The following is a 144,179-nucleotide window of genomic DNA, read 5'->3' as shown; positions in this document are numbered from 1 at the left end:
AACAATCCGGGTCCTCATTTTACCCACCTCGGAAGGATGGAAGGCTGAGTCAACCCTGAGCCGGTGAGATTTGAACCGCTGAACTGCTGATCTAGCAGTAGCCTGCAGTGCTGCATTTAACCACTGCGCCACCTCGGCTCTTATTCCAAACAAAGACATTGTTGCAATTAATAAACAATTCTAGTAAAAAATTCTTCTTGCATTCTCTTGCTCTTTCCATTATCTATCATATGTTAATATCATGTTTCATGCCCCTCTGTCTTTTTTGAACTATGTTCATTTGGTGCATCTGCCATTAGTCATGGCTTTATTTTTCTTCGCAGGGTATTTAAACCAATTCACTTTGTATGAGGAAGTAATGCAGTGGTTATTAATATGCATATTCTCTTATATCCCTCTTCATAAATAAATATATATACACCAATCTTTTCCAGTCTCTGGCCCCATCTTATTTCACATTTGTTTACAGAGAGCTGTTAGCATTTTAACAGCTTCTTCTGCAGCATTAAATAATTCAAGGTATATATCTTCTGCACCTGGTGCTTTTCTAGTGAAGTCAGTCCAGGAATATATTCTTTTTAAAAAATATTTCCATCATATTATAATCCCATTTGTAAAGGAAATTACTGTAGTCTTTCCATCTTTAATTAACCTAAATTTGCCTCTATCAGATCTTTTCCTTGATTATTCTTGAACAGTCTCACCTTAATATAAATTTTCCTAGGATTTCTCTGGCCTACTTAAAATCTAGCCTTCATAATCCTTTCCTGTTTTACAGTTGACGTTCTTGATTGAGATATATTTCCTAGCTTGAATATTTTGTAGACCAAGCAACAAATCTATGTTGTTGCAAATATCTGTGTGTTTTATGCTGGTCTTTGACAATAAATATTTGATTTGAATTGAATTAATATCGCTGTTAAGAAAATGAACCAGAAATGGATTTGCTGAACTTTTTGTGAAGGAAGGAGAATTCAATAGAGTAATTAATAATTATTCTATTAATAATTAACTTATGGAGTACTCAGGGAGATAGATTCAACAATTGGCAAGGTTAAACAGTATAAATGAGGACTGGTTGGTTATAATTGTCTGCATACAGATATTGGCTGGGTCATTGTTGGACAATATTTGGCTAAAGGTAATCTCTGTAAACTCCAGAGTCAGAAACATATGGATAACAAGAAGCTGAATATACTCTTGATCTATGGATGATAAGAACAAATGTAAGAAATTTGGGTTGGCTCCGGAGGTGGTATTCAGCAGGTTCTGACCAGTTCTGGAGAATCAGTAGCAGAAATTTTGAGTAGTTTGGTGAACCGGTAATACCAACTCTGACTGGCCCCGCCACATTTATTTCTGCCTCCCAAGTCCCAGCTGATCAGGAGGAAATGGGGATTTTGCAGTATCCTTCCCCTGGAGTGGGGTGGGAATGGAGATTTTACAGTATTCTTCCCCTGCCACAGCCACTAAGCCACGCCACACCCACAAAGCCACACCAACAGAACCAGTAGTAAAACAATTTGAATCCCACCACTAATTAGTTCTAAACTGCATTGGTTGGTACGGTGCTGCTATATATCTATATATTTGGTACTTTATTTCCTTATTTATTTGAGAATGCAGTTTATTTCCAATGGTTGCATTTCTAAAATATTTCAAAATTCCTGGGAACATCTCCTATCTTACTCCATAATCTTAGAATAGAAATTAAAACAAGTCACAGACTTTCTGCTCACACATAAGGCCTTTTGTTTTTAGCTAATTGCAGAAAAGCAATTCCTCAACAGCACTGGTTTACTCTATTATGGAAGCATATAGTAATTCTAGTTGATGAATAGATCAAATTTGTAACTATTGTTTTGGTTTGTTTTTTAAATTTCGATTTTATTAATTTTATTTTATTAACTCAATATATTTCAGTATGGCTGAAAAAGCTAAAATTTGACTCAGATTAAAAAACAAGATTGTAAAAGATACAATTGGAGCTTGCTCTATCTCCCTCCCTTGCTTTTGCTCTCTCTGTGTTTTGTTTTCTTCAGATTGTGTTCTGTTACAAATGACCCAGAGTGAAAAGAAAGGAAATCATCTGTTAGAAATATTTAGGGTTATAAAAAGAATTTGCCATGGAAAATTTCATTTTCTTATGTCTGTATTGAAAAATAAGCTGCATAGGTAGAATTTCTGATAGGCTTCCTAATGAAAGGAAAACCAGATGCCTTTTCCCAAATATTTATTTCCAGATACTTTGTTGTCCTGCATTTCTGATCAAAAGAGTGCAATGAGTTATAACGTATTACTGTCAAACAATTATAATAGATGAATATTAAAGTTCCAGTTTAAAAGGTTAAATGCCTGAAAATTGATTTAAATAAAAACTAATGCCACCCACCATCTCTTTCTGAATTTCCAATCTAGGAAGCAGGAGTCAACAAAATAAGCAAAGAGATGGCATACAGGCCTGTGAAATCCAACACCATTTTCACCTAATGCTGAGAAATGCATTCAGTCTAGAGGCGCTAACTTAAGATTGGTTTTTCACTTGATGTTTGAAGAACATTATTGGTTCATTTTATTTCTTCTGAGTTCCCAGATTTTTGTAACATTTTGCCTGATGACAAAGTTTTGATAAAGAATTGGAAAGGTTGCCTAAACTTTTGACTCCTTTAGTCAATCCAAATAAAAGCATAACCTATCTGAGAATTTAGGGATAGGGTTCTTCCCTCCCTCAATTATTTTATCCCATAAGCAAAAATATCCCTGGGAAATAAAAAAAAGTAGCACAGGGGGAAGAGAGTTCTGAATGTGTGAAAACCTAAGTCAAACCAAGGGCCTATCTAAATACAAAACTCTTTTCTCAGAGTGATACCTAGAGGATCCCTCAAGAATATGAAGAGAGTTGCATCTACTTCCTTCCTCGAACAACTGTATTTCAATGATCTTCTGCTCGATTCTAATAATTTCCAGCTTAATCATTTTTAATATATAAAACCTACTTTATGATTCAGCTTTGGTCTCTGATTAAGGGACTGCAGGCTAAAGCATATGAAGAACAGTTGCAGGAAGTGGGTATGTCTAGTTTAATGAAAAGAAGGACTAGGGGAGACATGATATCAGTGTTCCAATGTCTCAGGGATTGCCACAAAGAAGAGGGAGTCAAACTATTCTCCAAAGCACCTGAGGGTAGGACAAGAAGCAATGGGTGGAAACTAATCAAGGAAAGAAGCAACTTAGAACTGAGGGAAAATTTCCTGACAGTTATAACAATTAATCATTGGAACAACTTACCTCCAGAAGTTGTGAATGCAATAGCAATAGCAGTAGACTTATATACCGCTTCATAGGCCTTTCAGGCCTCTCTAAGCGGTTTACAGAGAGTCAGCATATTGCCCCCAACAATCTGGGTCCTCATTTTACCCACCTCGGAAGGATGGAAGGCTGAGTCAACCCTGAGCCGGTGAGATTTGAACCGCTGACCTGCTGATCTAGCAGTAGCCTGCAGTGCTGCATTTAACCACTGCGCCACCTTGGCTCATGTTGAATGCTCCAACACCTGGAAGTTTTTAAGAAGATGTTGGATAACCATTTGTCTGAAGTGGTGCAGGGTTTCCTGCCTAGGCAGGGGTTGGACTAGAAGACCTCCAAGGTCCCTTCCAACTCTGTTCTTCTTATTCTATTCTATTCTATTCTTCTATTTACATCCTGAAGTGATACAGGCTATTCAACTTTCTCAGGATTCTATCATTTCATTTTGCTACATGTTGTACATCAGTTTTTAGTCCATAAAAAAGTGGGATATACCAACCTCTAGACTTCTAAATACAAATGCTAGAATAAATGTTTTGAGATGTTGGGCACAATATCTCCAAGAGTTCTAGAACGTATGATGAACGAAAGGAACCACGTTCCATTGATCATGACCAGATCTAAATCTTCATCATAAGAGGCAAAAATCCCTTCTCAAAGAACTATGTTCAAAACAATGAGAAAAAATATTGTATAACTATCTGATGTGAAACCATCTTTGCATCTCCAATTTAAATTCCTCAGTACCCCACCCCCATGAATTATTCTAGAGTCACCTCTTCAGATGGATGCTTTGAACAATCTGTATCAATGTGTTTTTTTCTGAGAGAAGCGTAATTAAATATCATCCTTCACATTGTAAAAATAGATAACTTTTTAACATTTGGTGATGTGTTTATCCCAAATATCCAGCAGCAAGTTGGCATCACCTTCAATACAGACAAGATCAATTATAGTGACATTTTTAATTTCCTAGAAATTGGAGTTGCTGCGGCTTATAGAATCAGAGACAATTGAATTGCAACTCTGCCAGAGCTGAACTTTTTCCAGTTTATAGCTTAGAAAAACAACAGAGAGAGATGTTGTGATGTAGATTTGGGGGAGGGAGAGTACTAAAATAAAATGAAAGAAAAATGGCCCTTGATGCTATCTAATAGCAAGAAAACTGCATGGGTTCCAGATTTAGATAGGGTTAGCAAAACACTATCAAAGTAACTTGTCATAAAATTCTATAGACAGTTGTGAAGTCAGATACACTGATCCCACTGTGACCTTAATCTGCAAAATATGAACCATTTTACAACTTTCAATCTCTTTTCTAATAGTAGAAGATTGCTTCTAATCCTTTCTGCTTTTAGGTCCTAAAATGTATTGCATCTGTTACTCCTATCCCATTTGGTATTGTTCTTGCAAAGAATATTGGAGTCTTGAAATGATTCAATATGAGGATGACAACAGACACTGAGGTGACCATAGACATAATGGAAATGTCACAGCTCTTCTTTATCCAAGATGTGAAGCCATTTTCATTACATACCACGGATTCCATGACAGATCAACTACCTGAACACCACCTGCCTGATAATCCTACTTCTCTCTTATATATGGGATGCCCCTCCAAGTGGGATGACCCCATCTTTCAAGAATATTTTGAAAACTTAAGGTAAGGTATTTATATTCACTCAACTGTACTTTTGCCCTTCTTCTTCTCTAAAGCAGGGATCTCCAACCTTGGCAACTTTAAGCCTGGCAGACCTCAACTCCCAGAATTCCCCAGCCAGCAAAGCTGAGTTGAAGTCCACCAGGCTTAAAGTTGCCAAGGTTGGAGACTCATGCTCTAAAGGATTTCAAACATTAGGAGCTGTCAATTTGCTCTAGGAGATGTCAGTCCATGGAATCATGGATGCAAGCAAATTAGTTGGCCTCTGCAGACAATTCCATTCCTATCTATTCATAGGTAGATAGGAATAGATATATAGGTATTCCAACCATAAAATTAGCTCTACAAAAGGCTCTCTTCTGAACAGAAGAAATACACCTCTTTCAGTAAAAATGCCTCCAACATTCCCATGGTGGTCATTTATTGTAGACTATGTTGAATATGATTATGCAAATGTGTTTAGTTTCCTTGTTTGGAAGAAAATTTTCATGAGCTTCGGGCTGCAAAATGCGATGTTTGTTTTATTTTGTGAAGTGTGTATGGGAAGCCATTTTGCTTTTTGATATATAAAAACAGAAATAAGGTTATAATGTAAGAAGAAGAAGAAGAAAGATTGAACAAAGCAGATTACGTGACCTGATCCTTAATGAGTCCCACTAGGACTCTAGTGTTGCATAGTATTATTGTGTTTCTGATTTTTGCTACTGCTGAACTTCAGTACAGCAATATTATATTGCAAAGACACCCCCATTTACTATGCATAACCACTGCACAACTCAGGATAGGAGGCAGCTAGATGTCCATTCTTATACCATTCATTTCCACATCAGAACCTTTTCTCAAAACAATGATTACTGGTGATACATTTACTTCTATGAGCACTTTTAAAAGAAATAAAATCAGAATGTTGAAATTTCAAAATGTTTCAAGTACAGCACAAGGGCTGATGATCTAATATTGGGATTACATTAATTTATGACAATGAAAGAAGCTGTTATTAGCAAAGAAACTGGTAAGAATGAAAACTTTTTGAAAATGAAGCTACGTAACACCTATTCGAGGAATGCAGAGATAACCTCAAAGAAGGCATGCAGCAACAGGTAAGGCAAAAGTAAGAAGCAACTCAGTCCAGAGAAAGAAGAAGGCATAAGAAAGAAACTCAAGATCACCCTGCCTTGATTCCGTTTGGCATAAGAGGAGGTAGATAGAGAATCTCTGGCAGGCTTTCAAGATTCTATCAACCCATACAATAATAATGTAGCACACCTGTAATCCTAACATCATTTGTTATCTTCTTTCAAAAGACTGACCTAAGGGAACATCCAAACAAACCAAAGATTTCAAGTCAGACTGTCAGCGTTCCAAATACCATGCAGAATTAAATCAGATTCGAAGACAAAACTATGCTTAAAGTTCCAATTTAATAAGACAGGCATGTTGGCATCGTGCTGTGGGATTCCAACTCTGGAAGTTACATCAGAATCCCACCCAGTTAAAAGTTCATGATCTTGTCCCCACACCTACAATCCATCACATGGTCTAATCTTCTTCTTCCACGCTGGCGTCTATGCCCAACTGCTTCTGGTCAAGTGTGAAAGTGAAAGGATGACCTTGACTTCTAGTAAAGAATGAAAATAATACATTCCATAATCCTACTCCTTCTATTCCCCCCTCCCATAGACTATATTTAAAGAAACAGCATAATGAAATAAGAGAAAGTGTGGCAGGCCAAAATTTTAAAAAGAATATAAATGCAGGCCTGACACAGACATTGTGATGAATCCTGACTCATCAGGTAGCTGATAAATTGACCCAACACTGAATAGCCTAAATAAGTAGAATTTTGCTTTTGTTTTCGAGGGCAGCTTCTCCCATATCATCCTTCTATATGAAGATTCAGCCAGTGGTGGGTTCCTACCGATTTGGACCAGTTCGGTTGAACTGGCAGTGGTTTGGTGGCCTGGGTCACTGGAACCGACAGCAACCCAGACCTGCCATGCCGCCGAACCGGTTCTCCGGGCAGGGCCATAGGCACTGCCATCTTGTTTTTCAGTTCGGCCCATGGCAGAACAATTTTTATTGCTCTGAGCATGTGCATGCACATGCAGCATGTCCACAAGCAAACTGACAATAGCAACTGCCAGAACCCATCCCTGGATTCAGCTGATGGAAAATAGATGAACCCTTTACAATTCCAGCAGGGCCATTAGAATAACAGACTTGGAAGGGACCTTGGAGGTCTTCTAGTCCAATCCCCTGCTTAAGCAGGAAACTCTACCCTACTTCAGACAAATGGTTATCCAACATCTTCTTAAAAACTTACAGTATTGGAGCATTACAACTTTTGGAGGCAAGTTGTTCCACTGATTAACTGGAAATTTCTCCTCAGTTCTAAGTTGCTTCTCTCCTTGATTAGTTTCCACGCATTGCTTCTTGTCCTGTCTTCTGGTGCTCTGGAAAATAGCTTGACTCCCTCTTCTTTGTGGCAACCCCTGAGATATTGGAACACTGGTATTATGTCACCTCTAGTCCTTCTTTTCATCATACTAAACATATCCAGTTCCAGCAACCGTTCTTTACATGTTTTAGTCTCCAGTCCCCTAATCATCTTTGTTGCTCTTCTCTGCACTCTTTCTAGAGTCTCAACATGTTTTAGGAATGTGGGTTTGGTTCCTAGATGATTCAGTTTGCCAAGTAGAAAACAGGATTTTGTCAATGGAGCATTATCCTCAACTGGACAAAGCAACAGTCAGTCTCCCTAAAGGGGCTGGCTTCCACTTATCCTTCACATACTATAAAATTGAGGATAAGTGCTCATTAAGGCAGAAAGAAGAAAGGAGAAAGATCAGACAGGGCCTGCCTATGAACATCCAAATAGGAAGCCCAGATTTCTCTCTTTAATCATGCTCTCTGCAATGAAAAAAAAATCCCCCAAGCATTTATTCAAAGAAGTAATAAGTTTAACCAATTTAGCTACTTTCTCATTAAAAACCTTCTCCGTGTTCAAAACTACAAAGTTACTTCTTTGCGTTTCAGAACCTCTTGTTTATATTGCTGGCTTTGTTTGGGAAGATCCAAAGTAATTTCCTTTCTATTTTCCTAAAGCTGAAATGAAGAGAAAAGTTTTGGGTAGAAGGGCTAAGAACTCCCTAATTAGCTAGACCTGAATATGTCAGGAAATTCAGCCTCAGCGATAACAGCCTGTTGAAAGTTTCCTTCCCAGGTCGGCCAGGGAAGTTTTGAATTATCCCTTCTGATTTGTAACAAGCATCTTTTAGAAAACTGTGTTGTTTGGTGCATCTTTTCCCTGTAGCTCGAAGTCCAGAATTAGGGTCAAAAGCAGGAGTGGGCTGCTACGGGTTCAGGCGCCAAAATCCCACCCCTGGCTGTCCTGCCCACCCTGCTCCACCCCTTCCACCTGCCCCGCCCCTCCCAGGAGTCTCTATGTGGCTGTTTTGGATGCGAGGTAAGTGCAGGGCCCTTGCAGAGGCTCGAGGAGGGGGGAAACAGGCCTCCCAGAAGGCCTCCAGAGCCCGGGGGCAGTTTTCATCTTCCCAGAGGTTCAAGAAAAGCCTGGCAAAGGTGGACATTCCCCCCACCCCCCATTGTGGTGCAGGAGGCCAACTAGGCCACACCCACTATGGCTACACCACCCAGCAATCAGGCATAGAACCCATTGCTGAAATTTTTGAAGCCCACCCTTAGTCAAAAGGTAGAGAGGAAAGCTACATTGTACACATATAGAAGACAAGTTACCGGTACATGTTTGCCAGGATATCTGTTCTATCTTGGTCAACTAAACAGCACAATCGCTGGTCATTCAAGGGTCTTTGATCATTATAAATCTTTTTAATATATCACTGAATAAACTGGTGGGACAGAAGAAAAAGTGGTCAAAGTAAACTGTTGAAAGTAAAAATCCCTTTTTAACCTTTTCTTTGAAAAATATATTTACAGATGTATTTTTATTTAATCTTTAGCAGGCTACTGTGGGTCTAGGACAACTCATCGTGGTCAGGTTGGTGCAGATGGGGAGCAGACCTAGGTGGGTACAAATGGATCAGTGCAGAACAAATTTCCCCAGACAATTTGATGTGAGGACAGCTTGGTGACCCACCAGCTCCTCCTCTCTCCAAACTGCTGGCAGCCAAGTATGAAGCTGGGTGCCATTTTGTCCCATCCCAGCACCGCAATCCCAAAGAGAGAGAAATCTGCTAAGGCTCTGGGGGTTTGAACCAACATGGGACCTCTAGATGGCTGCAGAGGCAGCCCCACTCAAGACATCCCCTCAGGAAGCAGGCAGGCAGGTGAGGCAAGGTCAGCCTGGTCAGAGAACAAGGAAGAGGAGGAGGATAGGGAAGTTGTTCTTAGAGCCAGTGGATCAATCACTGCCGGATTCTGGCATGGGCTCCAGGAGTTTTCGCGGATTTCTCTCTCTTTGAGGTTGCAATCTGGGGTGGGACAAAATAGCACCAAGCTCTGCACTTGCCTGCCAGAAGGGGAGGAATTTGTTCCATGCCAACCCATCTGTGCCCACCCAACTATGCACCAACCCAGTCACATCCACCCATTTGTGCTAATCTGGGCATGCCAAGTCATCCATGCCAAATCATCCATAATGACCCATCCATGCCCATCCATCCACGTTGATCTGGCCACTGTTAGTCATCCCATTCCAGGCTATCCAGTCTACTGTACCTAGATAGCAAAAGTTTGGGAGAAGGTAGCAACAAAGAGTAATAAAATATTTCAAATCCACTGTAATCACATTTGTTTTAATCATGGTTTTAATGAACAAGCTATCAGTAGGATTCATACCTCATTAAGCCATTACTTTGTTAACCATAGTTTAATCCATAATTGACTGTATTCACCTATCATACTGAGTTATAAAGCATGGCTACAATGCTTAATTTTAATGGTAAAATTCACACACTCTACTAAACTATAAACAACAAAACTATAGTTAAGCATTAAGTTGGTTGCCTGGTACATTTTCCCTTTTTTTGTGCCTGCACCAGTGTTGATTCCTGGCAATTGACTGGACAACTCCCTGCAGTTTTTTAAGCAACATTTCAGAAGTGATTTGTTATTAGTCCATTCCAGGACTAAGAGAAAGGGATTAGCTGAAGGCCACCTAGCTGGCTTTGTGCCAAAAATGAAATTAGAATTCCCAGTCTCCCAGTTTCTAGACTAGTGTCTTAACCATTACCTCTGCTAAATCATAAACCAAGGCTTTCATTCTTAGACCCCCATAGCCAAGATACCAAAACTCAGATACCCAAAAAATGGCAGGAAAAGAATCTGAAAATTCATTTGTGCAGAATGTTATAAGCTCTCCTGCTTGTGCAGAGGATTGGACTAGAAGTCCTTTCAGGTCCCTTGCAACTCTGCTATTCTCTTATTCTGTGAAATTTTTTGCTGCCATATATTTCTGGATTTTTTTCAGCCCTGATATAGTAAACTTAAAATGCTATTCAGGTAGTCCTCAATTTACAACAGTTCATTTCATGACCATTCAAAGTTACAACAGAACTGAAAAAAAGTGACATGCCCATTTTTTACACGTATGATGGTTGCCACATTCCCATGGTTGCATAGTCAAAATTCGGACACTTGGCAACTGACTCATATTTATAACAGCTGCAGTGACCCCAGCTCATGTGATCACCTTGTGCAACTTTCTGACAAACAAAGTTAATGGGGAAGTCAGTTTTAATTAACAACCATATTTTTAACTTAATAACTGCAGTGATTCACTTAACAATTGTGGCAAGAAAGATCATAAAATGGGGCAAAACAACTATCTCACTTAAAAAACAGAAATTGGTGGGGTTGTAGGTTGAGGACTGCCTATAATAGCTTGGTTCACCCATCCCAAAACCAAATCAATTGCATTATAGTTTAGCAATAACACTCTTCAATGGGTGACCTTTACAGGAAAAGAAAAATAAAAAAAATTGTCCACTTTCTCCACATCACTGAATCATTTTATAAAAAGTAATCTTGTACCTTCATTAGTTACAGGTTGCATAAATAAAAAAAGTATTAAGTCATTAACTTTCGTGTTAGGGAGAAAACGGTCTGGTTCCTTGATAATTTTTTACTGCTTTTTTTCCCCCTGCAACTCTATTAATCCATTTTCAGGGTAGAATGACCATATCTATTAGACTGGACATTCCCAAGGCAGCATTTCCATCTAAGTCTGCAATGTTGTTTTTCACCGAGCCCCTTCCCGAATAATCTTCTGCATGCAACATCACTGGATATAGTTAACATTTTTATTAGGCCAAGGACTCCTGAATGGAGCTGGTCATTCAATGGTGGTGTTGCATTTGTCGGTTGGGAGATTGCGAGAATCAAGAAAGTTATTAAAAAGCACACACAGGAAGATTCAGTGCTAAAAGGTTAAAGCTTCATTTGACAGATAGTGAGCATGAGGAAATGGAAAGTAAATGGGTTGCTGAAATGTTTTACATTCATACTCATCACAGGCAAGGGGAGTTGCCATTTTAATGAACAAAGATGTATCATCTCACTTATAGAGCTTTCTAACTGATGATAAAGAACCATGCATTAAGACCTGCAGGATTAAACAGCCTGCAGATACAGATTATCTATTGTCATGCACCAAATGAGAACAAATTGCCCTTAAAAGTCATTCTTACATGGATAAATCAGCAAAACTGCTGAAGAATTCTTGGCAAGAGCCAGGAGAAAGACATCTGGGTGTGTCTTTTAACTTCTTACTTAGAGGGTCATTCAGCATAGGAACCTGTACAGACAATTTACTATGGACATCTAGGTTCATATTTCTTATCTCTTGCTGGATATTGGTAGAGTTACAAATTTTCATTAATTTTCAGGGTAGAATATCTATTAGACTGGACATTCCCAAGGCAGCATTTTAATTAGTATAATCCTAGATGGGACACAGTGGCTAAGATGCTGAGCTTGTCGATCAGAAAGGTCGGCAGTTTGGTGGTTCGTATCCCTAGCACCACGTAATGGAGTGAGCTCCCATTATTTGTCCCAGCTTCTGCCAACCTAGCAGTTCGAAACCATGTAAAAATGCCTTTGGCATTTAGTCATGCCAGCCACATGACTACATGACATGACATGTCTTCAGTCAGCGCTGACTCTTCGCCTTTGAAACCAAGATGAGCACCATCCCCTAGAGTCAGTAATGACTAGCACATATGTGCGAGTGGAACCTTTACCTTTACCTCGTTGGGGAAAGGTCTATTGATTTGTTTTAGAGCAGTTCCAGGGGGTACCAACAGCAGTATCAAAAATTGGAGAAGGCCCATTGTGCTTCCATGCGCCTTTTTAACTGCCTCTGGTCCTGAGCTCAAATTTTCTAACACCATTGGTATCGTGCATGAGAATGAGAATGATACCACCTCAAGGCAGAACATAAACATATCCATGGTGAGTATTTCAGGTCAGAAGATAATTGCACATTGATATAATAGATAGCTGACAGCTATTTGCAAAAGTGGTACCACTGCTACCTGCCATAAGACAAAGAGCATTAAATTTGCTTGGCCTGCAATGTGAGAAGTCCACTAGAGGGCAAAGGGACATCTGGAATCAGCCTTGCCAGAGGAGCAAATAGGTAATATTTTCCTCCGGAAACTTTTATTTTTCTAAGGTATCTCTTGCATGATATAACTCCGCCATTGTCAAACTCTTCACAAAATTGTGAAGGCTTCTAGTCCCCCAAATCCCATCCAGCAGGTAACAATGTAACTTGAGGGCATAAAGCTGGAAAGTCAAGATTAGAGCACTGGACTAAGAACAACTCAGTCAGAATGTTTAGCCGATGACAGATAACTTGTGCAGATAAAAGGAGGAAAAAGATAAATCATGAACCCTGAGCAGTTTGAGGGAAGGACAAGAGATGAATCTATGGAAAACATAGACAGTGGCCAACAGATGTTTGGAAAAGTATACATATGTAAAAGGTAATAATCAGATGTATGAAAAGGGATGAAAAAAAGACTACAAATGCCCACAAGAGTTGTGATAGTACAGTGATTAGAATGCAGTATTGCAAGCTAATTCTGCCAACTGTCAGCAGTTCAAATCTCAACAGCTCAGGGTTGACTCAGCCTTCCATCCTTCCAAGGTTGGTAAAATGAGGACCCCCAGATTGTTGGGGCAATATGCTGCCTCTGTTAACCTCTTAGAGCGGGTTGTATATGAAGCAGTATATAAGTCTAAATGCTATTGCTATTTTTTGTCCTAACATTTACCCATAATGCAGGGTCCACATTTTTTTTATCAATCAAATGTTGATCCATTAATTAAGACAGGAACTAACCAACCAGCTTGTCATCTCAGCCTGAGAGTGAGTGAGAGATTTACGATCTAAAGTCACCCAGCTGGTTTTCATTCCTAAGGCAGGACTAGAATGCAGAGTTTCCTGGATTCTAGCTTGTTACTTTAACCTCTTGACTAAATTGGCTCTGTAACTAGAAATGCCTATGCATTTATTATTTTATGGCTCATACAGGTGATTTTAGAAACAACCCAGTGAGGTAGACAAAATCTATACTCTCATCGCATTTAAAAATGTAAAAACAAGTCCCTGCTCTCTACTGGAACTGTCCATATTCCGATCATCCACATTCCACTGCTTATGAGCTCTTTCAAGCTCCCTTTAAATGAGCTCAATTATCTCATATTAATCAGTCCTAATTTTTCACTTGACTATGTCACAATGAACGCTTTGGAAGAAAACAAATGTCATATTCAGATCTGTTCATTACAGGCAATAAAGATGAAGCGTTCTCAGAGGCTGAACTGCTAAACTCAAATTGGAAGGAAGAGATCAGTTTCCAAATGACATATCCAAAACAACAGTGTATACATGTTGTCATTACTGCCAGCTACTATTTCATAGCATGTCTAGATAAGGCAGCAATGTCACTGTATCTATCTTCTTTGACATTATTGTGTGATTTTAAAACAAGATCATAATTCTTTAATATCACTTTGTAATTATATGATTAACGCAATAGAGTGTGGTCAGTTGCAAATCAAAACCCAAAGCATTCAGAGATTGGTCATAAAAGAATGGCATCATGATAAATGCTCCTGCAATATTAAATCTCAATATTATCAACTAGAATAGAAATAGAATGTGGAAAACCATATATAGCAGACCATTTATCCATCAAACATTTGAAAATGAATGCTCATATATTCGTGTACGCAAATATATAGAGAATTCAGGTTAATGTATAAACAAGGATTGATGTATAAACAAATCATGCCAGGTCTGAACCTTGGAACATTTGCACATAATGTAGGCATTTGTTGTACTGTATTCTGTTATGTTTTGACAAGTCATAGGCATCATCTGGTACTCTATAAATAATATCTTTCAAAACCATCCTATCACTTATTGTGTAACGCTGTCCTTGCAGGTGCATTGCTGACACTTCCTGTATTCCATGTCATTATCTCAGGTGCCATCAGCCTTGTCATCCTCCATTCACCTTATCCAGCATTATCGTTTCTATAGATGTATTAGCCTGCATGATGTGTTCAAGTATGAATGTTTTTATTTGATAATCCTTCTTTCCAGTGAGCACTTAAGTTTGATTTCCTCCAGTTCTGAAGAATTGGCCCTTTTGATTGTCTAAATGTGAAGCCATTTATTCCATCACATAATTCAAATGAGTCATTCTTTTCCCCCTCACTTTTGTCCAAACTCCATCCCACATATTCAGACATCATAAGAGTGAGAAATCAGTAAGCGATTCTAATTTTTTCCTGTAATGTCACCATCTTTTGGGTTTATGTAGGTCAGAAAACCCTTTTTGCCCATCAATAGCCTTCTCTGATTCTCTATTGCACTCCTGCTATCTTTATCAATTATGAAGCATAGAAAACTGAATCTGTCAACCACATCTGTCACCTCAATGTTTATCTTAAATTCCTTTAGTTTTCCAGTAGACATGATCTTTGTTTTCTTTTTCTTTTTTACATTTTTTTATTTTTATTAAACAAACAACACAAAAAAAAATAATCATCTTACATTACATCTTGTAGAAAGTGTGTCAAATGAATATAATGAGCTTTCGTGCATCTCTTCCACAGTCATTACTTACATTCATATCAAATGTCAAAGTTCTTAATGAGTCTTACTTTCAACATATCATAGTTCTTATTTGACTGAAATTGTTTTAGTGTTCTTTTGCCTAGAATAATCCATAGTTAAAAAAAACACAACCACCTAATGGCATTTCATTAATTATTACAGAGTCATCCAATAGCCTTAAACCTTTATAACATATTCTAAACAAAAATTAGTTGACAAAATTTCTAAACCCTTCCCCCCACCAATCACTGTTTACAATTTGTGTCCAGGTTCCTTTTGTGATGGTAGTACATATATATCATTAACTGTATTCCTTATCCTTATCATTCCATTGTTAGTTGTTATAATTAATATTGGTTAACAAAAATACTTTATTGTTATATCTATTTTCTTCTTATCAGACCAACATATGTGTATACCCTGATCTTTATTTTCTTGATATTCAAAGAAAGTCCAACCTTTTCACTTTCCTGCTTTTCTTTTGGAATGATCATTCTTAGGTCAACACTATAATCAAATAGATTACATCTTATGTAGCAACAAATAGAAAAGTTCTCTGCTGACCTGAAAAACACTGCCAAACAAGAGCCATCATTTGGGTTACTGAAAAAAATGTGTTAGCAAGAAAAAGATCATTTCCTGCACAGAAGGTTATTGGCCACTGTCTGTAGGTTCCTGCTCATATTTTCCAAGAGTTTTCAGGTTCTTCTCTGCCAATGAGGGTGATTGGACCATCACTTGTTATAATCTCCTATAGAATTCATCAACCCCTTTTTTTGCATCCATCATTGGTACGTTACCTCAGTAATCATGAATTTCACACATGATTGAATCCTTATGGAGAGTGTATCCCATTATACACACAGTGATATATTTTGAAACAATCATTACCACTTCATTCTATGGTGTTGGGGGCAATATGCTGACTCTGTAAACCGCTTAGAGAGGGCTGAAAGCCTATGAAGCGGTATATGTCTAACTGCTATTGCTATTGCTATTGCTATTACTATGAGTTTCATTTCCAGAATAGAGTATTTTGAATTCATCTGACTGGAAATTTTCATTTTGTCCATTTTAGTTCATTTCAAGAATTTTAATCCTAATTTGCAATATTTCCACATTACCAATATCCAGCATTCTCTTATTCACACTGTAGATATTCCATATCCCCACACTAAATGTCAAACTGTTGCTCCAAGCTGTTTTGGGGTTCTGAGTACATCTGCGACAAGACACAGGAAAGGCTTTCGTCCAATAACAGCATACTGCTAAAACCTACCTGATAACAATTTTTGACAAAAAGTTAACTTCAAACGGGTGTCTCATTTCTCAGCAACCTGACATTCTTTCTTATTGAGTTTGTTTCCATAAATACGGTATTCTTGGGGCATTTAAAGAACTAATTTGCCATTGTTTTCTTTCTCACAATATCACTGCTGATGTTGCTACAATCTTACCTGTGGCTGTTTGGTCATAGGCCCAGGCAAAGTATTTCATCTTGACTCTATTTCCATTTTTTTTCATAACACCATTGTTAAATGAATCTGGCTTTCCCATTTACCTTTGGTGACCATATGACTTCAGATCATGGCAACCATTATAAATATGAGTCAGTTGCCAAACATTTGAATTTTCATCATGTGACCATGGGGATGCTATAATGGTTGTTAAGTGTGAAAAATGGTCATAAGTCACTGTGTCCGGTGTCATTGTAATTTTGGACACTCACTAAATGCACTGTTGTAAGTCGAGGACTGCCTGTATTGTGGCTTTTAAATATAAGGTTATTCACATTTGATAATTTACCATCTTAGATAAACTGAACAGAAGAATATTTTATGAATATTAGTTTTTAAATATGTTTATTAGTATCTCAAGATATTTTACGGATTGGTATCATCTGTTTATGTTTAGAGGGAGGTGATTGTATTGTCATTATCTCTGTACTAAAAGCAAATGGAAGGTCATTTTTGTTATAAATTTGTTTGTTGTATAATTTTGGGTCACTTTTTTTAAAAAAATCTTTTCTTTTTACATTAGTTAACATTTCAGCGTTTGAGTTTGAAATTTAATAAACATATTATTAAAAGATAGGTGGTGGCTAGACTGTGTTCTATATGGGGGGGGGGGGGGTTGTTGAGAAACCTGGCAAGATAACACACTTGTAAACTGTGCAGTTAGATTTGATACTACTAGTGCAACAATTGCGGGAGTCATACCTGTTCCTATTAACTTCATTCTTGTAAGTCAATTTAGTAGACCATTGATTTTAAAAAGCTCTGCCCAACATAATTCCCATTCATTCCTCATTAGCATCAGCATCATTATTTTGTCCATTTAGGTCAAGGTTACAGAGCTGTTACAAGATGCAGACTTAAATTCATTGGCGCCATATAATTTTAAAGCCATAAGCAAAATGATACGTTTTGATAGCATTTTGCACTCCATGAAGCCCTTTCATTGGAACATCTCATCAGGCATTGCTATTGTTAATTACAGTACAGCTCATCCGTGGTGGTACAAGCCTCCGCATCTCTCAAGGCAGCCTTTTTACTGTAATCATAATCCCTTCATGAAGGGGAAATTGGGGAGGAGATGATTCCCTGGTTTCTTCTTCTCCTCTAAGGCCCCTCCATACCAGCAATCTATGAGAAACTTTAAAATGAACACAAGCTTCCTTGCACATTTGTTTCTTTAAAAAGAGGGAAACTGCTTCCATCCACAATTATGGGAACATCTATAATCATATTGAATTCTGGAGCAGGGGTGTCAAACTCGATTTCATTGAGGGACACATAAGGGTTGTGTTTAACCTCGGAGGTTGGGGGAGGAGTGGCCAGGGGTGTGGCCATTGTGGGTGTGTCAGGGGCACTTGTGGTGGCCAAGTGCTAAGGCAGGACTTCCAAGATCCTCCCTCATGCTCATTATAATTTTCCTTCCTTCCTTCCTTCCTTCCTTCCTTCCTTCCTTCCTTCCTTTTCTTCTTTTTCCTTCTCTCTTCCTTCTCTTTCTTCTTCCTCCCCCTCTTTCTTTATTTTTCCTTCCTTTCTCCTTTTGTTTTGTTCTTAGTTTGTTTTGATAGCCCTCTGCCGGCAAAAACAGAGTTCAGGCTATCAGCTTTTGGCCATGATGGCCTCCTGCAGCCCTCTGCCAGTGAACTCCATTTTCACTGGCAGAGGCACTGTGGGCCAGACTTTTGCTGTTTCCATGTCATCCCTGCAGGCCATATCTAAGCACCTCTACTCTAGAGGAATAACAATGCTACCCTGCTGCAACAAAAGAGTTGGCTTTTGTTGCATGGCATTTATTATGAGATACAAGACAACCCATCCTTCTTTCCATATATAATATAGGTATTTCCCCTCCCCGTGTGACCCCAAAGCAGACCCCCATTGAAGCTTCTTCCTCTTCAGCTGAAGTACAGAACTGACTGCCACTTTGGTGAGTGGAGAGGAACAAAGGGAGCCACACACTACAAAGAAAGCTGCACCCTGCTCTCCAACCCAGCATAAAGGCCCGCCTCCCTCCAGGGAGGAAGAGGACTCATGCATCAACCATCAATGTCCGCTCCCACTCAACACTACTTCACCAGCAGGCATCCGAGTCGTTGTCTCATCGCTTCCTTGCCACCCACCATGATTAAATGATTTCAGATGTAAACCTCAATTCTAAAGCAGCCTATTGCCACTCACTTCTCAGGGTTTGCTGCCAGTCAATTGGGCACAGGGGCCCAGAGGAAAGAGGACAGGGATATGTCCTTTCCATTTTCCTTGTGCCACAAAATCTACAGGTGTCTGTGGTCATACATATATGATCATGTGACTGGAGCTAACTGCAGCAATGCTGGGCAGCCACAATTTTGGGAATACAGCTGGTGTGAAGATCCTGGATTGCCAATTACCATAGGAATTTTGAATGCATTATTTAAATTAAGGATCTGAGGCACCTTGATTCAAAAGATTCATGCGTTTGATGCATACTTGAATAAACTGAAAGTTACAAACCAGTGGTAGGATTCAAAAAAAAATTACTACAGTTCTGTGGGCATGGCTTGGTGGGCATGGCAGGGGAAGGATACTGTAAAATCCCCATTCCCTCTGATCAGCTGGTACTCGGGAAGGCAGAAAATAGATGGGATGGGACCAGTCAGAGGTGGTAATTTACCAGTTCTCCAAACTACTCAAAATTTCCACCACCAGTTCTCCAGAACTGGTCACAACTGCTGAATACCATCTCTGTTACAAACAGACACACAGGAGGGTTTGAGTTATGAGCCAGGTGGCGCAGTGGTTAAATGCAGCACTGCAGGCTACTTCAGTTGACTGCAGTTCAGCAGTTCAGCTGTTCAAATCTCACGGCTCAGGGGTTGACTCAGCCTTCCATCCTTCTGAGGTGGGTAAAATGAGGACCCGGATTGTTGGGGGGCAATATGCGGACTCTGTAAACCGCTTAGAGAGGGCTGAAAGCCCTATGAAGCATTATATAAGTCTAAACTGCTATTGCTATATAGATTCCATGTCAGAGAAACCACTTCCTCAGCTGTAAGAAACATTGCGCTTAAATTACATGTATTCATCAGGTTGTGACCAGTGAGATCATGTATCCAAATGATATACCCATACCTGTAAATTAGCATAACATTTCGTGCAGTCCATGAAAGCTTTTGATATAATGAATGCATTAGCCTTTAAGATACCACCAAGATGGTTTGCTGTGTTCTTCTGTTAGGAAGCTTGAAACTATATATTACAACCACAAATAACTGATTAAATGTTTAGCTCTGTTTTTTTGATCCAAGGATGAAAGCAGCATTGGAAATAGAAGATTGTTTTGCTCTGTTTGCTGTAGTCCTCGGGATAAAGTACTGTTACAAGTTTGAAAATATATTCAGCAGCTGTTTGACAAAGCGAACATGCTTTTTGCTATGGCAATTGGTTTTCTATCTGTATATAATGTATAGGGTGGAACCTGACCCTCATAAAGATTCTCCCTTATTTACCGTATTTTTGGAGTATAAGACGCACCTTTTCCTCAAAAAAGAGGATGACAATCTGGGGCATCTTATACACTAAATATAGCATTTTTTGCCTCCCAAAACCCTGCCCCCTTCACCAAAATGGCCATGCATAGCCTTTAGAAGGCTTCCAGAGGGCTGCTAGGGGCTGGGGAGGGCAGAATGAGCAAAACATGGGCTGTTTTTGCTCAATTTTGCCCCCCCCCAGCCCCCCAGGAGCCCTCTAAAGGCTATTCATGCCCTTTTTTTGAAAAAAAATGGGCCATTTTCACAAAAAACAGGCCATTTTTTGGGAGGTCTGCAGAGTGCAAAAACTTTTTTAAAATTTGCCCTCTTCAAAATCTTGGTGCATCTTATACTCTGGTGCGTCTTATACTCCAAAAAATACGGTATATCGCTCAACTGGAAGTAGTTATTTGTATTCCCAGCTTCCTACCTTTAATCAGGTTCCCTATCCATAAGACCCTTTAGTGGCTTATAGCCAATTTTATCCATTGGAACAATGGTAAGAATTCATCTACCTGGTGGGCAACTGGGTTTTAGCTTGACACTAAGCATAGAAGACTGCAAACACATCTCTGATTGGCAGAAGCAGATTTTCGAACTTGGGGGACACTTGATCCGTTTTCAGAGTGTTTCTTATCTACTCAAACTGGATATGTTTTTCAATGAACAGTTTTACAGCAAGATGCTATAGATCTCTGTTATTCTTTCATTGCAAAGGAATTGACCTGCGTGACTACTCCTGAAACAGCTAGCCACTTGGGGAAAACGGAAAGTGCAAAACATTAAATGTGTCAAATACAGTGTTTGAAACCATCCTCAGCATCATTTACAAATAACATTAAGCATTCGACAAGCTTCTATTCTCACATCAGACGCTTCTAAGGCAACTATGCTTAGAGATGGTCTCCTTTCAAATTATCTTTCAGGTTGTCCCCCGCCCATTAGAGTCTTTAAGGCAGTACTTCTCAATCTTACTACATTTAAGGTGTGTGGATTTCACACCAAGCACTCTGACTAGGGAATTGGGGGATGAAGTCCACACATCTTAAAGTTACTGAGGTTCAGAAACACTGATATTGAAGTAGGATGTGGAAAACTTTGGAATGTATCAACTGTCAACCAGGGACATTCAATCAAAGACTTTGGTCTCGTCACTTTTTTCATCACAGTCTACTTAACAAGTATATTGTCATAGTGATAAAATGAAGGGTGAATCCCATTTACGCTGTCTTGAGCTCCTTAAGGCAGTATAACATTCTAATAAATGAAATAAATTCCATGCTGTCATAACTTACATTCATTTCTTACTATGGAGATTCTCATACTGCAATCCCACAATCTTTTCAAATAATAAAGGAGTTTTATCTCCTGCCCTAACCTCATGAATAAATAATGGTTTTATTTAGGGTAGGGATAGTAGATATATATATATATATATATCTAATATATATATATATATATATATATATATATATTATAATATATATATATATATATATATAACTGACATATACTTTTAGAAATAAACTACCACTTACTTTTGATCAGTAAATTTTAATAAGTTTATTAATTTTTAACACGAAAGATAAAAAACTAACAAAAACTACTAATCAAGAAAAAGAAGAGTTCGCAATTCTCAAACTTTGCAGTAATACAACTGCCTACTGCAGCAAGGATATCTGCAAACTATGGTCAAAAAAGATGAATAGTGGCTGTGATATGCAACTGAAGGTTACTTCCCTTTTTTAACCTCAGTTTTATCCTATGCAGGCTTGTGCAAGCAAAACAAGGATTAAAGTCCAGACTAAACTTTGGCAGCATATTCATTCTGCCTATGTAAACCTCATCAGCTTTTTTAAAGGTTTCCACCCACCTTCCAATACTTTGTGCATCCCAGGGGAGGGGCTTTACCCACATATTTAAAGTTCCTACTTTACTCCTACTCTGCATTCTCTGTTGTTCTTCACTCTTGCTTCTCTTTTTCCTTTCCTCCTTCCAACGGAAAAGTTGATCCGTAAGCAAGTTTGGGCAGAATACTTAATAATTCTACAAAAATCCAAATGCTCTGTACATGTATTATAAATTCTAGTAATGTATATGTATTATAAAATCTAATAATGCTTTATAATAAACTACCATCTGCTGGTCAATGTCGGCTGGCGACTCCCCGGGGGAGGGCCTTCTCTGTAGCTGCTCCGGCCCTCTGGAACGATCTTCCCATGGAGATCCGGACCCTTACTACCCTTCCATCCTTCCGCAAAGCGACCAAGACCTGGCTGTTCCGGCAGGCCTGGGGCTGTTGATTTATCCAGCCCCATCCTAAGTTATGAATTTTGTGGAATTTAATGTTGTTTTTTTTAAAAAAAAGTGTATATTTCCCCTTCCTTTTATCTGTTAAGCGCCCTGAGTCTCTCGAGAGTGGGCGGCATACAAACCCTATAAATAAAAATAAAAGAAAAAATAATGCAGAGACATCGGAAACAAAATTTCCCAGGACATGAAGTGCTGGAAAACAACGTAACAGTTGTTGTCTATGGAGATTCTCAATCATCCAGGTCCATGGTTGTCCCAAAGGTGTTTTTTCAAGAGGCAACTGGACTTGCTGGTTTCTTTGAAGATGTTTGTTTCTTAGCCAAGAAGCTTCTTCAGCTCATTCTTCAGCTCAGAGCTGAAGAAGCTTCTTAGATTAGAAATGAAACATCTTCAAGACAAACTAGAAAGTCCAGTTATCTTTAGGACAAGCTTACAATATAAACATGGTGTTGGCAATCTGGGAGCAGAGCCCACCTTTCTTTGGAGTTTTGCTGTTATGCCTGATACATAACATCTCATCTCTTCTAGCCAAGATAGTCCCAAGTGGTTGTGGCTGAGATCTCTAGTGCAATATTCAGAATAACAGAATAATAGGTTTGAAAGGGGACCGTGGACATCTTCTAGTTCAATCCCTGCTCAAGCAAGAAACTCTATACCATTTCAGACAAATAGTTGTCTAATCTCTTCTTAAAATCCTCCAGTGTTGGAGCGGCCACAACTACTTGAAGGAAATGATACCACTGGTTGTTCTAATTGTCAGAAAACTTCTACTTAGTTCTAGGTTGGTTCTCTCCTTGATTAATTTCCATCCATTGCTTCTTGTTCAATCTTCAGGTGATTTGGAGAATAGGTAGACTTCCCCCCCACCCTATCTTCTTTGTGCTAGACCCTTAGACATTGGAACACTCTTATTATGTCATCTCTAGTCCTTCTTTTCATTAAACTAGACACACCAGGTTCCTGCAACTGTTTTATTCATATGTTTTAGCTTCCAGTCCCCTAATCATCTTTGCAGCTCTTCTCTGCCTATTCATTCTAGAGTCTCCACATCTTTTTTAATTGTGGCCACCCAAACTATATGCCAGCATTCCAAGTATGGTCCAGGGACACTCCAGGGATATCAGATTGTATAGAGTTACAGTCAATATTTGATTGTGCCCGTAATTAGTGATAAAATAACGGGGAGAAGATCAAAGCTAAGATACCTCCTTGCTGATCTAAATGGACGAGAGTACAGAATGGCAGGTGGTGTGAATGTGTGCATGTTTAAATTCACTTAAAGACAGAGATAAGCAGCAAAGGTACATACATATTCACTAAGGTCCTCCCCTCCCCTTCCCATACTCACTCATAAGAGCCGAAGTGGCGCAGTGGTTAAATGCAGCACTGCAAGCTACTTCAGCTGACTGCAGTTCGGCTGTTCAAATCTCACCGGCTCAGGGTTTGACTCAGCCTTCCATCCTTCCGAGGTGGGTAAAATGAGGACCCGGATTGTTGTTGGGGCAATATGCTGACTCTGTAAACCGCTTAGAGAGGGCTGAAAGCCCTATGAAGCGGTATATAAGTCTAACTGCTATTGCTATTGCTATTGCTACTCAGACTTCTGTATTCTGAGGTTTACATAGGCCAGGCAAGCAAGCCTGCAATCCCATGGCCAATACAGATGGATCTCAGTTACTGCAAGGTTAAATAAGTGATATTCCGTTTGATGTAAATTGTGAATTAAGGACACCTTGCATTTGATGCAACCCAAGTTTAGTTCATGCAAGGCTAGTGCAAGTGCAATTGAGTTTAGTGCATGTATAGCTCTGGTTGGGGTTTTAGGCACTGCTACCCTTTGTGTGTGTGCAAAATGGAGAAAAGAAAGACTGTCAAAGGAAGACAGTAGTATGCAAGTGAAAGAGTTCACTCTCAAGGAATTTAAAGATACCTTGCAAGCAAGGTAGTAGCAGTCACAAAGCAAAAATTATGGATGCTGACCCTAACCCTCGATGGAAGCATGCAAATTCTCTGAGATGTGTATAAAGCACTCTGCACCTACTAGCATATGTATGAAATTTAATAAAGAACAGTTCAGTCTACCCATGCTAAAATATTTCGAGAAACAATAAAGATGTTTTATCAGTGTAACCTTACCTTTAGGAATGATTGTTAGCATTTTTTTCATTTTTATTTTGTTTTCTGTAACTATTTTGCTTACCGTGTATTTAAATTATGTCTATTCTTTTTATCCTTTACTTAATGCATCATTAATATACATATTAAAAATATGTTTAAATTTTATCATTGCCTAGTTCCACCAAGTTGAAACATTTACCCTATCGTCTGTAGAAATATCCACTTTGATTGGGGTAAATTTGAATAATGCAAGCATTTCGTGGGATTCATTAACTCCACTAATTGAGACTTACTGAACATGCAGCCCAGATGCCCTGAGAAGATAAGCAATAAAGTTCATGTTGTCTGAAGGAGAAAGGAAAAAAAATTGACCTGCTTTGCTCACAGATTTCCTCAGAGTCGCGTCTTCAGAGGCTCAGAGCAGCCATTTTTTTTTCTTTTTATGACCCTATAATCCCTTTTATCAGGATGGAGATGGGGAGACTTAATGGAGCTGAGCTTTTACTGGCCAGATGCCTCTCCTGATGCCTATGTGGAGTTTGCAGCAGATATTTTCTCTTTGCACCCTGATAGAAAAGCATGTGTCGCTGCCTAGGATTGAACACTCAACCTTCCAAGTAGCAGGCAAGTGTCTTCATCTCTATGCTACTGCGCCTCTGAGCAGGATCAGAGTAGCCAAATATACCCATATTGCAGATATAGCTAAGAGTATTTCCTCTGAATCCAACTAAGTGCTTGTCAGAAATGCCATTTGGTTTGGTTTGGTTTATTAGATTTATATGCCGCCCTTCTTCCCAAGGACTCAGGGTGGTGTACAACATTAAAAGAAACACATAATACGAAAGTTTTAAAAAATTAAATGATCCACACAGTTTTCAGCTCCAAGAATACTCAGCCACAATATTCATCCACATCTACAGATGACAATCAGTATGCAGAAAAGTTATTTGTTGTTAATTATCACAAAGTTCCTCACCTTCCCTAAAGAATCAGGCTTTTCACAGCTGTGGAATGTGTTAACCCTTAACCACAGACCTGTCATAGTGACTGCAACAGTTTTCCAAAATGTTCAGAACACCCCTATTTTTAGAAATGGATCATTCTGGTGTGAATAGAGTTTATAAACTTTGTTAATTTGATCAATAAATGAAATTGTAACTATACAAAGTAAATTTAACAACATATCCCATCTATTATTTTCAAAGATTAAGAACATTTTATGAGTGGTTATTATGCCCTCATGTCTGTAATAGGTAGTATAGTATGCCTGTGGTTAATGGTTAATGGTTATAGGGTTATGTTGAAGCTATGTCTGAAATACCTCTCCCGCTTCCTTTGTTTTAATCTAAACTTTTAATTCTTGAGATGTTAACATAACTTAGGAAATACCAAGTGTTATTTCTCAAACAGTATGAGTATATAGAGCCTTGGGTTTTTCATGTACCTTTAGCAATAGCACTTAGACTTATATACTGCCCAGGGTGGAATCCTGCCAGTTTAACAACTGGTTCACTGAGCACACACTTCACTCTGTGTGTGTGTGTGTGTGTGTGTGTGTGTGTGTGTGTGTGTGTGTGTGTGTTCAGCTTACCAAAAACTCACCTTCAGCATTACTGCTGGCGAGGAAAGCAGCTGAGATGTGGCAGGGTTTGCCGTGCCGAACAGCTAGGCTTCAGAAAAGAAAATATAGATGACTATAGCACAGGGGTTGGGCGGCAGGGACCACTTCAAAGTTGGAGCAAACTGGTTCGCTCCCAGCTGACAGTCGGAGCTACCGGTTTGCCCAAACTGGTACGAACCGGTAGAATCCCACTCCCAATATTGCCCTACAGTGCTTTACAGCTCTCTTAAGTGGTTTACAGAGTTAGCATATTGTCCCCAACAATTGAATCTTCATTTCATAGACCTTGGAAGGATAGCAGGCTGAGTCAACCTTGAGCTCATCAGGATTGAACTCCAGGCTATAGAATTTAAGATTAACAAACATTAACAAGATGTGATAAAATGAATTAATTATTAATATTTGAAAGATAGTAGATGTGCTACTACTTTCAACCCAAAGAAAGAAAGGAAAGCTTACCTCTTCTTCTGAAGAAATCAAGTGATGAAAAGAAGAAGCAGGAAAAAGAACAGAGAACTAAAAATCTGTGTAAAATGTTGACATAGGCAAGCCCAAAAAAAAGTTGCCTCAAAACAAACCCAATTCTGAAAAGGGAGAGGTTGAGAGAAGAAAGGCAAAGACGATTGCTTTAATATCAAAGGCTACTGCAGAATGCACAGCAATAATTATTTTTTGTTACTTTATTCCTCTGCATACTCTATTCTTGACACCCTTGCTTTTATAACAGTGCTTTGATATTCCTGGATTTATCCCTCATAAGTAACCTCTTAAATGGAGAGGCAACTTTCCCTAATACTTGCTGAGTTAAACCACCACAACCACCCCAATAATAGCCCTTCACTTCTACTTCCCTTTCCTTCTCTACCAAATGGAGCTAGCTCATATTTGACAGAGAAATCAATTCATTTCTATAACATCGTGCAAATAAAGAGTGTAGAGCTTTGAAAAGGAACATTTTTGACCCTTAGCGTCAGCCAATGCATTCATGAATTTTGTACCTTAGGAACAAAAGCAGGTATGTGATTTTTTTAAAAAAAAAACCACGTTGTTTGTCTACTATTGTAAAGTATGTTTGAACTTTATAAAAATAATTACTGTTTTCAAAGAAAGACAAGTCCTATGGGGACAAAGAGAATGAGAAAGCCTGGATCTAATTCAAATGCAACAGAAGAGTGTGATTCCCTAGAGAGAAATGGGTACAACAGAGTCACTAATGGAGTTTCACTGTTTCCCACTGCAGGGATTAACATAGAGAATGTTCTTTGTCATGGACTGATTTAATTTGTTTAGAGAAAATGTGTTAAACCATGATTCCAAATCTGATGCTCTGAAGACCATGCCCTCAGACCATTGCTCATGCCATCTAACAGTAACAGTGTTCCAATGCTGCACATTTGGCAATTTTAATATCACTTGCATGTTATTCTGTAGATATGAATGTGTATTTGGGTATCCAGTTCATTGTAGAGATCTTCCCCAACCTAAAACGTCTCAGAATCTTGCATGGTCATGTCTATGGAGATTCTCAGTCATCCAGGTCATGATTGTCCCAAAGGTGCTTTTTCAAGGGGCAACTGGACTTTCTTTTCCCCACCATCCAGCCAGAGCTGAAGAATATTCTTGGATAAGAAGCAAAACATCTTTGAAGAAAACCAGAAAGTCCAATTGCCTCTTGAAAAAGCACCTTTGGGACTTGCATGATCATACACATCATTAATAATGTTGGTTGAGGAGATAGAACTTGGACTCTTGACATATCTAGATGTGGGCATTGGCTCCTTAATAGAACACTGAAATGAAAAAAGAAAGTATAGCAAATGAGAAGGAATCCAACTTGCAGCAATTAACATTCGACATTCAGGATTGGAGTATGTGTTTGTGAATATCTGCGTGTAGCATATTTTAAGCTGAGAGTCTAACCCAGGAGTGTCAAACTCAAGGCCCACAGGGTGCTTAGATCTGGCCCACAAGGTCTCCCTGTAAACAGCGAAGGACTGGCCCTTGGTGTCTCTGCCAAAAAAAAATGGAGCTCAGGAGAGCTGCCCATGGCCAGAGTTCCATTTTCACTAGCAGAGGGTTGCAGGAGGCCGTCACAGCTGAAAAGGGGGCTCAGGAGCCTGTTTTCATTAGCAGAGTGCTCAGGCCACCACAGGTGCCCCTGACATTAGTGATGTCAAGCTGGCCATGCTCAGCCCAGCCCAGGCACACCCACCCAGCCCCTGGCCAAGCACAGCCCTGATGCGATCCTCAATAGAATCGACTTTGACATGCCTGGTCTAACCTATAACTACCTAGAGTTTTAGTTTCCTTTCCCATACTTGAAATGGGAGTTGAATCATCACTGTTATGTATAATCAAAAAAAGTGTAACAGTGAATATCCATAACATGCCACATGCCAGAAAGTTTATTTTAAAACTGCAGCATGGACATACTTCACGTCTTTCATAAAACCAATACGATCAATTCAAATTACTTGAAAGTGGTTAATTTGGTTCATTTCAATGTTTTATTCAATAGAGAGTTTCATTGACACAATATTAAAAACTGGGGAGGGAGATTCCAGAGTAAATATGTTAAGGGGCCTTTGGAGCCTATCAGAAAATCTAGATCTCAGACTAGGAATATGCTTGACATGACAAGAGCTCCCTCCGCTCAGATTCATTAAATGTTGAGAGTGTTTGTAAGAAAGATGCTTTGAAGGCCATTGTCTCCCTTTCTGACCCTCAGTTAATTGATATGTGTAAAAGCAAAGTTGCACCTGGGAAATCAGCCATGGAAGAAGGATTTAGCTTCATGCCAAGGCTTCTCATCTTATCTAAGACAAGGTGAGGAAAGAACTCACAAAATCAAAATGTCTCCAGATACAAAGAGTCTTGCAAGTTTTCACTGGGCTGCTATTCCAAGCTCATTCTGTTGCCAGCTGTCAATCCGTAGAATATTCTTAACAGCATATTTGTGTCTGCTGTTCATGATTCTGGCATCCTATTTATGGCTACAACTGAAATTATGAAAAGACAGTTTTCTATCATTCAAAAGCCAGTTCTACAATTTAGTACAGGGGTGTCAAACTCACACCCAGCAGGCCAGATGTGTCATGTGCTGGCCATGCTCATGGCCAGTTTAGTGAAGGGGGAAAAAGTCACGATACATCACATGATGACCCCATGATGACATGAGTTTGACACCCCTGATTTAGTATATTTAACATTAAAGATGGTGCCTTTTCTAAGGACAAATAATTAAAACAGGGTTTAGGTTCAGTTGCTTTATACAGAGACATCAGTCTAGCTAGTTTGGGGACAGGAACTGAAGACCGTCTTGGGCTTTCCTCCCTTTGAAGCAGATATACTTCTCACTTATAGCTCAGTGGCTATGGTGTCTTAACATGGCTATTAATATCCAGCAGAGTATAGTCAATGCTTTTTTATATGAGGGAATTGCACTCACCATCCTAAAAACAGTAGTGGTGAGCTCTGTGCATGTACCTATCGTATTCACTGTTTACTTATTTTGGATTTACAGGCTGGTTTGCATAAATATTAAATCTACATTCAAATTTTCAGAAGTATTCCAAGTTTGACTTTGCACCATGTAGATGTGTGTCAGCTTTGGTTTACTTATGGGTTCCTTGAAACCAGTGGTGGGTTTCAAATTTTTTAGAACCTCTTCTGTAGATGTGGCTTGCTTTGTGGGAGTGGCTTGCCAGCCATGTGACTAGGTGGTAATGGCTTGCCGGCCATGTGACCGAGTGGGCATGACCAACTTGTAAAATGGGGTGAAACTCACTTAACAACGATCTTGCTTAGCAACCAAAATGTTGGCTCAGGAATTCTGGCATTGAAGTGTGCAAGTCTTAAAGCTGTCAAGTCACAAGACCCTTGCACCCCTAACCCTTTAGAAAAAAACCCCAGGGGTGTTCAAACTTGACAGCTTTAAGACTTGTAGACTTCAACTCCCAGAATTCCTCCTCTCACTCTTCATCTTGATGATGTGTGGACGGGCAGGGGGAGAGAGCTGGAACCGTTCTAAACGGCACTATAGATTTGTGGAACCTCTTCTATAGAAGAGGTTAGAACTGGCAGGAACCCACCCCTGCTTGAAACATACCCCTTGACTAGAAGCACCTAAAGTTTTGTATGTAACTGTATTTCTTTCCCAGACAAGCATTTGGCTGGATATAACCCAGCTGTGTTTAGGCTCAAAAGAGGCCAATTATCTAGATCAGAGGTCTCAAATTCAAATCATCCCAAGTGCTGCATAAGGACTGGTTAATTAGCCTGAGTGAATGCAGCAATGCTGAAGCCTTTTCATAGATTAATATAAAAGTCCCCAGTAAGTCACATGAAGAAAATTAAGAGTATCATAGTAGGCAGTAAATTTGAAAAATGTTAGTAGGAAGCAGAAGTACTTATGTAACCAAGCTATGAAACTTTATTTTGCTTTGGCCATTTAGATGACAGTGATATCCATTAACCAGAACACCAATATTTGGTTTTATTAGTGGTTGTAATAAATGTAATGTATTGTAAATGTAATGTGTTTTTCAAGATCTTATTCAAGATGATAATCTCAGAAACCCATTCCAGAAAGAGCTGCTCAAATACTTTTTCTTCTCTGTCCTTGTTGAGCAGAGAGAGATTTCTTTGGTTATGTTCTAATCTGTTTCGTCCTCTTCTCTCTCTCTCTCTCTCTCTCTCTCTCTCTCTCTCTCTCTCTCTCTCTCTCTCTCTCTCTTTCTTTCTCTCTCTTTCGCACAGCAGAATCTTTTCTTCCATCTTTACAGGAATATCTTGCTGGCTTGCTGTGTTTCCCATTCTTTGGCTAGTAGAGGAAGTATCCCAGCAGGACACCAAACACAGACCTCCTCTTTATCTGCCACCACTCTCGTTTCCTTAGGCAACCTAGCTTCCCAGCTCATTTTCTTTGGCAAAGCCTTGTCTTCCAACTGCTATGCCTACAGGGAGCCCAGAACCACTACAGAAGGCATGGCCTATGAGGGTGGGAGAGATTCCTAAAGAGTGGTGCTGCTTACAACAAGAAGCCCTGGTGCATTGACTATGCAGTCCAGCCAATCAGGTTCCAGTAACCCACCAGTCTACATAACAACCACTGAGTTGGCTTGCTGGATAGTATACTCAATACTTACAAAATATTGTGGTGAAGCATAGAAAATGATTTGGATGGCTTAAAATAGTTGAACAAAACACCCATAGTACTGGTTCAGCCTTGCAGAGCAAACAAGATAGGAAATATCATCAGATAAGCTAATTCTACATTATTGTTAAGCCATGTTGACAGAATCTTGCAAATCTGAAAGTACAATTCTCCCCCTATCTTCTTCATAGCCCAAGAAACTAAGGAGGGTCTCTTCTCAGTCTCTTGCCCTGCCCACTATTCAGCTGCATCTGTACTGTCTTTTATTTGACTGTTCCTTCGGCAGGATCACTTTGCCCAGTCTCCCACGGCCATTCCCACAGCTCCTTCTATGTACGTTCAAAAGTATTTGTTTAAGGACCACTAGAAAACTTAATGAATGAATCCCCTTCTGTCCTTTGGAGAGACTTGCTGATCATTGATTTGGCTACCCAATATTCAAAAATTCAACTCCTGGCAATGTACTGTACAGCAATAACTAGAATAACATGAAAACAAGAAAACATTAAAAACACAACATAACACACAGTTGGGGCACCGTACCCAACTTTACATCTTGAGGAATGAGTTTATCAGTGTCCTGGTCCCAACTCAAAAAAAGCACAGCTAGATCTTCAAAAGCTTTCAAAGATTAACAGGGTCAGTCCAGAGGTGAGTTCCTACTGGTTTGGACTGGTTCAGTTGAACCAGTAGTAACTTGGTGGCCTGGGTTGCTGGAACCAACAGCAACCCAGGCCTGTCACCTCCAAATCGATTCTCTCGGGGCGCCAGAGGTGCCACCATCTTGTTTTTGCTTCTGTACATGCACAGAGTAATTTTAGTAGTACTGTGCATGCGTGCACAGCACACATTAAGTGTGCGAAATGGGCATCAAGTGTGTGAAGTGCTCATCAAGTGTGCAAAGTGGGCATCACGTGTGCAAAGTGCATGCGCAAAGCACCCCTGAGCGAATTGGCAGTAACGGCTGCCGGAACCCACCCCTGGGTCAGTCCCAGTTGACTCTCAGAGAGGAGATAATTTCATGGGGTAGGTCAGTGATGGCTAACCTTTTTCTAAAGGTGTGCCAAAACTGCATGTGTATACGTTATCATGCGCACATGCTCATTCACCTGCATATGCACGAGACTCCCCCACCTGTGCATGCATGAGCAACCCACACACATACACTGCACATGCGTGAGCGACCCTTGCATGGGGGGTGAATTTTTGCCCTCTCCAGGCTTTGGAGGCTTTCCTAAAGCCTGGCAAAGCAGTTTTTGCCCTCCCTACACTTCAGGAAAGCCTCCGGAGCTGAGGACAGTGAAAAGTAGAACTTCCGGTTGGGCCGCTGGGCCTATTTTTCACTGTCCCCAGCCTCCAGAGTCAGCCCTTTGAGGCCAATTCAGTAAAGAGATGCTACAAATCCAACTAGAACTCTACTTTACTAATATTGGCTTTTGTAACAGCATCTTGACAGACTTAACGGATTCACCCATCCCTCCTTCTGACATAAGAGTGAATCTCTCACTTTCACTGTCATCCAGCCTCAAAATATGCTTTGGGCTGTGCAATCATTACTGCATTGCTTAGTAGCCCCAAAGTCAGCTCTGTGGTTTTCTACAGCTACTCATCCCTTTGCCAGATAGCCCAAATTCCTCTCCCCCTGGATTGCTTCCACTGTCTCAGTTCCTTCTTCCAGGTATGGGTGGCTAAGTCCATTTTTCCTCCCCCTCCTATTCCACTTGGCCCCTCTGGCATTCATCCCCAGCTAAGCCACTGGGTGGTTCCTCATGACAGTCCTGCCAGTCATTCTCCTTCTCCATTATTTGAGTACTGCCCACCAAAATCCTTACCTTCTGGCAGTCCAAGACTTCTCCTTTATTTTGTCAGCAGTTTTGTCTTTCTGGTTAAACTTCCATCCCATGCCCCTCCTCTCCTAACTGGCTCTCTACTTCTATATCCCTTCCTTCCATTCATTACTTTCTCTTCTTAATTTTTATTTCTTCATTTTAAAGCTGGTTTTCTAATTAGCGTTCACAGTCCCTGATTCTTAACTTACATTGCAAAAGTCTCTACAGTAAACAATCTGTTTCTTCTTCCAATCTCTTTCTTCCTGTTTGCTTTGCCCCATTCCAAGAATAATAGTAGCAATTTTCTAATTATTGTTCCCTTTAACTGTATTAATTAGTTCTAGCCCTAATTGGAACCATGGGGTAAACATTTTATCAGCATGTGAATGAGACTCTGCTCTGTCTCTGCTTTCTGTCTGAATCAAGGGATACTGTTGCCTTAGGGCTGTAATGGACTTGAGGAGGGCTAAGAAACTAAAGTTAAATCCAAATAATATGAGGAAACTATGGATAGGTCTGGCCTGAGAAACAAGTGGAAAGAACAGATGCATAGCTTGGGGGCTTCCTTTGATTCCAATATGTCATTAGAAGCACAGATTGTTTTAAAGAAAGGGAGGCAGTGTACAATTTTGGCTGCTGCACCAATTTCGAACCTACCTGGATCATGACATCCTAGTCTTAGTGATCTATATCCTCAAAACATCTTTGATTGGATTACTGCAATATACTCAATGGTTACCCTTGTATTTTGTCCAGAAGCTATACTGTGTATAGCTAATTACTCAATTAAGTTGGGCAAGCTAATAGAAACTATATAGCACCAGTCCTGAAACAAATTTGCATTGAACAATTGATCCAGTTTGAAGTGTTATTGTTAATCTACAAGGCCCTAAATAGCTTAGATTCAAATAAAAAAAAATTTTTTTAAAAATGAAAAGGTAACCAAACTAGAGAATAATAATAGATTCAATCATTGCCTTCTGATTGTATGGCCAATAGCCCTGTAAGTTAACCATATGTTAACTTACAAGATACTCTTGATTAAAATTCCTTAATTAAAATTGCATGGAATAATGTGAATATGTTTTATCCTTAACATAGAATACTGTATGTCAAAATGGGCCAATATTTTTAACATTAGCAAGGAACGCTGCAGGCATGGGTATAAACATAATCCACATTCTGTACTCTGTTAAAAATTATTATATTAAAGCCTTAATGGACCAAAACCAGATATTAATATCTATAGGAGCATTTGATGACAATCACAGGATAAAAGAAAATGTGACTTGTAAGGTAAATGGCATGCAGCATGAATTAACAAATGAAATAAAAGAAAGAAAGAAAACTGGATAAATTGTGTGTGTCTCTAAAACTATGAAAAAAGAAAACAGTGTAATAGCTGGAAATGGAAATGCCTTCATCTTATAGGTATCCATAGGTTTGTGAATGATACATGTCATGCTATAATGATTGGTGATAATGGAAGATGAGTTTTGGGGAAAATAATTATGCAACATTCCAAACAAATGGGACCTGGGGAATTTTGTTATTGATGATGATGATGACAGAATGGTGGGTGGAAATGAGACAAACTCAAACTCAAGAATGACTTAGAATGGTCAATATTTGATCAGTTTAGAAAAAGTTCTGTTCCGATATAAATTAGTATTACAAAAATTAATATAAATATAAAACATGATTGGTTGTTTATTATAGTTAAAATAATTAATGAAGGATACAGAGGTAATCAGGTATTCTGAATAAGAGACAGATCATTTGCAAGTGGAAATAATGAAAGTCGAATGGGGAAAACCCAGACATGAAATAGAAAGAAATGAAAATGACTGCAAGAAGCATGAATTCTGTATGACAAAGTATTAGAAGATAGAGTAATTTCCCAACAGAATGAATAGAAAGTGGATGTAAGAAAAGAAGATGTGGAAACTGTTTCAAACAGCATGAAAATAATTATGTTACAGAATGCTACAGAAGTGTGGGGTGTTTCACTAATGTGAAGTATGAAAAAGGATCTTGGAAGAATAATAAAATGAAAAAGATTGTGGCTGAAAATGCATATAAAAGAATTATTTCTGAAAAAAAATGTGATAAGAGAAAGTTATTGCATAATGGGTATGGAAGGAAAAAGATGGTTGCAAAAAATGTAGCTCAAACAAGGAATGGTTAAGAATAAAAGAGGCAAAGAAAATGCATGATGATTTTGACGGGGATAAAATTTGTTTTGAAAAAGAATGAAGAAAGCTAAACACGGTGCCTCCAGCACAGTGAACAGAAGTAAAAATGAAAGTGATGAAATTATTTGGAATGAATCTGAAATGAGGGAATGCTGGGAGGGAATATTTTAGAGATTTATATGGGAATAATAGTAATATGTCAAAGAGTGGAATAGAAAAGAATGTTAGAAATGCAAGCATCTAATAAAAATAATGAAAAGGAAGTTATACATGCTATGAAAATATTGAAAAATAGTAAAGCTGAAGTCATAAATGACAGAACTGGGAAAAGATTAAAATATGGGTGTGATTTGCTTGTGAAGTGGTTGTGTGACTTATTTAATGTGTGTTCAATGGGTGCATCTGTGCCAAATGATCAGAAGAATGCTGTTAGCATTCTCCAATGCAAAGAGACAATAGCAAGAGTTAATATAAAAGTTATAAAGGTATTTGTTGTTTAAGTATGCTTAGGGAAGTGATTGTCAGAATTCTGACTGAAAAAGAGAAGTGTCAATAAGAACAATTTGGGAAGTAGAATCAGGCTTTATAATGGCAGAAGCCATATGTTTGTTCTTCAAGCAGGTTGTGAGAAAATATATCAAGGTGAGGACTTTATTGTAGATTTGTAGATTTAGTGAATGTGTATGATAAAATGAACTGTCTTGAATTATGGAACACTTTGTGCAAGTAAAGAATTGAAGGTGAGAGGTGCATATGCCAGGAGAAACATAAAAGAAAGTTGAATGCAGTGGGAATCGAATACTTAAAAAGTGTTTCTTTTTATAGAGATAAAAAGAGATGGAATCAAGGATGAATGTCATAATCTGCACATATATAAATCTAGAGTTGGTTTATACTGAAATTTTGAGTATTTTAAACATGCTTTTAACCTGTGGTAAAGACCAACAGCTTTCTCATCTTATCATCTGAGATTAGTAACCAGGGAAAAGTCATTCAGAGTAATACGAAGTCTAGTTAGATATGCTTGAGACTGAGACATCAAAGGTGCCTTGTTATTCTCTTGAGGTGCTTTATCAGACGTTTGAGTAAATGGAAAAAATGCAAATACTGTTTTGTATTGAATTCCAATCTATTCCCCAGCACCCATGCATGCAACCAATAATAGTCCCAAAGACAGACTAAGGGTCTTTCCTCACTTATATTTAACTATGGCGCAAGCCTGCCATTCCAGTGTTTTCTTCTTCTTCTGTGTCATCATGACATTCATCTCATTCAAAGGCCATGAATGTGACCATCCAAAAATCAATGTTAGCTGCACAGATATTAAAATAGTATTTTCCTCCTTATTCTAACCATGTCTAAGAGAGGTAGGTGTGGAAGTTCTGTTAGGCTTTGGAATCCATTACTTTAGAAGAAGCCAAGTGAAACAGGCATTTGAGGCAAGGTAGGGATCATGTGCTGGAGAAGACTCCTGTGAGTCCCTTGGACTGCAAGGCAATCAAACCGGTCAGTCCTAGAGGAGACCAAGACTGATTGCTCTTTAGAAGACCAAATCCTGAAGATGAAACTCAAATACTTTGGTCACCTAATGAGAAGGACAGACTCACTGGAGATGAGCCTAATGCTGGGAAAAATTGAGGGCAAAAGAAGAAGGGGACAACAGAGAATGAGGTGGCTGGATGGAGTCACTGGAGCAGTAGGTATGAGCTTAAATGGACTCCAGAGGATGGTAGAGGACAGGAAGGCCTGTAGGAATGTTGTCCGTGGGGTCACAATGGGTCAAACACAACTTCGCAACTAACAACAATAAGCAATCAGTATTAAGGACAGCAAATTTCATGTCAATATATTTTATCTGTGGATGGTGGTTAACATTTCATCTCAGCAGTGACCAAAGGCCTTAAAAGAAACAATCTGACACCAAAAAATCCATCTGACAGTGACTTTTAGATAAATGGGAAGAGGCGCCAACATCTCCTAGACTTATCCAGCCAGCATTATATGACTATAAAGAAGACAAGATTTCTATCAGAATTTTAATGCTGGCAGATGACGTTAGACAATATCACAAATCACTGAGGAGAAATAACCCATGAATTGCTATGACACATGTAAAGATGCTGGTTTCAATTCCTAGATTTATTTGGAGACAAATTAATAGTCCAGATGAAAATTACAGTACATTTTTCTCATTAATAAACAATATCTAGCTATGAATATATTTATTATCATTCTTTTAGCTGCTTGATAAAATCATATTTTGCTTTGGCTTCACTGTGTACAAAAAGTTTTTAAAGGTCACATATAAGTTATCAAAAATCTCAAAGTTCGTAGCGAAAGAAGAAGAATCGCCAGAGACATAAAATGATCCTTATAGCCAAAGATTGCTGCTCTTTATATAATTTATAACGAGATGCTGCTTTTCGTTATGTTACTAGTTTTAGAGACTGAATGTGTAACTTGATTTTAGAAAACTGGCAGAGCACTTTAATCTCCTCTGTAGACCCATGGAGAGGGAATAGGAAGTGGATGACTTCATCAGCAGAAAGCCGCTCTGGCAACAAGGCAGAATCCCAGCATGGTTTCTGGAAACTATAAGCTTTCAAATGGCTTGTTCCACTGAAGAGATGGGAAGAGATTTGAACTGATCTGAAGCTTTCTTTTTCTCCAAAATGTCTCTGATTGGGATCCCAATAATTCCTTAAAAATGGAGGGGCATTTACCAAAATTCAGGATCCACTGGGAAAAATAGCTCCCCAAAGATTCGCCTTCACCTTTTTCCACAGTGTCCAACAGAAAGCCATTGTGGTCGCTACATCTGCTTTAAAGCTTTGCCTTGTATTTTAAAATTGTTTCATTTTATAGCCTTTGCAACTCACAAATGAAGGCAAATATACAACGTGGCCCAGGATAATGTTGCAGGATCTAGTCTGGGTCAGTCACCGGGATCAGAGGTTTATTCTTCTGAGCTTTTGGACATGTGCTGGAGCCCATCTTCAGGGAATTCCTCTCAAGCAGAGTCTGCTCTTCAGTGTAATTTTGGAACAGATAACTGCCTATGGCTGTGATGGCGGATCTATGGCACGCGTGCCACAGATCTCTGCGGGCACACAAGCTGTCGCCCCAGCACAGCTCCACCACGCATGTATGTGTGCCATACAGAGACCCGAAAACCAGCCATCTGGTTTTCGGGTCTCTGCCACGCATGCTCAGGAGATGGGGCGCATATGGGAGATGCATGTGCATGAGTGGGGGGAAGGGCACATGTGCAGTAGTTGTGCATGTATGTGGAGGGGGAGTCACATGCACTTTGCCTTATGGGTTTCGGCACTCAGCAACAAAAAAATGTTAGCCATCACTGGCCAGTAAAATAGGCAATATATTTAAATAAAATAAATAAAACAGTTTGAAATGTGTCCTGGGTTGCCCAAGGCAGACCTCCATAGAGCCTGGCAACCATGTTTCAGCACCTAGGGGTTGTTTTTCCAACCTCTGTGCTTCAACAAGAATACTGTAAGTCGCAGCTGCAATAGAAGAAGAAGAAGGGAAACAGTTCTTATTTTCGAATTGTTTTTGCTTGGAGTGGGGAAACCAATCTTTCTAATGCTGAATCCTGCTATAAAGCAGCTCCCATTTTGAAAGAGGAGGTATTTCATCTACAAAAATAATACATAAACCATCTCGATTACAGGCAATAAAAAGCAGGGGAAACCTCTAAAATATGCAAATGTAAGTAGAAACTGCAGATGCTGGGAAATCAATCTTACAGTGAAAATTAGCTCTGCCCTGCGTTGCAAGCAAAAGTGCAAAAGGCCACAAATGCATCAGGAGAGAGAAAGAAAACCCTTTTTGTCTTCGTGAGCAAACTGTGGCTCCAGAAGGAGAGTTATGCTTGGCATTTATCTTTCCTGGATCAAGAGAGCAGAAGGAAGAAGCAAGGTCACCAAAAAAAGGCACACCGTGGCACAAAAGAGGTGCAGGGGGCAGAAGAAAGCAGAGGCAACTTCACCCGCAACTTCTTTGCACAGGCAACATCACCTACAAGGTGCCCGCGTTGCTGCTGCTGAGTCTCTGCAACAATTGAAAGGGAGTATTTCAAACAGGGAGCCTTTCCTTTAAGGGTTCCTTTCAGGGATGAGTTGGAACAGCAGCCTGCAATCTGCTTCCTAAGGCAAAATAATAATGGAGCCAGCCTGAGCCAAGGAAGTTGGCTGGAGACAATGCAAGTGCAGCCCACCAGCACAGTCTGGGGTCAAAAAACCATCGTATAGCTGACCAAAGTGCCAACCAATTCAAATTTTAAGGCTCTCTCTACCATAATATTAACTATGCCTCAACTCCTCACTCCATTCCCCTGACAATTACCTACTGAGGAAACATTATCTGATCTGTGAATTGCATTCTAAGCACAATTGACAAAGCTGAAGTCTAGATATTTCTTTCTGTGGGTTTTTTTTTAACTTTCTTCATATTTTATTTTATATTTGGGTGGATTCTTTATGCTTTAGGAACTGTCGTTCATAAATGACCAGCTTAATGAATAGAAAAGGGAACCAGTTAAAAACTCAAAAATCTGCATGGAGACAAGATGGACTTTGTCTCTCGAATGCAAATAGATTGACTGGTGATATAAGAAGCAGCGAAAATAATGGACCATAAAAGATGGCAAGCCAGTTGAGAGCAGCAAGATACAATAAAAATATCCACTTTGAGAGCTATGCAACAAAAGAGATAAGATTCCATCTGCAACCATGGAGAGGGTTTGCATCAATCCTTTTTTTCTATTTTGTTTCACTTTCATTTTGGACTAACTATTCAAAATATGTTGATCTCTGAATCAGTGGGGTTAAGAAGAAATACTTAACTCATATTCCACATTTTGTATGCTTCTCTGTATATGTATCATTTGCGGGTGAAGGTTCATTCGCCAAGCTTGGGAGTTGGTTTCTGAATGTTTCATTACCAGGCAAGGTAACATCTTTACCAGAGTTTAGGGGATGCCAGTGTCCTTCTGTTTATAAGGGCTTCAGGTGTGGGTGTGTCAAGTGAGGGTCTTGTGATGGGTCAGCTGTGAGTCATCAGTGAGTCTTTTGTTGGGTCTTGTGATGGGTATTATGATAAGGAGATTAAATCAGGTCAGAGTCATTGGGAAGGAAACGGCTGATGGGGGGTGTTGTGTAGATTAGTTGAGGGTCAGTGCTGTCTCTGGTTGGCCTTGCAGTTGATTTGAGGGGTTCGTAGGCTGGTTGTAGGTCAATGTGTCTGTTGATGGAATTACTTGTAGAGTGCCAGGCTTTGATGAACTCACAACTGTCGTAGGTGGTAGCATGGCCAATTTTTGTGTTGTTTCAATCGAACTGGTGTCGATGAGGGTAGAGATTAATGTATCATTTGTCTAGCAATAAAAAAATGTAATATCTGGATGTTGTTCAGATATTTTGATTGCCCCAATATGCAACACTCATTGACTCCTACTGGACATAGGTAGAGCTTGTCTTTTCATTCCTTCTCCATTTTAAATTACTGGTCCTTATCCAAATTGCCTTTGCGTTCTAAGAAACAGTGAATTATGTCACACCCAAAAAGGTCTCTGTATATATCTTTTCTAACTGTATACACATCAGAAGCTATATTTCTTTTATAGTAGCACTACATTTCAAATTATACGATATCCTCCAGTTTAATGACAAAACTGCCAAAAGTTCGCTTTGCAGAAAAATTCAAGGTGAGACTTGCAAAATGTTGGTGTTAATTAATTTAATTACTTAGAATAAGGGTCTTACCGCAACCCTTCCTTAATCTCTTCAATCACTGTGTGTTAATAACTGAAACCTTCAGCAAGAGTGATTTGTTCTTTTCTTGGCAGCCAGCTGCAGGTAGAGAAAAAGTGCAATGCAATAAAGAGGAAAAAATGGAGGGTGTCAGAACAGCACATTCAGCTATTTCCTGCTACAAGCAAAAAAATTTTTTAACTATGTGACTTTCAAAAATATGTAAAATGAATATTTTTCTGTTCCTTCCTTAAATTTGCTTCAGCCCATTCTTGGCCCTGAACCATGGCATGTAGCTCCCAAACAACTATACACAATAGAGGATGGCCCTCAAAAGCACTAAGATTGGTTATCCCTGATGTTGCATTGTCAACATTGCCTAAGATGTTAAAAGCAAGGAAAAAGTCAAGGAAACAATTGTTCCATTGCTGGGAGAAAGTGACAAGAAGGTGACAAGCAACAGGGAGAAAGCAGAACTACTTAACTTGTTTTTTGCAACTGTCTTTACACAAAGGGAAAAAAACAGTCCAACCTATCAAAAAGAGCACCACAAAAAACCAATTAGGAAGACAAGTTAAAATAGGGAAGAAAATAGTAAGTGAGCACTGTCTACCCTAGGCGAGTTCAAATCACCAGGACCAGATGGATTACACGCCAAGGTTCGGAAGGAACTGGCAATCAAGATCTCAAAACCACTGAACTATATCTTTCAAAGATCCTGGAGCACCAGGGAACTGTGAGAGGACTTGGAAAGAGCTATCAGCCCAACCTCAATAGGAGGGAAGAATCAGCAAACACATAGAAGCAAACAAAGTAATAACCAAAAGCCAATATGGCTTTGTCAAAATAGATCATGCCAGACTAACCTTATTGCATTCTTTGACAAAGTGATAAAATTAGTGGACCAGAGGAATGCTGCCAATATAATTTACTTGGACTTCAGTAAGGCATTTGATAAAGTAGATCATAACCTACTACTTGATAAAATAGAAAAATGTGGGTTAGACAGCATCACCACCAGATGGCTCCGTAACTGGCTGACCAGCTGCACTCAACATGTAGTCCTCAATGGAACTGTATCTACCTGTAGGGAAGTATGTAGTGGGGTACCGCAAGGTTCTGTTTTAGGCCTAGTTCTCTTCAAAATCTTCATCAATGATTTGGATGAGGGGATAGTTGGGGAACTCATCAAATTTGTAGACGACACCAAACTAGCAGGAACACTTCAAAAAATAGGCTGAGCTCTACAGAATGATATTGACAGACTTGAACATTGGGCACTATCTAACAAAATGAAATTCAATGGTGAAAAAAGTAAGGTTCTACATTTAGGCAAGAAAACCAAAATGCACAGGTACAGTATATGTGATACCTTGCTCAATAGTTGTAACTGTGAGAGGGATCTTGGAGTCCTAGTGGACAATCATTTAAATATGAGCTAGCGGTGTGCTGCAGCTGCCAAAAAAGCCAACACAGTTCAAGGCTGCATAAACAAAGGGATAGAATCAAGATCATGTGAAGTGTTAATACCACTTTATAATGCCTTGGTAAGGCCACACTTGGAATATGCATTCAGTTTTGGTCACCACGATGTAAAAAGATTCTAGAAAGACATGAAACTCTAGAAAGAGTGCAGAGAAGAGCAACAAAGATGATTAGGGGACTAGAGACTAAAACATATAAAGAACGGTTGTTGGAACTGGATATGTCTAGTATGATGAAAAGAAGGACTAGACTGGTGACATGATACCAGTGTTCCAATCTCTCAGGGCTCCACAAAGAAGAAGGAGTCAAGCTATTTTCCAAAGTACCTGAAGACAGGACAGGAAACAATGGGTGGGAAACTAATCAAGGAGAGAAGCAGCTTAGAACTAAGGAGAAATTCCTTGACAATTAATCAATTAGAACAATTAATCAGTGGAACAAATTGCCTCCAAAGTTGTAAATGTTCCAACATTGGAAATTTATTAAGAAGAGATGGATAACCATTTGTCTGAAGAGGTATAGGGTTCCTGCCTAGGCAGGGGGTTGACTAGAACAGTGTTTTTCAACCTTTTTTGTGCAAAGGCACACTTTTTTCATGAAAAAAATCACGAGGCACACCACCATTAGAAAATGGTGGTGACTATATGACTATATAGCGGGTGTTTTTCCCACGGCACACCTTACACTATGTCACGGCACACTAGTGTGCCACGGCACAGTGGTTGAAAAACACTGGACTAGAAGACCTCCAAGGCCCCTTCCAACTCTGTTATTCTATTCTATTCCATTCCATTCTATAGTAGAGGTCCATTGAAAAGACCTGAAACACACAAATGCCACATAATATGAACCTATCACAAAGTTAGATTAAAATGACAACAAAAGTCATAATCAATTGGGTTTTCAAAGACCCTTAGACAAATCAAAGCATAATCTGTCTCTTTGATCTGGAAGAAGTTCTGATGCCACACAGCTAGAAAATGTAACAGAATCGAATGTCCCCCAGTGATCTAAGAAAACTAGAATGTTTGTATGGGAATGGATGATCCATACAATATACTGGAACCAGCCCATATAGAGGTAAAAAGTTTGAAGATACTAGCTCTAAAGTGTTATCCCTATCCCAGAGAAACAGTTTAATCTTATATGTCCCAAATATACTAAGGAAGGAGGCCACAACAGATGGTGTATACAGTTTGCAATTGTCATCTCTAATATACCAGGCATAAATCATAGAAAAATTAAATCAATTAGTTCCATTGAAATCAACATGATTTAAAGTGCTTAAATGTGCCTAAGTAGCTTTGACTTCAGCCAAACATATCTTATATTCTCTGGATAATATTTCATGTGTAGGCTGGGCGGGTGTATGTGTATATGTCAAATCAGCACAATGACCGAGTGTTGCCATGTAAGCCCCCCTCCTTTTACTCCCTCTGTGGATTCATATGGTTTTATAGATTCTTCTTAATTAAAATATGTACAGCATAGTCACAGTTCTCAGATTTTGAATAGATAAACATAAAGCCCTGGAAAGATACGCTGTGTCCAAATAACTGCAGGAATTAGAAATAATTGCTTGTCATTGAACTTCAACAATCCTGCCTCCAGAAGGAAGGGGTTGAAGGGGGGAACATCTGCTGGGGATTCAATATGACATTCAGTATTTTAGTGGTTGAAAAGTCCAGCTTTATACAGCCAACCTCAAACTCACCCCAGCACTATTTTTCACTGGAGATGTGATGCCAATTTGCAGTATCCTATTTTCTTCTATTTCAAACCCACTTCCAGTTCTATTTGTGCAGCAGGAAACTGCAGCAACTGCAGAACTGTGCCTAGGTTGGTAAATAATGCATTACAGCCCTTGCGCTATGCAGACCGACAAAGAAGGTACTGTATCAAAGAGTAATATGTATTGCAAATTGCAGCATAAGAGCAGTAATTTAGTGCCCTGTGGGCAATCAGGATTCAGGACAGTCCCATTGTCCTGCAATCTGTGCTGACTAGCAAGGTGACTGAAGATATAGCACATTGCTTGACCTTTGGATTGTCTCCAACTAAGTGAAGCTATAAAAAATTCAGGAGACTATACTGTCTCCCAGCAAATGGGTGCTAGAATAGATTTTAGTTAGCATACCTGCATGGAGAAGGATGAGATAAGGAACATCCCAGGCAGTATGCAGTAGCATTAGATCCCTCATCTATCACGTATGATCTATTTGTACCCAAAATAGCTTTTTTTCTGGTACGCACAGGAGGTCATAAAGAAACTGAATCAAGGTAGCTGGATAGTGGCTGAACTTGGGTTTGGCTAATGATTTGCATATTTATTTTGTAGTAGTTGCAGGCTGGAGGAAAGTAGGGGAGGATTCATTAGGTCTCTGAGAAAGTGTTAGCGGGGATTTTCTCCATTCATTTAAAACTCTGTGTCGGTGAGCAAGGTGGATTTCAGCTTTGTGGGATGCAAGACATTAAGATGCATTGTCGGTTTCCCATTTTCGAGCACATTTGTTGCTGTTGATCATTCTGGGTTGTGGGCGTCTATAGCTAGAAAAATGATATGGGGGGAAATATACAATTTCAAGCTCCCCACTAACTTCTTCATCAACGGCAGCTGGAAACAGTGAACCAGGCATTCCCACAGAGCTCAGCAAAGGCCTGGAAGGATGCAATTACTAGGCCCTATTTAGAAAACAGAAGAGCCATCATGGATCGCAGAGAGGTTGTGTTGATAGAGGCATTGGTGTGCTGAGAACTCACCTTTCTTTATTCTCCCGTTTTCCTCTATGACTCTCACAAAATACTTAAGGGTTTGGTTCACACAGACTATAGTTGATGACTAGGTGAAACCCTGTCTGGACTGTATCACTTCAAACCAGTGGTGAAATCTAAAAAATTTTGCCACCGGTTCTGTGGATGTGGCTTGGTGAGGGGGTCATGTGACTGGGTGGGTGTGGCCAACTTTTTTTCACTTCTTAAAGCACTTTTTTCCTGCCAGTTTGGGCAATTGGGCAGCTTACAGCTGAGCTGCGCAATCCTTGGGAGTTTTTTTTTTTTACTACTGGTTCACAGAACCAACTGTTTGGCCAAACCGAGCCAAACCGGGAGGATTTTACCCCTGCTTCAAACTGCAGATGTAGGATCATGGAGTTTGTTACTTTGTGGTTGGCAAAAACTACAAAACTAACCTGTTATGGTTAAGCTACAGCTTTTTTTCTCATATTCTTGTTTTTTTTAATAGTGATTTGTATCTTATTGTCTAAAATAGTAGAGATTATAAAGTTTTACCTGTTTAGTTGCCATTCATATGAGCTGAAAATATAAAGCATTAATATTAAGAAAAGGAATCAACAATACTGAAGTTTTACATAGGATATACAAGAGTTTGGTATCCTTGGAATAGTAAACTAAACTGGTGCTGTATCAGATTGGCCTGCACTTATCATCTCTGCATGGGAGCGGGGGAAATTGAATTTTAACATTTGATATTGCAGAGCTTTGAACAGACTTCTCTGTCTGTCTGTTAATAGGCCCCAAAAAAAGATTTGCTCACCCCTAGAGCAACTCTGGGTAAATCTTCTGATACTCTGAACCTTGCTCTGAGCCTCTTCATACCCAATATCCAGCCTCTTCTTTTCAACCGACTATAAAAGTTATTGCAAATTTATTAAGCTTAGAGAGGCCTTAAAACTTTAGACCCTCTGCACATGGCACAAGTGAAGTTGAATGTAATTTTCTCCTGCATTTTTAATGCTGAAGTGACTCAAGTACCCCAAGGGATCCTTACTCTGTTTCCAGCCAAAGAATATTATTTACATTACTCACATTTGTAATTCTCGCAGAAAAACCATATTGAACAGAATATTCATACATCATTTTAACAGCAGCTTCCTCTCAGTTTCTGTTTCTCATTATGACCATTTGGAGATTGAAAGTCTTTCTGAAGGTGCTGGCATAGTTGTGAACGATCCAGATGTTTCTTCCCAGTAGCTGAAATTAATATTCACTGTCCATAAATAAGTTTGAGTTACAGACGGAGCCGAAGGCATAATAATTATAAACCTTTCTTTTATTTTCCCTTTTCTGAAATGATTACATCTCATCTTGCCCCCAATGCACAGAAAGCATCTCTGTCACTTACCTTTTCAAGTGTTTGAGTTCCAGTCCCCATCACAAACTCCAAGGATGAAAGAGGCAAAACTTCATCAAAATGAGAGGTGTTGACAAATGTGACGAACATCAGCCCTGTCTACAGAAATACCTCTTAAGAGAATTGCTCACTTTGCGGAACCAGGCAGCCTCATGGTGGGGGTGTGAATTAATTTAATTCTAATTAATTCTCTAATCTCAAGCTGTTCCTAAAACCTGCACACAGCTGTCAAGGTGGAAGCACGGAAGGTGACATAGAGGCAAATCAGGGACCAAGTTCAAGGATTTCTGTAGGTTTATCTCACCCAGATAAGTGGGCTTGGGAGAGAGTGTTGTCCAGTTTTGTATACCATCTAATCTGGAGGACTCCTGCTGTCATTTTCTGCCATTTCCATAATCATAGCATCCATTTAATGTTTTCTGTGCGGCTAGGGGTTGAGACATATTATAAATGCATGCATATTTTATATCCAATTCTGCCAAGAAAAACCCCAAAACAAAAAGCCATTATTAGACTTGTTCCATCATTATCTATGAATAGGGCTAACTGGCTGTAGGTGATTGCAGGTGGTTAATTCAAAATGGCCAATATATTGAACTGATTGTATGTATATTTATATGGCCTCCCATATGACTTTTGAGGGTTCAGATTCACAGCACCCAACATCTTTGGCCAGATTATTCATATAGCTCCATGAGGTAGCTTACCTTGATACCCAGTGATTTGCTTAGAGTCATCAAGTAAGTTTCAATATTAAAAAAAAATAAAATCTAAACCTGGCTTCCTTCCTCTCTATTCCAATCCAGTACCATATTGGTTATTACCTTCCTTTAGTGTAAGAAATATCCTACTGTTAGCCAGATAGCCTGCATTGAAACACACGCCTGCTTTTCTAGCATACAATCAGAAGTGGTATTCAGCCGGTTCGGACCAGTTCAGGTGAACTGGTAGCGGAAATTCTGAGTAGTTCAGACAACCGGCAAATGCCACCTCTGGTTGGCCCCGTCCTCCCTGTCCTGTATTCCCTTGTTTTTTAGCTCAACTGATTCACGTGGCAGAAAAGATTGCCGCACCTCAGCTGAGCTAAAACACAGCTCAGCTCACCAACGCTGACACCAAGGGGCAGTCTTTGAGTACTGTGCACACACACAGTAGATATGCATCTGGAAACTAGAGAAGATTCCTCACATACAACATTACTGGAAGGATTTGGATCAATCCACTTAATGCTTCTTCTCAACACACACACTCAGACACACCATTAATATTTCTGTTAAACACCTCAATATGCATATTGAGCATATTATCCCCATTCATTTCTCTATCACTATTTTTTCTGCTAAAATTCTATTGGCATGAATTCATTGGCTTGTAACTTTGTAACTTTAATAAAATTTGTATGTCGCCCACTCCCTAGGGACTCTGGGCAACTCACAACAAAAGCAAAGACATAGAATAATAAAAGTACAATTATTTAACAGAAAATCACCATTCAATCACGTGGGGCTGGATTATTTCTCAGCTACAGAGAAGGCCCTCCCTCGGGGGGCTGCCAGCCGGCATTGTCCAGTCGACGGCACCCGGAGGAGGCCCAACCTGTGTGATCTTATTGGTCGTTGGGAGGTAAATGGCAGGAGGCGGTCTCTCAGGTAGCCAGGTCCAGTACCATGTAGGCTTTAAAAGTAACGACTAACACCTTGAAGCGGTTTCATTATTGAAGCGGTTTCATTATTAGAGGAACAACAACTGCTTCACATATTCCTATCAAAATATTTCTTTGTTTTAGGAGAGATCTGATAAGCAAATGCATAGGATCAGACCATTTCTCCAACTGAGATGGGTGGATATAGGATAGGCAGACAGACAGATACTGGCCTCAGTTCTCTGAAGAAAAGTGAGGCATTGCAGGGAGAGTTTTATAGAAACCTTCTCAGATTTCCAAATGACCATTCAACATGATTGGACATAGTGTTTCATTTCCTATCACCAGCAATCGCCAGATCGCATTGCTCCGAGGCACTTTGCACCACTGAGGTACCGTTCTGCAAACAAATGGAAACAACAAAACATGAATATAGGCTGTTTGGCAGCACCTGGCACCTCATCCAGGTGACATTCCATATTTCTTTGAATAAAAAGCCAAACATCAACTGACTAGAGAAGCAAGACATTAGCAGCATGAAACCAAGAAATGTAGGCGAAAGAAATGCTAAAAAGTAGTGGTTACCCGTAAGAAGCGGCCTCATAGGGCATTCTTACTAATTGCTACATTAACATGCTTTGCTAGGGTTGCAATTTTGTCTAAATTTGGTAAAATTGCCACAAACCAGATCGCAAACAAGATAAGAGCTTAACACAGATAATAAGAGAAGAATAGAAAGTATGAAGAAAAATATTAAGGGTACAGAGTCCCGGAGTAGCTTATTTTTGCTTTTAATGAGATTAATGATCATCTTCCTTTCTTAAAATGAACTCTGGTTCTACAAAGTCAATGATCAGGCAAAATATTCTCCTCAAATTGGTGCCAAGGCTGTGTGTGTGTGTGTGTGTGTGTGTGTGTGTGTGTGTGTGTGTGCATGCGCGAGCATGTGTGCGTGTGTGTTCCTTGGCATTCTCTGGTTCACATCTTTCCTTATACATTTAACTAGCTCCAATTAGCTTGGGTAAAATTCCAGCCACTGAGAGAGCTTATGGTCAATACCTAAGGGATTAGAGTGTGAAGCTATTGTATCAGACAAAATTGCAGGCTATTATTCAAGAATCAAAGCAAAAAGTGATTGGTATTCTGTAGTACAGAAGCAAAAACAAAAACAAAATCTCCACTTTATTTATCAGTGCATCGTTTGGAAGGGCAACTGAACAGTAAAACATATATTTGTAACACACGAACCATATTATTCCCCAGGAGACAGCCCTTTTGGGGGAAATATTGGGCTAAATCAATAGAACTTTCCCAACATGGTTGCCCTAAGTGATAGTTGAATAAGTATGATGAAAATTACAATCCAAAATTTTATAGAGCAATAAGTCAATGGTAAAAATTACCAAAATCAAATATTAATTGAATATATGCATCAAATGTATATGATCACCCATCTCACTCAAGATGACTTTGGGAGGTATACAATAAAACCAAGTATTAAAACAGAATATAAAATCAGTTAAAATGATTAAGTGGTTAGCACATGGGTGTCAAACTCATGGCATCATGTTGCCGTCACATGACATTTCATGTTTTCCCCCCTTTGTGGAGCTGTGGTGGGCGTGTCCTGCATGTGACGCATCTGGTTTGATAACTCTGGGTTAGAACAAGTAAAAAAAAAGACTGCAAAGAGTTAATTACAATTTGATATATGGTGCAACTTACACACGGGCTCTCTGTTACCATAGGACCCCCAGTCCTGATAAAAAAAATATATATTTAGAACCCTGGTGGTGCAGTGGTTAGAATACAATATTGCAGAAAAACTCTACCCAAAGCTTGGAGTTTGATCTTGACTGGCTCAAGGTAGACTCAGCCTTCCATTTTTCTGAGGTCAGTAAAATGAGGACTCAGATTGTAGGGGGCAATATGCTGACTCTGTAAACTGCTTAGAGAGTGCTGAAAAGCACTATTAAGCAGTATATAGGTTTAAGTGGTATTGTTATTGTTGTTGCTTTACAAAAGGTGAAGGATAACTTCAACTCCATCAAAGGGGATGCTGTTCGGGTGGGGGAAAACCAGTGTGGTTGTAAAACAGAGGAGGTTAATCTCCTGGGACATATTAGATGGAATTCCTTAACTTATATTTCTTGTTTATAACTCAAAGTTATTTTTAAAAAGTAACTTCTTAGCAGATAGCATCCATAACATGCCTGTCCTGCTGGACCTGAATAGATGGGTAAGAGTAAATGGCGAGAGACAGTCACTCAGATAATCTGGCCTCATGCCACTTAGGGCATTAAAATTAAGAACTAGCACCTTAAATTGTACCTGGAAGCAAACTGGTAACTAATGTAGCTCAGAGAACCAAGTATCTTTTCTTCTAGAAACACCTATAAGTGTCCATGCTGCTGCATTTTTCACTGGCAGAAGTTTCCTTATACTATTCAAAGACAGTTCCATGTAGCGTGCATTACAGTAGTTTATTTGAGACATGGCCAGGGCATGTGTAACTGTGAGTAGAGTGTCACAATCCAGGAATGGGCGCAACTGATGCACAACACAAAGTTGCACAAAGGCCTTCCTGGCCATGACTGTTCCTTGGGCAAGTGTCATGAGTCTAGAAGGACCCACAGATACTGGGTCTGTTTGGGGCAATACAATCCTATCCAGTACCAACGATGGTAGAATCCCAGAATCAGAAAGTTCTTGTCATCTGAAAATGATCAGATCCACGTAGAATCCAAGCTAACTACTTTACTGTATTCTGCCTATAATACAAGAATCTCTTCAGTCTGCTTGCCTTCCCTTGGGAACAGGTAGATAAAATTTCATGGAATTTAAGAAGGGTTTGTCCTGGATCTCTTCCATCCGCACAACAATTTGAAGCTGAATCCCTGCTTGATTCCTCCTCCCGCCTGCCTGGGTATTTCCCACCAGCCCTAAAAATCAAAAGTCACAGTTTTACTAGCTTTCAGCTGAAGCCTGTTGTTCCTGACTGAAAGGGGTCCAAATAATTCACTTCCTCCAGAATTCCTTGAAGCTACTGTATGACCAACCTACTTCCATATTCCCCTAGGGTAGCATAAGCTAACCAGGAAGGGCATGGGTCTAAAGAGCAGGGAGTTATGCTCACAGTCACAAGGATCCTCTCCTTTTCCTCAGGCCAAATAGGTTCAAATTGTTCCTATATAACTGGATAAGACTGTGCTCCGGATATCTTCATGGGACTTGCTCCAAAGTTGGGATTGGGAACAAATTTGAACAATTTTGCCCAACAGGCACTCTGAAAATTCTTCCATGTGGCCTTGTAAGGAAATCTCCCAGTTCCACACCCATGCTCAAAAAGGCTCAGGTCACTTGGAACAATGGGTAACAATCCATTGATGCAATAAGCCGTAGAAAATGTTGTCGCTTCACCACCCTAACTGCTACAAGGCAGACCTTAATAGCAGCTCTCACATGTGTTCAGTTAAGTTCATCCTTCATTGACTTCCAGCAACACTCTAGATATCTCTTCCCAGTTTCATACTCCCTTCTGTAAATCACAGAGCGTGCCAGCATGCACAGGAAGGGAGAGATCCCATGGGTACAATTCAGTGGTGGGTTTCAAATTTGTTTAGAACAGCTTCTGTAGGTTTGGCCAGCTTTGTGGGAGTGGCTTGCTGGCCATGTGACCGGGCGGGAGTGGCTTGCCAACCATGTGACCGGGTGGGCATGGCCAACTTGTAAAATGTGGTGAAACTCACTTAACAACGTTTTTGCTTAGCAACCAAAATGTTGGCTCAGAAACTCTGGCATTTGAAACACGCAAGTCTTAAAGCTGTCAAGTTACAAGACCCTTGCACCCCTAAACCTTTAGAAAAAAACCTCCAGGGATGTTCAAACTTAACAGCTTTAAGACTTGTGGACTTCAACTCCCAGAATTCCTCCTCCAGTCATGTTGGCTCAGGAACTCTGGCATTGAAGTGTGCAAGTCTTAAAGCTGTCAAATTACAAGACCCTTGCACCCCTAACCCTTTAGGGAAAAAACCCCAGGGGTGGGTGTTCAAACTTGACAGCTTTAAGACTTGTGCACTTCAACTCCCAGAATTCTTCCTCTCGCTCTTCATCTTGATGATGTGCAGACGGGCAGGGGGAGGGAGTTGGAACCAGTTCTAAACGGCACTGTAGATTTGTGGAACCTCTTCTATAGAAGAGTTTAGAACTGGCAGGAACCCACCCCTGGTACAATCTGATCTAAGGCCACAGCCACCCTCTTGTTCCAAGTGATGACTAAAGGCCTTTGCCACACCATGCAGCTGACTATCAGGAACAACCCCAAGTTGCCTCTGGAACCCTTGCAGCTCCATCAGTTCCTTAGGGTGGACCAATTAATAATGTTATTAGATGCAGCACACAATTTCTTCTATTCTGCCTTGAAGGAAAACCAGATACTCCTGCTTTTTTCAGCCTCAGCCTGTAAGGAAGCGGACAATGCTAACACATATGCTTTTACTAGTGACAGTATAGAAACTCCATCACCACCAAATCAATACTGACTTTTCTAAGGCAGCAATTTGTTGCTACGGAACTGATGGATGGTTTGCCCTATTAAAAACTATGACCTAAACAAGAATAGCATCTGAAACAAAATGCCTGTATATGTTTTAAAATAATTGTTGCAATCCCAGTTTGGTTTTTAACACAGAACCTAATGAATTTCCCAAAAATAACTGGGATGAAAAAATGCTCCTAGTTCTAATAGGTAAAACAGATAGCAGCAAAATAAGTGGGAGGGGGGAGCTCTGCACCTGTTCTATATCCAATCCAATTTGAACCTCTTTAAAAAAATCCTACTCTTCATTAGGATTCTTAAACAAGCATGGCAAGAATCATAACTGCAGGTTGTTTTCAGCCGCAGACTTGTTCATTCATTCATCTCCTATTCTAAGATTAATATAATGGTCCAAGTCACGATCCTGGTTCCTGATTTTTTATGAATAGGTGGAGAGATTTATGGAAGGAACATTTCGACGCATGGTACAGTACACATAAAGCCAGAAACATGGCACAGCATTATTCATTTAAACAGTGTATTTCAAAAAGTCAGTGTTTCAAGAACCTGAATCCAAGAAGCTGTTTGGCAAATTGGCAAGACAAAACAGTTTTATGATTTGCACAAAGTTACACTCCGGTGTAAATCCAATATATATGAGAAACCTTTTAGTGAGTGAACTAATAGGCCTTATGTATTATTGTTATGTTCACTGAGAGGAGCAGGCATAAAAGAAAGAGTGAAACAAAACGAAGAGTAAAAGAGCAAACGATACTATCTTAAATACATCTTTTAATTTAGGTATGCACTTTTAAGAATGTGAATACCACTGTGAAGGGGGGGGATTCCTAGGAACATAGAAGCAAGAAGGATGAATTGTTTAATACTTTTTTCAACAACTTGGCTTGGATCTTAAAAATCTTTCAAAACCAGTAGTAGCTGGAACATCCATCATCACAGCTAGTGGCCTATTTTTGCTCGATGCAGTCTCAGGGTGATTTTTCTTAGGAACACAAGGGAGGAAAGAATGAAATTTCTTTCAAGTAATATTCACCCTCTCCAGCTGATGTTATCTGCATTAAAATGCTTTTGCTATGCAAGGATTCATTATCCATCTCAGCTACTTTGCAATTAATATCTCCGCTAATCTAAATATTATTTGGATTTTCATTTTTGAACCTTTTTCTAGTTTGTAGGAAATGAAAAGAATGCAATAAAGAGAAGGGAGAAAGGGAAATGTGGTCTAGATCAGGGATCTCCAACCTTGGCAGAGTTAAGCCTTGGCAGACTTCAACTCCCAGAACTCGCCAACCAGCAAAGCTGGGAGAATTCTGAGAGTTGAAAGGAAGGGAAGGAAAGGAAGGGGAGTTGAAAGAAAAGGAAGAAGGGGGGAGAATTCTGGGAGTTGAAGTCCGCCAGGCTTAAAGACACTAAGGTTGGAAATTGGTCTAGATTGATATGGAGCAAAAGAAAAAGAAGAACATTGATAAGCAACTTCAAGGTCAACCATTATGCTGGTTTGATATGAGAACAGCTGTAGTGGCAGGTGCTTAGTGGAAGCCAGACTGAGGAAGGCAGATGTATAAGTAGTCCTTGACTTACAATTGGCTGCCATACAGCACAAAGTTATGGCAGACCCCAAAAATGTGACTTAGGACCCGGATCCAAAGTTTCAATGCCCAGGTTTCCTCCTTAGCCATGTGACCGAATTTAGGGCACACAGCAACATGACCACATTTACGGCTGTTTGCAGTTATGTGACCATGTTTTATGCCAGCTTTGCCAAATAAAAACAAACCCTGGATCTTATTTCCAGTTTTGGCAAAACGGCGCCCACAGCCAAACATCGGTTCCGTTAATGATTGCAGCAGTTGCTTAACAGCCATTACAAAAAAAAGCCATAAAATTGGGTCAAGCTCAGGACAATCATCATGACACATGACCATAATGATCAGGGTCTGTTACAGTCATATGTCAAGGACTATCTATAATGAGATCTAGGAAAGAAAGAAAAAGGATTCAAATGCAAGGCAAAGCACGTAAGATTTATTATAATGAAAAATTCTATGGAACAGAAAGAAAGAGGTATTTGTAGAAGGTATTTGCTGTATAAAGGGAAAAAATCCCCAAGGTGCATTTTTAAAAACACCAATAAATGCATAATAGCCGGTGCTCAGTAATGTGTGCATTTACATATTAATAAGATGTTAATCAGAATTATGTTTCAATAGCTTTTCTGGTTATATGAAACCAATAATTTGATTCGCTTTCACTTTGCCAAAACCACCTTCCCATTTTTTCTTAAGCAATACAATACAATAGCAGAGTTGGAAGGGACCTTGGAGGTCTTCTAGTCCAACCCCCTGCCTAGGCAGGAAACTCTATACCGTTTCAGACAAATGACTATCCAACATTTTCTTAAAGACTTCCAGTGTTGGGGCATTCACAACTTCTGGAGGAAAAGCTGTTCTACCAATTAATTGTTTTAACTGTAAGGAAATTTCTCCTTAGTTCTGTTGAAAGAAATGTTCTCTGGGTTCGGCTCCAAGTGGGGGAAAATACACTGGAGACATGGAGGCTGCTTGGAAAGATTGTTTTAACGGTGTTCTAAGTTGCTTCTCTCTTTGATTAGTTTTTACCCATTGCTTCTTGTTTTACCCTCAGGTGCCTTGGAGAATAGTTTGACTCCCTCTTTTTTGTGGCAACCCCTGAGATATTGGAACACTGCTATCATGTCTCCCCTAGTCCTTCTTTTTATTAAACTAGACATACCCAGTTCCTGCAACCATTCTTCATATGTTTTAGTCTTCAGTCCCCTAATCATCTTTGTTGCTCTTTGTTGCTCTTCTCTGCATTCTTTCTAGAGTCTCCACATCTTTTCTACATCGTGGCGACCAAAACTGAATGCAGCAATACCATTGCTTTATTTTCATTTCAGGCTACTTTGGCCCGTCTGTTATAACAGATGATTAAGTTCTGCCCGAGAAAACAAGATGGTTGTATTTTAGTGGCAGCTTGTGTTGTTTTGGATAGATTTCCCAGTATACCCAGAGGTACTTACCTGTCTAGTTTAATTATAAGACCCATAATTTTGAGAGTTTCTAGGCTGTTAGAAATATAAGAAATCTACAGAAAGATGTGAATTTGGTTTTCTTTTAATAAATATTCAATTAAAATTCTGTGTTCCACTGGTCACAGAGGAGAGATGTATGCAGTGCATATTAAAGGCAAGGAGCCGAAAACACAAATATGAAGAGATTTTTTAATTTTTTTTAAAAAAAAGAATTTTAATGCAAACCTGTTTGTTTTAAGGGCTGGCTTGCACATTTACAATGTATGGAGTTTATTTTCAAGCCCAATCTCACTTCCCTCTCTTATTGTTTACTCCATTCACCTTGCTGCAATGTTAATAAAATGTAACAGGACTGAAATGACTGTACTGTATAACTGAACCACCAGTGGTCATAACGTTTCATCCATACTGATCCAGGTTGAATGCTCTATAGAATAATTTATATTTTGCATGCTGCTGTTTTACTTCCATGTCCTACTGTCATAACACAAAGCCTTAAATTCCTGGAATATTGTAATGATACCTGGAAAATACCTTTAAAGACAGGAGGAAGAGATGCAGGCTAATTAATGATCAGACAAGCAACAGCTGAATCCAAAGAAGGAATGTGAAGATGTACTTGCAATAATCTGTTAATGTAACTTTATAATAAATAAAGATAGAGCAAGTACTTCTAGGTGTGCTTTTTGTATAGACTACCATGCAAAGTGAACAGATCTTGATCTTTATCATCTTATACTTCAACCCAATTTATCCAGATTTCATCCATTCCCTACATATTTTTTCAATCCATCAATGCATTAGCCAAGCATTCAAAATTTTATTTATTTATGAAATTTATTTGTTGCCCATTTTATATCCAATGACACTGGCCAGCTTAAAAGAGAAGCATTAAAATATTTAAAAACATTAAAATCATCAATCACAGAAACACAGAAGATAAAATGATTAACAAATAAAAGCCTTAATACCAAATAGCAACGGAGGAATCTGGACATATTGGGAGAGAAGGGCGATTAAATTTTAATTAGTCAACCACCTCCAGTATGAATTTCCTCCATTGGGTCTCCAAGTCACCTGACAGATCCAGGTCTTAAGACTCTTATGAAAGGTCAGGAGGGTGGGAGCCAATCTCACCTCAGGGGATAAGATGTTCCAGAGGGCAGGAGCCACAGCAGAGAAGGCTCTTCTCCTGGATCTGCCAGTTGAAATTGCAGGCTCCACAGTGTACCGCCTCTGCCAGCACAGGTGAGGCAGGCCAGTACCATCAGGGTGAGATGGTTCTTCAAGTAACTTGGATCCATGCCATGCAGGGCTTAAAGATGATGACCAACACTCTGATTTGTCCTTGGAAGCAAACCGGCAACCAGTGCAGCTCACAAAGCAGTGGTGTAACACAATCCACTCTAAGGGCCCTAAGAACTACATGCACCACTGCACTCTGCACTAGCTGTAGCTTCCAAATGCTCTTCAAGGATAGCCCCATGTAGAGCACATTGCAATAGTCCAACTGTGAGATGACTAGGGCTTGAGTGAACAAGCACATAAATATCAAATATAGCTCTGCATGTGTGTGAAATGTATTCATAATACAGAGAATCCTAGGGCCATCAGTTCCAATTACTACTTGATGCAGGAATCCAAAACAGCCTGCAAGAGAGCACACATTACCTTTCTGGGTACTTAGTTCCATCTTCAAATTGCTCTTGTAGAATTTTTTACTGTAATATTCAGGTTGATATCTGCCTTCCTATAAAGTCAGACTATTATTTTATGTCCTTCTACATGACAGCCTTTTAAATATTTAAAGGATTTTATCATATTACTTCTCAATCTTCTCCTCTAAACCTAAACAATTTGAGTACCTCCGATCTCTAGTTTCTAGTCTCCCAATCATCTTGTTACCCTTTCTCTTGTACTTGAGCTTGAGTCCTTCTTAAAATATAATGTCCAGAATTATACTCAGTAAAGAAATTTGTCTGATACAGAACAAAAATTAAATTTTTATCTTTGCTTTATGAGAGACTTCAAATATATATCTATAGAACACCGTTGTTCTGCACTGATCAGTTTTTGAAAATGAGTTTTCTATATTACAGGGTTATCATGCATACAACAAATGTCTTCATTTTAAAAATGCATTTTTGTTTATCATTACTTAAGTTATTTCTTTTTATTTTTGTGATATCACCACCTTTTCACACAAATTATATGATTTTCATACTTCAGACAGCATGATGCAACTGACATAAATTTCTGTTCTGAGCCCTTCTCCGTCCATGAATGAAAGCCAAAACAGACGTACAAAAGAATGTTTTAATCAGTCCAGACTCTTGTTGGCTGCAAGCCCAAAATAAACAAAGAGATAATCGCTCTGGCAAAAAGTCTTATAAACAAACACAGCACTGCAAACAGGCTTCTTCCAGCAAACCTACTTCTCCAAGTTGGTTTCATGAACGTGAACGAGAACGTTGACTCCTGCAACCAGGGCGTAGCACAAGCAGTCCCTTTTATAATCAGGAGATGATCTTAATCAGCATCAGCTGCTCATAATCACCTCCTGTAGTTACTCCATTGTTCTTTATGCCAAGTAGTCCTGCGCCTGCATGCATCCTGAAACAACTCCCAAATGTTTTCCTGAACACTCCTTCTGATCCAATGCTCTGCCGCCACCTGGTGGCCAACCAGTCTCTCCTCGCCCTGCTCAGAGTCGATACCCTGTCCAGGGTCCTCCACCTCCTCCAAGGCCGACTCATAACACCCCTCACTGTCGAAGTCTGACAGCAGCTCCAACGGCTCCTGCCGGGCCACAACAAATTTCATAGTTGCGTAATTTGTCCAATGACATCATGATACACATGCCATCATTTCAATATCAATAGTGTAGTTGTTGTAAATACCTACAGTAATGTCACACTTTGTTCTCTTGGAATGTCAACCTAGCCAAGCCAACTAGACTTTGAATTAGGTTGACTCAAGTGTGTTAATTGTAAGAATGAGTGGAAGGTCAGAGAGTAAACAAGAAGTTGTATAGAAGTTGTAAATTTGCATTTGATTCTACAGGTCTGAGTCTTTAGAAAAAAGGAACAAATATCACCGGAGGTGTCATAAAGACTCTTTTTACAAATCCTTAGCATGATCCTGAATGTTACCAATGTACAAAGTGTCTCACTTTCCTGTTGCAGTAATGAAAGAAAACACCACTTGATACCACTGAATCACTTGCAAAGTATGTAAATCCAGCCGACGTGAGCTGTTTTTTCTTTTCTCTAAAAGGAACGGAGAGCACTCTGGGCATTTTCACATGAAAAACTATGTTAGTTGGCAAGCAATTGCTGACCTTTGCTATTTCCGAACATTGGTTGTGTTGGAAAGCTGGGCTGATTTATTTCTTAGTAGCTGCAGCTCATGTCAAGCAACAACCAAATCTATTTTTGTTGTTGTTTGAGATGCTCTCTGGACCTTCTTCAAAATGCTGTAAAGTATATGGGGAGTGAAAACACTGGCAGTGGTTGGAAGCGCTTGCTGTCTTTGGGAAAAACAACAAACTTTTCAACATGTCCAATTTCCGGAAAAACAAAATGCAGTCATTTTCTAACTCTAGCTCATGGATGCCCAACATTTTGGCTTATCTGGGCTACGTTGACTGAAAAGGAACAGTCTTTGGCCACATAACACAGTAATAAAATAATAAAACATAATATGGTTTTATAATATAAAATCACATAATCATGCTAAAAGTTTACAATCTTACAGGATTTCATTACAAGCTGTCCAGGGCCATATGCAGCCCATGGCCCATGGGTAGGACCTCCCCCCACCCCTCGATTAGTAGGTTTCAAGAATAGAATTCAATGATAATTTAAACAAATCTCAAACTCTAATATTTGCAAACCTTTTGAATACGGGGAGAGACAGGAACTGTATCATTAATTATTATTAGGGGTTGCAAACTAAAAGAAAAGTAAGTTTTTCATCTACATTTGCATAAATATTTTGCTTGGCTGCTTTATAGGAATGAAGATACAACAGCAATCATTTTGAGATTGAAAAGCTGTTATGAATATTGCAGCAATAAGACAGAATAAATACTTTTAAAATTAAAGAACTTGCCTTTAATTCCAAGACCCAACTATTAAAATTTAACATCATTAGATTAAATTTCTATTATTAAGATAAATGAAATAATACCATTAACTGTATCTTTTCTATTTTTACAAGCAAATAGTAAAATGGGCACATTGGAGATGTGTTCACAGAATTCTAGTTATTACTCAGGGCTAGTTGTAGCAGTTTCTTCATATATTTATATGTCTTATACACAAATGTCATCTAGCTTTAAATGAATAATGAACTCAATCATTATTCTGCCTGGGAAATGGTATTCAGAGCATTTTCCTTAGTATGGATGCAAAACGTTCAACAAAGCATGCTTCTCCTCTTTATTTCATCAAAGCCCCCCAGTCCTACACAACTGATGCACCTGGTTGTTTGATTTGATTGGCTTAAAACCAAGCCTTAGATATTTTCTTTCTGAATTAAGTTGTTTTGCCCAAAAGAAGTAACAGAATATGGTTTGCATGGAAATAAAACATAGAAAACCAAAGAAACTCTATGGAGGTATCTACTAGAGGATAAGATTACCAGATGAGAAGGCATTAGGGAAGAAGTGTCTTCCATGCATGGTTCTGGAAATGATGACACAGCTCCAAGAAAGCCTGGTCATCAATAGTATTGAAAAAGGGCACATATATTCAGAAGCACAAACCAAAGAAGACATGAAATAGTCAAAATGAAAAGCAAGTGTTGTGCATTGGATGTTTATGGAATAAGAAAACTTAGGTAGACTGGAATTGAACTATTTTAAATCAGATGCTACCTGATATGCAATTTAGGGAATGAATATATTGTATATGAACAAAGGATGACCACACGCAAGAGTAGATATTTTAAAAAAGAACATCACTAAATATGTGCTTCATTACAGCCTGATAAATGCCAAGTGTGTGTACTTTCTATAAACACATTGCAAGAATTCTATAATAAACTGCACAAAATGTTAGATGCAACATCAAGAAAGGACGCCGTATTATAGATGATTGAATTGCAGAAACTGGAAACATTAAAAGAGTCTGAGTCACATTAAGATTTAAACTGAATAAATACAATGATGCAGGAGATAATTAACAGAGTTTTATGAAGAGAATTCTTTATTGCCAACACCTGTTTCAAGCAACATAAATGCAGATTCTATATCTGGACATCACTGGATGGACAATGTTGGAATTAATTGGAGAATATATTATTCCAATGTTGGAATAAACTGGAGTATAACAGGAAACAGAGGAGGGAGTAAGCCAAACCAGGGGTGGGTTGCTGCCGGTTCGCTTCATGCATGCTTTGCTTGTACATACACAGTTGCCTGAAGATTGTTCTGCCCATGCGCAGAACATTATATAATGACTAAAAAACATGACAGCAATGGCATGGGCGACTGGGAAACTGGTTTGGGGGCGGGTCAACCTGTCATCCCTACCTGTTCAGCAACCCAGTTCCAATTTCCACTACCTGTTCACCTGAACTGGTGCAAATCGGTAGTAACCCACCTCTGATCCAATCGAATCAGCCAGGACATTTACAAGTGTAGGTGTCAATATGATTAGCAATTGTCAAAGACATAAATCAGAAAACTCAAGAAAATAGGTGTGCACACTATATATGACTTATGAAATATAGAATATAAAATAAGTATCCAAACAGACTCAGTATGCTTAGCTTATAAAGGAAAATCTAAATTGCTCTGGAAGGAAAAGAATCTCATCATGAAAAGCAAATCGGGAAAAATATTTTCAGGATTTTAAGGAAAAAATACCCAAGTAACTTGCAGAACAATGCTTCATTAGAATTTGGGCAAAAGGGAATATGAAAATTCTTGGGCAAATATAAGAATATATACTGAGTTGTAAAGATAAGTAAGCACAAGGAAAGATATATCAATCAATGTTACAAACAACAGAAACCAGAAATAGAAAATGAGACATGTTTTAAAGAAGATTAGAGAAATCAGAGGAAAAATGTAAAGTTAAGATAGAAATACTCAAGAGTTTTCACAGAAGAGATCTGAGAGTACACAGAAACCTTTTACAAAATGACAGATACATTTGTGGAATAAAATATATTCCTGAATCAACACCAGTCAAACACTTAGAATAAAAAACAATATACCCGCTATCACACAGGAAAGCAGTTAAAATACAAATTGAAGACTTCAAACAGGAAAAAAGAGGCAGTTAAAGTACTAATAGCTGTATGTCAACAAATATGAAACAGGTGTATGGCCCCTAAGATTGGGAAAGCTTGTTACAAATACCTTTACAAAAGAAGGCAAATGCAAGCAAAAGTGTAAATTACCAATACATTACATTAATTGTTCATGCAAGAAAATTTTTAATTGTGAGAAGTTACTTATGGGCATGTCTGATCTAAGTGGTGTCTCCTGGTCATGTTAGATCCAGCAGGAGAGGCATGTTCCAGTTCCTATTCACAAAACAGTGTCATCCAGCACAGGACAGCCCTCTCAGTCCTGCGAGAATATTATCAGAATACCCTTTGGAAAATCATTCCCCTTAAAATCAGATTTATCCTCATCAGAATAACAGAATTGGAAGGGACCTTGTAGGTCATCTAGTCCAATCCCCCCCACCCAAGCAGGAGATCCTACACCATTTCTGACAGTCCAGTCTCTTCTTGAAAGCTTCCAGTGGGGAAACTCCCACAACTTCTGAAGGCAAAGTGTTCCATTGGTTGATAGTTCTCACTGTCAGAAAATTTTTCCTTATTTCTAGGTTGAATCTCTTCTTGATCAGTTTCCATTCATTATTCCTTCTCTGGCTTTCGGGTGCTTTGGAAAATAGGTTGATCCCTCCTCTCTGTGACAGTCCCTCAAGTATTGGAATAATGCTATAATGTCTCCCCAGGTCCTTCTCTTCACCAGACTAGCCATGCCCAGTTCTTATAACCATTCTTCATATGTTTTAGCCTCCAATTCCCTAATCATCTTTGTTGCTCTTCTCTTTCTAGACATCTTTTTTATAGTGTGGTGACCAAAATTGGATGCAGTATTCTAGGTGTGATCTTACTAAGGCTTTATAGAGTGGTATTAGTACCTCACTAAAGAAGAAGGGAGAAAGAAGGAGAATACAGGGAGGTTTTCTATCTTTGCTTCGTTGGCTGTAGCAAGGCCTTTCAACATGTGACTATGCCTGCCAAATGGAATACATTAAGACTAAAGGATGTGCCAGAACTTCTGAAGTTTCCTCTGAAAAATGTTTACAAGAACTAAATTTGCAAAAATGGATTCAGAATACAGAAGAGAATAAACTCAGCTTTGTAAATCACCTAATCCAACCCACTGCCCAGCATAGAAAGTCAACAAACCATGCCCTACAAGAAAAACTTCAGCAAGGAAGAATCCACTACTAGTCTGGGCAATCTGTTCAGTCCTTGACAGCTCTTATTCTCAGAAAATTCTTCCTACTATTTAGAATAGAATAGAATAGAATAGAATAGAATAGAATAGAATAGAATAGAATTCTTTATTGGCCAAGTGTGATTGGACACACAAGGAATTTGTCTTTGGTGCATATGCTCTCAGTGTACATAAAAAAAATTATTTAACCTAAATGCCCTTTATTTTAATTTCTATCCACAGGTATTTGTCTTCCTCTTGATTGCTAAACAGAGCAGGTCCTTTGCATCTGATACACTTTTAGGAATTTGTAGACCACTATCACATCACCTCCTTTGCAAAATAAACATGCCCAGTTCTTTTAAACATTGTTCATATAGTTTGATCTTTAAACCCCTTAATGTTCTTAAACTCTCCTCTGAATCTAATTTAGCTTCCCCATATCCATAAAAAGAAATTATAAACTAAAAAAAAATATGTCCATGGGTTATGAAAAAAGACAAAGAAATACAGCTAAATTGTTTACATTAACACAATGTTTCTCACCTTTGGTAATATGAAGATGTGTGGACTTCAACTTGCAGTTTCACAGAAACTACTTTGTGCAAGGCAGCCATGATATTGTTACCAACACTACCCCTGGCAAGTTGAGAAACACTGCATAACACCATTCTCTACAAATCACCATACCACTTATTTTCAAGATCCACTCCTTATACCAGTGATGGCAAACCTATGACAAGCGTGTCAGTGCTGACACGCGTAGCCATTTCGGGTGACACGCACATGCTCCCCAAACTTGTTTCAGCGGCAGCTCTCAGCCTGGGCGGCAGCGTCACGCAGGCTGTGGAAGGAGGAGGAGGAGGAGGGAACCAACCAAAGAGAGGCTTTTACCGGGTCTGCGCCCCACAGCCAGGATCGTCCTGGTGCCTCAAGCCACGTTTCTTCCTGCAAAGCCCTTCGGGCAACCCGAGAGTTCCGCTTGACGCCAGAAGGGCTTTGCAGGAAGAAACGCGGCTTGAGGCGCCAGGACGGTCCTGGCTGTGGGGCGCAGACTCGGTAAAAGCTCTCTTTGGTTCCCTCCTCCTCCCCCTCCTTCCACAGCCTGCGTGACGCTGCCGCCCAGGCTGAGAGCTGCCGCTGCCGCTGCTGCACAACTGAGGGAGGGAGAGGGAAAGCAGAGGTAGCCTCAAATTCCACCATTGGGACAGGGGAAAGGGCTTGTCCCTCAAGAGTGGGGGGGGATAGAGGTGGGAAGAAGGGGCCCGGCCTGTCCCCAGCGCCCCCCACAGACGGATTACGGATCGAACGCTTCTCTCTCTGCAGCCTTTTTCTGCAAGTCCCAGCTACTCAGCGGGGCGTCATCATTTCCGGGGGGTTGCAGTTTTCCAGCTCAGATATCAGGATCCGCCGGGATTAAGTGGGAGAAAACGCCGCTGGCCGAGCGGAACAAACACATCCAAAGGTTAATCTTATTTTACGAAAACACAACTTCCAAAAGTCGATCGTGGCCTCCGTCAAGAAGCTCTTCCCCCACCCCCCACCCATTCTGGGGTCTTGGTGTCCCTCGGCTAAGATCCACCCCGGAAAGCAGAACGGGGGCAGCCCTCCTGTAATTCTGGCTGGGTTAAAGAGCAGGGATGGAGGAGCCATATCACACCTTCATTCAAAGGGTGGGGAGGGGGAGGCCCGATAAAGTCCCTCCCTTAGGGTGTCTGAAGTCCCAGCTGAAGCAGCCGAAGGAAAAAGGATAAGCATCCGTCGCTGCCCAATGGCGCTTGGGGTAACCCCGCTGGGCAGAGCCAGTCGAGGCTCATCCTGCAAATGAGGGTTTCCTTTGGGGAGGGCCAGGTGGTTTCAAGCACCCCAAACAGCCAATCTCTCTCTCTCCGTCCCCCTTCCTTTGCTCCTGGGGCTGCAGAACTTTCCATGGGCTCAACAGTAATTGAGTAAAATTCTAAGCCACTGCAGTAGCTGCTTTTTGGTTTTATTTTTTTTAATATTTATCAGTCTCTCTTTTAGTTGAAGAGTTGAAGTCCACAACGCTTAAAGCTGTCAGGTTTGAAGACCCCTGGGGTTTTTTTCCTAAAGGGTTAGGGGTGCAAGGTTCTTGTAACTTGACAGCTTTAAGACTTGCACGCTTCAATGCCAGAGTTTCTGAGCCAACATTTTGGTTGCTAAGCAGGACCGTTGGTAAGTGATACTGATAATAATATCAAGGGCAACATACGAAATCGACTGATGAACAAAGAAGTTACTAAGCAGCTATGTTAAATAATTTGTTTTTGGTTTATTAAATACAATTATATTGCAATTATATATTTTTGTAGTTTAAACTATAAATTGCGCAAAATTATCTTTTTGTCGAAGTGACACACAACGCGAGTTATGCTCGATTTTTTGCCGATTTTTGACACACCACGCCAAAAAGGTTGCCCATCACTGCCTTATACCATCAAATAATGGTCTAGTTCTCCCATACAGAACTTTTTTGTTACATTTGTTGTATTTGTGCTGATAAATAAATAAAGGGAGACTAGTATAGATCTATTTCAAACTATTTAGCTCTCATCAGCTAGCCATACCCTTACTGGGATTTGAACCTGGGCTATATTACATATTAGGCAAACATCTTAGCCATTAGGCCACAGGCTCTTATCCGTTATCAGCCAAGCCAGGGTGAAAGGTATCTATTAGATTTTACAACCCCCGGTATGCCCAAATATGGGAGGAAAATCACTACTTCCATTCTCTGTCGTTCGGCTCGTCACAAGAGACCATCCAGGCAGAAACCCAATATTTTTACTGTTGCCCCTTTTTTTTGTTACATTTGTTGTATTTGTGCTGATAAATAAATAAAGGGAGACTAGTATACATCTATTTCAAGCTATTTAGCTCTCATCAACTAGCCATACCCTTACTGGGATTGAACCTGGGCTATATTACATATTAGGCAGACATCTTTATATATATATATATATATATATATATATATATATATATATATATATATATATATATATATATATATATATATATATACACACACACACACACACATGTATATGTATGTATGTATGTGTGTGTGTGTGTGTGTGTATATATATATATATATATATATATATATATATATATATATGTATATATATATATATATATATATATATATATATATATATATATATATATATATATATATATATATATATATATATATGATGTATGTATGTATGTATTTGGGAGCAACACAAAGGAATGTTTCTCACGATCTAATCACATTTGAAAAATTATTTTGCAGGCTATATAAAACTTACAATGTATCGTAATGATTACCCCGTGTTCCACAATTTAAAGGACAGCCGACCACAATAGTAGCACTTCATAATTACAGCTTGGCAAAAGAATATCCCACAAGACCTCTAAAATCTTTCCAATTTTAAGAGCCACCAACGGGACTCTGGGGGGAATCGGGAGGAGACGCCAACTAAATAATAACAAAAACGATAACAAAAATGCACACGCACACACTCCGATGGGCTTTGTAATGGTTTTATTTTCAAGCGACTTAAATGCAAAAAGAAGGTGGGGGGAAGACTACATAACATCAACGATCGGCTAACACACCCAGCAGAGTTACAAACGCCTTTCTCAAATCTTGATGTTTCTGTGGGATAGCCAGAAAACCAAGCCGTGGCCACGCCCCCTCGAACACAGTGGGGCCCGGGCAAAATAGAAAGGGCAGCGCCGCCCGTGACAAAGATGGCTGCGGCGGTTGTCAAGCCTAGGCTTCCCTCACCCGACGGGATCCTACGTCAGCGCTTGGCGTCCGAAAAGACCCGACCAAGAGAGGAACGCCGTCGTCCACATGAGCCAACTCGGACCGCGCGGAGGGAGGAAAATGGTTGATAAAGCGGAGGGTTTGAGCATAGCTCAGCAGGTGAGGAGGGCGGCACGCTGCCTTGGCAACTAGACGACGACCCCGGGGAGGCACGGAACAAAGATGGAGGACTTGCCTGAGGCCTCATTAAGGGGTCAATGAGGGGAGGTGGTGAATTGTGCACCCAAAGGCCTGAAAGGACAACAAAAGTCGGGGCCCCGTGAGAAGGAGCTGTGGGGTATTGGGTGTAAAGGTGTGTAAGAGCTGAGGAAACCTGCCACAACTCACCCTGCCACATTACCCAATCTTTCTTGAAAGCTGAAATCAAATGTCATGATTGAAATGAAGTGTTTGAATAACAACGAAATGTATGTGATTTTTCTCCCCCATATTTTATCTTCCCTACTTTTTAAAGAGAGAAAAGTCTGGAGTATAAAACAAATTTGACCCTTTGGATAACCCAGCTTGATATGTCAAATTTACAGCAGTAGTTCCAGGCTCTTTTTTAAAAAAAGAAATGTTTTCCTTTTTAAGAAGCATTTATCTGAAATGGTGTAGGCAGGGTTTCCGGCCTGAGGATGGGGATGGACTAGAAGACTTCCAAAGTCCCTTCCAACTCTGTTATTCTGTTCTTATTCGTCTCTTTATAGATGAACAGATTGAAGAATAACGGAATTTTCACACACACACACACACACATCCTTTGGGAAGGGTGAGTTAAAACAAAAAACAAGAAGACTAATGCAAGACTCCTCCTTTTGGACTCAGCCAGCAAAACACACTTAACTCATTCACACTGCAACTCATGCCAACGAAAGTAAGCCAAGTAGTATAGGGTAGCGTCTAATAACTTCCTATTTCATCTGCCATTTGAAATACTGATGGAGGTATGACCTTCATTTTGAAATGGACAATTCTTTTTTAAATAACACATTCAAAACAGTTTCTAAAAAAGTGTGCAACACAATAAAAACAGTTTAAAGCCATAATATGAATGAAAAATAAAACAAGCCAGCACAGATACTTGGAAGATAAAACAAGGATTCCATTTATTATCCCAACAGGAATAGGTAATTAATCAATTTTATGAAATTAGATTGCCTAACCTGTGGCTTCCTGTGACTGGATTTTGGCTCACCTTATCCCCAGCCAGGATAACCATTTGCCATGCTTGTATTTGAACAATACTTAGAAGACCATTTAATTTCTCCATACTGTGGTCACTATAAATTGGAGATTATAATTCAGTGCACTGGCTTCGATTTAAACTTAATGGGGCTTATTTTTGTTTAAACAAAACATTACAAAAGATATAACATCCTTATTAGTTTGTGATCTTCTGAAATTTGTTTCCTGCACTACTGTATTACTTTAATTGATGGTGTTAAAGTAGGAGAATACAACATTGTCTTGGTAAAAATTGCAGAGTGTAGGAATTAGCAATCATTTTGGGTGGGAATCAAGAAATCCTGCTTAGTTCTGATAATGATGCAATGTTACCTATTGGACATACTGAGCAACCCACTTTGGAAAAATGGCAAATGAATTCCTCTAATCTGCATGTGATGAACCCAAAGAGGATCATAATTGATGTTTGCATAGCATTGATATCAGAATAAACTATTTGGTTTCAGATTGTAGCAGGGGAGCAGTATCTTTTTTTATTACTTCTTCCATACTAAGCATTTCTGAAAATCATCAAAAAAATAATTAGGTCCTTTCTATCTGATCTCCCAGTTGTTTATTTCTATTCTATAAGTAGCATTATAGTCTATTTTGCCATTTTGGGATAGTAAAATAGGGATTAAATATGTTAGCCTATGGGAATTAGCATGGCTTGTAAAATTATTTCATTAGTTACCATTTTTGTATAAATTTATATTTTTTTTCAGTTTTAAAAAATAAAGTTTAGGTTAGAACCCATGCATATATTACTCTCTTTTTTGTTATAATAATGAGCATGCAATTTTACTATTTTTTTGTTTGGTCTGAGAAGATTATTTGATTATAGAACTTTAGATGGGGGCATATAGGAGGAGAATTGACAAGAGCTTCCTCAGCATTCTTCCTCAGCTACTTAAACCATTTGCTTTTATTTCCATATTTCCTCTGTATACTCAAATGTTAAATGTCTATGCGTGTCTGAAACAAGGATGGAAATAAAATGTGGGTTCCTATGCATTATTTCTTGTGTGGAGGTAGTGTCAATATCAAAATATGTGGGGCTCTCTGTTAACTTTTTTTTCCTTGCTATGTTTGTTTTGATCACCATTTCTTCCTCCCAATGTTGGCTTAGAATTCAGGGTGTACAAAAGGTTTTGTAAATCAGATGATTCTGCTTTTTCCACAATTCCAGCAACCATTCCCACTATTGACACTTACAGTTTCAGGAGTCAACTCACTGTCATTCCTATACTGTGTTGTAAAACCTTCACCTGGCTGCTGCATTTCTTTTGAGCTTTTAAAAACTTGCCTCAATGAGAGGCAGTGATATGTTGATTTAATCAAAAGAACTTGCTGATCTGAGCAGAGCTACCAAATGTTCACAAATGGGAAATCCTGGAATGAAAATGTAAGGTTTCAAACTTCACTAATGAAAGTGACACAGTCTGTTTTGCAGTAGCTTTAGTTCTCAATAATACTGGCAAATGTTTTCCTTTGTTGCATAGAAATCTTGTTTAAATCATTGTACAAACTGTTTTTTATGAAATGTTTCCATCACCAGTATCCTGCCGATACAATAATATGAATTCTAATTCCTAGAGCAGTTTGCACCTACTTGTAAAAAGTATGTCTATATGAACAATTTATTAAACACACCATAAATATTAAGAGTGGAATCTGTATAAACAAATAACTTTTAGGAATCTGAACATGTCTAATCAATTCCCAATGAACTATCAGAGTAATTTTTAGTTCATGCATCCAGAAAATTATATCTCACAGCAATCCCAGAATCATCATTCCCCCTAATAGCAAACTTGATAGCTTCATTGAATTAGAATGTTGGTTTGAAATGTACAAAAATAAATCTTTTTTAAACAGCAGCCTAACCAACAGCCAACCTTTTCCAATTTAATGTTGTCAGTATGTTTGAGCTACAGTTTTCATCATTCCTAGACACCACATTCAGTGGTTAGGAACGATGGCAGATGATACCTTGGAAAAACATCTTCCAATGTAATGGAATTATGAAAGTTGTAGCCACATCATTCCTGAAATCAATCTAATGGGACTATGTAGTATCCCTGATTAAATTCAGAAGAGGAGTTTTGGAATATGCAGAAGCACAAATGGAACACCTTTCTACAACTCATTAAAAGAGCTGTATCTTTTTTATGAATTGTGGGGATGCAGTAATAATTTATTCACCCATAAATTATTCTTCAACTAATGTATTCATCAAGGTATCATTTGATGTCTACATCAGAGGGATTCTTCTGCTTTCAAGGGACTCCCACTCACTCTTTAATACCAGTGTATGTTTGCACTGACCTAAAAAAATACATTACTTTTTTCCTGGGTAATGTTGTCCAGTTGTAGTGGACATCAGCTTTTATAAAACCCAAACCACTACATACTGTATAGTAGCCCTACTGATGGCAATCTGATGGTACATCAATGTGAAGGGTGCCAATTTGGCATCATTAATTCAAAGATTTTTTTGAAAAGTTATGATCCCTATTTTCTCATTAACAATACTTTGGAGAAAGGTATTACTAAATACAATGAAATGTATATCAGTGAAACAAAAATATGAATAATACAACTGGAAATGAGCTGTTATATGTTGGCAATATAGCATTTTGACTCAAAATACATGATTGTTTTGGTGTCTTCTACTGAGAGTAACATTTAGCAATTTTCCCTATAATTATTAGACCTACCAAGGCCTCTTTTGAGTACAGAAGTACATCACACATTTCTCAGCAGATGGTTTCAATTAAACAAGTAAAGAGAAGACAAAAAAAAATCTAAATTTGTAGCAGGAATCCATTTTCCTCCCTGCTTTTACTTCTGGTTTTTGTGAGCCCCCACCCCAGTTATCCTTTTGCTGAATTTTAAATTGTTGCCTTCTTAGGAAAGTTATTTTGTACTCTAAATAAACTCTCTGTGTGTTGAACGTCTACATAAATAGTAATAACTGACATTCTCAATTTTTGCCACAATTTCCCTATAAACATGAACATGTTTATTTCAAATGTTTATACTGATTTTTATGGCTATACTGTAAGATACTATCTTTATGAAAAATACTTCACCACAGTCATAAAGTCAACTAGATATTGAAGTATTGTAACATTATTCACATGATGTGGATAAGAGAAGGATAAATAAGCATCTCAAATAAACTCCCTGATGGAATTGATCAAGCATTTAAACCTGAGTGGACTAAATTTAACTCCAAACATACCTGGGCTAGACAATCAATTCCCCGTATTGTATGAACTACTTACTAGAGGGTTGACAGCCCCTTCCAATAACTTTGACTAGAAAAAAGTTGTGAACAGGAGGACTAAGTCCTCCACCTCAGTGGTTGTTGTTTTCATTTCTGCTTTTTCCAATAGCAACATAGGGAAAAAGTGAAATAGAGGGGCGGGAGAGTGTATTCACCAACCTCAATTTAGACAGCACTGATGTCCCTAGGGGAAAACTTCTTTTTCATGATCTGAGACGAATAAGAATGACTAGGATATCCACAATTATTTCCTGCTCCAACACAAATATGAGTAAATTCTGGTATATTATTGCGTGTTTCAATTCTCCAGTACTTTAGAAGAGAGTAAACATATTAATTTATGTCATGTAATTATTGTGTGATTATCACATTTTATGTACATAGTCAAATTAACATGCATTGTGTCCTATGCCATATGGAACGTCTCGCCTGTCATTGATCCAATCTAAAATTGCTGTCCTTCAACAAAGAAATTATACATTCCCGATTCTTTCCCAAGATATTTTCCTTTAGTGTTAAATGTATGTGATTGTCATTACAGGATTTCTCCTATTGTCCTAACAAAAAGTAATACATTTGAATGAAATACATTAATGTTTTCTTATAAATGAATGACAGTATAGAGAACTAAATTTTCATTATCCTGGACAGATAACTTATTTTATATATGCTTAAGTTTCACAATTCCATAGGAAAGGCAAAGCTATGTTTTCAGTTAAAAAAAAAATCTTCCTTTTCCAAGGAACTGGTTTAATAATACATTGTATCTCTGATGTATTGGTGTATAAGTTACAAAAGTATATGTTAAAGGGGATTTTTTATTTTTTTATTTTTTATTTTGGTGCATTCAAGTCAGTCTTGACTCCTGGTGACTGCCTGAACAAGTCCCTGCAGGTTTCTGGGTAAGACTTTACATATGGTTTGCTATTGCCTCTTTCCCAGGACTGTGACAGAATGACTAATCCAAGAGTGCTCAGTTAGCTTTGTACCTGAAGTGGAAATAGAATTCACTGTCTCTGTTTCTAGCCTGATATTTTAACTTCTACACCACGGGTGTCAAACCCCACCCAAGTCTCTGTTTCTAGCCTGATATTTTAACCTCTACACCACGGGTGTCAAACCCCACCCAACCCAACCCAGTTTTTTCCTCTACTGGCTTTGGATAGATCCTTTAATTGTCTTAATTTTATATGAAAGCAAATTCTTCACATTAGTCTTTGTCTATAGATAGTGATCATTTGTTTATTTAATGTACTAGCAAAATCCTATAACCAATGAAAATACACATTTATAAAAGACATCAAAACAAATGGCTAAAACAGCCCAGCATAACAGAAGTAAGAATAAAATCCCAATAGTAATATATAGTTACTTGATAGTGCCAACCCAGCATTGCCAACATCAGCTTACAAAGACACTGCTTTGACAGCTTTATGGCAAGCTATCGTAGTTCATGCTAGTCTGACTTCTGGTGAAAGGCTATCCACACAGAGTGACCAACACAGAATATCATTTCTAATTCCCCACTCATAGTTTGGGTATCCTCAGCATTCTAACCACAAATGAAGTGGATAGGTTGGTTTTGCCTGAAATGTAAGTTCTCATTTAATGACCATAATTGGGACTGGCAGTTCTATTGGTAATAATAGTGATCACTAAGTGGGAAATCATGGGGTCTGTGCTTTCCATTTCTCCACTTTCCTAAACCTTTCAAATGTTCACCCTGGCACTGGAATAATTAGTATGGGATTGATCTTTGTATTTACATTCATTGAAGAGGAAGGGATTACAAAAGAGTAAGTAGACATACAGTGGAGAATGCACTGGCTTTGGCAGCCTGTGCAAACAGCTGATGTATTCCCCATTGTGTGCCTGCTTTTTAACTTATCATTCCTTCCTCTCCAGTCTCTGTTCTTCAGAAAGGGGGAATAGGAAACAAGCAATCCTTCCTGTGCCTGACCCAGTTTTTTCCTCTTTTATCATATTCCCAAGAGCAAAGAGATAGAACAAGGGATGAACATTGTGTGCCTGATTCCTCCTATAATCTCTTCCTCTCCAATCTCTTTGCTCTGCAAAGGGGAAAAATAATGGGTCAGGCACAGGACAATACATAGTGACCGTAATGATTAAATTTTTCCCAGAAGCCTATTGTGTTCCATGGCTGTAATGGCTCTCATACACCATTCAATTCAATGGTGAAGAAAGTAAGGTTATACATTTAGACAAGAAAAAGCAAATGCACAGGAATACTATAGGTGGTAACTGGTTCAATAGTAATTGTGAGAGGGATCTTGGAATCCTAGTGGACAATCACTTAAACATGAGCCAGCAGTGTGCTGCAGCTGCCAAAAAAGCCAACACAGTTCTAGGTTGCATTAACAGAAGGATAGAATCAAGATTACATGAAGTGTTACTACCAATCTGTAATGACTTGGTAAGGCTACATTTGGAATACTGCATCCATTTTTGGTCTCCACTATATAAAAAAGATGTTGAGAGTCTAGAAAGTGTATAGAGAAGAGCAACAAAGAGGATTAGGGGATGGGGGGGGGCTAAAAGAATAGGATTGCCAACCTGATCACCAACATCTGATGATAGATATGGCACAAGAAGAAGAAGAAGGGCTACAAGTTATATAAAATGGTTGCTGGAATTCGGTATGTCTAGTTTAATGAAAAGAAGGAGGAGGGGAGACATGATAGAAGTGTTTCACTATCTAAGGGGTTGCCATAAAAAAGAGGGAGGCAAGCTATTCTCCAAGCACCTGAGGGTAGGACAAGAAGCAATGGATGGAAACTAATCAAGGAGAGAAGCAACGTAGAACTAAGGAAAAATTTCCTAACAGAACAATTAATCAGTGGAATGAATTACCTCCAGAAGTTGTGAGTGCTCCAACACTGGACGTTTTTAAGAAGAAATTGGACAACCATTTGTTTAAAATGGCAAACCTATGGCTCTCTCTGCGGGCACATGAGTCACCCCAGCTCAGTTCTACCGTTCATGCATGTGCACCTCCCACTGGCCAGCTGATTTTGGGGTCTCTGCCATGCATGGGGGGGGCGCCCGGGGGCATCACGTGTGCATGTATGGGGCAGGGCGCATGGGGGGTGCTTTGCATTATGGGTGTGTTCGCACAAACGCACGCTTTTGGCACTCAGCGCCAAAAAGGTTAGACATCACTGGTATAGTGTTTCCTGCCTGAGCAGGGGGTTAGGCTACAAGACCTCCAGAGTTCTTTCCAACTCTCTTATTCTGTTTTACCAGCATGTGGGCAGCTGCACTCTGCACCAATTGCAGCTTCCAAGAAGCCTTCAAATGTACTATTTTGTATTTTTATATATTTATTTGTATCCCACCTTTATTTTTAAAAATAACTGAGACATATCCAACACACTTTCCTCTTTCTATTTTCCCCACAAGAACAACCTTGTGAGGTGGATTGGGCTGAGAGAGAGTGACTAGTGCATAGTCATCAGCTAGGTTTCATGGCGAAGGTATCCCCGGGTAGAGCACATTGCAGTGGTCTGGCCTAGTGATGGGAGGGGGTGGGGGTCAAATATGTTTAAGTGAGATATAGAAATGTGACAAATGTTGTTCCTTCTCACTTTATCTTGTGCCTTTCTGACATCCAAGCAATTCATACATTGTGATAGACTTGTTAACAATGGGAACATGAGGGAAAGCTGCCAGAAAAGGACATGGGCAAATATACCTAAGAGAAAAGCAGTTTAATTTCTCTTTTCAGAGGGTCAGAAGGTATGTAGCCTCATTATTTAATACCTTTAGATGTCAGAAAATGTGTGATGTAACTAAATGTCAGGTTCTTCATTAAAGAACGCATAAAAGCAGGAGAGGTTGCAATTTATTTTATTTTTTTATTGCTTTTAAAATGCTGACAGAGAAATGGGAAGAAACCCACAAAGATAAAAATACATGCATTGTCAAAGAAAACAAAGTGTTTTTAAGTGAAAAAAAGACAAAAGAAAAAAATATCATTTTAGCTGTAAATAGTTACAATTCTGCACATGGTTATCTAATGCATTTAATCAAGCACATATCTATTTCTAATGCATTTATATAGTCATATATTAACCTGTATTTTGCATAACTGAGTCCCATATTTTATTATATTTTATATTCCATACAAAGTCTACATCTATAGGCAAACACAATCAATCCATTGGGTGAATGGGGCCATAGATTTATCTTTCCAGTCTTGCAATAACAATATTTTTAGTTGTGGTAAGGGCATAAATCCATTTACATTTTCCAGTTGTCAAATTCCATGTTCTAGATACATAGTCCAAGGGATATTATCATCTGAACATTTTAGCTTTTGTCACACAATTCTATTTATATAATTTAATACTTTGTCCCAGAACTTGGTAATAAAAATGTGGTTTAGATAAGCATTAGCCTCAGAAAGCAAGACAAGAAGCAATGGCTGAAAATTAAGGACAGAAGCAACCTAGAACTAAGGAGAAATTTCCTGACAGTAAGAATAATCAACCAGGAGAATGGCTTGCCTTCAGAAGTTGTAGGTACTCCATCTCCAGAGCTTTTAAGAAGAGACTGGACAGCCATTTGTCTAAAATGTTATAGGGTCTTCTGCTTGAGCAGGGAATTGAACTAGAAGACCTCCAAGGTCCCTTCCAACTCTGTTATTCTGTTATCTCCAACAGAATGCTGTTTTTAACAGTCCTTTTTTGTATAAATGTAATGGAATCCAGCAAATTCTAAATTTTGGGGGTGTAAGTCTTAATTTGAAGTCCATTTACACTGTTGTTATAGAAATTAAAACACCCATTTTCTAGGCAATATGGGAACTTATAATTATTTATTTCATTTATTAATATCTCAATATCAAATTGGTTTATTGATATAAATATCTATAGAAACTAATGGTGTTTTTTTTTAGTTTTAATTATTTAATACATTGTTCACGTTCTCAGAAGCTGAAAATGCTGCTGCTCCAAACAATATTGTTAACAAATGTTGTGACTGTAAATTTGTCATTGGTTATACACCTGGTGGATATTTGACTCAGCATAGAGTAAAAAAATCAATTTCATTGTCTTATCAATTGTTACAAAGTCAATTTCCTTGCTTCCAATCAATTTTTCCATGTCAAAATTTTTCCTAATTTTTAAAATTTGTCCCTTAAAGTCAATTTAGCATGACAAAAAAATATGGAATCTTTTTTATTAGGCATTACATTCTATAGTTCTGATTAGTTTAAGAAAAGGGTTAGAATTTTTTTATATTGCAGAATTTTAATGGTGTAAGCTGCCTAAAGTCACCATGGATTGAGTGGCCATATAAATTTATTTAATAAATAATGTAGTGACACTAATATTAAAATCTTTATCACTATCACCATAAGGTAGGATGATAATTAGCACACTTGAGTATGATCCTTATCTACTTTTGGTACAATTCTAATATAAGCCATTTTAAATGCCAGTAATAAAATTCCCTTATCAAATATCACTTCATTTACTTGATAGTTTTGGAAAAGTTTTTCTTAAAATCTTTTCATGGTCTTTGTGCAAGGAACAGTGCTTTTTATTAATTAATTAGAAAAGTTATTTATTTTGGAATCTCAAAATATTTGAGCACACATTCATATCATTCCTCAGTTGTGATGTCCGATTCTTGGTCTTTTTACCAGAGATAGTATAAATTAATATCAGCATTAAGTGTACAAAGTACATCTCTTGGGGCTGTGAATTTTTTTCTGCTTTGTTGGTCCAGCTTATCTTTTGGGGCAATTGTCTCAAGATCCCTCAAGAAAATCCAAATTTCAGAAGTGGTCATTGTATCTGAACACATGTCTAAATACTTATTTCAAAAAAGTTCGTGGCGCTACTGCATTTATTCTGAAGGGGATATACTAATTGGATGAGGAGTAAGCAGTAAATAGTATTCTGTTCTCCATTCCCTTCAGCAGATTCTGGAGGAAAAAAAAAGTGGTAAAATGAGAAGGGATTTGCTAATCAGAATATTTCCATGTCTCATGACTGAGCTTGGGCCCTTCTAGAAGCCAAGTGTAGGGTTCAGCAAAACATGCAGCTGAAGAAGACAGTGACATTGCTAGGACTTTGAACTTGGAGAGAAGAACTGTGTGTCTGGGGATCATTAGACTTGTAGTCTACTAGAGGGTGTGAATTTAAGAAAAAAACATTCTTCCTCTTTTCTTTGGATCTCCTCCTAAGTAGCTCTTACAGATGATGGGAATTAAGTACATATTAAATTAAATCCATATGAATTCTCATAATAGTCACAGAAATAGCATGTATCTGAGAACAACATCTGTTCTCAGAACAGGAGAATTTGTGGCAACATGGTCAAATTTGTGCAGAAGGGGTTTTTAAAGATCTATTAGATATGATGACACTCAGTTCTGGTTGCTAAGCAGCAAGAACAGCAGGAGTAGTTCTTTCCCTTATGTTTGTGTGCTTTCCATAAGTATTTGATCATTTGGGCAAGAAGGATGCTGGACTAGCTGAACCTTTGGTATTATCCTGAATAATTATTCTTTGTAGTCTATTTGCCTTTTGCAGCAAAAGCAAAGGCTAGTGGCACCTTGAAGATTTCTGCTCCTACCATTATTGTTGCTAAATACCAGTACTTTACATAATAGCATTTCAACTGATGTATTTTGTCACTAGCTGTTAGATTACAAGGAAAGACAGGTTTTTTTTCATAGCAGCCTGCTTTTCTTGGCATAAATTAGTCCCCCACCTCTGTTTTTCTCTCCTGTCCCTTGCCTGAGGCTAACTTTGCTTTCTTTCCCACAGCAGAGTGTGAGAATTGCTAATTAGCCCAGAATTAACCCATAAAGTGATTAACCAGGGATCAGTAGAATTGATTTCCAAATATTACTTGTGGAAGGGATATGTGCTATGGTCCCAATATATGGTCCCAATTCCATATATCTCCATATATCCATATATTCCATATATCCATATATCTCATCAGGCTAATGGAAGAGGCTGACCAGGTGAACAATCACACTTTCCCTTGACTTCTGGGTGCATGGGTGACTCACTGTATGCAATGAAAGGGGGAATTGGAAAGGAAGCCGGCATGGATTTGTCAGCCATTTTTATTATCTTCTCATCATGCCAAGTGCCCTTTCTAATCCTCCTGCAGGGGAAGGGACTAGTTTCTGGAGAAAGAACATATCATCCTGTATTCTGTGCAGAGCACAGAACTAAATAAAGAAAGGGAAAGAGCAAAACATCTGTCTGAGTGTGTGCATTCTGCATGGCTAGATGGACAGTAGTTTGAAAGTCGATATTCTTCTAGCCAGCAAAGACCATATTCTTTGTACCCAGAATTACAAAAATAGTGGTTTTACCTTGGGCTCCAAACCAGTGAGAATCCCTAGAGCCCTTTTCCCTTTGGCGTGACTTCTGTTCTGAAATGTCCTTTCCCTCTTCAAAACCTTGATTACCTATGCTGCCTGCTTCAGCTGTTCCTCTCCCTCTCTTGTCTTTCCACTTTACTGAAAAATAAATTAGCAGACTAATTAGATGACTATCTTAAGCAGCCAGCAGTTGCTTCCTGCCACAACTGCAGCTGAATACAAGATGATCACAGCAGTTAAAAGTATCCACTTGAGACTTAGAATTGCCCAAGTTAATTTGCCTGCTCCACCTGGGGCAAGTCCCTGGGCCTCTTCCAATGTCATCTTTTTATTTTGAAGACATGGTTGCCTGAAGTTGTAAAAAAGCAGTAAAGGCAGTACAGGTGATGTCTTATTTCAGTGGGGAAAAAAGTCCAAGCAGTTGAACAGAAAAGTATATCAACATTCACAGGTTGGTCCACCTGTATGTTATTTAATGAATATGATTATATTCCATACATATATGTTCTAACATTTACATTAACGATAACATAGGAGTTTTCTTATTAATTATTTCCTTGTAGGAAAATATGCGCATATTATCAGCTTCAAGAAGCGGAAGTATTTATTTTGCTGCAAAAATTGTGGACTGAGAAGCTGAATGCACAAATTGTTCTGAGTGTTTTAATCCCCAAACATCTGGAGAGCAGAAGTGAAAAACTGATGGAGATCCAGATGTGCATTCATATCAGCTATGCATTATTTTATGCTTTAATACTCTTAGCCAGATTGAGACTTATCTGAAGGGATAGCTTTCTTTGTTTTCGTAACTGGAGGTACACATTATATAAAGTAGTCCTTGGAATGCAAATATTCTTTTTGGCTCTGTGATTTAGATTTGATTTCCAAATTTAAGATAGCACATGTAGGTGGCCCTTGACTTGCCACCATTTAGCAACTGTTCAAGTTAACGATAGTGCCGAAGGAATGATTCACAACCAATCCTCGCATTTATGACTGCCACAACTTCCTTATGATCATCTGATCAAAATATGGGCACTTGGCAACCATGAATGTACAATAGTTGCAGTCACATGATCACCATTTGCAATCCAGTTTTTGTCAAGTAAAGTCAGTAGAGAAGCCATATGCACTTAACAACTGTGCAATTCACTTAATAACCATGGTCAAAAAAGGTGATAAAATTGGGCTCAATCCACTTAATCATCTCACTTAACAAAGGAAGTTCTATTCCTAGTTGTAGTTTAAGTCAAGGACTGCATGTATGTAGCTTTCCTGAAAAGATTACTGAACTTATACCACTTTCTCTAATTATATTGTTTGTTTCCATAGCTAATGACAACAGGAACTCAGCAATAAGAACTCTACATAAGATTGCTGGAAGACTGAAAAATCCTTTTCTCCCTTCCTCCCATTCCTAGCAATTTAGCCTTCATTAGGTAGCTCAGGATTAGTAATGTGTGATCTTTCTTAATTAATTTCTATGCCTAGTTTCTATATTCTTTGACTCACAATTTCTGTAAAACCCTTGTCATTGGTCAAATAAATTATGATTCATGAGGAATTGGACTAAATGATTATTGGAGAGGCAACCACTACTCAAATTTGAACTACCTGATAATTTAGTCAAAAGAAATTTGTTCAGTTGCTGGTATATAAAACTAAAGCTGGAGAACTGGGCAGTTTAGCCCCAGTTTAATTCTATTTGAAATTTGGCCTAAATTTAATTTTAGTTTTGAAAGCCTATTCCTGGATTCAGTGACTCTTGGAATGTTTAATTTCAGAGGTTTAGATCTTAACATTGATACTGGATTGATCCCAATCTGACTTTGCATCATGGAGTTCCACAAAAAAACCAATTTAACTTACCCGTATATACTCGAGTATAGGCCGACCCGAATATAAGCCGAGGCACCTAATTTTACCACAAAAAACTGGAAAAGTTATTGACTCGAGTATAAGCCTAGGGTGGGAAATGCAGCAGCTACCGGTAAATTTCAAAAATAAAAATAGATACCAATAATGTTTTTGAATATTTATTTCAAAGAAAAACAGTAAACTAGCGGTGTATTCAATGAAATACTTCACTCACCTCATGATGCTGATGTCCCGCTGTGATGATGATGTCCCGTGCAGCCGCGGGAGCGATGTCCCGCCTCCTATGACACACGGCACAGTGATTCCTATCATTGGATCACTGTACCAGAGGAGGTGGGACATCGCTATGTGGCTGCTTGCCATAACAAGGAGGAGGTGGGACATTGTTGCAGAGCGGCAGGAGGGGGGGGAAGGGGAATCGTAAGACAGCCCTGCATTACATTAGAACGTCAGGAGGGGGGATGGTGCGGTGCGCGCTGCGCGGCAAACTGACACAGAGGGAGGGGAAACTCACAGGGGCACTGGGCCATTCACGAGTGTCACCCAGCGGCATGGCCCCGCCCCTTTTTCTCCTCCATTTCGGGCAAATTTTTCACTGACTCGAGTATAAGCCGAGGCGGCTTTTTTCAGCCCAAAAAGTGGGCTGAAAAACTAGGCTTATACTCGAGTATATACAGTATTTAAATACTGCTAGTCTTCCATTATGACCATTTGAGACCAGAATTTCTTGTTGATAAGAGGAGTTAATGAGTCATGCCCAATTTTATGACCTATTGCCATGGTTAAGCGGATCACTGCTGTTAAGAGAATCTTGTGATCATTAAGCAAATCTGGTTTCCCCATTGTCTTTGCTTGTCAGACCTGGGAAGATCACAAATGAGAATCAAATGATCACAGGATGCTACAACTGTCAAATACATACAGATTGCCAAACCCACAAATTTTGATGATAGTTGGGATGCTGTGATGGTCGTAAGTGCGAAGAATGGTTGTAGATCTCTTTTTTGAGAACTGTTGTAACTTCAAACAGTAATTAAATGAATGGTTGTAAGTCGAGGACTACCAGTAACCACTATTTTTGTTTCTACATTTCCCCATCTGTGAAAATCAGATGTGTTTCTAGAATGTTTCACAGAATGTATGTATGTATGTATGTATGAATGAATGAGTGTATGTGTGTATATGCGCGCGTGTGTGTGTATTTGTTTTTGTAGATTTTCACAGGTGTAGGTATGTTGGTCTTGTTGTATTCGGGTCTTTTCCCGTGTAAATTGAGATTGTCTTGGCAACGTTTCGGTGAGGTCTCACTCGCCATCTTCAGGCTGGTGTTTTCGGCTTCGTGTTTGGGTGAGTAAAGCGTGGTCGGAGCTGCCGTCTTTTTATGCTCTGACCACGCTTTATTCACACAAACACGAAGCCGGAAAACCCAAAATTAGAAATTACATTTGGTCCGGACATTTCCCCCCATAAATAAATACCCAGGCAACGCCAGATTATCAGCTACTTTTTCATAAAATTACCCCACACAAACAGATCAACTTAACAATAAACATTGGAAGTGCAGTTTGACATAGAGGTGGTGGAATGGAAGGTCATGGGCTCACTCAATATTCTCTGCTTTATTGGTAAGAGTGATAGTTTCAATCCAGAAGCTTTGTCTGTTTTGCTCAAAAACTTTGCAGGTCGCGAGAAATGTAATTGCAGCAGATCCTCCAGCTAAAATGCAAGGTATGCACACTCTGGTCAAGTGCTGCTGCTTAAGAGAATGGGCATCGATGAAATATCTTGTCATTCCTGCTTGTCTAATGTATTTCAGGTAGAGAGCCTAGAAGACAAGTTGATGTTTTGCAGGCAAGCTTTGGAAGAGGTGGATTTTAAGCTACGCAGAGAAGAACTAACATCTGCACGAAGGTACTAGTAGAACTTGTCTTGGGTCTAACCATGCATCTGTAACTCTTGCAGTATGTTGGTTTGATTATTGTGTGCTATTCTGGATCAAGTAGAGATAAAAATGAGCTTCCAATTTCTTTTTAAAAGGAGTATATTGAATATAGAGGAAGAGGCAGAAATACTTCATTGAATTCTTCTTAGTGGGAGAAAGTTCATTTAAATGTTTCTGTGGAGATTGATTTTATTATGACTGGACACTTCACAGGTTGGATAAAAACTTTGCACAGCACTGTATTATATCCCACATGTTCCTAATGCATGATTTCTGCTCTGTTTGTCCATAAGGCCGTTTTTTGCCCTCCGGACGCGTCCCTGAAGTTCGGGACTGGACTTCCGGTTTCCTCATAGGACCGTTTTTCATCCTCCGGAGCCTTCTGGAGGCTTCCCTGAAGGCTCCGGAGGTTGAAAATCGGCCCTATGGACAAACCGGAAATCACTTCCGGTTTGCTAATAGGGGTGGTTTTTGCCCTCCAGAGCCTTCAGGGAAGCCTCCTGAAGGCTCCAGAGGGCAAAAAGCGGACCTACAGAGAACCTGGAAGTTTGGGAATGGTGACTTCCAGTTTGTCCATAGGGCCGATTTTCCATCTCTGGAGCCTTCAGGGGCCTTCAGGAGGCTTCCCTGAAGGCTCCGGAGGGCAAAAACCAGCCCTACGAGCAAATAGGAAGTCATCATTCTTGAACTTCCAGGTTCCCATTTTCTGCCCTCCAGGCTTCAGGGAAGCTCTGGAGGGCGTCCGGGGGGGGGGGGAGGCTGTTTTTGCCCTCCCCAGGCTCCTAGAAAGCCTCTGGAGCCTGGGGAGGGCGAAAAAATTGTGGCAAAAGTGGGGTGGGGTCACTGGTTGCACGCATGCACGCGGGGGGGTGTCGCATACATAGTATTATGGGTGTGGCATACCAGCGCACGACCCCTCCCCCTCCCATGTGCTTCCCCCGCTTTTGGCACAGCAGCCAAAAAAGGTTTACCATCACTGATATAAAGTACCTAGACACTGCTTATTGGGGCTCCTATTTTCTACCATGTCTGTTACCTTCCTCTGAACCTGTGCCAATTAATTTACAATATATCTGACCTAAAGTACCCCAAACTGAACAAATGCTTCATTGAAGTTTGTGCTAGCATAGAATAAAGTGGGGCTGCTACTTCTAAGAAGAAAAGCTATAAAAGTAAATTAATTGGTCCTAAGTAATTTTAGAGATTTAAAGTCCTGTCAGTCCAAGCAGAAGCTATTCTGTTTGTAGTTATTCCCTTTTTATTATACCAGTAGCATCTTGTCACCTCAGAGTCACTTTCTGTGTCATTTCTTATATCAGGGTGAGGAAACAGCTGCTGGCACTGTGGGCTTTCTCTCCACAAAGTATTAACATTAAAGGATGTGACATGATAGCAATAGCAATAGCAGTAGACTTATATACCGCTTCATAGGCCTTTCAGGCCTCTCTAAGCGGTTTACAGAGAGTCAGCATATTGCCCCCAACAATCTGGGTCCTCATTTTACCCACCTCGGAAGGATGGAAGGCTGAGTCAACCCTGAGCCGGTGAGATTTGAACCGCTGACCTGCTGATCTAGCAGTAGCCTGCAGTGCTGCATTTAACCACTGCGCCAAATTGCCCATTATCATTCAAATCTCAGGACAGATGATGGCTTTTGGCAGTAGCAAACATTGAAAGGTAGCTCCACCATGATGAAATTTTCTGTGGGATTGGACTGAAGGCTTTATTCTGCTGTCCGCTTTCCTGATTGTGGGAAAGTTACAGAATTAATCTTCTGTTTATGTTCCTCAGCAATTTTATTCAGGGGCATTTGGTGATACTGATGAAAACAGTACACAGCCATCACAAATCATGTAATCCTCCTATGACACCCACTTCAGGAGGCATATGGACTACAAAATTGGGGTTCCATTTCATTCTAATTCTCAAATTACTCTTCATCTCAATATTTTTATTTATATATATTAGACACTCAGTAATTCTAGAATTGTCTGAATTTGTCTGCTTTGTTTCTTCAGCTGCACTTCTAAGAGCCCTGCTTTTGCTTTCCCAACATAACTTTATCCTGCACTTCACCCTCAATTCACTCTCTAATCTAGTTTGGCACCATTTTCACTCTGGCTCTTGTTTTATTCTCTAGGGACAAACTGTATTGTGCTTACCGCCTTTCCTTTCCTAGTATAGTATACCAGAGAGCTTACTTGGAACTGGCAAACAAATAGCTAGCGCATATTTATTTCCCGCTATACCAGTGCTGCTGTGTTTTCTGTGTTGTAATGGAGCTGTTGCTAGAGATGCTACTTTCAGATGCTTTGTTTTGTTCTCATGCTTTAAACTATGGATTAATTTTCCGCTAACAATATAAATCTTGGATTTATTCCTTCTTTTTTTTTAAATTGAGTTTTTTTACTTAGCTACAAGTTTTATAAAAATGAACCAGCATTAAAATATGTGCAGCATTTCACCAACATGCACAAAAATTTCAGGTTGAATGTTTCATGATGTAAAAGCAGCCAAGAGTTTTATGAGAGAACAGGACCAAAATTTTTCTTTAAGAGAATTTCATTGTCCCATTTCCAATGTTTTGTAACAACTCTTTTAAGGAGATGATATAGCAAATACTGTAACAATTCAAAAATCAATTATGTCACTTCCAAATCAGAGAAGGAATCATAAGACTGATTTTTTTTAAAAAATGTGTGCAGGAAAATTAACATAGCAAAATGCAAACATGTTCAGAGGAACACTTAGTCATATGACCGCCTTTCAGAAAACTGAAGTAATATAACTGGATTGTCATCTCATCTGCCATTATAGAAGCTAACTACGGTATATCTTTGTGGGCTAGAAACCTTTATTTTTTTACTAAATATCTATCTTTCCCACTTCCTTACAGAGAATCACTGGAAAAAGAGAAAAACATGCTAGAAACCAAGGCCGAAATTTATGGTAAGACATACTAGTATATGCAGTACATTTTCCTATTATGGTGTTCTTCGAGTAGCTTAGATGTCGCCCACCAGAATTCCCAGGCAAGAATTGCTGGAGGATACCACGTTTGGGAAGGAATTAAGGTAATTTCCTCTGAAACTAACAAAAAAAATCATTCTAAGTTGCCTGAGATGGAAACGAGAGGTTTTTTTAAAAAAATAGTGCTATGAAAAATGTGTTTTTAAAAGTTTACAAATTCCTTGATACATTAGAAATTTCACAGTGGTCATATATCTGCCTGTCTACACTTCTGTATAGTTAAATTTTCAAAAAAGAACTACAAGTAAATAAAAACTACAATCCAGAAAGGTGCAGAAGAGGCTGTTAAAATGATTTTTTTTACACATTTGGAAAGTTCAAGAGGTCCCTCCATTTAATTTGTAGGTGCAGAGGCAGATAAGGAAGTTTGTCAGCATATATAGCACAAGTCAGTGAAGAAGCGAGAGAAGACAGCTTGTGGTTTCTGCCTGTTGTAGCAGAAAACAGCTGTAACTGAAATACCTATGTAATCTCTGATGTTCACTGGCCGTGCTGTGTGTCACTTCATTAAGAGGAGATTCTTGATATAGGACAGGACTGTCAAACTGGTTGTCCGTAGGCCGGATGGGTCATGCACAGGCCACCCCCACCCTGGCTCCGCAAAGGCAAAAAAGTCACGATAAGTCATGTGATGCGATCGAGTTTGACACCCATGGTCAAGGACCTTTTCTACACCATTGCTCCACTTATGAGGCTCCCTTGCCAAGAAACTCAAGCTTCTTTTAATCTAGGCAGAATGTAAGTGTTTTATTTACAGTGAGCCATTATAAGTATTAAAAGTCAAGAGCATCAATGGAGTTGTTTAAAAATGGGTTTATTACATTTTAAATTTGATTATCTTTCTGTCCAGGGCAATGTACAAAACAATTAAAGAATATTTAAATAAATATAAATAATATGCATGTCTCCTAATCTAGAAGATTGACTTCTCGGGACTACTTAGATTGATACGTGCAGTGATTTCTTTATCATTTGGATTTCTTTAAAGAGAGAACACTACATTTTGTGCCCCAGTAGCAGAATTTGGAGATCATCTGTTCTTATTTGTTTACATGCAATATTTGTATACTAGTGAGTCTCTATGGACTTTCAAAGGCTTACAAGAATACACAGACAATTTATAATCACTAAAAGCAAGATACAAAATCTGTCCCAGTATTCCAACCAAATGATCACCATTTGTTTGAAAATCCTCAGTAATGTTACTTAAAATTACTTAATAAAACATCTCCATAAAGACTCTGTTTTTACTGTGCTTCTAAATATAATCAGGGAGAATGCCATCCGTATCTCTGTGGTTAGAGTGTTTCATAGGAATGGGACATAATACTGATAAACACCATGCTCTTGCCCTCTCCACATCTTATGTGGTGGTGGGAGGGGAGTGGGCCCTCCCCAAACCACATCCCAGCTCAAAACAAATGTATCTGAAGGCCCTGCAGGTGGTAAGCCAGAAAAATCTGCAGGGGTTAAAACCAACACTTTGAAGCATATTGGAGCCATTGTAGTGCTCACAAAAACCTCAATGCTTCTATATGCAGCACTGAAGGCTGTCATCCAGCAGCATGTGGGATTTGCATTTTGCATCAATTACAGCTTCCAGGTGGCCTTCAAAAACAGCTCTAAGCAGCATTAAACTGTAGAGGTGATAATAGCCTCCAGATATTGCCTGCCTACACCTCATGCTCCAGAAAGAACTGGCACACCAGCTATAGCAGGGAAAAGTCCCCTCATCTCCACCTATGTATCTGATAAAGTGCTACATAAATAAAATGGGCCAAGCACTTTACAATATTTCCCAATACTTCTTACTGCTGTCTGAATAGGTATAAACCCTCCTACTATAGATTTGAAAATGACCACACTACTGAAATTAAATGGTACTTGGATATTAAGTGTTATGATATTAGAAACAGGTGCTTTTTATCTGTCTCGTTTATTTGGTTCTTCCTTTTTTTACATTGCTAAAGGGCAATGCATTTCTGAGTACTTGTGCAGGACAAATGTAATTTGACACTTCAATATCTGAAATAATGTGTGCCACCAGATGTACTTGACCTCTTCTGCAGTGAGGTGATTTTAGTTCCATATCAGAAATAAGTACATGTGCTCTAAAAATACAAGTGAATTGTTGATTTTAATAAAGCTTTCTACAAGTTAAGGACATTAACCTATCTTGAGAAAACAGGCTATAGACTATCTTCAGAAGCTAAATTAAGTTAACTGCAAAAAAATAATAATCTTACATTGGGTCTTTATACTAAAGGGAGTACAAAATAGTCTTATTGTATCTTGGCACTTCTTTTGTCCAATAAAGGGAAATGGTTGTTTAGAGATACTTTTGGGGAGACTGGTTTGTACAGGATACACTTCTATCAGCTTTGATTTGTCCAGCATAAAGAGCTATAAATAGAAGCAGTGATGAGTCTTCCCAATTCTGGATGCCCCGTGGTGAGAAGATGCTTGCACTTACGTTAGGTTCTGCATAAAACATTAAAAAGCATAACTAGAGTAGCCTCCTGATAAAATAAGAGCACGACTCTTCCAAAATTGTGTTCATGTTTTCATTTGGGGAAGACTTCAGATAAAAAGGAAGTCATTAGGGTAAAGGTTTTTGGTTGAAGAGGAGCTATCTTTTACAAGTTGTGGCTCCCCAGATGGGTAAATGTAATTTAGTGCATTCGTCATCATTAGTACGTTGTGTGGCATTGCTGAGAGCTCTACTTCAGTTGCATCGGGAGAGCTGTGGGTTCCCGGCTCCTGGCTAAACTAAAATTTTAGTTTGTATCAAGACTACATCTTAAAATCTCCTGCCCCAGAAAGGAACACAATATCGTAGGATCAAGAGGTGATTGGAGACAGAGTTGAGTAATTGGCTGCGACAGCAGCAAGTGGTACAAAGATAAAGTCAATACAGCCTAATTGGGAAGAAACAGAAAAGTCTCAGAACTCCTGGAAAGGAATTCACAGTCAGTAGTTGCTGTGAAGAATCAAAATATCTCCCTTCTTCCAAAGTGTCTGTAGCAGGAAATTATCAAAGAACAGCATTAGAGTCCAGAATTCAGTTCAAAGGCATTCACAGGGAAGAGCGCTGACACAAGGCATCATCATGCCAGGGATTGTTGTTGTTGTTGTTGTTGTTGTTGTTGTTGTTATTATTATTATTTTGCATTTCAGAAGGGCACAGACTAGTTAACATTGCCTACAGCTGGAAAGAATAATTGAAAGTTTAAACCGTTTTTTTAAACTTGTGTGGGTGTAAGCATACAGGAGCACACAGACTGAATTGGTCAGATGTTTATCATTGTAAATCAGCAAAGTTAATTGTAAAACACATTGCTAATTGAGCAACAGCTGCATTTTTCCAGTGATCAAGATTTGAAGATTAGGCAAAGCAAAATGAGAGTTTGTCCTGTTTAAAAAAAAAAAAAAAAAGAGGCAGCAAATTCATTTCCAGACCTACTTTTTTTTTTTTTTTTTGCTCCTCCATAGATGCAGCACTGGGCTACTACCTTTGACAGAGTAAATACTGCCTTAATTCTTGCTTTTCTTTGCTGTATGGAAAGGTCCTAAAGCATAATTGTGTTTTCCTACTATCTGTCCTTGGCTATTTAGGTTGTACTGCCACCTGCTGGACTATCAAAAAATTCTATATTTTTCACGTTCTGTATTTGGAAATATTTTTCAATACATAAGATTACATCTTAGAATCTAAAGTAGCACCTATATTTGTAAATGTCTGTAGCGGCCATGAAAATTAATTAGTTATTAAAAATCTAAATTACAAAATCTGGGGCATTTTAACTGAGTCATCTTATGTAAGATTTTAAGATATTGCTGGTCATTAGCAATATGTAGGATATTGCTGGTCATTAGCAATATTTTCTAGGACCCAATTAACTTTCAAGATTTTCTATTAGTTCCACTACTATTTGAAATCTTTTTATACTATTCTTCCGTATATTCATGGTTGTTTGCATCTGTCTACAGTACAATTTTGTCATATTTGTATTTTATCATGCTTTCATATCTATATAAAAGCTTCCTTGGATTTCTGTAAATTTCCAAAATAAATATTTAATCTTTCCTATGCAGTTATTTACTTTCTTTGCACTGCTTGTTTTATGGGTAACTTTGTCTCTTTTTGCTCATCTGTGGAACTTAGTACTTAGGAAGGCAAATAGCCCTGGTCCTTGCTGAAGCTACTCGGTTAACAGTAAATATATACTGTATGAAGACTTGTTTTTTAAAACCCTAAGAAAATTAATAACCTTGCTGCAATATCATCTAGGTTTGGGATTGGATTTTTTCCCCTAACAAAATATTTGCAATATTTTCATGCCCACAATCAATATTACATTGCCAAAGAGTCAGCATTCAAAAGCTTCGGAGAACAAGGAGAAAGCATCCCATAATAAATCTAGAGCTGCCATTCAGCCAAGGGCTAGAGACCTTTTGCCCATGTTTTAATGCACTGAGCTCCTCTCACTAAAGCTGCCTCCTTTAGGGAGCTGGCAAATATAAAGGGACATCTGCCTGAGCCGTTATATTAACACCCAAGACTTCCCATTAAAATCATACTCCTCTGGCAGTCCCAGGTTGAACCGCACTGACCTTTTCTGCCACTGCAGTCAGTAACAATGATTCTGTTGTCAAATAAGCCGTCCCCAAACTCTGACCTCTCCCAGAAATTACAAAAGCACTGAAATGGGCTCTGAATGGGCTTGATTGCTTTATAGCAGCAGAAAATAGATATATGAAAACGGTGTAGTGCAAAAGTTGAATAGCCTTTGACTTCATTTTAAAGTAGCTTTTTTATTACATTTGTATGTCACCATTCTTCTGAGGAACTCCGAATATACAGAATGGAATCTAGCACCATTACTATAAAATGGGATTTCTTTTCCCCTGTGGCAAGTCCTCATAACCTAGATTATATAGATCAGCCTGCAGAATTCAGTCAACCACCTCCCTACAATAATTCCTTTTGAAGCAAGATTTTTTTTTTCTACTCAAGATGCTTTGTGGCACGTAGGGTAAAATGCTTATGTATGAATGAGGTCAGATCAAAAATCATGTTTAATTGTTAGGAAGGAATCTCATGCTATTCTATTGGTAACCTTAAAACTCTTGACTCAAAGGTTTAAGTGCTTTAAATTTATGGGGGGGGCACTTTAATCATTTGTTATACTTTATTCTACTCCCATCCCCTAAGTTGCTGCCCTTAAAAATATATTTTAACCATTTGAAATTTCAACCCTGTGAATATTATGTAAAGATATATTCTCTGTAAATCAGAGTAATCCTACCATCAAATGTCTTCTTTAAATCATGTAAGGGCTTAAATTAAAATACATTTTATGTTCTTTTTTAAAAAAATTCTCCTCTCTATTTAATCTTAAAAGCATTAAGCAGAAGCCACAAGTTTTGTCAGTATTCCAGCTTTAATTATATAAAGATACTTTGAACATCTTGAGATTTCCTTTCATGAAATACAGTTGATTAACCTTGTTCATCTTTTGAGAGCAGTGTGTAAGATACCAGTCAAACAGTACATACAAAGTAAATTAAAAGCTCAACAGTATTTAGAATAAGACTCCTAGATTTCATGCTGAGCCCTATTCAGGTTGTTATGAGTCAAGTGCCATGGAAAATTTACCCATGTGCAAAATACATGACAGAAAAAGAAAAGTATAATAAGAAATTATACTACAGAAAAAGAATAGAATATTAATGATACTCCAAAGACTAGTGAAACTTGTTACTTAAGAAATGTTAAAATGCCCTTTGTTCTACAACTGCAACTGATGAGGTAATTTATCTCTTTCCCACTCTTCCCCCACCCCACCAAATCATGCCTTTTACTGTCCTGCTATATGGTGCTTAAGAAACACCTAAAATCGTAATGCTATCGGTTTAGTAATACTGCAAAAGTCTTACGACAGAGAACCTTAATATTTAAAACAAATTAAATTTTATTTTGAGAAGTCTATAGTGTCTTTACAATGTGATGGGTTTTTTTTTTTTTTTGTCTTTCCAGAGAAAGAGCTCAAAATGCTTCGTCATGAGAATCGGAAGACTGTAGCGCTTTCAGCAGCCATCATACTCTTAGTGTTTGTTATTTACACCTGCTGGACCATGTAACATTTAGGTGCTGAAATCTAATGACTACTGTAGACCCTGATGATTCTACCTCCCTTCCCAAATTGTGCCAAGGGTAAGATCAGCTTTCCATACCAACATGCTCTGCAACATAGACCATCTTAGCGTAGTCTTCCAAAAGAACTTCAGTAGAAAATTAACCAAGGACAAAAGGCAGGGTTAGTTGGACCTTCCAGCTGATGGCTAGGTAACGGGATTGTGAGGGCAGGTTAGTTGCACCCTGATTGTAGAATTGCCTTCACAGAGGCTGAGCTGGGGTCACTGCATTTTTTTAATGGCAGGCAATATATCTTTATATAGGCTTCTATGTCTTTCATTAAGTCCTTTTAATCATGTTTAAAATGTTTTTAATTGATAGTTTTGTGAGCCAATTGACTACTTTTATCAAACTCTATTAATTTTTTAAGGGAAGAAGTTACTGTATAGTTTTGCCTTCTTTGAAAAAAATGTCAATCCAAGTGATTGTTAATATTTGCATTTTGAACTGAAATAAAATGCAGAAATTTAAAAATAAATGTGCTTCCCTTTTTTCCTTTTCATTTTCTTCGGTCAGGTCTCCCGTCAATTCTTTTATCAGGAACGCTTTGTAATTCTCCTTCCTTTCCTGACTTTTAAGTTTTTCACCATGCTAGAGTTAATTGGCTTGACATTTTCCTGACTGCAACAATGCCTCAAGTTCAGTACCTATTAGCAATACCTATTAGCACCTCCGTTGTTGAAGGAAGAAGGCATTCTAATGCTGTCAAGCTGCTTTGTTTTGCTTTGGAAATACACTCATGGTTCCTTTTAGTTTCTGCTTCAAATATGCACTCAAGCCTCATTCATTTTGTTTTCTACTTTGGCAATATAACCATGGCTCCCTCCTTTTGTATCTGTGATTCAATTACATCTCTCTGTCCAAAAAAGTATATAAATCACCTTTCAACTTTGCTGTTTTCAGTAAGAAAACAAATTCTGTTCTTACTTCCGTGCAAATAAATAAATTGCCCATGTGTGTCTGTTTTACATCCTTTTTCTTTAACATAATGCAAATGTTAGGACTGCATTTTAGAAATGACTTGCTTCAAAGTGATCTGAGCACTTCTCTATACATTAAAGCAGCCTATTTTTCAGTCTCCTGCCTAAACCTAAAAAAGATATCACAACCTTTGGAGTCATCAATTCATCAGAAGTGACTATCACTCTTCAAGCAGCCTCCCCAACAATGTAATCTAGCATTTTGAAGGTAAAATTCCATTTTGCCTAAATATCAGTTGCACAAAGCGAAAGAACTATTTCAAAAAGTCTGTTAACACTAGCAAAGTACCCCTGCTTGAAGTGTTAAAGAAGCTGCCCTACTCTTCAATTACTCTGCATGCATGCCCAAGTGGTTGTATATAAGCAGACCTTCAGATGGCTTTTGAAGGAGCCATGTGAGGCTTCCAAAAGATGTGGTAATTCAAAGCTTTGAGGAGAATTACTTTGCTTATAGTAGAGTGGACATTTATTTCAAACCTATATATATCCTAACCGTATACTCCCAATGTGCACAAAAATAAAACAATTGTTCAATTTTGTAAGAAAACAATCCTTGGGACAATTCATTGAACATCTGTCTCTTTTCTGCAATCACTTAACAAATTATAAAGCTAGGTAGGAAAACTATGTTGATGTATTTATGGTATATATTGTAAATTAAAAAATGGCATATTTCACAAAATGAGTTCTAGCCAAAACAGCCCTTTTTCTATACAGTCTTCTGTCAACTACATTTCCTAAAATCTGACTACTACGGATTGGACATATTCTAGTGATGTTACACAGAAGCAGCCAGTTTTCGGATGGGGTTTTGGCTCTATAAGGGAAACGCATATTTTTTGCCCCAAATTTAAAATAGTTTTAAAATAGTTTTTCCGTTTCCTCTGAATGTTATCCCCAGATCCACCCTATGAAGCAGGTTACTCTGAAACAGTGGCAGACCTAAAATCACTCCGTGAGCTCCAGAGTCAAGTGGTGACAGTAGTTGTTCTTCCTCAGCCCGGAATGTATCACAAAGAGCTGGAATGTTTATGCCAAAAAGAGAACACATTTTTAAATTATAAGGATTGTATTGGCAATGCAAAGAACGGACAAGAAACCATCACAACTGATACATGAGTTCAGAGAACACACACTGTAAACATTTCTTTCAGCAAGACATTTTACCTCCTTCACAGACCAGTAAGAGAACAAACAAGAACAAGTTGAACTATCCACTGATCAAATCTTTCTAATTTTCTCTTTGTACTCTTGACATTTGGGCTCTGAATCAACATGGTCATTTTTTTCAGGACTGGTATAAATTTTGTTTTAAGGTTTCTAGGCACACACACTCTTAATATTTTTAAATCCCTTAAATAGTTTCCCTAGGAGAAAGCCACAAAACAGGGCCTCTAGTTACAGCCAAAGTGAATTAAGTCAAGTCAGATAAGTTGTGTACCACTGACTCATATACAAGCTTATCTACCAATCATTCTTTAATAACAGAAACTAAAATCAATCTTGCAATGAAATCTTCCTTCTGAAATATTCTAACTTGTGATGAATTTAACTAGAAATATAATCTGAAAAATTGGTAACATGTATTTAAAGCAAAATGACTCTTTGACCTATTGGTTACATAATGATAGTCAGGTAAAAAGTGACAAAGTTTCTTATCAAATTATTTTAAAACCAACGCTATGAACTGTAGATGTCAGAGATTATTTAATCATTGTCACTTCCTATTGCAAATAAACACTCAATTTGCTGTTTTACCCTCTAGCCTGTTCAGGCAAACAATTGTATTGTATGGGAAAGCAATTTATTTTGAAACATTCTTGCCAAAAGAATCTTAAAAGCTACATCTTTGTTTTGGAACTCTCAGAGAGATTTAGCAAATCTCAGAACTGAATCTCCAATATTAAGTGCTTTTGTATACTTCAGCCTTTGAGAGAAATGGGGAGCTTTAAACTTCCATTCTTCCCAATATTTTTTCAATAGAGGAATCTAGAAATAAGATGGTATGAGATGTTGGCAATTAAACTACATAGCTGCTATTGCTAAAGTGCAATATTAACCTATACTATTCTTGAACTGGCTCTGAAAGCTAGAACTACTTCTTTTAGCCAAGATTAAGATTTACTGGCAATGTGCAAACATTTCTGAATTCAAAATATTGTGAGTTCAAAACAGTAGTTTCAAACATTCTAAGTGTTCTGAAACATCCCATTGTAAGTATAAAACTATTTCAAACTTGAACAAAATTGTTTTCAGACTTAAACAGTTCCAGTAAGAACCACCATTCTAAACTTAGAACAATTCTTTCAATCACAAAACATCTTGAATTCAAATATTTTGCTCATTTCTACAGTATGTAGAATTTAAAATTTCTCCTGTGCTAGTCAACTTTAATGGAGATAAAATCTATATAGAAACTTCTGCTTTCCCATATCAAATTCATTTTTGACCATTTTCTTTAGGAGCTGAGACCTGGCTGATGCCTTCACTTACAGGAGAGTCGTATTTCTTTTAAGACACAACCTAGGCAACACTCTCAATTACAAAATCAATATCTTCTTGCCAATGTGTGCAAAGTTTCAGTTTTAAACTTCTGAAGGCCAAAAGAAGATTCTTTCTTTAGAAGTATGCAGCTCTTTCACGGGATCTAATTTATATAGTTCCTCTAAAGCCAATTCTCTAAATTGCAAATCTCCTTTACTTTCTGAAGGGAAAGTACTGGGTATAGAATTCAGAGAGGAAAATACTTGGACTGCCATATTTGAAGGTGGAGCGTGAGAAAAAGCATAATATATTCACTTGCATAGAAGCATGAAAGTCCAACTTTGTACCTAAATTACTAATTCAAAAACTTTAGCTGTCTGGTTCCTTCCTGCTAAGACCTGAACTCTCAAAAACCTCTAGGCTGCATTCACAAGCCAAATTACAAAAAACAAGTACACTTCTCAGTGGATTCACAGAGAAAGGAACAAGAAAGATTATTAAAAGTATATTCATTTTTCTGTCCTTTAGTTTTGTCAAAAGTTGTCTGGCCTTCCATTTTACAAAATGTCACGTGTTCCATGCATCCTCTTCTTTTGTTGCCTACTAGTAGAGCCCAGTTGTCCGGAGGAGGGGGGAAGCCCTAGAAGATCCAGTGATGATCCATTCAGAAGAATGTGCACTGCTCTAGTCTTAATGTGGCCAGGAAGCAGGTACTTATATACTGCACGGTTTCCAATCCAAAGCTTTCTCTTATTTCTCTTGGACCGAATCCTTATCATCCAATCGAACCACTTTGAAAAGTATTTTTCTCTGTGGCTCCCTGCTGACTATTCCACACCTGGGTCATTCCCCATACCCTAAGATGTGACGAGAGAGTAATCACAGGGTGAAATGTTGTCTGATGAAGGATAGAACAGTTTCTTTCGATAGTTTCTCTGAATCTTCTTTTTTCTGAGAGTCGTGCATTTTGATACCATCATCCCATTCCCAGAAGAGGCGACCAAAGTAACAAATGCTGCATGCAAAAAAGATACAAAAGAGTGTAAATATTTGGCCCGACTGATGCATTCATTTCAATGATAGATTTATAGTCATCCTTTCCAGCATGAAAGGGTGGTATACGGCACCATCCAATTTTTCCTAGAAACAACTATAAGCAACGGGTTAGGCCGAAAGATCATGAATGGCATGCAGTCACCACTGGAACCTTCATAGCTATGGGTGTCCCTGGTCCTAAACTAACAGAATACCATCGACACTGATTGTAGGTATAAGGACTCCCAATCATGAACATTTCTAATTTCTCAAAAGTATCAGGGCAAATGTATGTGCCTGAGCCAAGTAATCATGGACTGTACCAGGTTAAATCAGAGAGAGGCATTCTTGCAGGGCCTATGGACAAAAACTTTAAAGAAAATATAAGCATAATTATTTAATGACTATTATGGGAATTGGCTCACTTACAGTACTATTGTTTTCATAAGCACAGCAATACCTATCACGATAAGCTAAGTATGATGCAGCAGGGGGCCTGAAATATAAAAATGCTCATCTGAAACCCGAGGTTCTGATCCAAAAGAATTTAACATTTATATCACACTAAGGCTCTTTTTATAGGCCTTTGGCATGGTGTACATTTATTTTCAAAAAGAAACAAATTATATATGCTTAATGGTATCTAGCCATACTAATAAAGGAAGCTTAGGGTTGACATGAGGGGTCTTTGGTGCTGAGCTTGCTTGTTTTCTTGCAGACGTTTCATTACCCAAACTAGATAACATCATCAATGCTAGTGACTGATGATGTTACCTAGTTTGAGTAATGAATCGTCTGCAAAAATACAAGCAAACTCAGGGAGCACCAAGGACCCTTCACATCTACCCATTTGTAAATCTGACAAAATATGAAGAGTAGAAATTCTGTCTATAACTTCACAAATTAAATTATTTCTTATTCTGACGTTCAGTTAGTCTGCTAAATTTTTATTATTAAGACCAAGACAATCCCTAAACTTAATCAACATGTTCCTAAAAGGCTATAATGGATTAATGATAGTAAAGGAAAAGAAAGAAGGATGGGAGAGACAGAATTATGGATTATTCATATTTTTATTGTTTGTTTGTTTTTTAAACCTGAATACATACAAATATATAGAAGAGAATAGTCTCCAAAATAAAGGAAACAGTACTCTGAGGAATTTATTAAACTCTCACTTCTTCAGCCTTTATGGACACAGCAACCAACTCTAAAAACCAGGGGCAGGGAGACAAACCAGTATGGTTAGGAACTACGTTAGGTTGCATTACCTACAGCAGGGCCATTCCAGCATCTCCATTCTAGATAGCCTGAATGACCCCATTAAGGGAAAAGATTAGGTAATTAAAATCCTAATCAATGTCTACATGTATATATGTTTGTTTTTATACATTTCCAGATCTATTCTTCTGTCGCAGGGTCAGCATGTCAAGAGTGAAATGTTTCATTTCAGCTTGCCATCAGAATTGGGGGGGAGGGATTGCTTTAGAATGGATTAGTTTACAAAAGTGAAACCTATGATTCCGCTGAAGACCATGAGTGCCTTAAACCTTTTCAAGGACATCATGACGGGTGGAGTTGAAGCACACAGTTCCCATAACAAAATGAACTTGTTTACATGGACTATATGAGAACTTGGGGGTTTGGCTGGGGAAATTATCATTTAATTCTGGTGTCTGGGAACCTCAGAGTGAGTTTTGCTTTGACATTATCATGCAGTGTATTCAATAAACAGTAAGATTTTCAGAAACTGAATGGAAGTTTTATTTGGATTCTTGAGCTGGATGGTGACACTTACGTACCTCCTATTGTTTCACACAATTACATTGACTTAATTTATTTTGTGGCATTAGCTTTACATTTCCCCAATGATAGTCCATAGTTAGCAAGGAGGGAGAGGAAATCTGCCAAGAACTGCAAAGTGGAAATGTCTATTTTAAGCTGGATTTGTAGACTTGCAGCATTAGAAGTCAGTATCTGATCAAAGATGGAGAATTTTTTGTCTTTACTCCAGCGCCTTAATTAAATGTCTAACTTCACCTAGATCAAATATTCTGCAGAATCAGAAGGACTGCTATTGCAAAAGCACCCAAACCTAGACATAGAAGATAAAATACCAAAAACTATTTTATTTGTATATCATGTCAGAAATAGATGGATGGGATGACAGTCCAAAATAGAAATCGAGAATTTTAAAGCACCTGGCAAGGGAAATGAAGTAAACTCCCAAGAATATATAAAAATGGATTACATAGAAAGATCTGACAAAATAAATGCAGTAGGAACCATAGCAATTTTCTAGATAAAAGAAACTCTGTAAATTCAGAACTTTTTATAGAATTGTGTGCTCATATAGGCACACCTGTTCCTTATTCTTACTGAACAAGTACTCCAGAGCTCAGATTCGCTTCTTGATTTGAGACTGCTGACAAATTGATAAAAACCAAGCACTTCCAGCAAGAAATGTAAAAGCAATTACTGGCATTTAATATTCAGTCTATTTAGTTACAGTATTTTAAGAGATTGATTATTGGACTCGAAACATTGTGTCAAGAACATATATCAGTGTCTAATTATAAACACACTAAAGCTCACATGGTAATGCAATGCATCCATTACTAAAACCACACTCAGAATAGTTCCAGGGCTCAAGAAGCTTCCTTCTACTAGTGAAGTATTGTCCGGAAAAGTATTTGGGGTGATGATAAAAGAAGAAAGTTTGCACAAAATATTATTTACTGTTCTTAGAGAGCAAAGAAAAGAAGCTCAAAGGATTCACATTATCTGCCAAAAACCATCACTGAAAGAGGAGGAAAACTAGAAACAAATCACGGAGATCACAAATCTTGGCAGTCTTGGATGTGAGAACTATATTTCACCTTCATTAAAAGGAGAAACCAAAGAATAATATATTTACTATGCTATCCATCCATCCAGTTACCCCTTTAAATGTCCCCCCCCCACTATTCTTTTAATTTAAAAAATGGGAAGCTGCAATGCTGCAAAGATAAGCATTAATCTTTAGGATCATGTTTCTTGAAAAAGTGCATCTGAATCTGCAAAAAAGAGGGATGGCTGCAGCTCACTTCTGTTTGAAATCACACTCATCTACACACTTTCTACACAGCAGAAAGCATGATGGAAACCTAGAAGTGATAGCAGGAAACAAGATGGTAAATAAATGAAAATTTTGTGAATATCCATAACCATGATGGCAACCTATCTCCGCTCCCACCCGAAATAATAGCAGTTTTAGAAGTGCGCCCTTACCATGTTCTCAAAATTTCAAAAGTGCAAATATCAACTAAGATTTCCTGTGCCTGGTTGAATGACAAAGATTGGTAAGGAATAGATGAGAAAACTTACAAATTAGGCACTAATAAAATTGTTTAAACTATTTTGAGAAAATTGAGAAAACAATTGTTCTAAAATTCTTACAGAAATTCATGTGAGAGATTCGGAGAAAACCCTGAAGTTACAGAGTGAGAAAATGGAAGAAAGATAATAGAGAAAAATAGAGAAAGTTTCATCAGAAAGTTATGAATGAGAGAAGCATCTCTGAGAAATAAATCTGTACATCTCTAGCTGACAGGAAAAAGAAAATCCAGCCTTCTTTTATGGCATAAAAGCAGAGGAAAGTGAACAGTTGAGCACATTTCTTACAGAAAGCAGCTGCAAATTTAAAGGAAGTCCACAAGATCAAAGACTCTCATCTCAAAAGAATTTCAGGCAAGTAAATCAAAACAATTTTTTTTTTTCAAAAATACAAAACAGAAAGATTGTGAAGCTGACTGAAGGCTACAAGAAACTCCACAAATTTAAGATCATAAAGCATTAGATTGGTTGTTGGAATGTTCACATCTTTGTTTCTTCCTTGACTGATAGAATTGTGTCCTGGTTGAATTCCTCTGAAGTACTGATCAGAGGAAGGGGTTTTTCTAAAAAAAAATCTCTCCCAATGAAATAACGAATTAAGTTTAATCAAGTAGGAAGACATCCCATATCCATTTCCAAAATACAGACTGAACAAGGCAATCTGCAAAATATATTTATGTGCAAGCTGTAAAGCAAGCTGTACTTCACATGTTGCTTACAAGTATCTTTAATGTGTCATCAGATGCAGAAAGTCATTTACAACTACAAAAAAAGCTCAGACATCCAAGATGGTGCTTTGATAAAAGGAAGAATAATTGTAAAGGCATAAGAAAGAAGTAAGGAAAGAGCTATGAGTTAAAATATAATGTAAGCTCATTATACAGTAAATTACAAACAAATTCAAATGGAGTTTATTTATAAATGATATAAAGAGTTTAACTGAAAAACAGTTGATGCAAATGCAAATAGCAAATGCAATAGGTGGTATAATATATAACAAACTAGCATCTGGACCTGTAAACCAAAGTGATTTACTACAGCTCAATTAAGACATTAGAAATGAGCAATAATGAACTGTCTTACTTCTCTTTTAAAGTCTGAGGACTTCAAATTCACAACTCACTCTCTTTGACCCGCAGGTTAGACTGCAGGACCCAGCGTAGAAAAACCCTTTTGCTTGGAATAATTAATTAATAATTCATGTCTCTAGCATCCTTTAAAAGGATGAAAGCTGACAAGAATCAGGATCCAAGTAGGTATCTGTGCCGGAATCTAAAATATCTCACCAGGGCTTATCAGACTAAACAAATTTGGTTGGTAAGGAATGCAATGCCTTAGAAAGTGCATTGATTCAGAATTGTCTCATAGGTTTTTATTTGCTTTCATTTTTTTTAGAAATTAGTATAAACTTTATAGAACAGAAGGGAAAATAAATAAAAAGTTCTAAGGTGATACTGCATCTAGCTTTCTCCTCGTGGATAAATTGCTACTATTTGCAAATTCAATACTCACTGAAATGGTGCTACAGACTCTGGAGGCAGTTCGTACGTGGCAAGCTGTGTTGCCTTATTGTAGAAAAACTTTCTGTTAGAGGTTTTGCTGAATGCCATCGTCCAGGGGTCTTTGAAGAAAACCAAAAAGTTGGAATCAAAATGAAAGAAGAGAAAGAAACACATCCAAATTTCTAACTGTACTGTTCCTTTGTACCATTCTCAGCAAACGACTTAACATATAAACTATTGTTTGGCTAATACAGCATAAGAACATCAAAATAGAAAAATAGGTAATTTCCGTAGAACAGCAACCACACAATAATCACAGTACAGTACTTCATTTTTTAAAATTCATAAGCAACCCTGCTTTGAACTAAAAGGTTGTGAGGTGGTTTTGTGCCAGTTACTAATGATGGCTGGCAAGGAGCACAAATAGCATATGAAGAAGCTAATTACAGCAAATATATTTCAGCAGTTTAAAGTTCTTTTCAAGAAAATAAACAGAAGAATCCAAGAAGCTCTCCCTTGGCCTCTAAAATTTTCTATGCATTTTCTACCACCTGAGGTAGGAAGAAAAGACATTAAAATATAATAAGGGGACAACAAATCAAGAAGGAAATTCATGTTTGTTTTTTCTCATTCTACAAAGCAAAAATAATGTGTCCTTACTTAATTTTCTCAACATTGTGCGCGCACACATACACACACACGGACATTGACCCAACTACAGTGCTCAAATTCCAGGCCTCAGGCTAGACTATTATATCAGACTTCGCATGAGTAGAAATTGATTTACCGCTGACAGTCCGAACAATGTACAATCCAAAAGGTACAAAATGCCTGTCATCACGACCAGTGTAGGATAGCCGTGGGATTCCACCTGAACTCTTGATAACCTTCATTTCTAACCTAAGTTAACAAACATGTGAAGAGAAAGAGAGAAAGAATAAGAATGAGAAACAATCAGTATCTTTGCATAAACTGTAAAAATCAGATAAGCTCTGACAGTCAATATGATTTGGTAGCAGGTAAAGAGGACTTGGACAAAGAAATCTAGTTTAAATTCTTGTTCAATACAAATTCAGGGTCGGCCAAATCAATTCAATACCTTAGCTCTCTATCACAAATAGTGATTTATCTCAGACAGATGCTGTAAAGATGAAGAAATCATAAGGTGGTTGGGTCCACAATTTTTGGATGAAGCTTGGTACCCTTTTTTAAAAAAAGATAGATTCTACTTTCCTCCAAGTATTGGAGTCTTGTTCCTAACATTATGATGCATTTTCCAAGTTCATCATGAAACCCTTTGATAAAACATGGGTTCTGGTTATGTATTCTGAAGCCTCAAGAACTGCAGAGCTAATAGAAATCCCAGCATCCATCCATAATTTGAAGTGTGAATTTTGAGTAATGAACATTGGCATACCTGGAGGGTCTTTCTCTGTGCGCTGCGGGAGAGTCCAAGCATGGGTTAAATTAATCTGGTTGCCCAAGGACTGAGTTCAAATTCTTTGGCCATGCCTCCTGTTCCTCCTTAAGGCCAGTTTTTTAACGATCCCTGGAACTGGAAGGTGCGATGAGATGGCGTGGAGATCGTCTGGTGGTCCCGAACCCTGTGCCTGCACGAGCCTTTGGGGCTGCTACCACTGAGCCTTGCCCTTGCCTGCCATCCTGCTCCTCCCTTTGGCCTTGTCCCTGATGTTGGTCCTTGGCGGGCCAGAACTATCATGTCCTGAAGGCCCCAGCTGCTCCGATGTGGTGGTAGGCATCTGTAGGCCGGATGGATTAGCCAGTTGAAGCCCTTTCACAGTAGCCAAGGGAGAAAAGCACTCCCGCTGGGAAACACCGCCCAAGCATGCCGCAGGGGTAAAAACACCGCCGCATGGTTCCTGCAACCTCGGCAGCCGCATGGTCACTCTTTGCCTTACTGGTGCCACTGCGGAAGGTGGTGGCTGCGCGCCAATATCCGGTGGAGAGGTAGAGGATCTGGAGAATGACCACGTGGTGGCCAAAACAACACAGCCACCCGGAAACAAAAATTTAAAGTGTGGGTGGTAGTGGTGCTGCCGGTGATCCAGACAATGCCCACACACCACCCAACAGTGATCCTCCAGGAGACGAGCCATGCAGAGAGGCATCGCCAACAAAAGCGCGCGAAGCGGAGGCTTACCATTGGCCACGCTAGCTGAAAAGGGAAAAAAGGATCCCGAGCTGGCTATTTTAAAACTCTGAGCAGGGGAAGCTGTCCGCAGCGCCAGCCACCCGCTGCGACCCCTCAGCTAGTCAAACCTCTGCCCTTACGATATGGAGGCAATCACACACACCCTAACAGCTCACTCCTCCCACTCTCACCTCCATAGCTCAAACCAATTGAAAAAAAATAGAAAGAAAATAACAATGTAAAACAATAAATCTGTGCTCAATTTGGAGAGTCCAAGCTGAATTAAATCAAAACAGCTGGAGCTCACTTAAATTCATCCTGAATGGACCAGACTGAATTAAAAAACTAACCTTGAGGAACAGAAGGCGTGGCCAAAGAAATTGAACTCAGTCCTTGGACAACCAGACTAATTTAACCCATGCTTGGACTCTCCAAGCAGCACACAGGAGAAATAACTTTCTCATCCATTTCCAGAGATTAGTAGAACCTTGAGGCCGTTACATTCATTGGAGATTGAGGGAATGCCTGCAAAGGCTTTGAATAAGGGTATTGAGGGACTCAGAATATTATAAAGTATAATAAACATAAAAACTGTGAGAGGAACTAAGGTCAAATTCTTCCATGAATCTCTGCCGTAAAAGAAATTCATAGCTTACAAGAGGTAAAGTGATGAGGAATGTTGATGAATGGTTTTTTATCCCTACGTATGACTGCATCAGTGGTGGGATTCAATTTTTTTTACGACCGGTTCTGTGGGCATGGTTTGGTGGGTGTGACATGGCATGGTTTGGTGGACATGGCTTGGTGAGTATGGCAGGAGAAGGATACTGTAAAATCTCCATTCCCTCCCCACTCTAAGGGAAGGTTACTGCAAAATCCCCATTTCCTCCTGATCAGCTGGGACTCGGGAGGCAGAGAATAGATGGGGGTGGGGCCAGTCAGAGGTGGTATTTACCGGTTCTCCGAACTGCTCAAAATTTCCACTACCAGTTCTCCAGAACTGGTCAGAACCTGCTAAATACCACCTCTGGACTGCATCCAGATTAAACTGATTTTTTTTTTAAAAAACCAGACATTTTTTCTAATAGATAAGTATCTATTCCACTCTTGTTTTAGGCAAAAGTGACATCATCATACCACTCTGTGGTTGTTTTTTTAACCCTATTGATTTGGCAACAAGGAATAAATGATTTTCCTTCCAATACACACTCTATACGGTTTCTTTTATTCTGGCAGGCTGGTCAATCAAACCTTAATAATACTGCTTTCCCAAACAGTACCAGAATTCTGAGTTTTCAATCTGAAAATTAAATTACGTTTTTTAAAAAAATTCTGAGGACTTACCTCAGAAAGATCTTTTCCATATCCTCTAGCCTGTACACTTCCTTCACTCTGTGGGGAAAAAATCAGTAAGCTAGATAAGTAAGCTCCAACCTTTAACTGTCTCTAGACTTCCTATAGCCCCCTTCTAGACAGAGTTGGGAACAAGCTATGGAACTTTTGCTGAATATTTGTAATACCTTGCCCTTTAAGCATATGATGACCCCACAAAAAAAAGGAAAAACTGCAGCCTTCATGATTAAAGAGAAAAGATTGAAAAAGGCTAAAAAAACAATATATAGTAAACCACAAAGCGTAACTGCACATGGTTTTTAAATATTTTTTCACTCTCAAGATCATTATAGAATTGAATCTATAGATCTAAACATTTCTGGATGCAACAACACCAATTCAGTTGGTAATTCCAGATAGCAAAGTCTTTCTGCTGAGCATGAAACAAATTGCCATAAATTGTTGCTAAACAGAAAAATGCAGAATTATTCGTGTACAGAAAATTAAAACTGGCTTTTTGAAATTCTGTTCCAGCAAGTATTATACAGTATATGCTAAATAAAAATCACAACCTAGGCTTGCTTTTGGGGGAGATGCTTTATGGTCAGTGGGGACTGCAAGTGCCTTGACACATTATTATAATGTCCTTGGCAAAGATTTTTTGGAAGTAGTTTTCACTGCCTGCTTCCAGGGGTTGAGAGAGATGGACTGATCCAAGGTCACACAGCTGGCTTTGTGTCTAAGGTGGGACTAGAACTCACCCAGTTTCAAGCCTGATGTTTTAACCACTACACCAAATATGCTTTCTTTAAAAAGCTTTACTTGATATAATCTGTTCTTCTAAGAGCTGCTTCTAAGGCGGCTCTTAGTGATGAACAGGCTGTGGTCTCCATTTAGCCTTCCACTTTGCCATGGAATTTATATAAACCATCTTCAGTCTCTCTTCCAGTTTATTCCCGATGTGAAAAAGTCCTCCCAAAGTGAACTGAAAAAGCTTTCTCAGCAGGCCAACCCCACCTCTACCCTTCGTCATTGTCCAACGGCAATAGAACACGTCAAAACTCTATTCATTATACTTCATCCTCATAACCTCAAAGCCAAGAAGAATCCAAGAGGACTTGTTCACCTGATGGGACTCATATCTGGGCGGCTAGGTTTAGAGACAGCTTTCACAAACTTTTCTGCCAACTGAATTCTGCAATCAGAAAGAGAGATTTATACATGGTACGATATTGGAAATGACAATTAATAGAACTTATATAAGATTTTTCTGCAGTGTCTGCTGCGTAGATATTCTCAAAACAAACATAAAAAAATGATTGGATTTAATAATTAAGGCCTCTTCTGAAGAAAAAGTGATTAGTTGTTACCTAGTCTTCTTTCCTACAGGCATCTCTCCTTTGATAAAGTGGACAAAAAGAAAACACAAAGGTCTGCTTCTAATATTGATCTGAAGAACGGTCTTCAACAGTGCAGATGAAAAGTTAAAAGGAGCTCCACTATCCCACAAAAATATTTATGCAAAGGTCTATCCAAACTCTACTTACCGCTGATTGAAATGCTGCTCTCTAACATTACTGCCATTCAGCACCAAAGCGTCTAGGATGTGGATGGCGTTGATTTTTCGCTGGGCTTTGCCCTAGAAAGAAAGAAAATTAGGAACATCTCAAAGTGCTATTCCTTGTAAAAAAACGTGCATATCTGCATATCGTGGTAGTCCTCATGAGTGACCACAGTTTATTTATTAAATGTATATGCTGCACCTCTCACTTTTTTAAGCAACCGTAGGTGGCTGAATCTAAAATTTAGTCTGTTTCAATTTGGACCAATATCAGATTTTCAGCCAGAGGGATGGAGAGCTGGAAAATACTCAGAACAGATTGCAGTAAGTTGGGATCAGAAATTCAGTCATTAAGTGAAATCGTAACAATGCTTAATCTTACTTTGGGGTTGTTGTTTTTTTTCTTTACAGACCGGCAAAATTCATAAATGCAAGGATTTGTAAAGTTATTTTTCCATCACTGTCATAATTGCTAACAGTTGCTGTGTGAGCCGGTTGCTAAGTGAGATCCACTTGCATTCAATCTCACTGTTTATTTCAGTGAGATTAAATAGCACAATTTTTAATCGAAAGATAGCCCTATAAATTTCTCCCCACTACCTTCTCTTTTATGAACCTTAAGGTCAAAAGCAATTTTATCTTCTGCCTGACTTTTATATATTCTTGGGGATTTTTCCCTTTTATTGATGTTTTATTTTATGGTGTGGTTTTGGATTTGCAGACACGCTTAGAGCCAACAACATTATTTCTCTAGAATTATCATGCCTGCAAATGCAAAGTCACTCTGCCTTGGAAGTATGCGATCTGAATCTGTTCAGCCTCCAGCCACTGGGTCAACACTTCAACCGCCTCACCTGTTTGGCCTAGAGATAAGATGCATAACTGAGCTTTTCTCTCCCTCTGTATTTCAACTATGTGGTGCTTATTTTAGGGATTATACTACAGGCTTTATGTGTTTTTTCCTACATCATTCAGAAGAAACATTGTCATTACTTTTTTGCTTCTGCGGCCACAGTTAGTCCACCTCTACTTTTGGCCAGTGTTTCTCACCCTCAGTAATTTTTAAGATACGTGCATTTCCGCTCCCTTAGTTCCTAGCGGTCTATGCATTTTAATGTTGCTGAGGCTGAGAAACTCCTAGCCAAACATAAGGAATCTTTTTTTCTGTCAAGGGCTAGATATCCTGAGGAGCAATTTACTGGGAGCTGCACAGTGGTTATAAATGGGGCCAGCAGAAAGATTGATTAGGGACTATGACTTTGCTCTCCCTCCCCTATCTTTTCATCCATCGCACTGTTCAGGGAAGGAAACGGGGCAAAAACATTTTCGAAAGAAAACAACTCTGAAGGTCACCGACCTCTCCTTTCAGCTCAGGAACAATTTCCACACAAAGAAGTGTATCCCGTGGCAGTTCTATCTTCAATTCCAGTTTGGTCCAGCGATCCGATTGGCGACCAAGCCAAGTGTATATCTGAGACTTCTACATAAAAGCAAAAAAGAAGGTAGCCGGATTAGAGGCAGAAGCAGCCCACCAAAGAAACCATCTGCTCTCAAGCAGTTTGTAGTATAACAGGTGAGAGAAATGTGCATCCAAAGTAGGATGATGTTTTAAGAAGGATATGGAAGAGATATTAGGGAAGACATTAAACATTCAGTTTACTTAACAAGCCTCTCTAGCTATTCCCAAAAATGTGACAACATAAGAAATATTAATTATTATAACCAAAAGTCGATCAAATAAGCAGAGGTATTTTAATTTGTCTTCAAAATGACAAGGAAAATCCACCAGTCAAACTATCAACTTGGTAACTTTTTGTTTGTTTTGTGTGTCTTTGAGTCAGTGTGGACTCCTGGCGACTGCCTGGACAACCAGAAAGAAAAATATACCTAATCTAAACAAATTCGCTGTTACTTAAAATATACTATTTCACCTACTGATATTAACCAATATGTTTAATTATCACATACCCCTAATGACAGAAGGAACTTCTGCTCATTTCCCGATACCATGCATCTGTAATCCAGCACGGGTCGAATTTTGTGCAAAGTTTTTGAGTTGAGAGGAGTTGATTTATAACTAAAGATCTCTATGTTAGTACCCTAAAGCAAAATTGAAAGAGACAGAAATAAAGAGAATTCCACGATTTATTTCAATATGGTGACCTCCAGAGATCTGATCTGTAACTTTCATCAGTCACGTCTACTGAGCATGGTGACCAAGCATAATGAGAGTATCTGAAAGAGACTAAATTGAGGGAAGTAAAGGGCTAAATCTACAACTGGGATTAAAATACATTACTATGCTTTATGTACTGAGATATCACAATGTGTTACCTTCAGAGGCTATCAGCACGATAAATGCTTATCAGCCTACCTATCTTAACATAAAGTAACTTCCATGAAGCTTGTTCCCTCTTTATATATCCCTTTTCCTAGTTTTAGAAAAGGCTCAACCAATGGCTTCTAACCATAGTGTCTAAGTGAAAGCCTTTCACAGTGCATTTCAAGCCAGCAGCTTTACAAGAATGTAAACCAAAGAGCAGCTGACATTAAGTCTGGTCAGGTAATTTTTTTAATCTTTGCTTTCTATGAATGGCACCATACAGGGCATGAATGTCATCTGAATATCTCGACACAGAAAATGGGGAAAAAGTTCTTACCTGAGTTAGTTCATAGAATTTGGACAAGGGATCAGAAGAGGAAGGAGCAATTCGGGCTTGGTCTGGAATCTAGAAAGATTAGAAATTTCGTTAGTTTAAAATTATAAATTGCCTACATTTCCCTGATTTTTGTATTATGTAAGAGAAAAAAGCACGGCATTTTACTATAAAGGAAAAAAAATCAGACAATTTTATTCTTGTAGATGCTATTGTTGAATCAAAATATTCTTTTTCCACATATATTTTTATCTTCTCAATCCTCCTTCCTCATGAATCCCACACAAAGAACAGTGGGGATTTTCTGTTATAATAAGATACCCATGTGGCCTTTGTCCATGCCTGCAAATTATCCAAAAGAATTAGGCAGTTCATTTAAACGTGAATGAGAATGTGAGTTCCTTTTCAAATCACTGAAATACTTTTCATACAATACATTATTAGCCTATAAAACATGCTGCAATAAAAATCCCCCAAATCCAAGATCCACACAGAGAAACCAACCTGCAATGAAACTATTCATTCCCTTCAATTGTTAGCAATAAACTATATTTAATTCTATTGCATTATCTACTCTGTAATTTCAACGAATATTTATTATATTTGAAAAAAATACCCTTATATAAAAGATTACAAACCTAAAATTTTTCAGAGATCCTTGCAAATTCTCATCTATCAATCTCTATTTGGAGATATCATAACAATATTTTAAAAAAATACTTTGGGATAATTAGCCAAGAAAACACTGTATTATGATTCCTCGCTTATAATATACATGTTTTAATTGTGTGACAACACTGTTACTATAACACCTGCATCATTCAGGATGTCAAAAGTTTTGTGATTATATTCATGGGATAATTTAGATAGCCATTTTATTCTGGTTTCCTTTCTTCTAAAAACAAGGCGAGAGTGTTCCAACTCTCCTTCATCCTTCCAGTCAACTGGGCCAGTCAGCAGTTTTTCTTCCTCAACAATGAATGCCGACAACCCATCCAGAGTTCCAGGAGCAAGAAATTGCAATCTCAATTCTGTGCTTTTTATAAAAAAGAACTCTTACTCTCACAGAAACTAGTCACCTGCCATCTGAGGAAGACACAGGATTTTCAATTCGGAGATGAAATGCTATCATTTTAACTTCCCAAGTCTACTCTGCAGTGATAGGAGTGAAAAGAAGACTAACTCACAAAAGGATGAGACTTCACCTGTAAAATAGTAACTTCCAGCTGTGTTTCAGACATATTAAGGAGGATTGTGTCAGATGGATGAAGACAATACAACTAGTTTAACAAAATCATAAATTATGCCAAACTATGTCAATTTGTACCTTCAATGTTATTAAAAATTGACATCAATTTTTTGATGGTTTTGAAGAGTCATCCTGAGCATACCTCTTGATCTTCTAAAGACAAAAGAATCCTTTCTGACAGAGAATATATGAGGTTCTTATTTGGACTGCAGAAACCTAGTTCTTATATTAAGAAAGTTGGGAACCACAAAATACGGTGGGTGTAATATTTTGCTTCTTTGTCTTACTTACCCCCCAAAGTCGGAGGCATTCTTTTCGGATATCAGCCTGACGTGCTTCATTCAAAGTCCTAAAAGAATATATAAGTATCTAAATCTTCCATCAAAAAGGTACTTGAGATTATTTTTATCCCATCTACTCAATGATAACTTATTACTATCCATTCATCTAGTCACTGAGCACATTGCTTGAATTGAGTGATCTTATGAATAGATAACACATAAAAAACAATACAGGTATCCTCAACTTACAACGGGTCGCTTAACAACCACTCTAAGTTATAACAGACCTGCATTGGGGCTATTTATAACCCAGATTCAAACTTCCAGCAGACAGACACACACATACACACAGTAACATGACTGAACTATGGACACTTGACAACACAGCCACATTTTACAACCATCATGACTTACAACCATGATGGGCTGACTTCATTATGATCGTAATTTGAGGACTACCTGTAATTTTTGAAACCCAATGCTGCCTCACATATAAATTTGTTTCCCTACTAGTATGGCATTCTTGCTTTTGAAAAAAAAACTCAATCTATAGTAGCTCAAATAAGAAAAAGCCAACCTACCATATTACAGATTTGGGCCATAAAAAACACTGCTTCTACCGAAGGAAAATCAATAGGACAAATTTAGTGACAACACACTAGGTAGGGCCCAGTGACTTGAAAGACAATAAAATCCTACTAAATTTACTCTAAATCAGTCTCACTGTAATCATATCACGGCTAAATTTGTACCTTACCACTACCAATGAAGATTACATTCATGAGACTAACTATGCATCTCAAAGAATCTACACATTAAATTCCAGTAAAATCCTTAAGTATAGTTTTGTAGAACACTTTGAAAATATCAAATCTACTTACGTGTCTTGAACAAAGGCATGAATTTTGGCCAGGGCTTTAATCTGAACAGCACAGAATCTGCAAGAGAAAACAGGTCTATTCTAGAGCATTCAGAGGAACTTGTTAAATGAAAGTTTTATGAATCAAAATATGGATTAAAAAATAAGAGGCAGAACAAAAATAAAAAATGTAGATTTGTACCACATTTTAATGAATCGCACTGATATTGTTAAAAAATGAAGCGTATTTCATTTACACATTTTGCTCATGATATTTTTCACTGGGTGAAATTCAGTGATTACTGGATCGCTTATCTATAATATTACTGCACATTTTAAATGGGCAGTCAAATTTTTCAACTTCCAATTTCCAAACACTAGGAGTCCTCAAAACATTTGGTTACTTTAATATCATTTAGATGTGCTTGGTAAGTAACTACATAAATATCATAACTTTTTAACATTTTGTTTCATTTGCACAACAGAGATGTCTACCCCTCCAAAGATCTGAAACCAATGCTTTAGGCACCAAAATAGTAGCACCTCTCTGTTATTCATTAAAGCAGAACCTCTCTTTGGGCTGTCACAGAAGCATGAAAGAAGATTTGGCTACAGAAGACTAGAAGACTATTTAAAAAGTTCTATTCACATGAGTGCAGAGGGGTGTTTGAAGCATTTCTTTCAAATCGTTTTCAAGTATGCACTAACCTACTGCAGAATAGGGGACACAAACAACCTCCCCAAACCTTGTGGTAGCTGGGCCTCAGTAGGTAAGGAATTTAATATAATATTCTATTTCATCACTTGCCTTTGCCAAACATAAACAATGATTTAGCTACTTTGGTTTAAGAAAAAAATAATGAATCTTGGAAAAGAGATATCTTGCCTATGATATCTAAAATTGAAGAAAATGCTGCAATTGGGAGCATATTCACAATAGGAGTTTAATTAATACAAGCAGGAGGATTCCCTTATGTAGAATATGTCACAAAGCAAAGCAAATCTGGATACCTGAAATATGGTTTTCAGGGCTTCAATAGAAGCTAACATCTACTAATGCTGGGTGTAAAGTTCTACTATTTAATCCAGCAGTTAGGGTTAAAAATAGAAGGGGATGGGAAAATATGTAATTAAAAAGTGTTTATCTTTTTCCACTGTTTTAAAATTCAGACATTGAGTCTTCTTCATATCATATTTCTTTTCTAACTTTCCTTGCATTTTATTATTTGCTTTTTTTCCTCTGTGCATTTCAGTATTTTAACAACAAACACATGGATGAAAAAGAAAAAAAGTATCTTATAAAGTATGTTCTTATGTAAACTATTAAATTTAAAAAGATATTCAGGGAAGTAACTGATAATTTTCAGATAGTAAAAATAACTTGGTAAAATCACTAGCAAAAAGAGTGCAAGGGCAAATCCTTTATTTTTTCCTGCAGATGGTTTTTTTTTCCCTCAATGTATTAACTCACCTTTTATTTGAGCGGATCATGTAGTCATAGAAATCATGATCGCCTCTGATTACTTCCAAAGGAACAACAAGATTAACATCTTGGTCAGAGTTCCGTAGCTGGTTGATTTTCATGTTCACTGTGAAAAGATAGTCCCTCACTTCTTCAATTCCAGTTTTTAAACCACGGCATACCACATACCTGTAGAGACACAAAATACTTTTTTCCTCGTTTTTTGTGGGTTTGAGTTTTTTACACAATGACTAATACCTTTTACTACATTATAAGGGAAACTCATGCATATATGCTTGTGAAGAAACATAGACCATGTAATTAGAATGGTACAGTATTTCCTGTAGTCTAGAGCTTTTGGAGGACAATGGATCCAGAATTGTCTAATGCTTTCCCTGAAGTTGCTATTTTTCCAAACTATTTGCAAGTGACAGAAAAGAAACTGCATGAACAATGAGCTTTGATTAATTGTAGATTATAGTAGCTTTGTTCCATTCATACTTTAATATGCCACCAATGTTAAGTTATTGTAGCTGATTCAAACATTTCCTAAATGATATATATATATATATAATTTTATATATTATATAATATATATATAATTTTAAAAAATCTTATCCGGTGCCCCTTGCCTCCCCGCAACTGTCTTGTATAGTGCTTTCTCTGATTCCAAGAATGGAAAATTAACAGCCAAAACCAGACATAAAACACATGTCAAGATTGCAACTACATCAAATATTTTATCACTTGTTTCCTCATTCAAGCAGATTAATTGCCTTCACATTTCTCACTTCTCACCTTTCCGAATTGGCAGGACGGCTTGTCACAGGTTTGAAGATTGATACACGTTCAAAGCAGCAATACAACAAATACACAAGGCCAATACTGAATGGTGTGAATAAGTCAAAGGTTTTGCAGAGAAAGTGCCCTCCTGGAGGGGGAAAAAAACAATTAAAAGGGAAAAACGCATACTATTTTATATTCTATATTTCCATCAAGAAATTGAGTTTATCTTTCTGAAACCTAAATGAAAGCAAGACAGGATGCTTTGGCTGTAGCTCCTTAATGAGTTTATGCTCATCAAAGAACCAACTGTATGTTCTCTCATTGTGTCACAGGCTTTATTAGATAACCATCTGCTACATAATTTATCATAGCAGTAAAGGCTTACCCACAGACATCTTGAAAAACTAAACTGTGAAGATCTTGATTATCTAGTGATAGTCATGGCTAGGATTGCACAAATCCATCTTATTCCAATTGTGCCCTTTCTTGTTTCATGCAACCCTGTTCAGGCATATCTTATTCAGCTCTCATTTGGATTACTGCAATGCACTCTACATGGGGCTACCCTTGAACACATTCAGAAGCTACAAATGATCCAGCTTGCTGTGGCATAAGTAGTGATGGACACACAATTCATCCATGTAACACTATTACTATAAAGGTCACTATTGTCTTGCTACATATATCTAAATACATTTTAGAAACAGCAATTCACAATGACAAAAAAATAAACAAAAAACAAAAAGAGCTCAAACTGGAGCACCTTGTCACTCATAGTCCAAAGCCTGCACAAATATTTTCAAGGGAAATGCTTCATAAACAGAGAAATACAAAATAGACTGGAGAATATCTAACACCAAAATCACAGAGGAGGATAAAATACAGAGGTAAGGCAAAATGGGACAGCACCTGTCCGTATAACAGAGAGTCCTGTGAGGAATTGACAAAGTGTCAGCTGTTTGCTTAAGATCTCTTGGATGTTTTCCTGCCCTTCTACTGAGAAGCCCTGAAACAACAAAGTTAAATGTATAATTGTTTAATATCACCATCTATATAATTAAAAAATAATGGCTCTTCAGGTTTTTTAGCACTATCTTCCAACCAATCCACCCTCAGAACTAATTTGTCCTTCTCTGGAGTGCCAAGTTTCACCTTGGCCAATTGAGCAAAATATTGCTGCCACTTTCTCATCTATCTCCACCAATATGCTTCTTGCTTTTCTGCTCCCTTCATTTATTATAGCACCAAATTACAACTGAGATATTTGGGGTGGAGGGAGAGAACAGAAGAGAAAGCAAAAGCAGAAGCGAAGTATCTTCTACCTGGTTATAGGCTGATAAGCATCATCTGTCTAAAGCAATGGTCCTCAACCTTTTGGGCACCAGGGACAGTTCCACAGAGAAAGGCTTTTTCCGCAGACCACAGGGTGTGTGGCTTTTCATGCTGCCTTCATCCCAGAGGGGACTTTACTTTTTTGCAAAGTCAAGTTGCTCATAAAGGATCATATTCTTCCTTTCATCTAATTTTTCTGTATACTTGCAATTTTTCTGTATATTTGGCAATACTTGCTGAACATTCTGGGAGTTGCTGTCCGTATGTAGATTGGGGGTTATTTTATAATAGTTTTTAAGGAACCTCTGCTATCAGTTTTCAATAATGTCTAGTTCAGGGGTCAGCAACCCGTGGCTCTGGAGCCGTATGTGGCTCTTTCATCTCTCTGCTGTGGCTGCCTGTCCCCAGTCGGCACCAAAATTTTGAGAGGAGCTTCTGGTTTGAGGGGGGGGGGGGGTAGAGCATAGTGTGCCAGGAGGAGACTGGGTTTTCTGGCCACCTCCACAATTGATAGGGTTTTTGGTTAGGACAGGTAGAGGAAAAAAGATGCCACAAAAAAGATGCTAAGAGGAGACTCTATGGTGAGGGACTTCCGGTTGGCTCCAGAATTGAATGAGGAGCTTCCAGTTAGAACCTTTGTGGCTCTTTGAGTGTTTAAGGTTGCCAACATCTGGTCCAGCTCAATGGCCAAGGTTATTCTCACAGAGGGCAGGTCTTATACACGTGAGGCATTTATGGAAAGGAAAAGGATGGAGTTCAGATTCCTATTCCCTCTAGAGAGCCCTTTGGAACTTGGACATTAATAGGAAAATGATAATTGACCTTTCATTGAGTTTCAAAGGCTCTTGACTCCCAAGTTTGCTACGTTATTAAATAAAGGCATAGCCCTCTGGGATAGATTGACTATGCATAATTAAGTCCATATAATCCCAGGAATCAAGTTCAATTCAAAGGTATTTTATAATTATAGCAGCTAGATAAAATTGGTCAACTACATCTCAGATCTTTCACAAAACGGCCTTCTCTTGGCCAAAAAAACTCTCAAAGAGTTTTGCTTCACTTAGGACATAAAAATATGTTTTATTAACTGTAAATAGAGGCTCAGTATCTACATTCAACAAGGTCAGCTATATAGTTACATCAAAGTTTCTCAAGGACACATATAACATATAATTTGGTGATATTCAGTAAACATGTGGTGTGTGTGTGTGTGTGTGTGTGTGTGTGTGTGTGTGTGTGTATTTCATTTCCACAAGTTCATTAATCCAGTTCCAGGATAAAACAGAATGATCCATGAAGTAGCTGGCAAAGGAAAGCTGGTATTATGATTATTTTCCTAATTTGACTGCATGTCACTGCATGCTATGAAAGGTAAGCTGCAGATAACACCCACAGGATAAAAGGAAGACAGAGGAAAAAACGTACCCCATCGGCCATTAAGAAATGCACCCCCTTCTGATCTGTGTTGTCCAGCACAAACTGCTGAAAGGCAGATATGTTCTCAGGACGGGTGATGTCGCCATCTCCCTCAACACCCCCTTCACCTAAGTGGGAAAACAAGGATTTTGATTTTGAATCACATATATTAATACTATACTTACCAAGGAATCATTTTTTTAAAAAATGATTACCTAACTTTCAGAAGGAAAGTAGAAGGATGTTTGCTAAAAGGAAAGGCATTTTTCTTATCCCAATACTGCAGGTTTTTCTTATTCTTAGATAATTAATGTTCTTGCAGAAAACCATGCATCCATTGAGGATGGACTTTTTTAATGAAAACAATTTTGTGTGCTTACCATAGTAAGGCTCAAAAAGCTCACTAGATGCAGCATAGAAATCCTCCAATTTGAAATCGTTTGGTCCTTTTAAGGTCATCCCAAAACCTTTTGCATGCCACTTCTTCCTCCAGAGGACATATTCTGAGAAACCACCAGGGCCAGCACATACATCAGCAAAATATAGCAGTTCAGCAGAACGCTCTTTAATTAGTGGTTTCTGCAAACAGAAAAGATAAGAATTCAATCACCGCAACTGAATCAATCTCCCAAGTAAATAGTTGCTGATATCAATCTGTTAAATTGCTTAGCTTCTAAGGTGCTTAATCAACTACCATTTCAATAAAGCTCTAAGGATTTTCCTACTCACTGTTCCCATTCAGAGAAGGCACCAGAGATACACAAATAAATGAAAACCCTCACCCCATGGGAATCCTTTGGGTTTGTAAACATGTAGTCGAAGACATAATCTATGTTTGCCATCTTCATTGCAGCTCTGTAAGTGTAAGATGGGCACTTGTTAAGAGTTTGCCCTTAACTGACCAGATATGTCGCAATGTGTAGTCTATTCACTAACCTGTTTAGGAAGAAGGCTCCGCGGATCATCTCATAGGGATTGGATCTTGTACGAGCTCGACGCATCTCCTCTCCATCCAGCACATCAAAAACAGTCTGCAAAAAGAAATTAGAAAATCTAATCTAAACAGGGAAGGGCACCTAAACAGAACATTTTTCTGTTCCATACTTGGAACTTTACAGAACCCAATTAGAGGGACAATTAGACCATTCGTTCTTTCGTCGGAATGTAAGCTTCATTAAGTAGACAAGGCCAAAAAAATTCAACTCCAGAGAATTGCTAAAAATACTTTTATTGAGATTGGCTACAATAACAGAATAAAAGAGCAGAGCACAAAGAGGGTACACAAGTAGGCAAGGAAAACCAGGGCTGGGGAAGGGGAGCTATGAAAGACAGGTTCTGGCATGGAAGGGGATGCTTGCTAGTGAGGAGAGTGCCAGGAACAAAAATGGCCCAATGTATCATGCTGCCAATTTTCATATGCAACCTCAAAGCAGCAAGTTTTTCTTCCATAGCTGGATCGCATCAACTTTCAGAGATGACAGTGGAGGCCTACAAAATGGCAGGTAGTTACACGTACACCTCAATCTTGGTACACAACTACCAAATATCCTGGATGATTAGACCAAGGGTCTTATAAATCCAAAATCTCCTGCCACAGCTGTTATGCCAGGTGTAGCATTTCCTCTTGTAATTCCACCAAAGGTAAATAAAGGTGACCATAATAACGCAAGAAACCATCCTCAGACTTAAATAGAGGTACAGTATTTTGGACTGGTCCAGGTTGCACTGGTGTGCTAAAGCTGAGCCTGAGTGAAATGGTTTCTTCCTGCAGGTTTCAAATATGTGCTGTCAAGAAGGTGGATGCAAAGTTTTCTAGCTGCAGAATTCTGGCTGTGAAGAGCATCAGCTCCATCATTTGAGAGCATGGACAAGGCATCTTCCCGTTTGCATGGGGCTGAGACACATAGATCCCAAAGCTGGAAGCATGAGAATAAGGCAGACCATCAAACCTGGCAATAACTGAGTTGACAGGCTGTGCATAGTTGCTCCAGGTTCTAGTGGTTGGATCATATATGTACTGGCCATAATGAGTCTTCAGATGTTGCTTCCAAACCTTGAAAGTACCCTTGAGAGTGAGCAGCTCTTCCAATATGGTGTCACTGATTACATCTGCAGTAGAGGTGATTCATTTGGCCCTACAAGAGCAATGTTAGGGGCAGGCACTATAAAGATAGCACTTTATACTACCTTTATACTGGGGTGTGGGTGCTGAAGGAGTACGGATACAAACATCTCCAGTTATTGGAAAATGTCATTCGAATGGCTCTGTTTCACAGTGGACCAGAGAAGGAAGTAATGATATGCGAGAAAGCAGAAATAAACTTGTAAGAGAAGTTTGCAATATCTAGGAACCGCCACACATCATCTTCGACACTTGAGAATGTTGTTACATTGTTACTTGGTTTACTTGAACCTTGATAGATCTATGCCCAGGCTTTCAGGTGAAAATAAAATAGCCCAGGAGTGGCAAGATCAAATGTGCACTTTCCAGCCTGGAGTACAGACAATACTTTTCGAGACACTGCAGGATAAATTTGGCGTATATTCCTGTGGTACCCTTGAGTAGATCAAGATGTTGTCCAGGCAAATAATCGCTAACTGAAGACTTCATGAAAAGTTGATAGACCATCAGGATTTACAGAGTCTGAATGGCATGATCAAGTATTTGAAATGGCTAAAACCAGTGGGCAAAGTGATAATCCCCTTTCTTGATCTAGATCACAGTACACTCCATGACGCTCCAGTATGGTGATGACAATAGCAGAGAATAATTATTGTAGGAGATCCAAGATCAGCAGAAGAGAACATTGGTGGCAGAGAGTTATGTAATTTAGGTATAGTCATTACAAAGATGAAGCTCTCCCTTGCAAATTTATTCTTCAAAAATAGGACAGAGACTTCTGCTGGGGAGGTAACACGACAGATAATCCTGTTCTGCACATTTTTCTCAATGGATTCACAGACATCCACTAGCTCTAGCTCAGAAAGTACATATAGATAATATTTGGGATAGTTGCTCTGGGGACAAAATTTATTGTGCAACCATAGTAATGGTGTGTGGAAAGATGGTCACTCTGCTTGGTACCGGATACATCCTGGAATCCCACGTTCTGCATCAGCAGCAGTTTGGGAAACTTTACTATGAATGGTACTTGAGTGGTCTATGCAGGTTTCCATATGATAACATCTGAGTGATATCCCTGCTCTATTATTACTTGATGCAGCTAGCAGTTGTGATTGCTAATATGGCAATGTGCCAAGAGGGCCCAACGGGCAGTGGGACACCAAAATACCTCTAAGCAGATCGCCATATTAGCAATCACAACTGCTAGATGAATCAGGTGATCACAAAGCATTCGGTTCTCTTTGTTATATTTTGTCAGTCAGACTGCATGGTGTTCATATGGAGAAATAGGACCAAAAGCGGTCCAGTTCTAGAGCATTTGGCCACCAGTGGTCTAGGAACATACTATACCACTATGCACAGGGCTTTATGAGGAGCTGGAGTTAAGCATACACTAGAGGTGTGCTTTGGGTATGTAGCTGGCAACCAGGAGATGAAGATCAGGGCATGAAAATAGTGCATATGCAGACCAGATGAAGAAAATAAGATGAAAAAACAGGAGTGGAGTTACTGGTAAGAAGACATGGAATGTGCATTTGCGTGTCAGGAAAATTCTGACAAAAAAATACATATTTGCATGTGAATTTCTGGTTTCTATAAATTAATAAGCCTATCTCGTATAAAAATTACCAGGAAGAGAATCCCTCCTCCTCCTCCTCCCCCCCCCCCGCCCAAAAGTAGAATGTCAGTTAGAAGCCTCACATATCCTTCTAACCAAACCTGCTACCTTGGAAGAGATACCTAGCTCCAATGAAGGTGAAGTCATACCTAAACCAGATGACGAATCAAGTTCTGACTTTGAAGATGATACAAGACTAAAAACGGTTTTCTCAGGAGGAGATGAATGATTTGGTAAGAGACTTGAATCTTCCCAAAGATGCCGCTGAGTTACTTGGATCAAGGCTGAAAAGCAGGAATTTATTGTTGCTGAGTGTCATCTTCATGGTTCAGACATCGTGAAAAGTTCATTCCTTACTTCGCCCAGGAAGACAAGTTGGTTTATTGCATCAATGTCGAAGGTTTGATGGGTCAATTTAAAATCCAATATGATTCAGAGCAATGGAGTCTTTTTATAGATTCTTCAAAAAGAAGTCTCAAAGCAGTTTTACTCCACAATGGTTTTTACGCTTCCATACCTGTAAGTCATTCCATATACTTGAAGGAAACCTACGGGAACTTGGAATTGGTTCTTCATAAACTTAAATATGAAGACCATGGTTGGCAAGTGTGTGGGGACTTTAAAGTTTTGTGCATGCTGCTGGGGCAACAAGCTGGGTATACCAAATACCCTTGTTTTCTGTGTCTATGGGACAGTCGAGACCGACAAAATCACTGGACCAAGAAGAGTTGGCAGCTGAGGGTGCTAACAGTCGGTGAAAAAAATGTCCTCCGAGAAACTTTGGTACCTTCCCATAAAGTTCTTCTACCACCTCTCCACATAAAATAGGGATTGATGAAGCAATTCGTAAAATCACTTCCAAGAGATGGAGAATGCTTCAAATACTTGGTCACCAAGTTTCCATGCCCATCGGAGGCAAAATTGAAGGAAGGTGTGTTCGTCGGACCAGACATTAGAAGGCTTATAGTTGATCAAGAGTTTGTCAATACCATGACGGATCCTCAAAAAGAAGGGTGGATTGCACTTAAAGAAGTCATACAGAAATTTTTAGGCAATAACAAAGATCCTCACTACAAAAAGATCGTTGGAAGAATGCTGAAAGCATTTCAAGCTTTAGGTTGCCTGATAAGTTTGAAAGTGCATTTCCTCCAGTCCCACCTTGACTACTTTCCTGAAACTTTGGGAGCTGTGAGTGAGGAACAAGGTGAACGATTCCACCAAGACATTAAAGAGATGGAAAGGAGATACCAGGGAAAATGGAGCATTACAATGATGGCAAACTACTGTTGGATACTTCAGAGAGACATTCCAGATGCTACTCACAAGCATAAATGCACCAAGAGGCGCCTCACAAAGAAGAAGAATCGAGTTTAGCGTGTGTGGGTGAGCTCATTTCAGTTCAGAAAAGGATTTTCATGAAAATATTGTAATAAAACTTTAATTTTGTAAGTCTATTTCCATTTATTTTGAGGTACTGCCTTATTTAACAGTTACATAAATTGTCAGGAAACGTGATGTCCTATGACAAAATGGAGGTCATTTTTGGATTCAGCGCACCCAAAAACATAAAGATTACGTAGAATAACCAAAACAGCTCTCGAAAAAAATTTTTTTGCAGACCTGTGATTAGAGAACAGGAATTTATGGCTAAGTGCAACATTCCACTTCTCCTCTATTTGAGGATGTGAAAAAGCAATATATTCCTTTTTCCTGGATGGACAAAAGGACCACATCCATAACCAAGTTTCATCCTGCCAGCTGAAGCTCTGGCCTGGCAAAATTATCTGATAAGAATCTTTCTATTTTGTAATATTTATTAAAATAATGTAAGAATAATATGTTACCCTGCAAATATTTTCTAAAGGGAAACTTATGACCAATTTAGGTTAGGTTAGGTTTATTGGTTTTGTATGCCGCCCACTCCCGAAGGACTCTGGGCGGCTCACAATAAACAGGGGAGGGAATAAATAAGACAATACAAACAATTTTAAAATCCACAACAGTCACAATTAAGACGGGGCTGGGTGCTTTAACAGCCCCCAGCCTGCCAGAACAGCCAGGACTTAGTAGCTTTACAGAAGGCCGGGCGGTAGTAAGGGTCTGGATCTCCATGAGGAGCTCGTTCTAGAGGGCCGGAGCAGCAACAGAGAAGGCTCTCCCCCGGAGAAGGCCAAGCCTGTGCGATCGAATTGGGTCTTTGGGAGGTAATTGGCAGGAGGCCAATTCTCATTGGTGGGACAGAAAGCCAAACGTTAACTGGAATGGTATGCCTCAATTCAGATTTGTTAGAGTATATTCTAGAGCACAGCTTATTGTAGCCTGAATGATTAGGAATGGTCTTCTCACCGAATGACCAGAATTTGATAAAAAGGAAATCAGTTTTTGGATTATAGATCTGTGCCTGGAGCAATCATCAGATGCATCGATTCACACTTCCCCACTGGACAGCACAATTTTCCACAATGGCTCTCTTGTCTAGGGTAAGCCCCAATAATCAGCCTGTATCACAAGCAATCTGAGAAACATTTTGTTAGCTTCCTACATACTATCCACAAAACGTAGGAAAGGACATTCAAGTTCTTCTAAGTCAGATATTTGTTTGCTGGACAAGAACTCAACTACTATTCAATTGCTTGACTAAGATTCTCTTTTCCTTGCTGCCATCCTCTCTAGGACCGCGGTCTCCAACCTCAAGCCTCTTCTGGCTTGGTGGCCCAGCATGGGAGAGGGGAGGGAATGGTTCCATGCAAGTGGTAGGCATGTGCGCATGCAGCTCCATTTACGCTTGCACAAATGGAGCTTCACTCATATGGCCCGGTTCTGAACGGGCTGCGGCCCACTACAGCCCACATTGAGGACCCATGCTCTAAGAGACCCACTATTGTGCTTTTACTCCCATTCTTTCGAATGTGGGTTCTTGTTCAGTGCAGGTTCCCTGTTAAGTCTCTGATGTCAAGGCAAGGAGTCGATCAGAAGCTTCTGAAAATAAATGGGGAACTGGCCTCCACCACAAAAGGAGGAATATCAAGTGAATATCAAATGAGTATCAAACAATACCAGTGCTTCACATAAAACCTGGTGATTTGCACTCATTTTTCCATAATTGGACTCAATAATATTGCACATAGATTGCAATTTCACAATCACATAATAACAAACTTTTTCTTAGGAGCACCCACTTCAATATTATCAGAGCGTCATCCTCAAGAGATTTCACTGACCGAATGCATTCTTCTATAGAAGTCAAAGTAGCTTCATTCAAAGAGGATAAGACTATTCTTGTATTCTGTTTGTTAGGCATAATTACTGCATTTTCAAGGGGGAAACTACGCGGAAACATACGCAAGTTTAAGATTGTTTATCTACAGCAACTCATCCAAAGTTCCCTCTGACTATTAACACTCAGTAGGGAAGGGGGAGAAAAAACAAATAGGGGAGCTACTTAAGCCTCCATGTTACTGGAAGCTACTCTATTCTAAATGTCTCAAAACCGTCAGCCCTCAGACTGTTCTGCCTTTGCACTGCACTGGTATTTCTCCTTCTACTGACAGGCCTGTTGTGGTTCCAGGAGATAAAATTCACCTTGCATTGGAGCATGCTGTGTATGAGTTCTTTTCCACAGAATTCCGTTTCATCATCAATCACCAGTTTCTTCTATAAAACAAAATGTGGGGGAAATGAATCAAAATGTGTACTGCATTTGCTTTAAGTCCAAGACTGTGTAACATTCCCAACTCAAAAGAAGAAAATGTGATCCAGAATCATGGAGGACCTACACATTGTATTTGATGGTACCTCTTATATCAAACGTTTCTCTTCCCAGGATTGCTGACAGCATCAGCCTAAGCCCAGGAGAAGAGACCCCCCCTTTTTATAATAAGTTGCTAACTGGTGCAACTTGCATGAATCATCATTTCCCATCTGAATCATTACACAGTCTTAACAAGATCATCACTTTTTTTTAAGATATGGTATTGTTAACAAAATTTAAGACTGAACCAAAACAGCGAAGGAAGAACAATTTACAAATAATGTAAACTCCATTAAGACAATGTACACATTTTAGACACTGAGGCGTTTGGAGTGCTTGCAAATAAGAAATATTCAGCATGAGAAAAGGAAGCCCTGCCTCATCCTGATATGGTTCACAAACTCATCACTATCAGTGCATTGGCCACAGTCTTCCTGATTTTGGAGCACCTGATCAGAAAGAGATGCTTAATCTACATAAACAGTCTTACTATAAAAACCACCATGGGGAGGCCAAATGTTTGCTTATCACATATAAATGGATACAAAAAGAAATAAAGCTTTGTGGGTCAGGGAGAAGGGAATCTGTAAAATTATCTTTGCTACCTGAAAATGTCCATGTATGAAGCTGACTCTTAAAGTATACTTTTAAATTTTCATATCCTATTAGTATTTCACAACTACAGAATGAGTTATAGCAGCTGAACTGGAACAGAAGCATTCCTTATTCCCCCCTTCAAAGCCCCTTCCCTGATATGATCTCAAAATTCTACTCCACAGAATTCTGAGAGCAAGAGGAACAATTTATTAAGACTTTACATGAAATTGAGATTCATCTAACATACACAAGGCTAACAAAATATTCATTTTATACCAAGTTCAATGCATAGACAGCTCAAATTCAAACCAATTGTTCTATCTTATAGAAAAAACTCAGAGACAATACTAATAGTTTATACTACATCTCGAACACTCTTGGGAGTTGGGCAGCATATAATTTTAATACATTATTTCATTATCATCTTCATCGTCATCATTTTTTATAATAGGAAATATGAAATATATTTATATTTTATAATAGGAAATACTTTCAGATATGGAAATAAGGAGTCTACCTTAATTGTATTTTTCCGTACATGAACAATGACAGATCCATTCAGTGTTACGTAGCAGGCATGGCATATTTTCAGTCTGAGCAACAGGGAGGAAGCAAGCTTATATAAACTCCCCTAAGAATATAGTATCTCAGCAGTAGTCAGCACATCATTTAACAATATGCCAATATCCAATGGAGGGAAAAAACTATTCATCTCTCTGCTATTACTTACATTCTAAGCTACACTGCCACCTTTTAGAATATGTAAATATTGAAGAGCAATGGTCTATGCCAGACAGACAAATGGCATTCTACAAAATGAGAATATCACTGGAGCAAATGTGATTTCCTATTGCTCTATTGAAGCAGCTTGTCGCATTATTCAAGCTTTCACAAATACAGTAATCAGAGGAGTGAAGAGGCACTATTATATAATTTGAAACTGACAAACAAGGGCAGCCAGCCATACACTCAAGTGCATCAAGATGCTTATTTCATAGGGAGTACGGGCTGTGAAGGGTCTCCCAAGCACAAAGCATGAATATGTATACCAGCCACAAAAAAATATCCACAACGCTTCTTTGGCACATAAGAAAATAAAACAATTCTGTTTACAAGTACTTTTATAAAATAATATTAAAGAATTATAATTATTTTCCAGGCTTTATGGATGCTCAGTCCTATGGCTACAAAGTTGACTTGGCAAACATGAGCTAGATGTAAAAATAAAAATGGAACCATGTATGATATCCTGAAAGCACAGAATTAAAATATTGGTGGGAGGGGGAGGGATGCCTTCAGTCGAAATTCATTTAAATAGAATTTCATTAAAATCAGACACTAAAAAATGTGAAGTGTAGGTCTCACCAATAATTGTATTTAGAGGTTATAAAGATCAAGGTATTCTACTTAAAATTATTAAATTTATTATTTTAATATACTTTCAGTTTCAATTTTATTTAATAAAATATTATATTATATTTATTATATTATATTTATTATATTATATTTATTATATTATATTTATTATATTATATTTATTATATTATATTTATTATATTATATTTATTATATTATATTTATTATATTATATTTATTATATTATAATTTTCCACCTGAAATATCTTTAAGCATACTTAGCCACCTTTCCGATTTTTAACTAGCACTTTTCATTCTTAACCAATTCAGCATTTAATTTTTTGTTTGTTTGTTTACCTAAGCAAGTAAAGAAATTTATATTCATGCTATGTTATCATTGATCATTAAAAATTATCCATTTATTTTTCACTCTTTTATTTCCAGGACTATGCTTTTCAGCAGTTCAATTACATTTTCTTTATCTCCTGACTGATCTTTCAGTAGTTTAAAAAAAATCATGGAACAAAAACATAACTATTTTAGTTTCTGTGTATACGTGTTCTAACAATTTTTCAGGCCCTGCTTAACAATCTTCATTATACATTAACGTATTTTCTCTTTCTTAGAACTTTTTTATTACTTCTGATTATAGATTTCTTTATCTACAATATTTTTGCTTTGTTTTTCTGTAAACATCAGTAATAAAGATTTGGCAGTGATTATTTCCTTTGTTGTGCAATCTGAATACCTTTCCTATCGTCATCCAATCCTTCATTTCTTCAGCATCTGGAATTTCTGTGGTACATTCTGGGCACCAGTCCACCTGCTCATAAGCACTAGCCTGTGCACAAGAGAAAGATGATTTCAAAAGGGAGCCTATAAGTATAATAAATCTGGCTCAGCGTCCACCCATATATCAGAAAACCAACCTCATTCCAATTTTTACTAGAGAATCAGATTTCTTACTCTTATTATAGGTATCGAAACATTCTCCTCATCCAAGAATAGAAATCAGTGTCTGATTTTAGATAGTAAATCCTCAAATGAGGATTTTTATAATGAACTTTACCTGAGTCATTAGTACAAAGAAAAATATCTATCAGATCACAATAGGATATTCTTAGAACAGAATATCAAGAGGAGATTTAAAGGAAAAGCAATTACCTCTGGCTCATCTTGCCAGTTGATGTTCATCTCTCCATCAAATCCTTTCAGAATGAGTCCCAATCCACGCCTTCCTTTTTGTTGGGAGGCTTCCACAATCTCTTGCCTTCCCTGGCCATATTTGCCAAGACCTTCACCTTCTCGAAAGCCCATCTTAGCCTACAAGGTAGTAGAAAAGTTATTTTATGGCCTTCTGCTACTTTTCAGCAAAGAGCTCTTTGATTAAAAATATTTTTTACAGATTTCCAGATTCTCCTTTCAAATATATTCAACTTAACCAATAGGAAAATTATATCTAGAAAATGAAGCAGAAAAAAACAAATGATGAAATAAAACTATTACAAATAAAGAACCTGCAGAGAACACAGTAGTTATTTCTTACTATACTTGCGAGGCATCTTCATTTAACTATATTCAGTTGTCTTCCTTCAGTGCCGAGTTTCTTCTGGAACCTAACATTTTTATCCAGAGAGATAACAATATGACTTCCATATGCCAAATTACACTTAAAGAACAATATGCCCATTTTGTGTAAGGGAACATAAAGATCCTATCCTATATAAAATCCAGAACTATCTTCTAAAACCCTAACAAATACACAGACTCAGCCACCACCCTACAAGCACACTTACAAATGAGTGTTTTGCAAACTAAAAAATCCTTTTAAATCTATTTCAAAAAGTCATCAAGAAATAATTAAAACAGATAATGCTATGGTCCATGTTAGGAATATAATTCTAACGGTTGGGTTGACAATATATAAATCATATAGCAATGCTGTACCGTTTCTTTAAATCATACTATAAAATGTGATTGGTTGCTGTTTTCCTCAATCAGCCATAAGAGGGAGCCAGAATGACTGTTAGCTCTCTGTTTGTTAGATGCTGGGCTGATCTGATCTGAGTGTTTTAGAAGCTGGCTGTTAGAAAGTGCTGTGAGCTATTGTACATTTTGCAACTGTTAGCAAACTTTGAGTACCAGACTGATTATATGATACTGGACTATGTTATTTGGATTATCCCTTAATTGAAAGACATTGATGACTGACTGTATTATCCATGTATGACTTGGACTGTTTGATGGACTCTGATACCTCCATTTCCACGAAAGTAAAAGCCTATTTAAACTGCAGTGTCTCTGTATGCTGGTTTGTGTGTTCTCCAACACAACTCTCACAACTCTTCTCTGAACGTACTCGCTCTCCCAACAGGGAGCTTACCTAACACTGGTTATGGGCCCATAGTATACCAGATGTAGCTAAAGAGAGTTGGTGTTGATACGCAATACCGCATATAGACAACTGTTTATTTAGTGATTGCACTATCCTGGAGAAGATGGCAAGCGACCCATCAACAAGTCTATCGAGATAACCCGGTTGGATGGAACAAACTATGTTTCCTAGTCTATGAAATGCAGTCTACTCCTGCGTAGGGAAGGTTTATGGGATGCTGTACAGAATCCACCGGATGTACTGCTTGGAATCCAGATAACGATGATGATGCCAAGAAAATAGCAGATTTTCAGCGATGCAATGAACGGGTGTTGTGCATTATTGGTCTAACACTGAATGACCAACAGTTAGTACATATTCGTGGAGAAAATTCTGCTGCAAGATGTTGGGAGAATTTGAAGAGGATTTATGTACGTGACACTGTAGGTGCACACATACATCTTACACGCAAACTGTTTAGGGCATGTCTTCTGAAAGGTGGAGATATGTTAGCTCATTTAACTTTTATGAAAGGGGTTTTCCAGGAGCTACATGAAAAAGAACTATTTTTTTCTGAGCTACATCAAGTTTATATCATACTCTCCTCACTGGATGAGAGTTATGTTGTTTCTGTATCATCTCTTGAAGTCCTAACCCAAAATGAACTAACATTGACTGACATTACTGCACAACTGTTGGAAGAGTCAAGAAGAAGGATGGAGAGGGAACAACTGAGAGAGAAACCATCACAACATGAGGAGTCACATTCTACTGCCTATGCCATTCAAAAATGTTTTTCTTGTGGGGCTAAGGGACATATAGCTAGGTTCGGTAAAAAGGCAAAACAACAGAATGCCGGAAGAGCTAGAAAAAATGCTAATGTCAACTTAGCTATGTCTACTTTGGCTATGTCTAGCAATTCACCAGTAAACCATGATTTGTGTGTTGTTGATAGTGGAGCATCACAGTGCATTACTAGAGATAGAAAAAGGTTTGTAAAAATGACCACGAGCAAGGAACATGTATTTATGGCAAATGGATGGAAGGTGAGGGCGTCTGGTGAAGGTTATGCATGTTGTTCATTCCTAAATGAGCAGTTACCAATGTTATATGTACCTAACCTGAAATTCAACCTACTATCAGTTAGGGCTCTGGTTAACATTGGCTATGTGGTAACGTTTAGGGGAGACATCTGTATTATTGAAAAGGAGGATAATAGGGTTACTGCCATTTTAAAAAATGGTTTGTATGTTATACCAGATGGCCAGATGGCTAACACAGCTTATCATAATGTTAAACCCCATGACGAATGCATACATTTACTACATAGATGCATGGGGCAATTAATTTCAAGATGCTGCAACAAACAGTTAAGTTGACAGAAGGAGTAAAATTAAAACTATGTAGTAAATATTTAAACTGCAATGTTTGCAATCAGGAGAAAAGCAAAGTTACTCCAGCAAACAGACTGAATGGTTTTAAAACAAAGGGACCTCTGGAAGCTGTTTTTGCTGATTTAATAGGACCTTTAAAACCCAGTTTGGCCTGTTATGTTTTGAGTATCATGGATCATTATTCCCAATACAGTTTCTGTTAATCAAAAATAAAACAGAAACATTTCAGCATTTCTTTAATTGGCTGAGGTTTGCGGAGAGAAAGATGAAAGCCAAGGTTATTACTGTAGTTACTGATAATGGGATGGAGTTTACAAATTACAAATTACAAACAATGTTAAGAACAGCTAGAATCGAGCACAAACGTTCTGCTCCTTATAGGCCACAACGTAACTCGTTTGTAGAATGAAGGGGGCAAACATTACAGGCCATGGCTCGAACTATGATAGCTGATTCAGGTTTGCCAGAAACACTGTGGGGTGAAGCTATGATGTGTAGTAAGCATGTTTTAAATAATGTAGTGAATACAACAACCGGTGAATTACCATTCACTAGGTAGCATGGCAGAAAACCAGATGTTACCTACATTCATTCGGAGCACCAGCATGGGTGCATATTCCATCACAAGTGAGACTGAAAGGGCAGAAAAGAGCTCGATGGTTATTTTTTGTAGTATATGAGGCTAACCATAGATCATTTAGGTTTTGGGAGAAGGGCACAGCTAGGATTTACTGTAGCGCTAGTGCTAAGTTTATAGAACATGTGGGGTGGAATAAATTAGAAGCAAATGATAATCTAATTATCGACACCCAAGTAGTCCCTAATGATGAGGTAGGAAACCCAGTAATTAAAGACATTAAGGAAGAAATACATGACGAACCAGAAGAAGAGCAGGTTATCCAGGAAAGTACACTGGTGAGTCTTGAAATACCTAGACGTTCAACTCGTGTAACTAGACCACCTGACAGGTATAAGGCGTCCATAGCATGTCAGGCAAATAAGGTTCCTGCTAATTACCAAGAATTAACTCTATATCCAATTGAGGAACAGAAAGCTTGGAAAGATGCAATGGAAAAGGAATTGAAATCATTGCAAAGGTTAGAGGTGTATGAAAACGTAAAGTTACCACCAGGTAAACATGCCATTGGTTGTAGATGGATTTTCAAACTTAAAAATAGTGTAGATGGGATTGTAACCCATAAAGCCAGGTTAGTTGCACAAGGGTTTGCTCAGTCAGCAAATGACTATGATGAGGTCTTTGCGCCTAGTTTAAAGGCTACATCGTTACGTGCAGCATTAGTGTGGGCAGCTAAGAATGAATATATAGTTAATCATTTAAACTGCAGTGTCTAGATGTAGAGACAGCATATCTTCATGCACCGTTGCAACATACTATATATTTACAGAAGCCTGCAGGATTTAAAACTGATAGTAAAACTGATTGCTGGAGGTTGAAAAAGAGTCTGTATGGCTTGAAGCAATCAGGATATGAATGGAATCAATGTATAGTTAAAGAGTTAACTAAGATAGGTTTTAAAACTGGCATGGCGATTCCATATTTGTTTAAGAAGAAAAGTAATGGTGTGATTTCATTGTTGCTATTGTTCACTGATGACATAGCATTAATCACTAAAACTGAGCAAGAAGCTATGAGGATTATAACACTGTTAAGGACAAAGTTAAGTATAAAACATCTCAGCGAGATTAGGCAATATCTTGGTTTACAAATAGATAAAACTAGGGGAGGATACAAAATCTCACAAACCGAAAAGATTAACCAGCTACTCAGAACATTTAGGATGGATTTGTGTAAACCAGCTAAAACTCCAATGGGTCAGGAATTTAGCCATGATGATGTAAAAAGCCCTGTGTTTGATAAAGATATTTATCAATCATTGATTGGTAGCTTATCGTATCTGAGTAATTGGTCAAGGCCCGACATAGCATATAGTGTAAATCAATTAGCCAGGTTTAATGCTGAACCTGCCTGGCAAGCTGCTAAGAGGATATTAAGATATCTTAAGCAAATGATGCATTATGCATTGTATTTAGAACCTAGAAGTGATCTGAGCTTAACTGCATATGCTGATGCAAGTTTTGCTACAGATGTGTCTACACGGAAATCAACATCAGGGTTTGTTGTATTTCTGGGAAAGGCACTAATTGGATGGCGGTCTATTAGACAAAAACATTTAAGTCTATTGACTATGGAGGCTGAGTTCTCATGTCTGTCATTATTATGTACAGATGTAGTTTGTTATAAACAACTTCTACTGGATATGGGGATTGACATACGAGAGCCTATGATTGTTTATGAAGACAATCAAGCAGCAATTCAGATGGCATCCAATCTTGCTGTAAAAACTAGATCAAAATACACTGATATAAGATATCTGAAAGTACGGCAAAGTGTGAATAGTTTCACTGGAGTATTGTATGTCTGAAGATAACATCGCAGATCACTTTACTAAAGCCCAAGGTACTATGAAACATAAACATTGTTGCAAGGATATGAATTAAGATTGTAAGATTTATATATTGTCCTACCCAAAGGGGAGAATGTTAGGAATATAATTCTAACGGTTGGGTTGGCAATATATAAATCATATAGCAATGCTGTACCGTTTCTTTAAATCATACTGTAAAATGTGATTGGTTGCTGTTTTCCTCAATCGGCCATAAGAGGGAGCCAGAATGACTGTTAGCTCTCTGTTTGTTAGATGCTGGGCTGATCTGATCTGAGTGTTTTGGAAGCTGGCTGTTAGAAAGTGCCGGGAGGTATTGTAAGTTTTGCAACTGTTGGTAAACTTTGAGTACCAGACTGATTATATGATAATGGACTATGTTATTTGAATTATCCCTTAACTGAAAGACATTGATGACTGACTGTCTTATCAGTATATAACTTGAACTGTTTGATGGACTCTGATACCTCTATTTCCACGAAAGTAAAAGCCTATTTAAACTGCAGTGTCTCTGTATGCTGGTTTGTGTGTTCTCCAACACAACTCTCACAACGCTTCTCTGAACGTACTCGTTCTCCCAACAGGGAGCTTACCTAACAGTCCAGAAAGATACAAATAGGGTGACTTTCCACTTCAGGTAAATTTATTGCCTTCTGTTTTATTGCCTTTTTCCCAACCTTAGTTTCAATTAAAAATATGTTTTCTTCCCATAGTAAAACTTTTCATTTCTCAGGTTGTAACTGTCAAACCTCAGTGAAATAAGCTAATCATAATATTTTTACATCAAATAATGTAACTCAAATATTTTTGCAGATTATGAAAACTGAAATTGAATGGACTAATTTAAACACTAGTCATTTCAATAAGAAAGTTTTGCAGATTCAAATTTTCTGATTCAAAATCTTTTGAGAAATCCAAATTTCTAACTCCATCTCTGTTAATCAAAGATTATTTTGGCAAGGGTGTAATCAAATAGTTCATATGAAATCAGTGCTACATGTTTATTATCTCCAATGAATTTTCTGAGGAAATTGAAAACATTACAAAACAGTATTTAATAACTAATACTAATGTAGCTTTATTCCTTTATTGCCCATTTTTCTCAAGACAACAGCAAAACCTAATTTCTTATGTACTTGTGTGCTGTTAGCTGCCAGTTTACTACATTAGAACACTGGAAGTCTGATGTACTTCCTTGGATCAATAATATTTTTAAAATTTTAAAAAAATTAACAAAGTAGTTTGTTTCTGAACATTTTGTTTCTATAAAGCAATTGTACAAATTGCTTTTATATATATTCTTACACTGATTAATAATGCTGATCTTTAAAAAATGTTTAAATAAAAATACAATTGCATAAGAATATTAAAACACCAAAAAATATACACACTGCAAAAATACATCCAGGCTTCCATAAAGAAAAATGAGACTTTACTTTTCCAAAAAACAATCTCAACATAAACACTGCCGCACTTCTATCCCTTTCCCAGAAGGATATCACACCCCAAGTCACAGTGGTAAAAACAAAACAAACAAAACAAAACTGGCATAAGTACTTTTCCACATTAAAACAAGCTCAATCCATAAAATCCCTATAGACAAATTACACCATAAAAAGAAAATATTCCCAAAGACAAGTAAAACCGTCATTTACAGTTAACGAAAACACTTTGATAACGACTACCAGAAGAAAATAAAATAAAACTATTATTTCTTTGCTCAACCTCCAAGACTCATTCTGGTTTGTTTAAGCAACCATGACTGAACAAATCCCAATTTGCATAAAGCATCCAAATAAAGCTGTTCCCCATCACTAACTAAACCATAGCTTCTTAAACACAGTGGTTATATCAAAGATGCAAAGTAATTATGGCTTTTAGGAAGTTCAAGGCTCATTTTCTACCAATTACCAACACAGAAGTAATCCGTTATTCTGCCTAACATACTAAAATGTTTGTTAATATACATTGCAAGTATATTACATTTGGTACAAAAATATTACCTTATATAATGTTTGAAAGATCATATCTGACTTTTTCATAAAACAGACTTGTTTTGCACTTCATTAAGGTTTTTAGTGCTTGCCTAAAAGGAAATATCCTATATTTCTTATATTTCAAAAAGGTCATGTAAACACATATTTCCAAGCACCAAATACACATGTATATAAAAATGTGTTATATACAGACATGCATATTTATAGGAAATACATTGCCAAAGGTCCTAAATAAAGAATTTCATTTATCTTTAAAGATTCACTGAAGTAGGAATGCATTCTGTACTTCTATCATTCAGATTGTTCTGGGATAATTTAGTTTATAAAAGACAACACTGTCTATTAATTAAAATATTAAAATCATACGGGTAAACTCAGTTCACGTCTAATCCATGCCCCCTATAATACTAATAAATGTACAGAGTTAAATACATACTGATAATGTATGTAGCACAGAGATATTCAAGATGCTCACTTAATTGTCTCCTAAGAGCTAATGAAAATCCTACCCAAAGCAATTGTGCTCCTAGGTCTTCAATTATGCTCTGCTTTTTAAAACTTTTTTAATGTACACATTTTGGTGATAAGGCATCCTTTTAAAGGGTGACATACAGTCTGTGTAAAACACAAACAATATAAACTACAATAACTAAAAAATAGAATTTTCAAAAATTAATTTAAATACTATAAAACAACCCAAAAATTAAGCAACAAATCAATTGAAATTATTTGAAAATTAGGACAGAAAAAAATATGAAAGGGAAGTCAGTTTAGTGTGCTGAACTAAAAAATAAAATTCTGATTTCCCTAGAAATTCCCTGATTGTTCTTCAAGTACTACTTAAAACAGTTTGCTTAATAACTGTTTGAAGTTACAACAGCACTGAAAAAGTGACAAGATCATTTTTCACACTTATGACTGCTGCAGCATCCCCATGGTCATGTGATTTACATTCGGATCCTTGATAACTGACTCACATTTATGACAGTTGCAGTGTCCCGGGGTCATATGATCCCCTTTTATACCTTCTGATAGCAAAGTCAATGGGGAAGTCAAATTCACTTAACCATGTTACTAATTTAACAACTGTAGTGATTCACTTAATAAATGTGGCAAGAAAAGTCATAAAATTTCTCATTAGCAACATAAACGATGGGCTCAATTATGGTCGTAAATTGAGGACTACCTGTAAAATTGAACTAGAAGTTTATTCCACACAGATTGCACTGAATTTCAAAATCCTTGAAAGTGAAAACATATGTCCTCATATCAAGCTACTAGTTCCTGGAGGTAAACAGAAAAGGATAACTAGTAGATCCTGAATAATAACAGCTTAAACTATTTTAACCCTAACAGGCTTTATGGTGGTTGAAGACATAACAAAACCAGGGAAACACCAGCAATATGTAACTAAATGACAGAACATTAAGGAAGCTCCACTAAGAGGCTATTACATTATTGTGACATTCCAAAAATATAAAGAAGTGCCTTAGTAGTGTTGAAAATCAGGATCACTAACAAATGAAGAATGATAAACTCTAATTTTATTCTCAGGATCAAGCTGACAGATCCTACAGAACAAGAGGTATTCTGACCCACCATGAGCTTCTGGGACACACTGTTGTACATTGAGTAGCGGGAAGATGTGCCCTCCACAAGAGAATCTGCATTGAATTTATTGCTGAAAGTGCCAAGAGTAGGCCGCCTCGCACTGTTCTCACTATCAGATTCACTGCTGCTTGTCGTGGAAGAATCTGAAAAACAAACAGAAGAAACAGGAGCTTCAAAAATCAGCACAACATATATTAGTCATGAGCTACAAACATAGATTATCTTTTATCAGATTGGACTATCAATACTGTCCCATTATTGGGCAGCAGTTCTCTGAAATTTTAGATTTCTAAAATGTCACATTCTGAAGTTGATACCAACTGCATTCACACTAGGTGGCCTAATACAGAGCTATGGATCTGGAACATGCACATCTTAGGATATATCTTTCCCCTGTTTCCAAACACATGAAGATTGAGAATAATCAAACAGAAATGATCTTTTGAATAGAGAATGTGAGAAAGGGACCCTTTAGCTGCAGTCTCCATTTGAAACAGGATCACATAACACCTAATTTCTATAGTGTAACTGCAGTCCATTATAATAATCTATTATAATCCCAAAAGCTAAGAGGGGTACAATGGGAAGCCATTGATATGTCAAGAGAATTTATCAATCTCCAAGCATCCCAGCTTAAGGTGTTGATGTCTATTAATCAAAATGCTTTTTAATAATTTAAATACTTTAAAATGTTTTCTCCTCATCCAATCATCTGCACAAAGATGCAAAGAATACATAGCTGGCCTCATTTTTCCATATATCAGTCAATATCCTTAGGTTGCACAAGCTAAAAACACTCTATTTTACACTAATTTAGTTTGAAGGGAGTTGATTCTAGAAGAGCAAAAGTGAAGTTTAAATACTTTGTGTGTGGAGGGGATTAACACAACTCTTCCCTAGGAATTCTCAGAGTATATGTTTAATGGTACAAGTAGTCTACTTTAGTTTGGAAAGATTTCTGTATATAAGCAAGGAACAATAAAGAAAACTGTTTAGAAGAAGCTCAACATGTGATTTTTGGAACCTGACAGGCTTCCTTCTGTCATTTGTGATTCACAATACTGATACCTCATAGTATTTTTATTACAGAGCTCTCATTAATAACAATTCAACTAAGAACAGTGGGGAGATTGCTATAAATTCAATGCAACAAAATTAGAAATAATTGTTTGAGCATGGGAGTTTTAAAAATGTCATAGTTGCATTTTCCATCATACAATGTTCCCCAAGATGACTGAAAGCTTCAGGAATGTATGTAATGATTGCATCAATAAGTACCTTGAATTGCATGGTTAATATTAAGTTGGGTTTCATCATCTGATGTGGAACTAAGAGTCAAACCCAACTCTTCTATCCTTTTTTTCTGCCTTTTCTGTGGGCTGCCATATTCAGGGTCTGTTCTTCTCTTCATTTTTACTGTAAGAAAATAGAGTATATTTTACCAACAAATTCATATACATCACATAATTCTACGGTAATAGAATATTCTAGTTTCCAAACTTTTTATAAATATTTAACATAGAAAATTGGAGTGCCTCTGTGCATTTTAAATAATATTCATTTAAAAGAAAAAGAGTAGGAAAGGAAAAAATAAAGCTCTACCCACTGTGTGTTTTCAAAGATAACATGTCTGAATAGGCCCCACAATTACTTTCCAAAGATTTTTGTTTCCATTTAGTGCATTGGTTATTTTTTTACAAAATATTGTACTTATTTCAACAAAATGTTATTTCTCCTGAGTAATTTAACAAGGTAAAACATTAAAATATTAAGCGTGTTTATTGAGATGACACCAATTCGTTAAGTTTCTTTCTAAATCATAAACATTTTCATTTTATTACTAAATGATTAAAACTTACTTTTGTACAAAATATACTGAATTCAACATTTACAGGTTAAGACCATCTAAAATTCATTACACTATGCTTTTTTATTGGAAAGCATAAATATTTCATAATTGGCCAGAAAAATGATATCAACATTAATTAAATTGATGTAAAATTCAGTTAGGTTTGGAAACTATTTTAGATTTATAATGCAAGAAGTGATTGGATTATAAATCTAAACTTGGTAAATTTCTCCTAACATCAGAGTATTTTTATGATTTATAAATTGAATCATACTGATATAGCTGTCAATTATTTAGTGTTTTACTTTAACATTGAATCCAGCTTTCAAACTGATATAGTATACACATTTTTTCTATTTTTCTTGTTTCTTTCTCTGATCATATTGTATCATAATTAAAAATAAAAATTAAAAACAGTATATTTGTGACTAGAATCATAAATATTTTTATATGAGCCCCATTTATACAATGGAATTGACTGCTGAATCAAGATTTGTAAAGGTTAGGGACAGGCCATACATTTAAAACCAGAAAAATAAGAGGGATAATAAACATACAACCAGTTTAGCTGGTATTTATGTATTTATAACATGTACCAAAAAATCTATAGTTTCTAAAAAAAAGTTGAAGCATTAAAAAAACTACAAATATTAAAAATGCTGATTTCATTAATACAAAGACACATTAATGACAATAGAGGTATCCAAAATATTTTGGCATGGAACATACAGCTGCCTGCTGTAGCTGGATACTTTCAATTGAGTGAAAAATTCTTACATTGTTATTCTTTTGATAATATCTAGAAAAAGTATAGTATCTCCTACATTATATACATTCCTTCATGAAAGTGAGGTGAAATGCCTTATATTTTCTTATTAACGAAGATGAATTCCATCACATTCATCCACACAGAAATAAATTACATACTCTTAAAAGAAAAAAATGCATTAACTATAGAATCAGATGAACAGCTGCCTATTACAGAGAATGGCTCAACATTTAACTCCTCTGTAGTCCAGTTTTATATAACAAATTCAAGTCCCATTTCATTCAAAAGGCCTCATTCCAGTATAATGTGATGGAAAAAAATAAGCAAAGAGAGCACTGACTTTTATTAACTTTGGAACGTAGAAAAATTTGCTAGAATACATTGCTATATTTTCCAAAATAATGAAATATAATATCAAAACTTTATTCTGATGTTTTTTGGCCTCAATGCCATGCAATGCCTAACCTCCCAATGGAAACAGAAAAGTATGAATTGGATGGTCACTTTTTAAAGTATGAGGTACTCAGAATAATAAAGATAGAATTTTAATTGGGATATCAGTTCCTGAGGGATAGAAATACTTAAATTTTGCCAGCGGGGGAAGGAATGCTGAATAAGATACAGACATAAAAGAATAAACAAATAGCACTTTATACATAGAGCAAATAATGTAATAGGGAAGCCCCATGGAGAAACTTCGGAAGCAAAAGGTGGATGGGGAAAAAGTTTAAAGTCAACTTAGGCAAACTCAAAATGGGCAACCTTGAAAGCAGGTGAGCCTCCAAAACAAAACACCGCTGGGTCCAAAATAATCTATTCCCTTGGAAATAAATTTGGATAATCCCAGGCTAATTTAACAAGAGACACCCCCCCCCCCAAAAAAAAAAAAGCTCAGGCGGAGGCAAAGAGAAAGGCGAGGCGATGAAGGCAAGGTGAGGAGTGAGAGGCGAGGGGCAAACGGCCAATGGCATGCGGGGCGACTGCGGTGGGAAAAGGTCATCATCGCCATGCTTATAACGGGCACAGAAGCAGGCAGGGGAGAATGAGAGCGCGAGCGATGGGATCCTCTTGTGTGGCGGGAACGAACCGTGGGAGAGAGCACGAAGGGCGGACCGGAGGAGCCGGCCGTGCACCGCCAGCCCTCACCTTCCTCGGCTCGCTCGCTTTCCCGCCCCGGGCCTTTGCCTGCTACACTCACAAGGGAGGGGAAGAGGGCTCTGCCTCGGGCCGGAACAAAGAGGAGAGAAGGGAAGAGCAGGGCTCGGAGCTGTCCACAGTTGCGGCTGGGCTTGGCAGGGAGGAACGGCAGCCCGCCTCGCCCCTCCGCTCCAACTCTATATACTCCGCCACAATTCACTTTCGTTTCCCGGCAGCTCCTGTCTGGGGCGGGTTCTTCCTACGAGCAGGCGCACACTGATGACGCAAAGCAAGGACGAGGTGGGGGGGCAGGGGAGGTTAGGGCAGGCGCGGCTGAGAGTGGTGCCCCTACTGGCGGGCGGTTAGAACTGAGCAACGAAGCAGCTTTATTTCCGTTCCCGAAGGCAGCCGAAGCGGCAGGTGTGCCAGCGGAACTAAGAGCTTTATTTCGTAAGGTAGTGTCCGTATACTTGTCAATTTCTGTAGCCTACGGATGAGGCAAGTTAGGGCATTTTTCGCCCCCGTTTTCTAAACAGCTACTAATTCCCTCCCTCCGTTTTATGAAACCGAGTGAGGTATTAATTGTAACCTTGGGGATGTAGATGTAACTGCATGGATGGGAAACACTGTGTGGGTGTTCCATTGTTAATAAATAATTCAAGTAATTTAAATTAAATACTAACATTGAGGTTTTAAAAAAATACATCATCCATCGCCTTGAAAAAAAATGTCTATCCACTTCACTTCCATAACATTGAGGGTATGATAGTCTTTAATCAAACTGAAATTATAGGTACCCATCATATTGTTACTTGGATGTTTAGGCATATTAGCTTTTTAATAAAGGTGATGTTAGCATTTAGCAATGCATCCATATCTCCTTTTGAAGTTTATGAAATAATTTTTTTGTCCTTTGAGCCAAAACTATCTCTTTCTTTTACATTAGCCTCTTCAGCAACTAATCAGCGGGAGCAGATTCTGGAAGCCCTCAAATAAATTTACAAGTTTTAAGAAACATACAAACCTTGCAGGAAAGTAACATCACTCATGTAAATTTGCTACTTGTGAAATTTTGTCTAGAATCAGTGTTTACTGTGTTCAGTTCTCGCATGTAATCAATATCTGATCACTTGCTTTCTAAAGTAGCACATACACTGTTTGTAGGTGTCATTTGTTTCTGTCCCCTATATAACTACTTGAAAATCCCCTTTAATAAATGCTTCTTACTTTATCTGGATTACTTAGTGATTCGTATTTTCGAGTGGTCAATAAAGCCCCTTTGCAAAAGTAAAAGTTTTTATCTCCCAAATTCAAGGAGTAGGTCTTCAGCTCCACATAAATGCAGGGTGCTTGAGTTTCAAGGCAACAAGAGGTACTATGACAAGAGTGATCTGTTCTGATAGCATCTGAATTAGATTGCCTAAAAGACGTTGCTCCTGGGGAGGAAAGCTATGGCAAATCTAGACAGCATACTAAAAAGCAGAGACATCACCTGCCAACAAAAGCGCGTATAGTCAAGGCTATGGTTTTTCCAATTGCAATGCATGGCTGTGAAGGTTGGACCATAAGAAAGGCTGAGCGCCAAAGAATTCAAGCCTTTGCTGGAGAAGATTCCTGCAATTCCCTTGGACTGCAAAGCGATCAAACCGGTCAGTACTAGAGATCAGCCCCGACTGCTCTTTAGAAGGCCAGATCCTGAAGATGAAACTCAAGTACTTTGGCCATCTAATGAGAAGGAAGGACTCACTGGAGAAGAACCCAATGCTGGGAAAGATTAAGGGCAAAAGAAAAAGGGGATGACAGAGAATGAGGTGGTTGGATGGAGTCACCAAAGCAGTAGGCGTTAGCTTAAATGGACTCCAGAGGATGATAGAGGACAGGAAGGAATGTTGGAGGAATGTTGACCATGGGGTCGCAGTGGGTCGGACATGACTTCACAACTAACAACATTTGTTGTATGTGAGGACACCAAAGACACTTTGGAAGCTACAGCTGATTCAAAGCAAAGTGAAAGACAGGAGAATGCTGATGGGATAGTTCACTAGTGGAATATTTTTAACAATTTTACATCTTCATTGGTTTATTCTCAGTCTGCTTCAAATCCAGTTCAAGATGCCATTTTTGCTCTTTAGAGCCCTTTCCAGCTTGTCTCTTGAGGATCCCATGCTTTTCTATCCAGCTGTCTGCTTCTAAACAGTTTTCACTAAAAGCCCTTAAATTACAATACTCCCCACCTTTAGAGACACGTAGCAACAAAGAGGAGTTTTTCCATATCAGTGGTCTTTTAAGAAAGAACCACCTTGCTCAATATATTTATAGTAGGTCCTTTCAGTCAGCACCTAGGCCACTAAGGACCCCTTTTATCTACAGTATATTACCAGAATTTAGCAATCGTTTCTTGAGTTGCCAAAAAAAAAATCAGTGAAAGTTTTCAGTCATTTTAAAAAAGTACAGTATATGAAAAAACATCTATGAAAAAAACATACAGTGCACAGAACAATAACATGCAAATATTGCTCATTTTATACTTTTCCTTTTTAAAAAAAATCACTGTGATATAGCCCAGCCTGCTTACCCTTGCCCTGCAATCCTTGTCCCAAACAAAACAACTAAGCGTAGCCCCCAGCCTTGGAAACAGTTCTTACACTATTTTGAAAACATTTTGCACTTTCAAACGCCTGGACATTTTAAGTGGTTGTTTTTAATTTTTCCTTTGTTGCTTTTCTATCTTATTGATTTTGATAGCAGTATACCAGTGGTGGGATTCACTTACCTTTCCTACCAATTCACAAATGTGAGCGCATGCGCAGAAGGTTGCGCATTACATGAGGGCGGGTAGGCAGAGCCTCCTGCAGCTGCCACTACCAGTTCGCCAAACCAGAGAGAACCGACTGAATATCACCTCTGCAGTACACCTTTTGTCACTAAGTTATTTCTTCTACTTTTAAAGTGAACTCTAAACTGCTTTGGGTTGATTTTCTGAACCACAATATTAAAAAAAAAAAAAAAAGAAACCTTTTAAAATGCTATGATGCAACTAAAGTTTCCAGAATATAACACAATTATTTAAGCAAAGATATTAAGTAAAGTTGAGTCATAAATACAAAGTATATTAAATTCAGTTAGAGGCCAGAGAGAAAATAATATTTTTTCAAGATATTTCATTTATGATTTTGTCGTCATGTTAGAATATTCATATACATCTACTTCAGTCAGAATTCAATGTACTACTGAAGTTGTCACATGAGTTTTTATCTGTCTTTTCCTGTGGCATTTCTTTATTCCATTTGCTTATTATTTATCACTCTATTTGCATTGTACCCTTTTTCATTTAACATGCATGCAGCCATCTAGCCGGCTTTCTGGGGCTGAGAACTGAATGGAAATTCAGCATCAGTAACAAAATACATCTGGTTGAGCATTATGAGGTATTCTAAATTGAAAAAGTCCTTTTACAGCACATTTTTTCCATCTTCTGTATTTGCATTAAGGGATTCTTATCTTACCTACTTTGGGACATAATGATCAGATAGAAAAACTCAAGAGACTTTAGTGGCAAAGTTATTCAGGATAAACCTCTCTTGGATTGAGTATGATGGTAAAAATAAATAGCATCCTTTTCAAGTTTGATAGATGGAACTTTCTTTCAGATAGATGGAATTTGTTCGCAGAACACTCTTCTGATAGCTGACCAAGAACACTAAAAACCGTCATAAAAATAATAGCACTAAAGAAGCTTCTTGGATGAGAAGTGAAACATCTTCAAGGAAAAACAAAAAAATGCAATTGCCTCTTGAAAAAGCACCTTAGGTATGTATAAATATTTTTAATCATTTATTAGGACTTGTGTGGAGAACATATTAAATTTTAGGTAATATTTATGCAGAAATACTGAAAATTCAAAAAGTGTCATACACTTTTAAATATTACTGTATCAGGGGAGGGTCCTGAACCAGTTATTACCAGTTCACTGCTCACATGCTTTGCTCCAATACCTGCAGAAACCACCTCAAATATGCATTTCTTATAACTGCCTAGCAGCTCTGATATCACCAGGGAGGAACTTTTTTCCCATTCCTCCAGATTTTTTTCAGCTGTGCAATGTTTGAGGCGTTTCTTTCATGCACAGCCATTCCAAATTGCCCCACAGCACCCCAGGTCCAGCTTTTGACTTGACCATCCCTCTAAATAGAACCCTCTATTTTTCCCTCAGCTATTCCTTCATATGTTGCAAGGTTCACTTTTAGTTGAGGTTTAAGCTTCAAACATTACATTAGCCTTAAACGCCCACTGATGCAATGAAGAATTCATAGTAGATTCTATGATGAACTACCCAGTGCAGCAAATCACACCCTAACTTTAACCTAATTTCCACCATCATGCTTTACAGTTGGTGTCAGGTTCTTCTGGTATTATATTAGGTTTTCAGTAAACATGTTTTCTGGTACTGTGGCCAAATAAC

At 38.2% G+C, this 144,179-nt stretch overlaps 2 protein-coding genes across 4 annotated transcripts; one reads left to right on the top strand and one right to left on the bottom strand.

Moving 5' to 3' along the window:
- The first annotated feature begins 67,248 nt into the window (after positions 1–67,248).
- Positions 67,249–93,166, top strand: CCDC167 (coiled-coil domain containing 167). The gene is made up of 4 exons (XM_032214901.1): positions 67,249–67,391; positions 82,857–82,951; positions 85,879–85,931; positions 92,053–93,166. The coding sequence occupies exons 1-4, from the start codon at positions 67,320–67,322 to the stop codon at positions 92,154–92,156; spliced, it is 324 nt and encodes a 107-aa protein (XP_032070792.1). The 5' UTR covers positions 67,249–67,319; the 3' UTR covers positions 92,157–93,166.
- Positions 92,582–139,981, bottom strand: CMTR1 (cap methyltransferase 1). 3 transcript variants are annotated; one of them, XM_032214900.1, is made up of 24 exons: positions 139,668–139,981; positions 137,241–137,378; positions 135,951–136,105; positions 127,286–127,444; positions 126,870–126,962; positions 124,000–124,071; positions 117,611–117,705; positions 117,457–117,529; positions 117,055–117,253; positions 116,684–116,802; positions 114,836–114,932; positions 113,939–114,071; positions 113,150–113,329; positions 111,701–111,757; positions 110,830–110,887; positions 109,293–109,361; positions 108,601–108,732; positions 107,990–108,112; positions 106,619–106,710; positions 106,198–106,266; positions 105,084–105,131; positions 102,375–102,487; positions 101,598–101,706; positions 92,582–96,690 (listed from the first exon to the last, which is right to left on the bottom strand). In XM_032214900.1, the coding sequence occupies exons 2-24, from the start codon at positions 137,371–137,373 to the stop codon at positions 96,555–96,557; spliced, it is 2,514 nt and encodes an 837-aa protein (XP_032070791.1). In that variant the 5' UTR covers positions 137,374–137,378; positions 139,668–139,981; the 3' UTR covers positions 92,582–96,554. The 3 variants fall into 3 exon arrangements, with proteins under 3 accessions (XP_032070791.1, XP_032070789.1, XP_032070790.1); XM_032214898.1 differs by having other exon boundaries at positions 139,727–139,981; XM_032214899.1 differs by having other exon boundaries at positions 139,779–139,981.
- Between the last annotated feature and the right edge of the window lie 4,198 nt (positions 139,982–144,179).

Source organism: Thamnophis elegans, chromosome 4 (assembly GCF_009769535.1).
Source record: "Thamnophis elegans isolate rThaEle1 chromosome 4, rThaEle1.pri, whole genome shotgun sequence".
Lineage (NCBI taxonomy): Eukaryota > Metazoa > Chordata > Lepidosauria > Squamata > Colubridae > Thamnophis > Thamnophis elegans.
This window is presented reverse-complemented; position numbering and strand designations above follow the sequence as displayed.

What these genes read in the sequence shown, in the direction of transcription:
- CMTR1 (XM_032214900.1), bottom strand. Translation starts at nt 137,373, where the DNA reads ATGAAGAGAAGAACAGACCCTGAATATGGCAGCCCACAGAAAAGGCAG. An exon ending in ATTTCTTAATGGCCGATGGG is followed by an intron (nt 114,933 to 116,683) that starts GTACGTTTTTTC and finishes TTGTTGTTTCAG; the next exon opens with GGCTTCTCAGTAGAAGGGCA. An exon ending in AGTTCCTTCTGTCATTAGGG is followed by an intron (nt 108,113 to 108,600) that starts GTATGTGATAAT and finishes GCTTTTATGTAG; the next exon opens with AAGTCTCAGATATACACTTG.
- CCDC167 (XM_032214901.1), top strand. Translation starts at nt 67,320, where the DNA reads ATGAGCCAACTCGGACCGCGCGGAGGGAGGAAAATGGTTGATAAAGCG. An exon ending in GTTTGAGCATAGCTCAGCAG is followed by an intron (nt 67,392 to 82,856) that starts GTGAGGAGGGCG and finishes AATGTATTTCAG; the next exon opens with GTAGAGAGCCTAGAAGACAA. An exon ending in GAACTAACATCTGCACGAAG is followed by an intron (nt 82,952 to 85,878) that starts GTACTAGTAGAA and finishes ACTTCCTTACAG; the next exon opens with AGAATCACTGGAAAAAGAGA.